This window comes from Chiroxiphia lanceolata, chromosome Z (genome assembly GCF_009829145.1).
Source record: "Chiroxiphia lanceolata isolate bChiLan1 chromosome Z, bChiLan1.pri, whole genome shotgun sequence".
NCBI lineage: Eukaryota > Metazoa > Chordata > Aves > Passeriformes > Pipridae > Chiroxiphia > Chiroxiphia lanceolata.
This window is the reverse complement of record NC_045671.1, coordinates 14,266,457-14,410,635: the sequence shown is the minus strand read 5'-3', so window position 1 is coordinate 14,410,635 and position 144,179 is coordinate 14,266,457. Positions and strand designations below refer to the sequence as shown.

General features: G+C 41.6%; 2 protein-coding genes and 1 long non-coding RNA gene across 9 annotated transcripts; 2 read left to right on the top strand and 1 right to left on the bottom strand.

The window, feature by feature from the left end:
* Nucleotides 1-51,156: 51,156 nt before the first annotated feature.
* On the top strand, nt 51,157-59,460 carry MOCS2 (molybdenum cofactor synthesis 2). Of its 5 annotated transcripts, XM_032674719.1 has the most exons (6): nt 51,593-51,714; nt 54,369-54,472; nt 55,568-55,694; nt 56,599-56,752; nt 58,072-58,195; nt 59,355-59,460. In XM_032674719.1, the coding sequence occupies exons 3-6, from the start codon at nt 55,574-55,576 to the stop codon at nt 59,421-59,423; spliced, it is 468 nt and encodes a 155-aa protein (XP_032530610.1). In that variant the 5' UTR covers nt 51,593-51,714; nt 54,369-54,472; nt 55,568-55,573; the 3' UTR covers nt 59,424-59,460. The 5 variants fall into 5 exon arrangements, with proteins under 5 accessions (XP_032530614.1, XP_032530613.1, XP_032530610.1 ...); XM_032674720.1 differs by lacking the exons at nt 51,593-51,714; nt 54,369-54,472 and adding an exon at nt 54,571-54,735; XM_032674721.1 differs by lacking the exons at nt 51,593-51,714; nt 54,369-54,472 and adding an exon at nt 54,571-54,735 and having other exon boundaries at nt 55,559-55,694.
* Nucleotides 59,461-75,526: 16,066 nt separating this feature from the next.
* ITGA2 (integrin subunit alpha 2) lies at nt 75,527-143,426 on the bottom strand. Of its 3 annotated transcripts, none has more exons than XM_032674717.1 (30): nt 143,284-143,426; nt 125,025-125,148; nt 116,335-116,444; nt 115,295-115,386; nt 111,466-111,580; nt 110,870-110,997; nt 109,635-109,783; nt 108,409-108,559; nt 107,807-107,972; nt 106,802-106,875; nt 105,247-105,385; nt 102,735-102,880; nt 101,910-102,053; nt 99,339-99,542; nt 98,453-98,589; nt 96,897-97,036; nt 95,833-95,984; nt 94,785-94,895; nt 94,123-94,205; nt 93,257-93,395; nt 91,520-91,612; nt 90,405-90,481; nt 90,228-90,311; nt 86,858-86,960; nt 85,951-86,061; nt 85,357-85,461; nt 84,927-85,040; nt 82,722-82,811; nt 79,178-79,294; nt 75,527-78,475 (listed from the first exon to the last, which is right to left on the bottom strand). In XM_032674717.1, exons 1-30 carry the CDS (start codon nt 143,327-143,329, stop codon nt 78,386-78,388), a joined length of 3,534 nt encoding a protein of 1,177 aa, XP_032530608.1. In that variant the 5' UTR covers nt 143,330-143,426; the 3' UTR covers nt 75,527-78,385. The 3 variants fall into 3 exon arrangements, 2 of the variants coding, with proteins under 2 accessions (XP_032530608.1, XP_032530609.1); XR_004354358.1 differs by lacking the exon at nt 75,527-78,475 and adding an exon at nt 83,258-83,349 and having other exon boundaries at nt 79,278-79,294; XM_032674718.1 differs by lacking the exons at nt 111,466-111,580; nt 116,335-116,444; nt 125,025-125,148; nt 143,284-143,426 and having other exon boundaries at nt 115,295-115,388.
* Nucleotides 102,781-111,214, top strand: LOC116780164. The gene is made up of 4 exons (XR_004354360.1): nt 102,781-102,974; nt 108,467-108,542; nt 109,500-109,592; nt 111,087-111,214. It is a non-coding gene; the product is annotated as an uncharacterized LOC116780164 (long non-coding RNA).
* Nucleotides 143,427-144,179: the final 753 nt, after the last annotated feature.

The following is a 144,179-nucleotide window of genomic DNA, read 5'->3' as shown; positions in this document are numbered from 1 at the left end:
GAACATGAAGTTTCTCCATCTCTGAAGTAACTGTAAGTGCTGAGGGCTTTGTCAAGATGATAAAATTAAAAGTGAGAGTTGCTCAGAAAGAGAAAACTGCACATCATCTCAGAAAAGAGCCTTTGGAGACCTGTGGGATCATCTCTCCAAACTAGCAGTGTTACCTGCTTTAGTCAGGAAAGGTAAAACAAGGTCATCCCTCTCTGCTACTCTCGCTTTCCTCTCTTCCCTCCCTTATCCACAAACAGAGGAGCTTTTGCCAGCCTTAAGTTAGTAAAATGGAAATTATGATCTGGAAAGCAGATAATTGAATTTGACCCATTGTTCCCTTAAATGATAAAATCAGACCTTGAGTATTTAGTTTAGTTTTCTAAGCTATGTTTGCTTTATATTGATTTTGCAGTGTGGCTTCAGGGTTCTTTACACATGTACCTGTCATTATTTAGTTGATTGATATGAAAAGAGAGGGAAACATTTTTTTTGTGGTGGCTGTCTGACAGGTGCATACAGGTACAAGCTGCTGTAACCATCAACGAGCACAGCATAAGCAGTCAGATCCTCAGTCTTTGCCTTGTCTGTGTGGGATGTCATTTAATGATTACAGGAGAGGTAGCTTTTAATTATGCTGTCCCTTCTAATTTAATGAAGTACTGGGTATATATTTCAAGGAGGAACTCATGTAACAGGAAATGGAAGGCAGAACTAAGGGTCACCCATCTTCTCTCCCTGCCTTGCATTAGGCAGGAAGTCCATTGGTTCAGTAACCCAAAAGTTGTCAGCAGACTCCTAACAAATGCTGCAATATGGATTTCACTGGATTACCAAGTCAATAGCAAACCACTAATTACCAAGAGTTTGTTTTCATAGACATGAAGCACATGGGTGTCTACTGCCAACACTGCCCTACATCAAAAGCCACAAAGACAAATATTCAATGAATAGGCCAGACAAGAGGTCAGAGAATAGGAGGTTACTGTAAAATTACCTTGAACCACACTGTGATCCAAAGATTATGGCAAATGCATATATTTGTCATGAGTAGAGGTTAAAGACCTGGACAAAGGACCAGATGTGTAAAAGAGGCAAACTTGGATAAAACCAATGGAGTGGGAACTAGTACCAGCTCTGGGTTTGATCTAAGAGCCAATGTTTCTCCTCTCCAGAGCAGTAACTCTGGAGAGAAATGTACAGGCAGCAAGAAGACTTCTGTAGGAAATGTGGGGTCACGGGAGACAAAGGAAGGAGTTTGTCACACCATCCAGATGGAAACACCTGGCTGGAGCCATATATAAGTTGTGATTTACTCAGACACAAGTTATTGGGCTTAAAACAGGGTAACTGAGGGAAAGTTAATGGTCTGTGACATACAGGAGATGAATCTAGATGATCTAATGGTCCCCTGTGGCCCACAAGCACTATGAAAGAAAAAAGCGGAAAATTTTACATTTCTGTATAAACTTTTTATCTGGAAGAATATCAGGGTTTTTTATTAATCATAATAACCATCATATTTAGCACTTATGGTGTTCTGAGTGTTTTTTAAGAAGCTTTAAATGTGAACTCTAAAAAATGTATGTGTGCCTCTGGAAGTACCCAAGTTAGGAATTAACTGAGACATTAAGTTTAATGTCCAACACTTGATTCTCTTGCAAAGGCCTCTTCATGACCTCAAAGTAGATCAGACCTCTGTATTGCATCTTATCCAGATGAGATATGGTGCCTCCAGTATGCAGTTGTAATGAGTGCTGTAAGACATAAGTTGAGCACTGAATCACTGACATAGCTCCTCAAATCAAAGATGAACAGCTCTATATGATACAGACTTCTTGCATTTCATGCAGTTCACATAGGCTGGGGGTGGGAATTATTACCTACACATATTTTTCCGGCCTTCCCCAAGAATGCAAGTTGCACCCTGAGGCGGCAATTAGAGAGATGAACTTGTGTGCAAACCAGAGAATTAGTAAGGACTGAAATGCAAACTTATGGGTTTTTTTATTTGTCTTATAAAGAAGTATAAGCACAAAACTTATCAGAGAAAATTTGAAGATCAAATTATGTTACCTGAGATTTCTCCTTTGTGCCCAGACCACACAAACCTTCAAGTTATACTCAATACTGAATGCTCAGTATTAACAAAACAGGTGTTGAAGAGCATTTGTAATTGGACCAATATATTAGGAACAGTTTCAGTAAAAGAGTGCAAAACAGCTGCCTCTTCCTCATGACATCAACAATACTCTGTGGGCAGTGAGTTGAAACATATATGTCAACCTGTACCTTTGTAGTTGTGACATAAGATACCGGCCACTTGAAATATAAGAAAAATATCTGCATTTCTGAATGTAAAGATTAAAAGGTCTGCATCTAGGAACAAAGTCCTGTGACATTTTGCCTATTATGCAGAAGCATGATGGAAAAAACTTAAAGTTACCACAAGAAATGCTTGCTAAAGAATTATTTGTTAGAAAAAGATCTTACATATCTTCTTTATTGTGCCAAATCTAATACTGCAATTATTGGCTTGCTCTGAGTAGGGTGGGAATTCTGCTACTTTTACCTAGTTGCATATTGTAAAGTATTCCTAAATATAGTTCTTACACAATTATTCAAGTATGAGGAGAAAAGAAACTAATCCAAACAAATACAATCTTGTGCTGCACATCTGTAGAAACCTTATAAAGACACTTGGCCAAAGGACTGAACTATCATGTTAATTGATTGATGTGAAAATGACTATTTTAGCTACATAATCACTTAACAGGTCGTTTTTCTTGAATGCTGTGTGTTGGAAAAGCAAATATGTGTCAGAAAAATGAGTTATATGTCCCTGACAGGCAACAAGCAGAAGTGAATGTTGAATATCTGCTTATTGGATTCTATATTTGCTTGTTCTGTTTTTTATATTGAAGCATATTGAACAGGACTATATTGAGCTTTTCCACTCCTAAGTCACTATTTTAAATAGTTTTGAAGATTCTCTCTCTCCTTTGAATCTGTCTGGCTGAAATTGTTCAGTGGTCCTGTAAGGGTAAAGATGCTAAACTCTGAGTATTCCTTCCAAGGTGATTCCTGATGGGATTTATCATTTAATTCAGAGCATTCACACTGAGATCAGAGGCGATGCATACAACTGACTGGGGACTTCAGAAAGGCTGCAGTGGGGAGCTGCAGGATTTGTGGTAGTGGCAGGAGGTACATGGGATATGAAAAAATTACCAAAACGGACCTTCAGCTGGGACTGCTTCACAGACCTGCAGAGCTCAGGGCAGTCAGTGACTAGCACCAATGAGACACATGCACAAGGAGAACTCCTAGGGCTGGTCCATTTCCAGCTCACTCCTGGCTGCCCAGAAGGGAAGGATGGGTTTTGAGGAGGACAGTTCATTTACGTCAAGGTTTTGCAATGGTTTGAGTGCAAATGATTAGTGATGTTCTCAAGTAAGACTGAAGTAAATTAAAGCAACTAAGTAGAAAAAAAATCATTAAATATCAGACAAGTCTTACTGATCCTGTATTGGTGCATTAAATTGAGCAGAATCCATACTCATTTGGGAAGAGACCTCTTCAAAGGGCAGGCAAGGGCTCAACAAAAATTCAGTTCTGGACCATGAAAGTGCGAAGTCTAGCATTCCCAGACTACCAAGAAGCTACTGCAGCTGTTCAGGACCTTCAGGTTTAAGTCAACTGGGATGCAATCCTGTATCTATACAGGTAACTGGACACAAATTACATAAATAATGAATTAGGCTATTGGAAGGAAAAAGTCATAATATCCCAGCACAACATGAAGAAAAAATTGCCTTACAGTGAAGGAGAAAAATATACAGCATTGTCAAGAACAGAAGTCAACACAGGTACAAAAAATACAATTTAAGTTTTAACTCAAAACAGCAGTAAACTGCTTTGTTGCTTACTAGTAACACAGGAGAGCTGCGAACTAAAGGGAACATTGATGAACAGATTCAAAAAGTCAGAATTTAATTAAAGAAATATATATTAGAACTCTAAGAGATAAAAAACACAATAATGTTAATCATTCTGGGCTTTCTTCTTTTCAGAGTTGACCATATTGAAAGTAAAATTTTCATATAGTTTTCTGGAAGAGACCCCAGTGTTAGCAAATTGTGAGGGTCACTAGTCTTTGCTTAGATAGCAACACAGTGATTTACAGTACTTTAGATAGTATTTTAGAGTCTGATAGAAAAAAGTATGGGTACATTTTACTTTTTCAAATAACCCGATTCTTAGCTTACTTCTAATGAAGATAGTTGGACTAAATTTCAGTATCTGTTTGGTGTGAGTAGTCTCCCACACTGTTTCTTCAGGCCTATTATTTTGCCCAGTGTTTGCACTAATGGCATCTTTCCAATTTGTCTTGGCAAACATTCCTTACATTATTTGTTCCTACAATTAAAAACACGTTTCTTTACTATTCTGTAGGTCAGGTCCTCAGGACTAAATACACCATCAAATTCCGTCTTTACCTCTCTTCTGAAGTGCCTAGTATTGGGTCTCGTCCTGCTCTTCACTGAAATCGTATAATGGTTTCTACAGACTTCAGTAGACTATAAGTCATACCTACAGGATGTAACCAATGATGATTTTTCTTCTACAGCATATAGAAGATTAAAGTAACATTTGCTTTCAACTGGTGTAACAATATTTTCTTAGTATTCTGAGAAAAGATCAAAGCTATCAGATATGGCATGGTGCACAATTTGCAAGTGGTATTTTAGGATTTTTGTCTTCTATAAATATAAGCATAACATCATTATTTTTCTTGTCACTTCATAATTATTATTCACTTGGTTTCATGTCTCTCACATAACTCTAATCAGGAAAACCAGTTCAGTCCTTTCTTTTCTGTTTTGTTTACAAATAGGAGGAATGAGAGGATGTATTATTGGTGAGATGAAAAAAGTGTTGTAATATTCGCATCCAACAAACTGCTTTTAGACGGGAGGTGTTACTGTCTGGATGGTAGTGAGTATTTTTCCTCTGTTGTGGTGTTGTAGCAGAAACTGAGTGGTCCCAGTAAAACTTGGTTCCAAAATGCCATATGAATTTATGAAGGGGATTAGGATTGCCCACATCCTGTCTGTATATAGGGCAAAAGCTGTTGTAGGGCTGCTGTCCTCTATTTGAACAGATACTCCAAAAAATGTTTCATCTGGGCTTCTTCTTCATAACCACTATGGCTTCAGAACTGAAATCCTTCTTTTCTTCCTTTAAAATGCAAGTTGCTGTTGTGAAAAGAACCCCAGAAGTAGTACCCAAAATACACACTGGAGGAAGGAAATAGAAGGGAAAAGCTATTAAATTAATTGCTTTAGCCAAAACCAGATGTGGCATCAAATAATTTTATGTAAACTATGGAAAAAAGTTTTAAAAATTTTGTAATTCTTTGTAATAGTTTCTATGTGCAAGTATGGCACTCTTCTTTAGCCTGGCTTTGAAGTCTGTTCACTCTAACCTAAGATAAATTTTTGCTTGTCTGACCCTAGTAAAAGAGGCTATTTATGGTTACAAAATAACTGTCCAGCATTTGGGGCACATCTTTTACACTGGTGCTTACAGACCAAATTCGATGCTAATGACACCAAGTACAACCTATTTCAAACAGTTATGTCTTCTTGGCTGCAATGAAAGCATTTTAAAAAATATTTGATCTTGCATAGTTTTCATTCCAATCTTGAAATGAAATAACAAAACATTTATTTTCACTCTTCTGGGGACATTAAGAGCGTATAAGTTGCATAAACTTTGTATCATGAATACAGTTGCAGTTCTTACCTCTAAATATGACTAAGATATTAATGAATATAGATTTCTCCAGTAGAATAGTTATGTATGACGGGCTTATTGTTTTACCGTATGCAGATTTTCTCTGGTTTTAAAGGCATTTATATTTTTTTTCTGGTAGCAATATTTTTAAATAATTTTATACCCTTTTTGGAAACAAGTACTGTCATTCACCTTTTTCTTGGTTCAAAATGCTGATAATACAGTAATAGATCTATTGTGAAGTTCTAACATCCTTATTTTGTTTGCTAAGCTGTTATGCCTCAAACCGAAAAATTTCAAAAGAAAAAAAGTCCAGGTAGGGTAACATATAACTTTATTTAAATTATTCAAAATAATTCTTTGGAAAGCTTCACCCCAGACATCCTTCATCTAAACGGAGAACTAGGAAAAAAGAAAAGGGGAAAAAAAAAAAAAAGAGAAGTGCCTATCCAGGGCTCTCCTGTTCTTAATTTTGGTTGAAACCATGCATACCCCTTTGAAGTACTGGCTCTAGTAATACACACCTTATCCCTCTCTGTGCCAGCCATATGAACCTATTTACATTGTAAGATTCAGCCAGAGGCCAGGAAAGAGATATGTACAGTAATTCCAAACACAGTCTTTAAGGAAGTGCCTCAAAGATTTTCATAAAAGTCAGTGACACCTATCAAATGGCATTAGAAACATGTAAGCAGTCATGGCCATGATTACCTCAAACTGACATGATAGTACCTGTCTCAAAGAAATTGCACTTTATTGAATTGTCTTTAAACATTTATATAAAGTAACAAAGTCAGCAAAGTAGTTTAAACTTCCACAAAAACAGATGTCTAAGAGTGACTGTGCTTTGAAATATAAATGAAGTCAAGGGTCTTCTGTTGCTTTTGAGTAAGACAAGCTGACTGAAAAGCAAAACAATTTAAATGAAAAACATTGTTTTTCTGTTGTGGTACTTTTAGCCATAACTATCTATCTGTCTGTCTTTCTGTCTGTCTGCCTATCTAATAAAAGTAATCTGTGCTCTTAAAGGTAAAGAAACAAGACTGAAAATGCACTCCGAAGACAGCTTTTGTACCTTGGAATACCAGGGGTTATTATTTTCCACCTCTGGATCCCTCTTCAGTACGGGGTACCACATACCCTTATAAGGAAACACAAAAATTTCAGCAAAACTTACTGAGTACCATCAACACACATTGTAGGTATGATGCTAAATATTTTGGAGATTACTTCAGCTATCTAATTATGAAAAATAACAGTCTGGTGTATGTCATAAATCTACAGTAAATCATAAATCTGACATAAATTATCATAGTAGAAGGGGAACTGAGATAAAGTCATACACATTCAGCAGTAACAGCTTTGGATCACTGCAGAACATACGCGTCTGCCTGACTTCAAGTACTGAAACCATCTACATTCTTCAAGGGAAATATGCGCTTAAGGGACTTTTGCTTATATCATCAAACCTTTGGAAAAACTGTGTTTTTCAGAATTTTCCAGGACTGAATTTTCTGATAGGGTTTTTTTTGTTTTTTCACATTATACAACATTGTCAGCATTTGTCACTCTGTCACTGTCAACAACTGATTGGGCATAGATCCCCGGATACTCATACTGCAGTGCTTCTCTATCGTGATCTCAGTCTGTGTACAAGCATGTGTTGAACACATTAAAATGAATCATCAAAAGGCACCAGGTGCATGGAGTGAACAGAAACATATAAAAAAGCAAGAAAGTCATAAGTAAGTGCTATCATGCCTTGTTTTCCATGAAACAAACAAGGGAATGCTGCACCATTCCATATTTATTATGGTTAAGGGTTTATTTAGCTCCCACAGTAATCCAGACCATTCCTGGGCCAAAGAGTTCCATGTACTAAGATGAGGGAGATGGTGGAACTAACTTCAAAAGTGCTAAATATTCATCAAATTGTTTTGCTGTGAGCTATGTCCATATGCACTTTGTAACCCTTTCTCAAATGCCAGAATTATTTAATAGTGTTTCTACCTACACTATAACATCTCCAATTAACATGACAGTTTTTGCTCTGAAGCTTGAGCTCTGATGTTAGGTGATATTTGGTTTTCCCCACATTGCGGCCATAACTCAAATTCTAGCACTGCTGAATGTTCACATAGACATACATTTGTCAGACTTCAAATTCCAACCAGAAGCATCTCTTGTTTTAGCTCTGCATACATTGCTGGATATCAGAGAGGTGTACAAGGGTCTTATGTCCTTCTCTGAGTCTCTATCTCTGTTCACCTCTGGATTCAATCAGGGAAGCGGTTATGGTGTGACAGGATGCTCTGTGAATTCTCCCCTGTTCTGGCCAGATTTCTGTCCTTTCATCCTCTGGTAGCTTACCTCCTCTAATGCTGATGTTCCACGTAGAAGCCAATGAAATTCAGCAGCCAAGCTCATAGGGAAAAATCTGTTCCAGGCTCTGTGCTAACCCACCTGACTGGGACGTAAGTTCTAATCTTTATGGTAGAAGCCCTGGAAGTGGTTTTCAAGTGCTTTCTTAACAATTTTTCTGTTTACTACCTCTAGCATTACTAAGATGTCTCAAATGGTTTATCAAAATAAAAATTAGAAGTGCAAGACTAATTACTTTCTGAACCTTTTCTCCAAGTAAATACTAAAGTGTCTGGCAGTGAACAGCAGTTTGACATTTCATTTGCATTACCATCAAAAATGTTCTAGCATTACTGCTGGAAGGTTAGGTCATATCTATTCACTTTGCTAGAGGCATAGTGAAATTTTCCTTATCTGCATACTGAACAGTGGTTCTGAGAATTCAGTTGAAAAAATACTGTTCTTAGTATTATTACCATAAACTCCTGTTACCATTATTACTGTTAATGCAGTATGTTGTCATTGACAGCTGATACCATGAGTGCACCTTCCAAGCTCAGAATATCAATTTCAGGATACAGAAGTGGCCAATACATTTCTGGAAACCCCCTCAAAGTCCCCCCTTTACACACACACACAGAGGAACTGTGTTGGTAGTCTCCAGTCTGAGATCAGCTGGATGATGGGCAACAAATACTAGCTGGACAATCCATATGTCAGCCACTCTTAGCAAGAGCTTTTCTGGAGTCCTGTCTGTATCATTCCTTGCTTCCTTTCCAGCTTTATGCTTCCAGGTCTTGCTGAAATTTTGTCAGTGTTATTCATTTGCTGGGAAATGCTTTAAAAAAGTGAACCAAATTTTGCTCTCACAAATGATACCTGGAATCACAAAAGTTAGAAGTCTTGCCTTTCTGCTGGCAGGCAGCTTCTAAGATCCCAACCCTTGTGCAGGAAGGGCAGTGATCTTTGTCCTACTGCTATGATAGCATGGCCAGCTGCTTGCCAGCCTGACAAACTATGTGTGCCTCATGCAACTGAGGGATTTGGCAGCCCTGCCTTGTCTATCCACACCTCCAGTGCAATGCTCAGAGAGAGTAACCAATAGCCTTAGGAATAAGGCTCTAGCTGAAAATATAAGGTTTCACTTTACCACTACAAAGGGCTGACAATAATCCTATGTGCATCACTAACCATATTTTTGACACTTCAATTTTTTTTATGTCCCTGCTGGCAGACAGCTATTGTTCTGATCCTCCTCCTTTGCCATGAGTTGCACAAGATCATCCCACCCAGTGTGGGGAGCAGGTCCCAAGCGTGACAGATCCAGATCTTGGTTGCATTGCTTCTCAGAAAAAATCAACCAAATTCAGAGCTCTGATTGCTCCATGCACATTAACAGGCAGGGGCTGAACCGAGACATCCAGATACAGATGTGACCATGTCACAAACAGCCCTACAAATTAGCAGTATATTCTGGCTCCAAGACCTGAAAGTGGGAGGACGCCAAGGAAAAAAACCTTCTTCCACTGTCATCTGTAGAGTTGTATTGTATTTTGTGTGGTGCATCTTCGTACCTGGGGCTTGAGGGGACATCATCTGTAATCTGATGAAAGAAGAATAATAATAGACTGCAATTGTAATGGACCACTGTTGCGCAGCAGTCTTTCCCTCAGATCTGAACCATTTTTTTTAAAGCCTAAATGAGTCTGCAATCGTAAAAATTAGCTCATTAAAAAATGGCTTCAAAATCAGACAGGGAACTGCGCAAACCTGTGGCTGCTAGACACCTTCTCTGCATGATCCTATTAGTTGGCAGGCAGGGCTGAAGCAAGCTTGTTACAGCCCAATATTGAACAAACAAAGAGACAGATTCTGGTTGCACTAGGGTGCATTCGGAAAGAGACAATGTGTAAAAGCACTATTCTTTGACAAATTTCATTTAAACAAGTTTCAATGGAAACCTGTGGCACTCATGTAGGTAACAGAAACACAAGTGCTGTATTCAGACATACACCTCTCATTACATTTCTGTTTCTATCACTTCATTGTTTCTCAGACAAAGCATTAGCATTTCTTTCATTTCTGTAATAAGAAAATATGATATTTATTACTAAGAGATAGAGACTAGAGACAGAAGGTGGAGAGCTTTCACCCGGGGACAGGTGAATGTATGTGTGTTACTTAATGCGGAACCATGACTCACACGCAATGTCTTTTTAACAGCTTTCTGTGTTTAATTTCCTTTTCTTTAACCAGTAGCCTAACAGAGCAGCACTCAGACTGTGGTCTATGGACCACCAGTGGTTTGTGGGGCTCTCCCAGGTGGTCTGGGGAGTTAAATATTTTGGGAACTACACAATACCTAACAGATCTCAGGAAAGGGAACTGAGTGCTCCAGAAGTTGATTTCTTTCTTACTGTGTGAATGGTCTCGAGAGCAAAAAAAGCTGGAAGGCCACTGGTTAGGGAGTCCTTTTACTTTAATTTTTGTTGGATTTAGGACACTTTGACAATTCTAATGTCTACAGCAGTCAGAAAGTTTTAGGCCTTTGCAAGGGCAGACAAAACAGCTGCAGATGATGCAGAACATCACGACCAAAGAGCTGCAGAGGGTGCTGGAAGCTAGGCAAATTTTATCCACCTGACATTTTGAGGAGATTTTGGGCAGTTGGATCTCACTACTTAGGCCAGATTTAATCTTGGCTTCATGCCTCCCAGCTCCTGCAAGGTCCAAACATTCTCAAGGGAGAGCTTCCCTGGGTTTCTTCTCACCTGATCCTTATGAGGTTTTTTTGGCAGATTGCAGGTAGCAGGTGATGAAGCAGATGGATCTGGAGATCTCCAAGCCCACATGGTGTATCTCTCACAGAGGGACTGCGTGGTGGCATGTGTCTGTTAAGGACATCCTGTCCGGTGCCTGCATGGGGCTCAGCAGCCGTGAATGCCAGCCCTGTGCAACTGAGAGGACACTTGACACTCTTCTTGTGACCTTCATGGACATGGGGGGCAACTTGAACTTGGGTTGCACATGTAGATCCACCTAGCACCTGGTAGTGGCATTTTGGGGTGAGCTTCAAAGGAAAGGATGCCACCTACTGAAATGCCACCCATGATTCCCACAGCACCCAACCTCTCCTTGGAGATCCTCTCCAGTACTTGTTGACCTAGCCTAACACTGCCATGGCTTATGAGATCCAGTGAGCTCATGGCCTAAAAGGGGGTATGACTACAGGCCAGATAGGAGAAATGTAATACTTAGTGCCTGTGCTTCGGTCTTCAAAAATGCAACAGTTTCCAGAGGGTAGAGAGGATGGGGGAAAACTGGAAGGCTGTTTGCATGTCCAAAATTAGACCTTGCACCAGAAGCAAGAAAGAGGACAATATAACTAGTTTACAGGGAAAGAACACTTCCAGTAAGGGTCATTTAGCCTGTTTCTATCAATGAAGTCTGTCCGGGGAAATTTCCATTGCATTATAATATGAGCTTGATTAGAATTGTTATAATCAAACAAGTGCATTTGGCTGAGCAGTGGGAAAGGAGAAGGCTACCATTTCAAGGTCAGCTGCATTGCCCATGCTTGTCTCATCCTATCAAATGGTACCTGATAGGATGTTGGGCTTTAATTTTCTGCAGGTACAATTCCAGTGTTTTGCCAGGCTCAGAATCAATTTGGGGATGCCCAGTTCTGAGCACGTCGCAAATGATTGCATACACGTGCAAGTACATCTGAGGTATGCAGGTCTTATACAGGCTCATTTGAAAAGAAATATTAAAATACAGAAATATGTTCTGGTTAAATTATGAGGTCATAGAAACCTGTTATGTACAGTCTAAACCCTTTTCCTGTCCCTAAAAGCTAGATTGACTTCCATGGTGTCAGTTTGGTCCCTAATGGCTTCAGTGAGATTAAATTTAAATGTCACATACTAATCTCAGGTCTTGCAGTATTCCTGGGAGCCTTATAACTACACAAAATTGCTAGAATAGAGTCTGGTGTGATCCTCTCTTGCATCCTCGCTCTTGGTTTCTCTCTCACCTCAGAGATGTTTGGGGAATGCAGGAGGCCAGAGGGAAGAAGAAATGGGAGCTGCAGGAGGCTACCATAAAGGGACTTAGTCTTTTTGAGAAGAAATATTCCAACAACTATTACATAACGCTGTTTTGGTCTCTTATGTTATGTGAGATTTGACAAGAAGACTAAGGCTTCTTTCTCCTTTTAGCCAGGTCTTAACTGTGAAATTGTTTTTAGAGCCACAGGTCCTATCTATATTACTGGTATATCTTACCCGGAAAAATTTACAGAAATATCAATTCTAGTTTCACAAAACAGATTTTTTTTAATAACATCTAATAAATTCTTCAGAATTTTTTTCTTCAAAGTGATAAAAAATTGCTCTCTGTGAGAAATGAAAAGACCTCAAGACCAAGAACTAAGAGCCAACATTAGAAAGAAAAAAAATGTATCAAAATAGTCAGCTTTAAAAAGAACCCTCCTCAGAAATGGAATGGTAATTTTGATATTTCTCCTAACTTGACACAGAGAAATTCCAAAACTTGTAATGATTTTAGAGCAAAACTAGGCTAAAAAAAAAAAGACAACCAGGTATGTAATATACCCCAGGGACTAAGAAAGTTCCAGTTTTCTTTCCATACAATATTTACCATACTTGCACTAGTACCAATGCCATGGATGCCTTCAGAATTTCAATTGCTAACAGTAAGCCATTTTAATACAGAGATCACTTTAAAAAAGATATAACATGACATGAAAGCAAGTGTGTGCTGCATTTCAATCAGGAGATTAGAAGATAACTAGCCAAGGAAACCTAGGAATATATCACATTTGACTTCTAGGGTGAGAACTAGTATTTTTTTTTGCCAGATTTCAAACAATTTTATTAGTTACTAAAATTTTATTAATTACTAAAACAATACACCGCTAAGCCACCAAAATGGTATTTTTGGAGTGAAATGAACATGCAGTAAAATTTGATACTTTCAAAGTACTGTTTGTAATCACTTGAGAGAGAATTGTTTTGCCTCTTTAATTTTTTTTTTTAACCTTCTTGTGAAGTGAAAGGAATGTGCAAACCAGTATGGGCTAGTAAAGCGTATGACACAAAGTTTGGCTCTACTGAAGTCATAATTGGATGAGACTATGATCCACCCACAGAAATAACACAAATCCTTTAACAAGAGACTTAAGAACAGTTAGCAAAGCCAACATAGCAACAAACTTCCCCTGAAAACACACCTTATCTCAGGAAGTGAAAACTATTCACTGCCTAAATTTCAATTAACTTTGTCACGCTTTTTGGAACCAGAGCAGTTCAAGCTTGATTCACATTATGATGACAGATAATTGCTTTTACAGGTTTGATTTGGTGGAACTGTGAGAAATGGTTTGCCAGAGTGTATTACATGAGTGAAAAACATTAAATAGACAGCTAACATGTCTCATCTCTTCCTCTACTCTTCTCTCTCTTTTTTTCCTATCTTTTGTAACCTCCCATAGAGGTTTATGTGTGTGTCTTTGTGTCTGTGTCAGTAAAAGCCCAAACATTAGATCACAAGTTCTTGTTTATATAAGCTTCAATTTACCCTTCAGGCAGAAATTTAGAGATTTCCAAACACACAGATGCTTGCCACTATCCAAATTCAATTTGAAATGCTCTGTACAACATCTCCTTTAACTTAGCTAACCTTGTATTGTTCAAATACTTCATAATGTGTTTGGTTGCCAAATATCATTGCTAACTTTGCCATTGTTAACAAAGTTAATTGAAACACAAATAAATGAAATTCCATAAAATGTCAAATAATCTGAAAAAATTTGTATTCATTTTAGAGACACAAATCTGGTTTTACAAATAATTATTATGCACAGTCATTATGGAAAAGCTATCAGAGAAAACAAAAGAAAATTTTGCTACCTGGTATGATCTAGGCCCTGGAAAAGACCCTAGAGGAGTTGTAGGAATGTCAAGAGTCTCGGGAACATAACTCATTCACACAGAGCAAAACCCAAGGAAGGGAACAGAAACTCACAGAAACAAAGCAAGGTTTAATTAGAGAATTGCCAAAGAATGCCTCAAGGGAAGATTTGGAAGTCTCTGGAAGACAGAGGGAGAAGGGCCAAACATAGCATGCTCTGGGGAATGTAAAGTTTTCAGAGCATGACATGCTGCAGTTTCTTTCGATGGGTACACTGTGGAGGCAGCAGTTCTACAATCCAGAAATTAAAATAAGAGATTTGGGAAGAGAGAACCAGGGTTGCTAACCCCCAGAAAAACTCATGCTGGAAATAACACAGAGGAGTCTTCAAGTTGTCACTCTTTAAGAATAAATTGCAAGGGAATACACGAAGTAATACAGAAAGAAAATATAACTTAGTTACAAACATCATTAATCTCCGTTCACACACACCTCCCCCCCCATGTTGCTGGAAAGTAATGCTGCTTTTAACTGTGAGTTGGGTTTGGGTTTGGTTTTGGTTTTTTTTTCAGATACAACATAGGTTAGAAAGTGGATGCATATAACCCTCCTAAAAATCATGAAAATCCAACTCTGTAGCAATGTCATTATCTGACAGATTCTGTGCTGAATCAGGAAGTGGTATTCTGCATGGAGGTTCTTCTGCACGAGGTCCTCCTGCTCCTACTTCTCCCTAGTCCTCCTGTGTCTCCCAGAACAGGAATGTGGTCCCCAGTCTGCAATTTCCACCTTATGGAATGGACATGCGCAAACTCTCTGTAACAATTAGCTGATCCAATTTTACTGTTTATAATTTTTCTCCAATCAATTTGTTGCTGCAGTGTAAATTTGTGGGAAAAGTTACAGCAGTGTGTGATTCTACCGTGTCCTATACCAGAGATTATGTTGTTTACATCTCAATGAGAGACAGACAGGATGCACTGTGTACATGTGCAAGATATAGTAGTTATTAACGTGTGCATGGGATGATATCACAAGCAGCTGAAAAGCAGCAAGTTTACTTCCTAATTTAGCCAATAGCAACTTCCTCATCTACTTATATGCATTTGATATGTATTGAAGATATGCTGTTCATGCCCACAGGATATCTATATATTGTACTTTTCTGGCACGATATAAATCTATTGCAGAAATTGTTGCATTGCTTGAAAAATGTAAGCACAGTGAGTTCTCCAAGATTCATGGCAACATATGTCTATGTATCTTGTTCAGAGTTGTGCCTGAAACAATGTGCATGTACAAGTAACTGCATGTAAAGGAGGTTTTGTTTTAGGCATGTTTTACCCCTGGATTTATATGGGCATGAGGTAACACCTACTTTTTTTTTTCTTCAAAGAGCTAATCCACATGCATAATTGAAACAAGTCCTTATTTTGCTCACTATAAATATGTACCATATGTATCTCTTATAAATGCTACATTTTGTAGCATGGTGGGATTTGCTAGTACCTCTGAGTTATGTCAACCTTCATCCAAAGGGAAACAAAAATTAAGAACATTGCATAGTAGCATATGCTGTGCCCTAGACATAGTCACAGGCAAGTCTATAAGGACAGTAAACAGCCACATTATCACCCTATTGATTTATTTTGTTTAATACGGTGGCTTGATTGCTGTACACAGGAATCATGCCACTAAAACAACAAACAAAATTGATTGTACTGAAGCACACACATTGTAATTTCTACTGGCTTTTAGGCTTGCTTTGGTATACACTCACAGGGGTGAGTCATGGGGTTACGATTAGCTGTTCTTTTTACAGGCGAATAAAGATGTGAAAATGTTATGAATGCACTGTCCATCCTTAAAAATTAACTATTGAGCTGTTCACAGTTTGAAGGCATTTTAAAAGAACTAATCACGTGACAGTGCCTTGTTTTTAGCTAAATAAACACTCTGGAACTTCCTTCAGAACTCTTCTGATACAAGTTAGCCCTTTCAAAAAATACAGGCACACCACAGAAAAAGGTGGTACTACTTTGGGTATTATCTTATGTCTTTGAAAAATGCTCTTACAGGATGTCAGATATTCACCAGGTCCAAGTGACCCAATAAAAAGCCTTTACGCTCATGTTCACCAGCAGAAAATCCTGTATGTAGTCCAAGAGACATAAAACAAACTGGAGAAAAAACAGAACACTGCTTCAAAGCTTTCTGAGATGTTTATCTTCTTATTTGTGCATCTGCTAAAAAGTCTCTGTTTTCACTTAATATATTAAAAAATACAACAAAAAAATAGAAAAGCGACTTGTGAACCAATTACTAACAAGTAAAAGTATAACAGATGCAAAGAAAGAACTGCAGTATTTTTCACCATATGTTTCAAATCAATCTTATTCCTTCATCAGTTGGAAACAAAGCATAATGTGGTTCTAACGGTAACTAACCTTGATCTATCAAACCAAAGAAAAACTAGCAGTACTTTGACAAGCCAATAGTTAATAGGATTAATTAAGATTCACTGTTCATTTAGAATTACATTATCTAATTATTCCCATTTCAGCTCCTTTTCTAATTGCCCTCTGGTGTTCAAATTCCTTTATTGCTCATTTACTAGTTTCTGCTCTATTCAGGTGGCATTATGGTTAACTGCCTCAAATCTGGAATTTCAGGTACAGAGGTGTGGAGTCGAACAGGGTGGTGATGGGGAGAAGGACCTGGGGAAGGGGCTGTGCAGGACTGCAGCTGCTTCCACCTCACACGCTGCAGATGGTGTAGAGCACTGGGGAGTGCCAACGCTGTGGCTACAGTCCCTGATGTCCTCCTGGGAAATCTAGCCACACATAGAGGCACCTGCACAACATGGCATTTTTACTGTCTTTAAAACAAGCCATTCATCTTGAGGTTAGTAGCAAAAAAGCTCCACACACTCCAGTCACAACAAGATTACCCATGAACATGCATTTTAAAACTAGAGGGCCTTTACTGACTTCTTTCCTCCTCTCTCTCTTTAATTTTTTTCATTAGGGCGTTTATTTGACCTTTGTACCATAGATCCCAAAATGTACTCCACATCTCTGAGTCTATCAGCATGCAAGGGGCCTGGTAAGATAGTAAGAGTGAGGCATTGGAAAGAACTCTGTAGTTTCAAACTTCATGTGGGAGGCAAACTGGATGACTGCTAGAGAGGCCTTTCAACTACTTTTCTGTCATTTTCACTTGTCAGTTCCTTGTAAATGCACAGAGACACATTAGTAAGAACTTCAGATGCATTTTTCTCACCTGTCTCCAGTGTGTGCCGCAGTGTCTAATATTGCGCAAAGGTGCTTTCAACATGGATGTTGGGATCTCTTTTGCCACCTGTAAGCAATCAGCCACAGTGCCAGGATATTACATACTTGCTAACAAACATCTTGCCAGCTTATTGAAGTGCAGCTCCCCACGCATGCAGCAGTTTAGGAGTGCTAGCAGGGGGATTTCCAATGTCACAGCATTTTGCAGACACACTGTTACCAGGTTTCTGCTCCCTCCCAGCCTTCTGCTGTGTGCTCTGATCAAGCTGGTGCTTGGGAGGGTAAATATAATCTCTCTTGCTTTGAGGATGTATGAACTACAGAAACTGAGTGGTGTAGGCCTGCAAGATTCACAGCTCTCTGAACCGCCTTAGCTTGTGTTTGCCAGACTTTCACGATCATTGGCTTATATTCATGAACTCCATGAACTTTGCACCCAAAACTAAGGTGAGAAAGCAGTGACTTTTAACGTAAGTGCTGTGTTCAGACTTAAGCATGACTCTGTCCCAGCTTCAAAACAGGACTTAAGCACTTCATTTGGGAGCTAGGAGCTTAAGTACAAAAGATGACACTGAAAATACTTGCCTACCCCTGGAGACACCTGGCGTTAATAGGCAGTTGACTTTTTTTAGCTTAGATTTTCCTCCAAAGTTGCTCAGTTTGTGACTACGTTGACCCATCTTGGCACAGCTAATCAAGTTTAGTTCCCATACGAAATGATTCAGTGTCATACATTCTCCCTTTGAAGGAAGTGTCCTGCCACCAGATGAAACCAATTTGGGCAGATGTACACTCCACCAGTACTCCACTGCACTGACAAGACTTCAAGGTTTATGAGGTCAAACACGATTCAGTAGTTTAAATGAATAAATGGCTTAGCTTGGTAGGAAAAGTTGTGTTTTTTTCTCCCAGGATAGTGTCTGCGTTTTAGATGATACAGTTAAATTACAGGAATGACCATGGAAAAAAGCACCTGAACTATGCCCCTCAGCTGTAAGCTTAACCACTAGCCTGTAGAGTCTGCTCTGCTTCTGTCAGTGAGTTAGTCTACATTTGCAGAGCAGCCACATTTTCCCAAGGGGGTGAGGAGTGTCCTCTTCCACCTCGCACGTCAGCCTATATGGAATAGGCAACCTCCTGGTGATCTCCTTCTTCTGGAAAGTAGGAAAAGAGGGATTAAAATATTTTGAGATGAGGAAAGAATTTAGTCTGTTTCCCATAAGAGCTCTCACTACTTTTGAAGCACACAGCAAAAGTTCTAACTACATTTTAAAAGAAACAAGTGAGCCTTGCCTACCTATTTAGAGACATATACCTTCCAGAGAGAGTCCTGGCTGTACATATCAAGTGTATAAAAGCAATTTTTTTTGCAACTCATAGTAAAGAGTAAGGTCTGAGGCACATGATATCCTTGGTGTTTCTTTTTTGTCTGTCTCCTGATGGCTGTATGCTGACTGATGTATAGTAGCTCCTAGCTTAGCTTGCTCTTAGGTTTTAGATTTATGCATTCTAAGATACCTAAATATGCATGGACAGTTTATAGACAACTAATTTTGGGTTCTGGTTTTCATGCTGGAATATCAAACATCTGAAGGGTTCTGAAAATCCAGGCTGGGTATTTGAAATGGATCAAGTCTACAGGATGGGACTACTAAAATTTCTCTTGTTTTTGAGTCTCTCCCGCCTTTCCTGCCTGTCCTGCCACGTGCCCATAATAGGAGTACATAGGCAAGGCCATGGCTCCAGAATGAGTCCCTTGATCTCTGCCCCATTACTTTTCCCTTCATTTTCTTGTTCGTCTCCTCTGTTCCTCTCAGGTAGGGTAGCTGAGATCATGTCATCAGAGGAAAAACCCCCTTTCTCCTCTCCTTGTTTGTGTTTACCCTTCCCACTACTTAAAACACAATAGTGCCACAATGATGTCACCCAGAGCAGGTCTGTTCCAGCCTCACTGGGTGCTTGCATTGGCTGGTGCAGAGCCAGAGCCTTTGTTATATTTAAGATTCACAGGAAGATGCATTTACTGTGTCTGCCCTTGCACACAGCAGCAGTGCCCATGGCCAGGTTCTCGTGGCCAAAAGTCACCAGAAAAGCCCTTTGCTCCTGACTGGCTGTGTAGTGAAGGTGTAGACAGACAGATGGACTTGGTGTCCTGTATGGAAATGAAACTGTTTGAAACATGCACATGGGGAAATTAGATTACAACCTCCTTTTCTGTTTGCTGTCAAGCCAGTATTAGTCCAGCAAGAGTGCCATAACTATTTAAATACTGATTATAAAATGGGATAATTCAGAGCACTTTCTGACTCTACCCATTGGAATAATACCCAAAGTGAGGCCCAACACACTACTTTACAGAAAACCAAACCAGTAGCAGTAGTGAAGACTATGCCTGGGGTTTTTTTCCCATGTAAACATAAAGGGGGTGGCATTACAATACTCCCACTGGTGACTGGACATTACTGCTTGCTCAGGCTGAAAATGAGGCACAGGATGGTCATTTTCCCTCCTGCAGAGGAGCAGAAGAGAGGCCTTAACCCTATGTTAGCCCTGTTCAGTGATAAGTAAAACACCTCTGTATTATCAATACTGTTTCCAGCACAAATGCAAAACACAGCACCACACCAGTTGTTATGAAGAAAATTAACTCTACCCCAGCTAAGATCAGCACAAACAGCTCATAGGGTAGTGCCTCTATCTTTGGATGTCTGGTCTGCCTTAGTTCTCTCACTGATCATTAATTGCAGACTGTAACACTGCATTTATGAACCACACAGAGAGTTCCATAGTCACAAAAAGGACAGTGTCAGGTCCAAAAGGTTCTCCTTTTTACCACATAAAGTGATCTTATGCACACAGAGGCTGCCCATCCTCACAGCACTTGAGTTTCTCTCTGATTCAATATTCCTACATATAGAACAGGTATGAAAAAGTACATGTGTCCTACGGTGTACTCAGAGGAAAAGCATCCCAGCTAAGTGATCTGCACACTAGACTGACAGTTTCTCACCTCATCCATGACTGGTGAAATCCTGCAGAGGACAAAGCTTAGGGTGGTGGCTGCAGGCAAAGCTTTACACAGATGAAGCAGTCATTTTCAAAAACGGGTTTGGAGTCAAATTATTCTTATTTATTACATTAACATAACAGTAAAAGTCATGCTGTAGCTTTCATGGATGAAAAATAATGCAGAGGTAAGACTATAATTATTTTGTTGATTTTTGAATACAAAGGGCACTGGAGGAACAAAACCATGCAGTGTCCTAGAGTAATGGATTTTGCATTTGGATCTTTTTAAATGCTGTCTAAAACTATAGGCAGACAGGCAATTTCACACTGACTCAGAAGATACCCTTTTGTGTTGTTTGTTCCTTGTAGCCATGTGGGATACACTGTACTCATTAAATATGCTGCTGACACCATACTACCAGGAAGCCGTAGCTGTTGAGTAGGGGTAATGTCCACAAATATGTGATCAGAATATGCCTTCCATGCAGAAACACAGACATGGATGGTTTAAAGCAATATTATGTGGATGGTTTAAAGCAGAAATAGCAGTAATCAATGCATGGTTTCCCTGCTAGGACAGTGGTAGGAATTGATCTTTACAGTGTTGATCCCAAATACTGGTCACAGCCAGCATGGCTTCATGAGGGAGAACCTAATTTCCTTCTATGACAGGGTAACCAACCTAGTTCATCTAGGAAAGCCAGTAGATGTAATTTTTTGGGCCTCAGCGAAGCTTTTGATACTGTTTCTCACAGTATCCTTCTGGACAAAATGTCCAGCACACAGCTGGATAGCCATGTTACATGATGGGTGAGCAACTGACTCACAGGTCAGGCATAAAGACTTATACTGAATGGGGTAACATCAGGCTTGTGCTTAGTCACTAGTGGGGTTTCCCAGGGCTCCATCCTCATCCCAGTTCTCTTCAATGTCTTCACAAACAACTTGGATGCAGGACTCATAGGAATACTAAGTAAATCTGCCGATGACACTAAATTGATAGGAGCTGTCAACTCCCTCAAGGGCAGAGAGGCCCTGCAGAAAGACCCTAACAAATCAGAGGGATGGGCAATCACCAGTCATAAAAAGTTTAACAAGGGCAAGTGCCAGATTCTGGGGCAACCCTGGTCGTGTGTATAGACGGGGAACAAGAGGCTGGAGAGAAGTGCTGTAGAAAGGGACCTGGGGGTCCTGGTCGATGGCAAGTTGAATATGAGTCAGCAGTGCCCTGGCAGCCAGGAGGGCCAACCAGGTCCTGGGGGCACCAGGCAAAGCATCGCCAGCTGGCCAGGGGAGGGGCTTGTCCCGCTCTGCTCTGCACTGGTGCAGCCTCACCTTGAATATTGTGTGCAGTTTTGGGCACCACAATATAAAAAAGACATTATGCTATTGGAGAGTGTCCAAAGGAGGGCAACAAAGATGGTGAAGGGTCTGGAGGGGAAGCCTTATGAGGACCAGCTGAGGTCACTTGACCTGTTCATCCTGGAGAAGAGAAGACTGAGGGGAGACCTCACTGTGGTCTTCAACATCCCCATGAGGGAAGCAGAGGGGCAGGTACTGATCTCTTCACTCTTGTGAACCAGTGACAGGATTCGAAGGAACAGCAGGAAGCTGAGTTAGGGGAGGTTTAGTTTGGGTATTACAAAAAGATTCTTCACCCAGAGGGTGGTCGGGTACTGCAACAAGCTCCCCAGGGAAGTGGTCACAGCACTAAGATGTTCTGAGTTCAAGAAGCGTTTGGAAAACCCTCTCAGGTACACAGTTGGATTATTGGGGCATTCTGTGCAGGATCAGGAGTTGGACTCAATGTCACAAGTATTGAGGCCATGTTGCTGAGAACACAGCTGTGTTGGGCAGGGTATGTCTCAAGGATGAAGGACCACCGCCTCCCTAAGATCTTGCTTTATGGTGAACTTGCCACTGGCTGCCGCAAGAGAGGAGCCCCAAAGAGGAGATACAAGGACTCCCTGAAACAACATCTCAGCCTTGGCCATATTGACCACCATAACTGGTCTACTCTGGCCTCCAACCGGGAGGTCTGGAGACACACCATCTATAACGCTGCTGATGGTTTTGAGAACGCACACAGGATCACCCTTGAGGAGAAAAGACAATTGTGCAGAAGGAATCGTGCCTTGCAGAATATACCATCTAAGGAGTCTTTCTGCTGTGCCTTTTGCAACCAGACATGTCTATCTCGTATCGGTATTTTTAGCCACCAACGCGCTTGCACCAAGCGTGGGTAGAGCCCTTCCCAAATCTTCGTTCGCGAAGCCTGGTCATGATGATGATAAGGAAGAACACAGTACAAGCAATGTGAGCCCAGATGTTTCCACTGCAGGTGAGAAGACATCAATTCCTTTAAAACATAAATGTTTTTTGTTCTCTGGGATTCCTCCAGGATAAAAGTTTGTGGGCTTTGTATCCATTGGCCAAGAATCATGTTACTTAAAGATATTTGTGCCCCAACTCAGCAAATAGTAGATGCATACTGGAATTACTATTCTCATTGACAGGTTCACTAATTTGAAAAATTGGATAGGTTTAGGGTTTAAAAAAACTCCACCCGTAAGTTCATTTACTGGGCTTCCTTATAAGAAAAATCGATTTGCTCTTAACTATTTTGACTACCACAATATAAAAATCTTAGTGAAGACAAGGCAGATTATAGTTTTCACACAATTTTGCAGGACCCTCAGATAGCAAGAAAATATACAACTATGGGTATATTTTCCAATCCGCTTCACACTAGAAGCAGAAGCAGGGCTGTCTTCAGCAGGATTTTATTCTGTATTTACTCTGGTTCTTGGCAGATGAGCAAGTCACTGCAAGCATGGTGTAGGTACAGGGCTGCTTATGTTAACTATCCCGGTGCCTGCTCTTGAGGGAATTAATTCCTTAATGGCAGCAGAAATAAGTTAGTCTGTACTTACTAGAGAATATGGTGTGCAAAGGACAAACACAGAGCAGCCAAGTTAATGCATGGCTCTGTGGTAACAAGTTTATACGACAAGTTGCCTATGTCTGGCGTAGGCAAGCTCAGGGAACTCAGATCCTTCCTAATGAAGACAAAACAACTGTGTAAGGGTGCAACGGGTCTATCCATCTTCCAGGGGGATTTCCATGTCACAAATCACTCCTGCAACTGAAGCACATGCTCATTAAGAAATCAGACACCACCTATTGCAAGCAATAATTTATTATATCAGGGCCTGCTATATTGCTTATCTTCCCCTTAGCTGTTGAAACTTCCTTAGCAAGTGAAATCTTCTTATTTTAGGAGATCCTTTACAGCTGTTGAGGGTGAAGAGAAGGTGGCAGCTCTACCTCTTTTGTTGTTGAGGTCTTCAGTGAAAAGTCCCAAGCCTTATCTGATTTACAGTAACTTGGGTATTCCCAACGGTAGGAATAAGTACTTGCAGATACCACTCAAACATTGAAACTACTGCTAGCTAATAAAGTTAAGTATGTTCAAGCCTCTAGAGAAAATACCAAACAACTTTCAAGGACACCTAGTAATTGTTAGTTCGAATTGGGTTGTTACTCGAAAAAACTATGCTTGAAATTAATATCTAAACTCTAAACTGACTCAGGAGGTGTTCTCAGTGTAATATATATGTACGCAAAAGCAGGAAGGATATTAATGATATATTAATGACTCAGAAACTACTAAAAGTCCCACCTCAAGAATGTTGCTATTTCTACATTTCTGATCACTGTATGGCATTGCAATATTTTAAATGGTTTGGTTCTTTCACTTCCAAACCCCAAAACTCAGGAGTAGTAACACTTGTCTACTGCAGGCAGATGTTGTGAAGTTTTATAAATGTCCTGTACTGAGTAAATGTAAACCTATAACTTGTAGAAAGCCAGACTGTCAAACTAGAGAAGATCAAATTAAACCACCAGTTCTCTATTCAAGCATTTAGCAAAACCAAGAGCTAATACAAACATACTAGTGCACCTGAAGCTCATGTTGAAAAGTGAGGGACTTCTAAAGTTAAGGCTGTTAACTCAGGTGCTCATATATTGAATTACATTTTTGATATTCACAGACTTGAAAATGCAAAGCTTATATTCTCCCTTTTTATATAGATATGCATTACCATGCATAAATACTTAGATACATATGTAATAATTTGTGCATTCTGCTCCTCCATGTCTGTATTTCAGAAATTTTTGTGCTTCCAGGAACGACTTGCAGGTGGCTGCAGCCTGCTTCAGAGCACACAGTAACATTAAAACAACCCGACTACATGTTATTTAGTTTGAAGCTGGACTGTTGTCCAGCACTGAAGCTCAATGTTCTTTTGCCCTTCCATCATGTCACTGCTTTTATAGGTTCCCTCCTCAGTCCCTTTCTAGGATTTTTTCCTGGTTTCAGTTTGGCATCATTATCATCATGGCTGGGCTTCGCAAACGAAGATTTGGGAAAGCTCTATCCACATTTGTTACAGGCACGTTGGTGACTTATGAGGCCAATACGTGACAGACATATCCGATTGCAAAAGGCACAGCAGAAAGACTCCTTAGGTGGTGTATTCTGCAAAACACGGTTCTTTCTGCGTTGCCTTTTCTCCTCAAGAGTGATCCTGCGTGTGTTCTCGAAGGAGACAACTGCGTTATAGATGGTGTGTCTCCAGGCCTCCCGATTTGAGGCCAGAGTAGACCAGTTATGATGATCAGTATGGCCAAGGCTGAGATGTTGTTTCAGGGAATCCTTGTATCTTCTCTTCGGGGCTCCTCTCATGCGGCAGCCAGTGGCAAGTTCACCATAAAGCAAGATCTTAGGAAGGCGGTGGTCCTTCATCCTGGAGACATGCCCTGCCCAACACAGCTGTGTTCTCAGTAACATGGCCTCAATACTTGTGACTACTGCTTGTTCTAGAACAGATGTATAAATTTGGCATAACGAGCTTTTTTTACACAAGTTTACCCTACTGCGGATAGTATTTGTCCACAGCCAGAAACACTTCCCAAGAAACATCGTAGCTCAATAAAAAAGTTCAAAAAACATCTTAGTGAAAACAAACAGTCTAATGAAATCCTGCTTGGATCAAAACAGAGATTAGCAAGTATCAATCACTACAAGCACCATAACTGATCCCTTTTCACCTCCCTCCTCTTAGTTTGAACACTCTGATCTAGTATGCAAGTATTAGAAATAGAAATTTGATTTCATGATGATATACATATGATTTAATAAGTCTTAGTATTTCGATCTGCCAACACCTGTGCTGCATTAAAAACAGGATTTTGTGTGTTTCTCTAAACTACCAGATAGAACTCTTCACCCATGGTGTAGTGTACTTTGAGTTGCAGGCGTGTGGTAACACATGCTTCTTACCAGGGGAAGTCCTGGCAGTGTTTTTTTTCCATGTAGGTGGAATTTCTTTGTGTGCATGCAATTAATATTATTATTTTGTCTTCATCTTAATTTGCATGTAAAGAAGAAAGCAATGCAGGCATACTGTTGATACTTCATTATAAGCATAATTTCTATAAAAATATGTCACACTACTAGAAGAAGCAATGGTGTAGGAAGCAAAATGAACTGCTTTGTCGTAGCTGAAAGGCTTACTATGAAATGTTAATGGACACCATTTTCTTCATGAATGTCCCATATACCTGTTTCTCTTAGTGGCTTTTAAGAACAGGAATTCATCCCTTAGCATTGCAGTATTCATATAAAGATTTCACTCCTGCACTTGACACATTTAAGAGGAACAAAGTTGAGATACAACCATAACGAATAACATATTATCATCCCAAAAGAGAGGCTACCGTGTACTGCCACCAAATGGTCGATTAAATGAAAAGCACCTTTCTCCTATACCCCAGACAAAATGACCGCTATTCCCAGAAATTACTTATATTATCTGTTAGAAAAACCTGCTTTTATTCATAAAATAACAAATTAGATACACCCCTTAGTAATTCATTAATAGAAAACAGAAAATTAGATGTTTCAGATCCAAAGGGGAATTATTATTGTATTAAATAAAAATACTTAAACTTCTGAAACCCCTTTCCTCTTCTTCATTCTTTTAGTTCCAGTCTTTATTCCACTATTTCATCATTGAGATCTGACCGCTCCCTGGGATTTGTCCCTTCATTGCTGCATGAGGGAGCCTTTTTTCCCCTTTTAATACTTTTCTACAGCTTTTGTTCGCCAAGCCTATCCAGCATTACCTTGCTAGGGATTTTCTGTTCCCTCATTAGGGTGATAAAGAAAAAAAAACTAACCAAGCCATATACCTCCCTCTCAGTCTCCATGGCTTTGTCTACTAAATTCATCTTATCAGCTTCAAGTTCTATTTCAGGACTCATTCCGGGTGCGAAGAGATTGACACCAGCTAATGGCTGATGATAGAGCCACAGTGGGCCACTGACCAATGCTCTCCTACATCATAGAAGTCCCAGTGCATGACTTAGCACTGTTCTTTGGTGACCAGTGCCAGCCTACAGCAACTGGTCACCCTGATGCCCATCTCATCTTATTTACAATATTACATTTGCTTCCTAAATTAAATTTGAAGTTCTCCAGAGCAAAGCCTGTTTCTTCTTAAATGTTTCTATCATGTAAAGCACAGTGGGACCCTGTTTTGGACATCTGGGTACTATTACAAAACAAAAAATGAATCATGCCAGTAATAACCAGGACTTGAAAAAAAAGCAGCAAAACTTAGGGTCAGATTTTGGTGTTTGCAGTGTGAGAATGTAAGAAGGGCATCTCCTTTCTCGTAATCTCAGGTACAGACTGTCTTAATATTAGTACTTGGGCTAAAAGAAAAAAAAAAAGAAAAAAAAAAGAAGCCCCAAAGACTGACTTATTTGGGGTGAGGGCTACTCTTGTGCAGTACTTTTGTGCAGTACGTTGTTCATGGGAACTCAGAGGGACTTTAAGGCATTGCTCCAGTATGGAAGTGTTACCCCTGGCTCTGATACCCATGCAATGAGATAGAAAGGTCAAGCCTACCTAAGATGGTCTTCTGCACCAGATGTAGAAGTGGGTGCTGAACTGTGGGGAAGAGCAGCACAGCCTAGCCAGCAAAAAAGTTAAAGCCTTCAGCATGTGCGGTCCTTGGGCAGCACCATGCCTCCCATATGCCTGAGGAATGTTTGTTTGTTTACCATCACTTACAGGTGTTCTAGAGCTAGAGCAGAGGGAGAAAGCTTCCTTTGGCATGAATCTCTTCATCTCTGAGTTTGAAGGGGATGAAGGGGAAAAAAGGGTAAGCAGAAGCTGTAAATTGAGGAAAGATGAAGGACAAGACAAAGTACTGAGACTGCTGGTAGTTAGAGAAGGCATGTGACCAGCTTAGGATAATCTATTTTTTATTACCCAGCACTAATCTTCACAGAAGTAAAGCTGTCACTCTTGTCCATGTTTGTTGGCCTGCGGGACTCAACAGTGAGGGCAGACCAAGGCACAGTGGAGAAAAAGGTGCAGCTGAAATCTGAGGCAAAAAACCTGCATTTTTTGAGATGAATGGGGCATCAAAGCTGTTACTGCAGGAAGGAGAGAGGGAGATAACAATGCCAAAAGAGCAAATTTAGGTGCTCAACCGATGATTGAAATGGCAAGAATAGGATAAGAAAGTATCTATAAATCCCTTTTGTCATTATGCACAGAATAATTTGTAAATACAAAGTTAATTTTTTTATGAAAGGAAATGCTGGAATACAAGTACCTACGGCCAAAAGACAGGTTTCAGTATGCCAAAATCAAGCTCTGGTATGCTCTTCTAGACAGTTCAGTCACAAACTAGACTGGGTTAACACAAATGTTAATAATGCATGTATTTAGGCATCTGATCACACCTTATATTTTCTAGACTTATAAAAGAAAGTTAATTCCATTCAATTAAAGATAGTTATGAAAAAAATATATCCTGGGGGGCAAGCCATAACAAATACTGAGATCTTATCCTATGCTTGTCTGTGGCAGAAGCACAGAGTTAAAAAGGAAACCAAGGGGAGACTTTAAAAAAAAAACACAGAAAAATTAGTCTCAGTTCACATTCTCTGGAAGATGTGTCACTACAAGGGTTCAGGATTAATTAGAGTTCTGACACTGCTTTTAAGATAGAAAGCCAAGTATCAGCAACAATAAAACAATAAGTATTGTATATAATGTGACTACCTCAAATATTCACAACTACTGTAATGTCCTGAGAGGCCTTTTCCAGACTTTTCGTGCCTATTCTACTACACATACAACCCTTCTGCAACTGTAGCTCGTAACAGAGGCTTGAGCACCAGGACCTCCTCCATATTGATTTATGGGCCAAAGAAGCATTGCCTAAAAAGCTCGGGAAATAAAGCCTCCCAGAGAGGACAATAGGTTTTCTTTACAAAACATATGTGCTGAATTTCCATGTTTTTACTCTTCTCTGTGGGTTTCAGTCAAGATGTGTTGCAAGTTAATCACTTTATCATTTTTCACATATGAATATCAAACATCCTGGAAAATAATCTCTTCTAGATCTCATGAAATAACAATGTGCTTTTGCCTTAATTGAAGGGGAAGAGGAAAAAAGAGGAGAATGAAAAAAAGAAGCCTTAGTTGAAAATGAAAGACTTGTGCCAGACATTCTGGATCTGCATTTGCAATACCCTTGCTTCAGGGTATTTGGATGTATCCAGAATTTTGATTCAGACCATTAGAGAGACAGAACCCAACTGTAAAAGTCTGAGATCTGAGCAATGCTTAGAGTGTATTTGGATGTAGAGTTTTGGCTGACCTATTTAAAGGGTGATGTTGTGTAAGCGATTACTCCATAATCTAGGCAAGTGCCAAGACGTATTTAATAGAAAAAAAAGTAGCCAAGACCTAAAAGTTTTCTTTCTTTTTTTTTTAATAAAGACTGAAAAAAGAAAAGAATTATACCACGATGAAGAGTTTTGCAGATAACTTCCCACAGAATAAGTCACCATTTCTCCTAGAAAAAACCCCAGTTTTCAAATTAAAGTCAAGGGGGACAGGGGGACACACACAATTTAGGCTTATTTCTGTAAAATAAGACAGATTTACTAGGGTTATGAAAGAACTGTGATGGTTTCCTTCCCAGTAAGCTGGAAGAGCTTAGTTAGCCACTACCTAGTGATCTGTTTAGGCAGCTTCACCTTACAGAAGTTCAAAACCATGCCTCCCAGTCCCAGAGCTGTGCTTTATTTCAGTTCTTCTCTTGGCCTCTGTACAAAACCCAAGAGGGTTCAGCCGTTATTACTGTAGTCGTTATGTTCCTCTGAAACACTGGACCAAAATGCAAGTGCTCTAAGAAGAACTGTACTGCATTAGTGTGCTGAACAAGAGAGAAAGTTACCAAGGAAAAGGCATCATCTAAATAATGGACAAGGAATCAGGATTTTAATCTGTCTTCTGCTAATGATTTCTTTGTGGCCTGGAGGAATATTGCGTATTCTGTCTGCCTTTGCTTCCACACGCTAGCTGCTCAGCAAGGGGATAATGATCTTAAAGCTTGCTGTAAGAATTAGTTAATGACAATAAGCGTGTTGATAAGGTCAACTAGCAGTTTTGTGTAACAAGAAAGTGATCTTGAGCATGAATGAGTCTTTTCCTGATGAAAAGCTGGTGTAAAGAAAACAGATTTAATCAAGAAAAAAACGCCTTTTGGTCAAACCAGAGTGTTGAAAAGATAGAAGTCTATTACTGAAAAAAGCAGTTCCAGATTAGAAATGCAGACAGAGTATACACTGGTAAAAAGCAAGGCCCTGTTTGTAAATATTTGTAAATAGTTACACCAAGCCCCAAATCTACTCAAATACAGATCCTGTCTAGCCTCAGAAAAAAGGTCACATTTATAAATGTAGTAGTTAACATACGGCTAAGCACTAGCACACACAGATCATCACTGCTAAAATACATTAGGCAGGCTGGCTGGTGCTGAGATGCTTCTCTTTAGGGGATGACATATTCATTAAACTCCATCAATGTTTGCAACAGCTTGATGGTAAGGGGCTCATTTTGGTTTCTCTTCTGAGAAAAACATCCCATCATTCCCATTCAACTCTCTAGTAAGCCGTAGAGCATACCTGGAGACATAACAAAATTTAAAAAAATACCAAAGGGGGAAAATATTCAACCGAATAACACGCACGTGCAAAACCCATTAACGGTGGGTGAGTGTTGCACAGACAGTGGAGAGCTGAGAGGCTGGTGCTGGGAAAGGCTGTAAGTTCTCTCCCTGCTGCAGTGCCACAGTGCCTGACTTCTATTAAATTCTCCTCCTGGTGGAGTGGGAATTCTTGTGTTCCTAAACCACTCATGGACAATTCATAAGTATAATGGAAATTTAATTCACTGAATAAAATATGTGCTGTAAGTTAGGCAATTGTCTCTAGCATGTTCTCTGAAAGCTTTGTGCATTCAATTTCAAATGATTCCAAAGTCCGATACAAGGATATAACTTTTGATTTCCCCTGGCCCTCAGGACTTTAGTGTCTGAGTACTTTACCATCTGTGGCATATTTATTCTCACAAGACCCCTGTAATGTAGAGAGGGACTATTAAATCCATTTTAAGGATGAGGAATGAGAGCCAGAACAATGTTGGGATCAAATACATGATCCAGGCTTCAGTAGGGTATGAATTGAAGCCCTCCTGATCATCAGTTAAAGCCTTAATTACTGCATGCTTCCCCCTCCCAGTATTATCCTTGCTGTGAGGTTTTTCAAGCTGGAGAATTCTGAAGAGTTGGCAAAAATTCTATGAAAAAGATTTATTTTTCTTTTTTATAATCTGTAGGGAATTTTCCTGGAATGGAGGATTGGAATGAGAGTGAAATCTGAGATAAGCGGGATAGGTTTACATCATGACGAAGGTAACTTCTGTGATATCAGTGAGATAGATATTCAAGTGAGGCCTCAAGGAGGGAGACAAAGGGAGAATTTCCTTATAGAAGTGGGAGAAAATATTCACAAGAGTGATGCTTTACACATTTTAGAAGGGTATCAAACTTAAGAGCCCTACATGGCTATTACCCAGCACTGCTGACTCCCCTGTCAGAGATGCAGATAGGTTTAGTTTTTCAACCCGATTTGTAATCCAGCCTCTGCTGCCCCTTACTGCCTTCTATGAGTGTCTAGTCCTGAAACATACTTTTTATTTAGGCACTAGATCATGTTACACATACCTAAACTGCTATCCATTGTCACTAGCTTTCATTTTTGCTCATTTCCATTAGATATATAGATATATAGATTCTCTAGTTATATTAGGCTGCATTTTTTCATAATGAATCAGAGTATAATGCTTCCAACCCATATTCCTTACCTCTTAGTGTGGACTTCATTATTACTTCCGGCCTCCTTCACGTTTACTTCACTTTCCAAGCCTAATTACTGTAGGTTTACTATCCTTTTCCATTGAATCAATATTAACATGCAATGAGACTAATCCCTGTAACACTGTATGGATAATTCATCACCAGCTTAACCTACTATCATAACTGTTATAACTTTCCAGCCAATTTATAATAATTTTCTAAGTTTTCAAGAAGCATCAAACAAATTCTTCTCTCAAATCTATACATCTAGATTTCCTAGATGTATAGTGTCATAAATGTCACTGACGCTGATTTACATGCTACAATAAGTATCAGAAAACAGAGGATGCTATGATCCCTCTATCTCTCCCCAACTGTCTTCATATGATCATTTCCATTTTTCAATAATTCTTTGCAGTAAGAATACATGACCAGGCTGCAGACTGTGCAGCACATCAATTGGTCCCACTGATGGGGAGTACTGTTAGCCCACAACAAATAGACTTAATCTGCAAAGGAAAAAGTTCATTCTTTTCAATGACTTTCCAATTAGTAAAGGCTGCGAAAACCACACAATTACCACGGATTGGATAACTTGTGGCACTTTAATTGCATTTTAAATCAAGAGTGATAAATCTGTACTGTAAATGCTGATAGTTCACAGTTCCACTGGTTCTGATATTCCCAGTATCAGTGTATGCATATTGTATCATGAACCACCGAGAGCAAATATAACATCAGTCTTGCCACTGCCAGTATTGCATTGCACTGAATGACACCTCAACTCAGATTCTGATGGGACAGGATTCTACCTGAACAAAATGCCTTTTTTGTTGAATTACACCAGATGGAAGACTTAGAGCTGTCCTGTATTTTGGGCAATAATGTGAGCATTTTAGAGCCAGCTTTTCATGACTAAATGGCATTTCCGTCTCTGAGTAAATTTTTAAACAATTCTTAAATATATGTTGGTTTTTTCTCTTTTTTTTTCTGCTGCTTAAGGTGCTTTTTCTGAGAAAAGATTAAATAAAGTCACAAGAACTTGCAGAAAATTAAATATTTATGGATAACTGTATTTCTATTACTAATTCACGTATTTACAAGAAATCCTTTAAACACGTTGAGCAAATGCTAATGCTAGTAATTAAATCCAGCATCCCTAAATATTCCCATTATTGTTTCATACGAAGACATTTTTCTTAACTTCCCTTACTCAAAAAGCTGTTATTCCTGGCATGGTATGGTTACCCTATTCTTTTCTAACTTCTCTAACTGCGTTTCAGAATGATTTTTATATGTACAGTGTGTAAAACTCCTTGGGATCTGTCATGATGAAAGGTGCTCTGTGTACAGCACTTATTGTATTTCATCAGGTTATTCTATTTCACATCATGTCACTCTACTGAAAAAGCCTTGCCAAAAATAAAAGCTGTGCAATGTCACCAATTGAGAAAACAGATTTCTTCAAGAGGCAATGCAGCATGCAGATAGCATGTGTCCCCAGGAGCTCAGGCTGCCATTGCTGCAGTGTGTAGGGATGTCTGCAGTTCCACTGTGTCAGGTGTAAGATATGGTGTTTTCTGATTCAAAGTAAGAAGATGATAAGAACAGAATTAGATTTTGAAGAATGCTTAATACATCAACTTTTGAATTAATTCCTCTTCAGAACTATTGGAAATTATCATTTATATTTTATTAGTTTATGCAGTTGGATGTAATTTGGCAAATTATGAAACCATTTGTTAAGTTTTTTTGCAGGCCTAGCAAAAAACATCCGAGTTCTTAAATAGAAAACTTCTATTTAGTTATTCATTCCTTCAAGAGATAAAGTAAAACCATATGATATTTCCATTTATTTTACTGGAAAGTCAGTGCCTATTTCCTTTAATAATCCTTCTTTTTTCCCCCTCTAGCTAGTTCTTTGTAATAATATAAATTGTATCATGTAGTTTCTGTAAAATTTATGGATTACTATTGCAGCTAAAGAACAAATACAGTGAAGATCAAACTTAGGATCTGAAGGTTTTTGATAAGACTTGTGACTGTGACTCCTAAAATCCTAATCACACTTAAGCAACTCATGGCTTTCTAGATGTTTCCTAGAACAGTTAATTTCAAAGAAGAAAACTAGACTCAGAACAATATCTAATGGATTTCTAAGTAAAAAAAAATCACATCAACACTTCATTACTTGTTTTGCAAATCTTTACAAAACCAAACAAGTACTACTGTGATTAATTTATTGTATTCCCAAGGCCTCATAAATCTACAGGCATTCTGTGACAATATAATAACAACTTTTGTTTTGAAGGTTGTAGCTAATACTCTAGTTAACAAACTTTCCTTTCCTTAAGGCTGAACAGCAGATTTGTTCCAAGCCCTGAGCGAAAGGCAGCACAATGCTGCACTGCCACCAGCACAGACAACGGCTGTGCTTGCAATTTCAGGAACCACCTTGTGCTTTGGCCACCTCAATGGGGTGAGGAGACAGCGATTGCACCAGGTCTCTGCCCCTTAAAGGGTGTGTTTCATGGGAGACCAGTCAGCACAGCATGCCGTCCCCTCTTCACTTTGCAGTTCCACACTTCCAAGCTCTCAGATGGCCCTAAATTATTTTAACTGAAAGGAAAATAAAAACTGTCAGAGATGGATCAGATTCTCTGGTAAATCACAGTGTTCTTCACACAGGAGAGGTAAAAACGAACAAAGGTGATTCTTCTCTTCACCTTCCTAATTCTGCTATAAGCCTGAAAGTGGTCTTTCCTTAGTACAAATTAAAACAATCCAAATGTTGCTCAAAATTAGACTAGGTTGAAACAGATTTTCATAGGCTGCTTTCTGGGAATAGAACTAACTAGTAAGTGCACCATGGCCATAATCTCTGTAGCCATGGGCTCACTGGTAGCTCATCACCTGCGTGGGAATATGAGTGGTACCTGGATTGCAATTGTTGATGTTGTTGTGTGCAAAGAAGCAGGCTGCACTTTCTTCATAGTACTTCTTTAAAAGCATGATGATGCAGTGCTAACACGGAAATAAAAACCTAGGTCAAAGTAGATAGTATAAGTTAAAATAAAAACTAAGGTTTCTGATTTCAGAAACAGAGGCAGCTATACCAGAATATTTTACCACAATTTTAGTAAAATCTCACAGGGTATTATTCTCAGCCCCCTGTGGCTGTAAGCACAATGGGCAGACGAGCATTCGCCCTGCATATGCTGCTTGGCTTTAAGTCAGACTTAACAGTATCTCAGTGGCATTTTCCCCAGGCCAATTCCCTTTGTTTTTTTTTTTTCTCCTTTTTTTTTTCTTTTTAACAGGAAAAAATATATGTCACTCAAGAACCACATGAGAAACAGTTTTAAAACCCTGACATATCCTTCATCTCAATGGAAATGCCCCCAGTGTTTCATCTTAATGAAATTATTGTAGGGTTACATAAAAATGTAACTTATAAGTAAATGCAAGCAAAACCAGAAAAAATATACTTGCTACCCTAGAGAGAAGTATATTAAACTCCACTACTTCACTTTTTTAGAGGGAACTGATGAAAGAGAAGAATACCAGCAATGTAAAGCATTAAGGAAGAAGGTGAGGAGATTCCAGCAGAAGGGAGAAGGAAGTGCAGGGCAGAGGATGCTGAGCAGCTGCCTACCCATAGGCCTTGTAAGGAGTGAGCAAAGATGGGTTTCAGGTATCTGTCCATTCAAGACCAGGGAAGGACAAATCATGTGTGACATACTTTCTTTTCCAAAAAGTTGGGTTAAGCTAGCCCACCACAAGCTTTTGCAAATTGCACCAATTAGGATCTTCTTGGTAAAAATTTGGGTTCTACTACTCTACAAAAAAAGGCATAAAAAAATTAACAGATATTCTAACTTTAAATCAAGTGAGTCTGCTAGTAACTAACGCTTACTAAATATAAATGGCTAGTAAACACAGTGCATAATTGCAATAATTAAACAAATAAATTCCATATATTTCATATATATTACATATAGAGATTCTCTTTCAGACCTTGAATGTAGTCTTCTCTTAAGGCTTAATTACCCCACCTACTTCTTACAAAGTTCTGATCTTCCACGAATGGTAAAAGTTTACTTTTTCTTTATGACAACTACATTGCTTTTGTGGGTTAAACATGAGACCTTAGGAAAAATGCTGGGAAAGAAGGAGGGAAAGCCTTTTGAACGTTGATGAAGACTTAATTCAGAACTCAGTTCTTCCAGGCTTTTAATGATGTTTTTGTTCTGGAAAGACATTAGAGTTATTTAATTCATGTGACCTCTATGCCATTTAGTTTTTCTTTACTATGTTTTCTGTTTTATCTTTTTTATCTGTTACATTTAGAGGTCTTTGTTACTTATCAGATGTGATGTTTAAACTCTACTGTAATTACTGGCTTTTCTTCTTTCTCACATTTAGTTTATTAATGTGTTTACTTACATCAGATTGTTTAAATATTTTGAGAACTCTTCAGGGATTGATAAAAGGCAATTAATATCAACTGTTGATACTGTCTTTTCTTTTTCCCGTGCTCCCAAGATTTTATGTTTAATCTAGATTAAAGGGATGAGAGAAGAAAAGGAATTCAAGTCATTTGGACCAGGATTTAGAATCTAAATGTCTTCAAAGTTGTGCTCAGCTGTTTTGATTTAGCCTTCTGCAGTGACAGGGACCATCTGAGGACTTTGGACTTGGATCTAGGTTTGGATTCCTTGGAAATGAGCCTCACACACAGAGGCAAATATAAACACACAGATACACACAAATATTCAGGCTAGGCCCACCTCTAATTGCCCCTAATTAACTGGGCCCACCTCTAGTTGCATATTTATAAAATTAATCTGGTATCATGACAACGTTAATAAGAGAAAACTCATAGACAAACATGGATGGTCAGAGAAAAATTAGAAAGCCTCTAAGATAAAAACTGAAACACTATTGCTAGACCCCATTCTCTCCTCTATTTGCCTATCTTATACATGAAGCCAGAATATTCATTCCTTGCATTTAATGGATGAAGTAAAATGTCTTCCAAAAAACAGTGAAATTTAAAATGCTAAAAGATGCTGTGTGTCTCTAATGAGACAAAATGGCATGAAATGTGGGCTCAGCAGTGAAAAGGAGTAGAGCGAATCCACTGCAGTTATTCACACACACAAGTTTCAATGCTATAGGAGTCTCAAAGCACTGCAGGACATGCTTTGCAGAAGATTGAAGTCTGTTCGTAAAAAAACATGTGGGTAACAACTGATAAAGCTGACAGGAACTAGAGAAAGCTCTCTGACTTCAGAAGTGTGTGAGACTAGCAAGATGCATCTGGTATTGACTAGTAGACAATTACTAAATATTGACAAAATGACAGCTAGATACATGATCTGGAAATACTTAACCAAGAGAGGAAAAAGAAATTCCTACAGAATCCAGTACACTTCAGTCAGCTTTGCATTTCTTCCTTCTTTTAAGCTTCTTCATATTTCACCTTTTCTGTACTTCCAAACTTGTTTGTCACTCCATGTTTAGGGGGCCAATTAAAATCCAAATCAGGATCTGCATCTCATGAATTGTTTTTGAGCTACTGCTGGGCTTCATTCTGTTACAGAGTGGAAGGGCTGAAGTTCAGAGTGATGTGCAGATCACTTATTTGCACCAAGGCAGACCTCATACAGTTCTGGACCCTGCCAGGATTTAGGGGTTCTACATTTCTCCCAAAAGCCCAGATGCATATTCCCATAACTGAAAACTTTCTACCATTCCTTCATCTTCCTCTCTTCTTCTTCCTGTCTTTCACCTCCTCAGCTCAGGACCTCATTTTCTCCCTCCTCTGCCCAATGCTGCTCTGCCTCTGGAAACTATTCCATGCCTCTGTTCATCTATGGTCTGTGGCTCCTGCATGTGTCCTGGTTTGGACCTCCACGCAGGCCAAGTAGCTTGCTATTGTCAACTCCTCTACAAAAGAAAAATTATTGTGAGGTAGGAACCCCTCCACGGCTAATGAGGACAGTGTCATTGACATATGAAAACTGAAGGACAGGAGGACAGAAGAAAGGTTAAAGAGGTATGAGTGGCTCCTAGGAAAATTAAATTGCCTGTTTGGATTAGGGCTGGCCTTCATTTGTATTCTGTTTGGTTCATCTCACCTAACTCCAGATAGTTAGCCAGGTACCTTAGTCAGGGATATATTCATTGTTAGCTCCCTTTTGAAAGGCAAGGGGAGCCCTTTTACTCAGCTTAACCCTAACACTCCCCTGAAAAAGTCTCTTAACAGACTACTAGAATAGCCTAGTGTAAATACAATCCTAATTTCAGTCCCTCAGTTGAACTAGGTGAATCAGATCTTTGCGTTCAGCTTGTGCCCCACAAACTTTGACTCTACATGCACAAAACTGAGGAAGAATGAGAGGGAGAAATGTAGAGGCAAGAAAGCGATGCAGCTGAATCCTGTGTGACACTTATATTCAGGCAGTAGCATGGCCCATGTCACTGCATGAGCTGGTGCCACACGTTTACGTGTTGGGACATATGGTATTTAGAGAAGGCTAAATGAAAAAAAAACGTGCCGGTCTTTGGTTATAACATCCCCAGAGACTCAGCCAAAAAGAAAGAAATGATGAGAGGTCTGAAAGAAAGCCACAAAACTGAGTCAAATAATGGAACCGGGTCTCCTACTATCCAAGGAAGATGCACAGGTAATGACGTTTTCTGCATCTGAGCAGGGTTGAGGAAAAATCTGATCACAAAAAGTCCTGTGGGTTGAGTTAGTTCCACCTATGGATCAGCATTTTGTGGTCCAAACCCAATACCTGACAGAAAGCAAAATCTAGACCATGCCTCAGCTGAAGAAAACATGAACTCAGTGGGGGTTTTTTCCATTTTAGGGCTGGTTGCAAACTTTCAATATGGCTGACTATGTGAAACTGCAGTCAGAACAGCAAGCGCATGAAAGTATGTTGGCATCCAGGCTATTAACAGACAGTGACCTGGTTCTCATTTCAAGAATATATATATCAGAGCTAACCACATTCAAGAAACAGGCGTAAGGCTGCTATAGAGGTAGTTTTTGTGAAATGAAATTCACCTTCTATTATTGATAACCAAGATTATTCAGTTCTTAGCTAAGGTCCTAAGAAAAGTGCCCTATGTTTTAAATACCCACTTAATTTGTAAAAAACCTCACTTTCTCTTCCTCAGTCAGTTATTTTATTTTACTAGTTAGTAAAGGTCCAAGTTCAAGTATGTGGTCCTGAGCACAGGGATCTGTTATCAACTGAGGTGCAAGAGTTGAAGAAATTAGCACTTTCTGTGGAAGTCTTCAAAGATAATAGACTAAGAAAAGAACTGACTCTAGAAGAGAGCAAGGGACATCACCCAGTTCAAGCACCTGCTCAGGGCAAGGCTGCTTGCAATGTCAGGTGAGGCTGCTCGGTGCCTTGCACAGATGAGTTTGAATACAGGCTCCATATCCATTCTGGGCAACCTGTGCTAGTGCCTGCCTAATGCCACTCTGAAAATATTTTCCTTAGCATCCTCAAGGAGTAATTCCCAGAATAACAGCAGGTATCCAATTATCTTGAACTAATTCAGAGGTCCAATGTTTGCTTCATAAGTACAAAAAACCTTTCCTGGAAGAGATAAAAAAGCCAGTATTTCTTTACAGAAACTTAAAAAATGCATGTTGCAGAATTATTCCACTTCATTTTTCCCCTCAAGAAAGTTGCTCTTGGAAGAATGGCCCCTTCAGAAATTGATGTAGCCGGAAACCCTAGAGATGCCAGAGCAAAATGAAAATAAAAGGGTCAGATAATGGAGGTACTAAGATTTTTATTTCCTTTGCAAAAATCTGTCACAGAGTAGCCTATACTTTCGTGTGTTACATTCAGCAGCATTAGGACAACAAACATCAAAAGAGATGTCATTGCCATCTAAAACTACTGGCAGTCCATTCTGTTTCAATGCTGAAAAAGTTTCAGTGTTTCAAAAACAGCAAGGGAAAAAACCGATTATTTTAATGGGCCCTGGCTGCAGAGCCCTGCAATGAGACAACTTCATTGTCAGGGTCAGTTTAAATCAATTCTGCCCTTGATTCCTTTCCCCCGAGACTGTTAACAGCAACTTCTTTTCCCATCACTAAATGTAACACTGATGTAATGGCCAATACTGTTGTTAAATGCCAAAAGCTAAAGGCAAGTGATATGAGAATTACCCAGTTGCAAATTTCACCAAGGAAAGGTACTGAATGTGAAATAATTGCAAAATTTATAATATGTATAATTGCATATTATCAACACCTAACATTTTTCTGTCGTATACTCTGCACATTTGTCTGTCCCACCAGAGAGATTCTAGTTGCCTGGGACGGCTCAGTGAAATAGAGCTGAAGAGCTCCATGGTCATGCGGGGGAGGCTAGTGAATTCCCAGAACATCAGTGACCAAGATGTGCAGCTTCCACCAAAGGAAAAATAGCAACAGAAGCACTAAGGAAAAGAATGATTACCTTGGGGTCACCAGAGGAGGCTGTGCAGCATTTGAGCCCCTATTAGGTTTGTTACAGATCACATTTATTTCCCAGGTCAGAGATCTGAGTACTGAGCCCAAAGGAAATTTCATATCAATTTCGACTTTGGAGAGTTTACTTTTACAGGGAAGCTTTATTCCAGATTAGTTGAGTAATCCACAGGCCCTCACATAAAGTAGGAGGTTATTTGATATTCTAGAGATTTCTCATCATAACTTCAACACCACCTTTTTTAGTTCAACTAACCACTTGTGAGCGTTCAATTTGACAAAACAACCACAGGGTCTAGATTTATTCTCAAACTATAGGCCAATTTTACCTCCCAGGAACCACCCCTAGGTCTGCTCACAATTATGGCCTGTATTTGGAGCTACCAGCACCCTGATTGCAAGGCAGCTGGTGATTTGCATGGACAGCAGATGAAAGGCACTCAACTTCATTAACTTGCACCTTCATTTCTGTGACAGCAGCATGCCTATTTTTAGGCACAAGTTTCTGAACTGTTTCTTCTTTGAATTTAATATTGAGAGAACAATTACATTTGGGTATCAGACACCTAAGGTTCTTCTGAAATCTGGGTTCACTTTTCTGTTCTTAAATTTATGAATGACTAAGAGAAGACTTAATCAGTAGTGAGTTTCTACTTACATATCATTGTTGTATTGGCAGCCCTTAGTTAGTAGACTCATGAGGAGTTTATTTTGGCATATGCTGTTGAAATGATTCCACTTTCCCACTGCAAGTTCCTACCCGTACCTTCTCTCCTGAGCTGGCATCAACTACCGTGCAGCTGCATGGTGAACTGATACACTTTCTCTGGAAAGTTTTTTTTGGCTGAGGCTAGATGGCTTTCAGCAGTTACCACATTTGATGGTGAGGCTGGCTACACCAGCTGAAAGTGCTTATGGAATTAGAAATGCTACATGTGTACCTACTAAAACAAGTGTTTTTGTTGGTCTTTTAATACAAAGCCAGTAATCATTACTATCAGGTTGAGTGAAGGATATCCAGTCATTATCAAAAAAAGGTTAATCACTAGCTGTTCATCTGCAACCCTTTAAAGGTATTATGAATTTTGACAAGACTTTTAAGTGAAAATTCTTCAAAAGAGACCCTAAATGTCCTCACTGAAGAAAGCACATACAGCTGCATGAAACTCAAGCCTGCATATACAATGCTGCACGTATTTAGAAGACAGGGTACGCTTAAAACTTTCAGCTATTTTTACTTCATGCTGTTTAGATGTGTAGGCTTAAGAGCAAATGACAAGACTATTCTTAGGATTAACTGCAAATTCTAGCCAGCCAACAAAAAACGAATTTCAGTAGTAGTTTTACCGCTGCATCTAAAATGGAACAGCAAAGAGACAATCTTTTATTTTAATCAATATTCACTTTCTACCTGTATCACTCCTGCAGAATTTGACTGAGGGGCATTCGCTCTCTATAAAATACAAGGTTTACAGTTCCCAGATCCTATAAAGCTGCTGTACATCAGTAAGCTTCTCTCAAGCTGCTATCGGTAGCACTTTCGACACACTCCTGAAATATTCTGGAGCATATCTAGACTCATTGCAAAGGTGGGAAAAAAAGGGTTGTTGCCATCTCTGCTTCAGAGCGAACACCAGCAAGAAGAAAGCATGTTCAGGTTCTGCTGCTGTCTGGAAAAAGAGGTTGCAAGTACTTGGCTGTCAGTATATATATTCATTAAATGCTACTAAAAATAAAAATTTGAGGAAGTCAGGAGAAGTCCAGACTAAGGAAGGAGAGGCCAGAAAAAAAGTGGGACATTCCCTGAAACAAAACCAAAAAAAACCAGTAGCAGAGCAGCATAATTCTACTTGAATATCATTTATACTAGCAAATGGTTGCTTTAGCTGGCAGTTTGACAAAAATTTGCATAACTGCAGTTTGCTGTAGTATCTTTACCAATCATACTACTACCTGATTTCCATGGTGGAGATATCTGGTAAATCATCTGAGTTAATCCATGGAAAACATGTTAGTGCTTCTGCTCATGGAAGGACTACTCTTTTAGTAAACAGATTGTTGGGTTTGCTTTTTTTCCTGTTAATTGTAATTTTAATTGATATTAAAAATACATCACCAGAAAATCAGGAGCCTTTTAGGAGATTTTAGGCCTTGTATCATGGAACCTTCATGTTGTTAGGACATTTGGATTCAATTTTTCAAATGGTCCATTTGAATCAATTTACTCTTCTTTGTGCATTGAAGTGTGAAGGAAGAGGAACTCTTAATTACACAGAAAGGTCCATGCTCTCACTGAATACTTATTAGCAAGAGAGAGTTGTCAAGCAAAACGTCACACATGATCCCTGTTGTTAGTTCTAAATTTTTTCCAGAATCACCACTTCCCAGTACAAGGACTTCTGTGTATTCAAAGCCTCCACTCTTTGTTCACACATGCATGACCATGCATCTGGATTGCTCATCTATATCACTGCTTTCTCCTATCCCACACTGGTGTCATTATTTGTGTGTCACTTTCAGCACCTGGGTCTCCACATACCAAATATGAGACAGAGCTCAACTATTAAAAGTTTCTTATTTAAAATTATAAGCCATGTAGCAGACAGTCCTGCCTGACTAACCTCTACAGCCTTTCCCTCATCCACAAGCAGGCCACCTTGCAAGAAAAGGAGATAAGGTTAGTCATCTAATGTCTACATGTGGCACTTGGGGACATGGCTTAGTGGTGAAAATGTCACTATTAGGTTAACGGCTGGACTCAATGATTTGAGAAGTCTCTTGCAACCTTAACAATTCTATGATTCCATGCAGAAGAGATCATTACTCAGATACAAGTTGCAAATGCACACCACTTAGAAATTGATGGGACTATTTCACTTTACTTTGGCTGTATTAAAGTTATGTGTCTAATCTAGTCCCAGATGATCCTTCTACAGTCAGTGAAACTGTACAGTTGCCTCTAGACAGCAGAGATCCTAACCAGGCTATCAAAGTTAGATAGTGAACCACTATCTGAAGATGTCTCTACCTCTTCATTAACTATAGGAGGCAGGCAGGCAACAAATTAAGGCTCATTAAATAACCCTTGGACAGCTAAAAGTACATCAAATGACTCCCATCCCTTCTGACAGACCTCAACTCAGAATTTTCCTACAAAAATCACTGCTATTCTAGCTCTGTGCTACAGCTTTAGTTTATAGTATTTTATTTTTCATCCTTATGTTAGTTCTTGCACTTCCTGCAATGACTTTGAAAACTTCTCTGAGTTGTCCATACCACCTAGACTCAAGGGGCTGTGACTGACACACACCAAGAATACAGCAGTGTTATCAGCTCTGCAATTCCCCTCAGGTATGAACACTCTATAGCGTTTAGGAGTAAAAAAAAAAAACCCTCTCAGGGTTTTACTCACCAACAAAGCTACATTTTCTGCATTATTCCTATCGTCTCAGTGTGCATGCTGAAGTCTCAGGTTCTCTATTATGTATGCATCATTAGCTTTGTCATCTTCTCTAAGGACATGGAAATTTTATTTTCAGTAGCTTCACATCTTCTCAATTTTTTAGCATTTGTTCCAGTGCCCAAGTTACTTCTCATGTTACAGAACATGCTTCTGCCTATGTATATGTGTTGCAATAAGGACTGAGAACAGAACTTAATACCTTTTCTGTTTTTAACAACCCTGTGGCTTTCTGCTTAGAGAAGACTTTCTTCGGCTTTCTCCACTCCAGCAGACTACACTCCACCATGAGATATCTAATCTTTAAAAAATGGTATTTTGTTTCTCTGTCAGCAGAGGAGCATATTCTTTAAGACCAAGATTAGCATCAAGAACCCAATTTCTCCAGACCACCCCAAGAGTCAACAGAGAAACAGACTTTGTCCACAGGACAGCAACAGAAGCTAATTTGGTTCCTCTGAATCATTCTTTGGAAAAGCCTATGGGTTTCCACTGTTTGGAGTCTAGGAAGACTAGCCTCACTGGACTAAAATGCTTTTGTCAATATACTCAAGCATTTTGGAAGTTCCTGACAAGTTTTTCTTTCCTTCAAAATGCTATCCAGTTGGTTTCAAAGAAAGATAACCTTTACATCTCCTTAACATTGTGCACAGTCACTTCTGTCAAATAACCCTGCAGTCTGCTCAGGTAACCCTCTGATGTAGATAATGTTGTTACATCCTCCTTACACCATTCAGTCTTCCGGTCCCTGAAGAAAACCTCAGACCTTTGCAGTTTTGATTCCCTGACACTTTAGGAGCTGGGAGAGGAAACGAGGTTGTTCCTGTACTGCATGTTGGTTAATGTTCTTAATGTTCAGCAGGGAAAGGAAGGGGACAATCTTGGTCTGGAATTCTCAGCCTAACCCAGAGTCCAGCATCAATTACTCTTTGCTTTTTTATTTAAAGATAGTTTAACTTTTATTATATATAATAATTAAAAATACTAAAAATAACCTGACTGTACGCTTCTCTACAAATGGAATTGGTGTTGACCGCAAATTTTTGTGGACTTAACAAACATGAGGCTAAAACCTTTGGATTTTTGTCCTCTTTTCAAAGCTAAGAAATAGTAAAGTTCACCAATTTTAATGAATATTCCTTCAGAAGCCATTATATAGTCAGGTTAAAAATAATTTTTATTTATTTCTTTTAAAAACTTAACAGCCCCACATCTCTATGTGATCAAAGTATATTTCAAGATTTCTGTTGCATGTAGAGTTTGGGGACAGTGAAAATACTGCTAACCTAAGCATTGAAAAAAACCCAAAGTTTGAGAATTGTAACATTTAACAGTTCAATCTTTACCTCTGTAAGGATGGAGCGACCATTGATTGACATGTTCATTTCAGAAGCAGATTACACATTGGTCTGAGAATAAGATGTCAGCTGGTGCCCTCATGTGGATTAGTATGCCATTATATATAACAGAAATGAAACTTTTAGTCAAAACAAAGCAAGAGAAACTTTAGCATCTCAGATTTGCACACAGAATTTGGACAGCTTATTTAAGGGTCTTTCCTTATTCACTTGTAGTGTAGGCAATACTATATTACTTAGGTGTAAGCAGAATTTTCTACTTGGATCCAGGTTACAGCATAGTTCTTAATGTAAATTAGAAGTACAAAATTGAATTCATCTGCACAACCACAATCTCTCTACTCCCAAAAAACCCTATGGATTCATATTAAACAGTAAAAGTTATCAAGTGACTTTCATAACTAATCACACAATCTTTTTCCAGGGTTTTGAAAAAATTCAACAGAGAAGAGTTGAATATGCACAGGGCACACAGGCTGCTGCAAACAGTTCATTTTTGATCAGCTGCAGTGGAAAACATCAGTCAAGATCTAGCCACGCTTTTCTGGAAATGTGCAAAACAGGTGAATGAAAAGTCTACAACACTTTCAATAAAAATATTAATTCAGTTTTATATACCAACTGCATGACGATGAACATCTGCAGACTGTCAGCAGGGATCCTACCTAGATGGCACGTAGGCAGATATGAGAACAGAGGACGATGCAAGCTGCAGCCCACCCCCTGCCATGGTCAGTGCAGGTACACTTCTGCTGTCTCTGGCGTCACTGTCCCTTGGGAGTGCTCATACACATGTATGCATTGTTGACTCTATTTCTCAAAAATGTTAAACTCTAACTGTAGAATTAATCAGGTTGCCCAGCACTCTACAGAATCAGCTATGTAATATTTGCATCTTAAGTGTAAGGAGAAGATTGAAGGCAAACCCTCTAGAACACTTTAACAGATATCAAAAGAATAACCATGTCATATAACCAGAATCTAAAAACATAAGATAGACTGCTATTTGCATAATATCCTGTCACAATTGTGCTGTGTGTGCCCCCAGGGGCAGGTAAAGATACTGACCTGAAATAAAGATACTAATATGAAATAGTAGTCTGAAATAAGTAAAAACTTCAGGAAAACTTCCATTTTCAAGCTGTGTAATGCAGCTAAAATGATTACAAAGAACTGCAAGGCAAGGTAGCTGCAATCTCTAATCTGGTATGACAAGTTCTGAACTGGTGGGTAGAGGTTGACTTCATTTTCATCAGCCACCCAGAGATCTGAGCAATTCTTCAGGAATTCCATTGGCTTCAGCAAATCAATATTGTGAAATGCTTCTTACTTTGTGCAGTGTTTATCATATTTACAGAGTATGATAATTAGAGTGCCAACAATTTAATCTGGGAATATAAACTAACACGAGCGTTTCATGTCTCCCTGTTCTAGGTGCCTTACAAAAGAAGACAGAAAAGCATACAAGCCAATTGAAATATTACAGATGAGAGACATTTTATCTTTCTAAACATAATACCAGATACCTGACCTGTAGATTTGATAGCATTCAAAATTCCTTGCCCTTACAATCACTTGGTTACACAAATTCAGGACCTTTGCAGGAAGTAAGGCATTTTAGAAAATACAACCTTTTTTCCATGACAGATAACACATTCGATATTTTAAATATTTAGATAATCCAGATCAAATATTAGCCAGGTAGTTTAGCACAAGGCACTTTCAAATATGAGGTTCTGTGGGTTAAAACTTGCACTTTCCATTGGCATTGAAGTTTGCAGATAGTTTTTACCTTAGCATCAACACTGAATGTCCTAGTGCCCTTTTCCCATCATTCTTCAGAGCATATGTTATAATACTTAATAATCATCCAAAACTCCATCACTAACTTTATTTGAATGATGCTAGTGTGCATGCTAGTTTAATACAACTTTTAGCTATCCTTTTGGGAAAAGGACAGCATGAAAATGAAAGAGGTCATCTCTTTAGGAATACTGTAGTTGCCAACAGAAAAGAAAAATACTTTATAGAAACCCTGAAAATTTATGGATTTTTAAAAATCTCATTTAAGAAGTTACATATTTAACTTACTGCAGTTGCTCAATGAAAATAAAAAGAATTCTTGTAGAAAATGTTTGCCCCAAAATGAGACAGTTGAACAGAAAGAGCTGTGTGTCTATGAATTATAGTTCCGGACTGCTTATACTCTGCCTTAAAGCTGTGTATTCTTTCTCTGTACTTGTGCAATGCAATTATATTAGAAGGCCCTCTTAAAACTTGGTGATCTATTGGTTTAGGGAGCTAAAGATTAATTCCAGATGTAGTCATGCTCTTCTAGCCCTTCAAAAAGTAACTACTGCACCATCTGTTTTATAATAGACAATTTCAAAGAGTGCCAAGGGGAATGTTAAATACATTGGTCAAATGGCCACATATACCTCACACACAGGAATCCTAGAGGTCATAGTGCCTCAGACAGATTCATATTTTCACGTTTTTCTCTCCATTGCTCCACTATGGAAACTCAAGGAACAGCCCTCCTTCCTCCCAAAATAGGAAGGAGATATCTTCCAGATTATTACCAGTGTTGACATGTATGAGGGCAAATTCAGACCTGAATTCAGTGGAATGGCTCGAATTCATATTGACTGAGCTATTTCATATACCTGCCTGAATCTTGGATCCTTGTAGATTATTCCAAACAGTTCTGGGTTTGGGGTTTTTTTTTTTTTTTTTTTTTTTTTTTTTTTTTTTTTTTTTTTTTTTTTTTTTTGTTTTGTTTTGTTTTGTTTTGTTTTGTTTTGTGGTGGTTTTTTTTTTTTTTTCCAAATGAAGTCAGTAGCTGGAGGTTCCTGCTAAACTGATTTCAGACTTGGCTGGTTGCCCAAGACAAATGAAGGGTGCAACAGGTAATGAAGGCTTATTCCACGTCATGAATGATAATTTTTATTTTTCCTGGGTATTTCAGGAAGCTTGAAATTTAGAAATTGTCTCTGCTTTTCTAAATCCAGCATTATGCATCAATATCTACATCTCGTATGTATAACAAGATGCACTCAGGTTAGCATCAACATGACCTAAATTCTTTACATCAGCAAAACTGGAGTAAAACACATTCTCTGAAGGTTTCCCAAGTATAAATCTGAACTTCAGAGCAGTAACTTATGATTTATACCAAACAGTCCTGAGAAAAGGTCTAAAATGAAAACAAAGGGAAACAGAAAATCTGCTAGAAATTAGACAATTACAATCTTGTGCATTCCTGGAGAGACTTTTTCTTTCCTGCGGTGACATTAGGTAAATCATTGGTAAAAAGAATTAAAGATTAACAACATGTCTTCAGTTCATTCCTCTTCGGTTTTTCCAGTGCATCCAGTCATATTTTATACCAATTCTTGTAATAAGTTATTAGAAAAGTAGCTTAGGACTAGCACACTACTGCACCCCCTTCAGTTTTGCTGACTTTGCTGTGGCTCTCTCCATTCAACATCACAGGCAGAATCAGTGCCTTAGATTGTAAGCTTAGTGTCTGGGTATACTCCAACTGCGCTTCAAAGTTCAAAGTCTGCTGCTGGTAAGTAAGAAAGAAATTAATAGGAACCTTTCTTAAGCAACTGCCAGTTTGGGTAGTGTAAGGGAACTCCACACATACAGTAAGATTTGCACTTTTTCAGTATTAAACATTATTATAACAAAGAAAAGTTGGAAAGCAGAATAGGACACTGTTTTGGACAACTTCATCACAGCTTTTGAAATTAAAGACATCTGAAAGGAATACACTCTGAGAGGCTAATAAACATATTGGTGTGGAAGGATACATACACACCTTACAGCTACAGCAAAGGCCCCATTGTTTAGGACAAGATTTAATTCAAAATAATAGACTCAATAATAATAATAAAACTCATTCATGCAAATCAAGAAGTGTAGTTGTCCCACCTCTTACTGAGATGATGCTCCTGGAAGATAAGACCTCCAGAGTAAAAAGGTATTTAGGGAAAACTTTGTTTTAGACATTTTTTACTACACCTCAGCTTAATTCCTGCTTTTGCTTAAGAACTTTTAAATATTTCTTATCTGTTTTAAAACGTAGTTAATAGATCATGAGAGTCACAAACACTACTCTATTCTTGTGCTTTCTAGGCACAAATTCTGCCTTTAACTAAGTCATACAATGCAGGGCTGAAGTCTGATCTATCTTTTGAAAAATACTCAAGAATTGGCTTAGTTGAGACATTTGGTGGAGCTCAAAGAGAGAAAATTCAGAAATTAACTCTTCTCTCCTTATTCCATAGTTGTCCTAACTCTAAACTCAAGCCTAAATGTACAGATAAATACTTCAAAGCTCACTGTTTTCTGGGCTGACAGGCTAATTTTCTGCAGCTGAGCCCAGCATTCCTCCACTTCACTGTAAACACCTGTAGTACATCTTTTCCATGGGAAAAATGTGCCAGCCATTTGCTAGCTACTGGCTGGGTCATACATACCATGTCAAAGTGATCTATTTCATTTAAGATATATAGATCCAAAATTACACAGCCCAGACAAAAAGGAAAGCAATTATTTTATTCACTTGACACATGCTGTCTTCAGGAAAGTTCAATTTGTAACAGTAGTTAATAATTCATAAAAGAATACAGTTTTAAAAAGTAACTTATTTGTTCAGCACAGCAGAAAATTAAGACACAATATATGAACTGGTACAATAATATACATGCTCTGCAGAAACAACTGTATTTCTATCACACATTTTTTGGAAAACATTATCACTTTTACTTTCATTGCGTTTGTACCTCAGAGGTAAGAATTATTACACAGAAAGATCTGTTTCCTTTCTCAGCCATCTTCTGTAGTTATTTGAGTTTTTTTTTTTTTTTTTTTACACTGTGTTGCATCCAGCAAGGACGGACGGTCATGTCCAGAGAAGGACAACGAACCTGGTGAACGGACAGGAGCACAAGTCATATGGGGAGCAGCTGAGGGAGCTAGGGGTATTTAGCCTGGAGAAAAGGAGGCTCAGGGGTGATCTTATTGTTCTCTACAACTACCTGAAAGGAGGTTGTAGCCAGGTGGGGATTAGTCTGTTCTCCCAGCTAACAAGCGATGGCACAAGAGGAAATGGCCCCAAATTGTGCCAGGGGAAAAATTTGTGCCATAAGGAAAAATTTCTTCACTAAAAGAGCAGTCAGGCATTGGAACAGTGAAGTGGTAGAATCATCGTCCCTGCAAGGGTTCAGAAAACGTGTGAATGTGGCACCCAGGGATACGGACCAGTGGTGAACACAGTGGTGATGAGTTAACTGTCGTACTCCATGTAATCTTAGAGGTCTTTTCAAACTTTAACTATTCTGTGATTCCATGACCACCAGCCCAAATAACAATTACCAACCACAAACCCTGTGTCGCTGATAATGACTGCAGAATTCCCCCCCACTGGATGAGCTCCTCCATCATCGTTGTGAGGTTAGAGGTGTCTGTAGACAAACACTAGAGAAACAACTCTGGCCACCTACTGGTGGACCAACTGCTGTGTGTCTCTCGGTAGCATGCCACTGTCCCTTCCTGGTGAGAGCCAACAGTCATCCACCATCTGTCCTTCCACAGAATCACCATCTGTCCTTCCACAGAATCACAGAATATTCGGAGATGAAAAGGACCCACAAGGATCCTCGAGTCCTACTCTTAAGCCAATGGCCCCTACGGGGATCGAACCCGCGACCTTGGGGTTATCAGCACGACGCTGTCTCTGAAGGCAGAGGTGCAGTTGTGCCCCGGGACGCCCAGGGAGTCGCCACGCTGGAATAGGCCCTAACCCTGAAATCCCGTGCCCAGCGCTATGACGGATCCATGGCTTTCACACGCGCTATACACCTGTCATGTGCGTTTAGTGAGTGTTTAACACGTGCAAGGCCGTGGACGCGCAATATTTGCAATTAAATCGGAATCCCGATGCGCGCGGGGGGTCCGAGTCCATCCGAAAATCCGGCTCGTAAAGTGCTGTCTCCAAAATCGCAACCTGAATCTGGGGACAAAGCCGCGACCTCTCACCACCCCCCGTCTTCCATCTCCGCCAGCCTCCCGCGCAGGCCAGGATCCGACCACGAAGCCGGGCCGAGCGCAGCCGAGCCTTGCTGACAGGAGCTGGGCCTTGGCGCTCCCGGACAGGCCGCAGGGGGCGGGTCGGGCCCGGCGCAGGCGCCGCCGAAGGCTCGCGGCGGAGGGCAGCTGGGCCTGGGACGGCGGCTCCATGCGCTGCCAGGTAGGTGCAACCCGCTGGAGCCCCCGGGGAGCGGCGGCCCGGCCGGAGCCGGGAAGAGCGGCGGGGCTCCCGCGGCCCCTCGGCCCGGCGGGCAGCGGCGCCGGACGGGCGAGGCCTGGGCGGGGGAGCGGGGCGCGGGTCCGCGGGCACTCACCGCCCCCCCCGCGTTCCCTTCCCCCCCGCCTGTCCCCGCTCTCCGGACGGCCGGGGCAGGAGCTCGGCACTGAGAAAAGCCTGGGAAAGCTTTTCCCGGCGCTCTGGTTCCGGTCGTGTGTTGGTGGTTTTTTGAGGGGAGGCCCCGCGCTCTGAGCCCTGTCTGTTCCCCGAGCAGGTCTCGGTGCTGTATTTCGCCCGGAGCGCGGAGCTGGCGGGGCTGCGCAGCGAGACCCTCTCGGTGCCACGGCAGATCACCTCTCTGCAGCTCTGGGAGGAGATCGTCAAGGCCCACCCCAGGTACCCAGCAAGTTACCAATGAGGTGCACAAGACCCGTAGTTGGATATCTTTTCTTTTCTTTTTTTTTTGGTAAATACAAATTCGGCGTTTAGAGTCTAGTTGGAATGTGTAGCAGTACTTCGACAGTGATATTACCAGTGATATTACTAGTGATATTACCTTCTTCTGGTAACCTGCACCAAGCTTTTCGTGTTTCACATAGTCGGAAGGGCTGTAGCTTTATGTATACACAAGGAAAGCCCAGGTCCCAAAAGTAGATGTACCCAGAAGTTGAGCCTGAGTGGTACACGGGGCCCATTGTCCAGGAGAGCTGTGGTGCGATAAGCTGAAAGCTGAACTATGTTATTAACCTGTGGAGAAGGTGAGATGTCTCAAGGAGGGATCAAGCACAGCCAGGACAATAAATAAGAAATAAATGGTAGTGTGCAGGTGTTTTCAATCACTTAGGTTGGACATTAGGAAGAAATTATTCACAAAAGGGACGATTAGATATTGGAGTGGGCTGCCATCCCTGGATGTGTTTAAGGAAAGACTGGACATGGCACTCAGTGCCATGGTGTAATTGACATGGTGGTGTTCGGTCACAAGTTGGACTTGATGATCTCAGAGATCTTTTCCAACCTAACTGATTCTGTAATTATCTTTAACTGTACAGTTAGCCATTGGTCTGATGTTATGGCACACTCTGGAAGAAAGATCAGGAAGGGAACTGAAGCCTGCACAGGCTTCTAGCCACTCAACCCTGCCTGACACAGGAAGTAGATTCAGCCACTTTCAACCTTCTCTGTTTTGAAAGATACTGCTGTTGGTTGCATTTCACAGGGAGTCTGGTCCTGAGAGAGCTCTGTGTTTGTGCTGTAAGAGCTTCTGCAGCACTGGTGCTCCTTAGGGGTGTCAGCAGAAAAGTCACCTCATGTTAGGGTTGAGGAAAGGTGTTCAGTTCTGACAAGAATGAGTCTGATGGACAAAGATGCAACACCATTTTGAAAGGGTAGAAGGGGGTAAAAAAAAAAGTAAGGTTTAACAGGTTGAGGTCCTCAGGATTTAGTGCTGAATGCACTGGAATTTCAATAACTCTGGAATTAGATGTCAAGGCACAACTCTTTAGTCAATTACTCTCAAAGGCTATGAAAACAATGAACTATTTAGCAAAGGTATTTGTTTCCAGGTGAGAAGCTCTAACAAAATGCTAGACCAGGGGCCTTTTCCTCACAGAGAACTGGGGTTAAATGTGTTTTGGGGGAGGAGACAGTGCAGGGCATGTGCTTATTTTACTTTGCAGCCTGTTCCTCTGTGTCAGAGGTATCAGCAGCACCGTTGGTTGGTGTTCCATAGTTTGTCAACTTTGTCCTTTTATGAGTGATGACTTGGGGCAGTACATCTTGCATTTGCAGTTACTTCACAGCGGCCTTTTTGAAAAACGCTTCTGTTCCTTGCTTTTATGGAAAAAATATAATTTTAGGGCACTGACCACAGACTTCTATTCACATTGCTAATGGATATTCAAACTGCAGCTTTAGCATACTTGACAGTGCTCCTCTGTTCCACCCATTTTCCCCAATGAATTTGCTTACGAGTGACACTAATTAGAACCCATCCTTCTAATGGGCACTTCAATTTCATGGGTTCTTCAGTGACTTTCATGAAGTCTCTTTTTTCAATTTGCCCTCTGAGTCAGAGCTACTGTATTTTGCTTAGTCTGTGCCTTGCCTACTTTGGTCTGTCTGGCTGGTAGGAAATAAGATGATTTTTACTTGTACTCTTTTGGTGTGTCTACTTGTTTCTATGCAGTACAGCTCTGCTGGCTGTGCCAGATTTTGTAGTCCAAACAATAACAGTTATCATACCTGCACCATATAACGTAAAATGCTGGCCTTCTTTTTCCTGGTGCCTTACTGCCATTGCCCTCATGCTTGCTGTGTAATTGCACTTAGCCATGAAAGTGACTCCTTGTCTCACGATATCCAGAGCTGTGGACTCTCACAGCAACATCTCAAAGATGTGAAATCAAAAAATATTTAGAAGGTCTGCCAGAAGACACATCACATCTGCCCTCTTACTTCTGTGGCCACTCCTTACCAACAGCAGATTTCAGACCTGTAAGTGCAAAAGACCCAAAGCTTCATGAAGTCTGAGCACACACAACAAGAGCATCTCTTTGACCACTGAATCTTCATGAGATCTCATGAGTAGCACCCCAGAATGCTTCTTGGTGTGTAAGAAAATTGCTCCAGTCCTTCGAGACTGTATCAGGGCAATATTTACTTCTAATCCCAAATTGTATGGTTGCTACCTCTTGAGTTACTTCTTTATTATAAGCTGCTGCAGTGGGTCTGATATACATTGGTTCATTCTGATACAGGCCTATGACAAATCGAATTCCTGACTTTTGAAAATTATATTGAGTTCATTTCTCCTTAGCCACTACAAGAAAACCAAAGAATAGGAGATGGGTGCTTGTTGTATTTTTGACAGTGTCTAGGAAGCAAAGTTGTGTAAGTCTCAGTGGTTTTTACCTCAGTTGCCCTAGACTGTGCACCAGTTGGTTGTTTAATGAAATCCATGGTTAAATGTAAACACTCTATTTGTGCTCCTGCCAATCCCCCTCAGGCTTGCTGTCATCCAGGATCAAGTGGTTTTTGCTGTTCGGCAGGAATACGTGCTTCTTGGAGATCAACTCCTGGTCCTTCAGCCTGGAGACGAGGTTGCCATCATCCCACCAATTAGTGGAGGCTGAACCTGCCCAGATTCTGTTGGGTAGGTATCTTGCTTAGTTTCTATGCTATAGAGCATAATTCTGTGCTAATATAATCTGAATTCTGTATGATGTTCCAATAATCCTTTTTTGTTTAGGTCCACAGATGTGATTGCTATTCTCTCCTTCCACCCCAGCACTGTTTTGAGAGAGCCTAATGTGTATTTCCATCTGGAGAGTACAGTTGTGCTGACCAGAAACTACAAGCCAGTGCACAGTAAATGATTAACACTTATTCAGTAAATGGAAGACAATTGCCAGAGAGTTCGGGTACTGTTTTGAATTTGAGTTTTAGGTCTTGTTACTCCTTCCTTGTTGTTTCTGGCTACCAGTAGATACTTTGCTTGCCTAAATAAGATAATAATTAACAACCTTCTGCTGCTTTTTAACAGAAAAGATAATACAGCAAAATAACTGCTGCTTAAAAATTTTGTTTATTTTTTGCTGTTAAAGGAGCAGGTGTGCTTAGAATAGCTTAATTTCTTTGCCTGCTTTCAAGTGCCAGTCCTTGTGTTTACTGCAGCTTGTTCCATTGCTGCTTAAAATACTTCTCATTGTTCTCATTCTTAGGTGATCTGATGACTGGTTTCTACTCAGAAAAGTTAAAAGCGTCTCTGTTGTGACTGAAAAGGATGGATACTGTGAGGTCCTGAATGTCCTGGAGAGCATATTCAACTTTAGGATTAGAAATCTAATCTGTGTTTATCAGAAATCTCTGTTTTTAAACTGTTTGATTTCAGGATAAGAAAAGTAGGAGGGGCTGCAATATCACTAAAGATTTACCAGCACTGCACAGTGGTCCATGCTGGTTGATTGTATTATGAAACCATGGCCTCAGACTAATTACAGTTTTGCCCCATTGTTCCAGACTTTCCTGTCAGAAAGGAATATGTATACATTAAAAACCAGGTCATTGCTCGATATTTGCAGTTAATATTCTCTCTGTGAGACTGATGAGAAGTGGATTTGATGTGTAGACTGGTCTCTCAGGGAAATAGATGGTGCATGTTGTTTGCATAAATTAGATAAAAATCAGTTGGCTGATGCTAGTATCTTCAGAAACAACAACAGAGTCTGTTTGGTTTCAACCTTTTTAGTGAGATATGGATGAAACTGAAGATGTGCCAAAAGATTTTATCAAGCTCAAGTCTGCAAAGCTCTCTGTAGATGAAGTGTCAGAGCTGGTCGTTTCACCATACTGTGGGGCAGTGTCTCTGTTCATTGGTAAGTTTAATATTTATGAGCTGGATTTTTGGGTGTGTTAATGGTCTAATAAGTGGAATGTAGATTGTCCACATCCCAGACTTATGTTTCTCAAATAAATCAATTCCTGGTCTGAACCCAGGATGTTTAGAAAACATGTTCTGAATTATTACAGCAAGACTATGGCAGCAGTTAAACAGTTGCACTGGGATTAAGTGGTGAGAAGCTTTCCTGTTTGTATAGCTATCCTAGGACTGAATGGAGTAACAGCTCTGGAGTATAGAACTGCTTGGGAGGTGTTTTCTCTATCCTCTTGGACACAGCTTGTTCAAGGTGGGAATAGAATTTTGTGGCTATGCAAACACACGCCCACACCTGTATGTGAGGTCTTGCAACTAAGGTCTTAGTTGAAAGTGAAGTACTGTTTTACCCATGAGCTGCTGAAGGTAAGGCTGATACTCTATCCTGTGCTTAATGTGCATGGCACACATCTGAAACGCCTTTGTCCTTAAACTTCAGTGCTACTGGGCTTCTAAATACTGCATTTACAAATTGCATGGGCAAATGCAATAATAATAGCACCTTAGCAGTTACCACAGATGTCCCAGCCTTGAGCATTATGGACTCTGGACTTGTATAATGTGTGAACTAAATTATTCCTTTTATAGTAAAGATTTATCTTGTTCAAATAATCTCTTTATGCAGCCATATTTAGGGGAGATTGTTTATATTTGCACAGTGCTGACCTTGACCATAGCAAGAGATCCTGGGTTTTACTCAGTATTAATACATTATATGTTTTTATGTAATATGTATATAGTATATATTATAAATATACAATATATATTTAGTAAGTGTGCAGAATTTATTCATTTATTTATTATTTAAGTGCACTTTATTTGGTTGATAAATCATTTTTATTTAGGTACTACAAGAAATAATTTTGAAGGGAAAAAAGTGATTCAATTAGAATATGAAGCATATACTTCAATGGCAGAGACTGAAATAAAGAAAATCTGCAGAGATGTAAGACAGAAATGGCCTTCAGTCAAACATATTGCAGTGCACCATAGACTTGGGTATGTATGTCCAGACCACATCCTTCTGTAAGTGGAATATTAATCCTTGTCTGGTGCATGGACCTGCAGGAGTATTTAGAAACTGTAATGCAGTGTGTATTGGTAGTGTTTGCTGGAGTCCCCATTTAGCCTTGCAGGATCCTTGATGCTGGTTTGATGTTTTGAAAGTGGGGAGAAGGAATTGTAGTTTCACTCTGGAGAAGGGGAGGCTGTTGGTTTGTTTTGTCTTTATTTCTAAAAGATATGAAGTTGTCAGCGCTTTCTTTTTATTCTCTCTTCTGTGGAGATGCTGCAGAAGGTCCTTGTCAGATTTAAGTCAATTTATACCATAAAAAAATCTGCAAGCTTGGGCTATGGGGAGTGAAGAGGCACAGTAATTGCCAGACATGCTTGCAGGAGAACCTCCTGTTTTTGAGTCTTGGATAAGCATTTTCCCTTAGGTTCAAACATGGAATGCTAGTATCTGACATTCTCTTGAGCATTCCCTATTTATCAGGTTTCTCACTGAAATTAGTAGGACTTGCAGAGTCTGAAGGAACATCGGAGGTGATTGCAAAGGGTAAGATAGTAGGTCTGAAGGGTAGTTTCCTTAGATTTCCTCTACAGCCAACAGAGAGAGTGGCTCTCTTGAGGGCAGCTCAAAGCATTTAAGCTGAGATTTCTTCTTGTGAACTATTTGCTGGAGGAGTCCTACGATAGAGGGAGAGCTGGGAAGCAGCTTTTGGGAATACTACTATTGTGAGGAGCAAAACAAAACCTTGTGCTTCTTCTGTTAAGTTTGGAAAACAACACATTGAATAGTAAACTTCAGAATTTAAAATCAGAGTTCACCAAAAATTAAGTTTCATTGCAAAATCTGCATAGTATGAGGCACTTAATTTCTTCTTTCACAAATTCTTGTGCAAACTGAGATGATTTCTTAGGTTTCCAGATAAGAACTAACTGTTCTAACTTGTTATTGTTTATTATTTAGCCAGCTTTCAGTGAGTTTCCTATGTATTGTTGCAAATTAACAATTTTCCCTTCTTAACTCCATAGGCTTAATTTAAAAAAAAAAGAAAGAATGGATGAAAAAAAGCCTATGTCTGGTGGATTTATTTATTCTCAAGTGTGGAATTTTAACATCTGGTACTGATTTTGGTTGTGGTTTTCTTTCTTTTAAAAAGTGTATAATCTTTTGGACGTGGTTTGACACTTGCTCAGTATGAATGAGTCAGGAGAGCATGTGGCCAGAACACTGACGTGACATGGCCACAACTTTTGGGTGCTCTTGATGTTAAGTGTTAGCTAAAACTGCTGTTGTTCTCTTCTCTCCCTAGTGTGGTTCCAATAACTGAAGCAAGTGTAATTATTGCAGTCTCCTCTCCACACAGAGCAGAATCCCTTGAAGCTGTAATGTACTGCATCAATACCCTAAAAGCATCCGTACCAATATGGAAAAAGGTATGTTTGGGGTCTTTCCAAGTTTGAGCCCCCCTCCCAGTTTGCTTCAGTGTGAGAGGGTTTTCAGACAAAACAAAAATTGAATTTAGACCTATGCTAGTCTTAGACATCTGGGCTATCTAAGAAATGCTCCAGGGGGCAGTTGCTCCTCATGGCTTGTCAGTGTCTGGCAGCAGTGAGGTTCCTCTAATGCAGCCAAGCCCATATATGGCAAGGAGAACATCTGAAAGGCTGTTCTGTACCTCTACCATCCAGCTCCTTTTCCTTTTGAAGCCAGCCTGGGATCAAAGCAAAAGAGGCCCGAGTTCTCCTCTTTTGAGTTGCAAAACTCAGTTCTTCACAGGCTTGTGGAAGAACTTTGAATCAGCTTTGCAGTTCGCAAGTAAAAGGAGCATTTCTTGTCTCTCTCTTTTCCCCTCATCCCTGTGGCCTTGAGAAAGCACAAAGCATTAAGCAATAGCACACAGTGAAGGGATGAACAGAGGTCCCAGAGTTGGTATGGGCACACAACACTGTGCGGAGAAATTAGCCCAGGTCCAGAAAGAGATTCATTGTGTAGCCACAGTGTTGCATGCAAGTAATGAACATTACCTCTGCCTTCTCTCCCAGGCAGAACTCGCCATGTGGTTAACAGTGATGTTCTCTCGAGTACTCTACTTTTCTGACACCTCTTTCAGGAGACAACTAATCAGGGTGTAATCTCAGAGCCCTGATGAATTTTCTGTATAGGATTGGACTGCTGCTGGGTAGTCCAGTCTGTCCATCAGATCCAATACTACTGTATTTGGTGTATTGATGTAATATATTTTTTTAATATTGACATTCTGTTACACATAAATACTCTTCTTAAAATGATGATACAGTTAGGTACTACATGAGTGCTGTGTAGTCTACAGCTTTTACATCGTATCTTCTAGATTTCTTTGTTGAACTTCAGTATAGATGGGCCCTTTTAAATTTAATGAGTATCAGCCCGAGGTTCAGCTAAGTTAGTATACTCTAAGGGTGCTGCCCTCTTTTCTGCTTGCCAGCCAAGTACTGTGTAGTCCTGTTGGGATCAGTAAATAATAGTGGGATGGCTGTTGAGTTATTTGGCCTGGCTTGTGGCTGTATGTAGCAGAGTCTTACAATATTGCCCATTCTTTGTTTATATTTGCAGGAGATTTATGAGGATGAATATTCTTGGAAAGAAAACAAGGAATGCTTTTGGGCAAATTCAGAAAAATAACTGTACTCTTTTAAAAATAAAGTGTTACTCTTCCAAATGAGCATATTTACCTTTGAATTGTTTTTACAGAGAATCTATGTGTTTCTAAACAGTTATAATAGATGTTTCAGTCTGAATAATTTAATTTGGACTGAGTGATATGAATGAGTATTAATTAGGGTTTTAAAGTGTTCTTGACTATCCTTTGAAAGCACCCTTTTGCGCATTCTAACATGGAGGCAGTTTTTAAAACAATCTTCCCTAAAATTCTTGGTAGCGAGGTATTTAGACTGCTCTGTGATATATAATGCTCTAATGTTTTTACATTGGTAGTCTGTGTTCTCTGCCTGCATGGGAGGTCACCGCAGGACAATTGCATTTTTTTTAATTTTAAAAAAAGTCCAGACAGGTTTAATTTTATGACTGTAGAATCAGTTTGCAAGCTTTATGCTATTCTGACATTCTTGTAACATGAAAGCTACTTGAAGTAGATGAAATATTTTGGTCCAGACGAAGAAAATACAAACTATGCCCTAGAGTTATTAACTTTTTAGTAATGGTTATGTTCCAGTAGCTGTGTCTCACAGAAACATTTTTACTGTGCAGCTGATACTACAAGTCTATTGCATTAAAAAAAAGATGGACAGACTTTTATTCAAAGTTAGATCTAATACTCTACCAGCAACAAACTTGCATTAGCAATAGCATGCCAACCTATAACTAAATGATGTTTAGACATAATTAATTTTGAAGGTGATTCTTGGCTCAATATGACCTGGCACCGTGCACTTGCAGCCTAAAAAGTCAGCTGTGTCCTGGGCTGCATCCAAAGCAGAGTGGTCAGCAGGTCACAGGAGTTATTCTGCCCCTCTGCTCTGCTCTGATGAGATACCAAATGGATTACTGCATGCATCTCTGGAACCCCCAACAAAAGAAGGATGTGGACCTGTTGGAATGCATCCAGAGGAGGGCCACTAAGTTGATCAGAGGATTGGAGCACCTCTCCTACAAAGACTGGCTGAGAACTGGAGTTGTTCAGTTTGGAGAAAGCTCCAGGGAGACTGTAATTACAGCACCTTGCAGTATCAAAAGGGGGCTTAAAAGAAGGTTGGAGTGGGACTTTTCACAAGGGCATGTAGTGATAGCTGAAGTGAGGGTAACTTTAGATTAGATATAAGGAAGAAATTCTTTACTGTGAACCTGGTGAGGCAGAGAAGTTGTGGATACCCCATGGCTGGAAGCGTTCAAAGCCAGGTCAGATGGGGCTCTGAATAACCTGGTCTAGTGGAAGATGTCTCTGCCCATGGCAGGAGGGTTGGAACTAGATGATCTGTAAGGTTCCCTTCCAACCCAAAGCATTCTATGACCATTATATCACAGATTACTGAAGCCTCAGCTCTATAATCCATTTCATTGTGTCTGCAGTAAAAATCTGCAGCAACTGCTAGTTGTACAAAGTAAAATGAGGAAAGCAGGTGATGATCTTTTTTTCCTTGGGGATTTCAATCAGTTTTAATACTTAGTTACTATATCTAAATTTAGTAAACCATAATGAAACATACAGCTTTAGGCAGAAATGTGGTTAAACTGTGCTTTTTAACTTACTGATGCACTTTCCTCAGTGGAAGTGAGTCCATCCTCTGCAGGACAGCAGCTACTCCTTGCATGCTTACATATACACACCCTACAAACCATGTGGGCCCTATAATCTAGGCAGAGCTAAGCAAGTTCGAGTTTTCCTTTGTTCTGGAGGTTGGAGAGAAGCCCTCTGCTGTTTGAATGTCGTTTTTACTGGCAATTGTACTGAATCTTCAACACAGATCACTTCCTCTGTCAAATAATTCTTTTTCTCTTTAGAAGAGAAAGAAATACGTGACCTTTTCCATTTTTGGTGTTCATTTTTCCACGTTCATGTTTGCCATTACCATGCAACTAATTAGTGTACTAATTTCACAAAAATAAATGTTTAGCTTGTCTTTTAGTGGATGGTTTATGAATGAAGTAAAACCTATGTAGTGCTTGCATACTGGCGCTGTGCTCAGATAAAGAGAAATAGTTAAGTTCTACTTAGGACCCCACAATCAGGGGCAATTCTTGTGTTGCCCTAGTGCCTCTCTAGTGCTGCAGTGTCCTGGAAGATTTCTCCAGGGTGACCTTAAGTGCACCTTCCCCCATCAGCAATGCAGCTGTGAAGGAGGGTGCAGAAAAAAAGAGAGAATAATTGTGTACTTCCCCACAGTGACCAGGAACAATGAATGGAAGAGATGTTGTACTGAGTCACAGCTGAGTGTTACAATGTGTGTATGCAGCCTTGGTAGAAACAATGAAATGTCATTTTGTGTCCCTAGCTGTGCATGAGGCAAGTACTGCTTTGTTCTGGAACAATGATGTATCGATCTTGTGTAACTTTGGGTTCTTCAGCTGGCATCTCAAAGCAAAATGGAAATGCCTCTAGGAGGGATGTTGTGCATAATTAGAGGTAAAATGTATCTTGCTGAAATTTAAGTCCATACTCCAAACTCTGTGTTCTGTCTCCCTCTGTAGGGCTACCCTTTCTGCTAGGGCAGATCATTGTGTTCTAAGGTAGCTGCCAAAGGCTATATCTGGAGTGACCCAGAAGTGTTTCCAAATTTCCAGGCCAGGGGATGAATCCCAGCTGTGTCACAGTGTGTGTTAGGGAAAGATGTGGCTCTGCACATGTCCCAGTATCCATACATGCACGACTACACTGCTGGGTGAAGGCTACTTTGTCTTCTGGGGAGGTCCACTGAGTGGGATGATAGGCAGCTGCAGATAAATATACAAGGAAATACACAGCTTTCTGAAACGAGTCCAAGTGTTTCTCTGCCTTGTCTGTAGGGAAGGGTAATCCCACCCCTTTGTGGCTCTACCAGGTATGTCACATTCGTAGCTCTGGTGCAGACAGATGTTCCCAGGAGCAAATGCTGCAGACCAGAGGATCATCATGTGATTCTTGTAGAAATCTGCCAGATGAGGGCTGTCTGTGGAAGGGAAGTTCATGTCTTCAGAGCATGAATTTCTCCTCAGAATATGCCTTAGTCTTGGCTGGCAACATTTGAATATACTGATCCATCCCTTTGTGTGGCCGAACATCCACATACCAGCATTCCTTAATTTCAGGAGTTTCCTTTCCTGATTTTGATCATTCTGCTCTGTTCTCAGGAGAAGCTTGGCCTCATGCATAAGATGAAAACAGTAAGAGATTGATTGCCATGAAATAGCCGGGTGGGGGAAGGGGACTGTGTTATAAGGCGCCTACCCAGGAGATGGCAGCCGAGAGATGGCTGAGTGGGTAGAGCTGGTCCTGGCCTGCACAGGTGCTGGCTGTGCTGGGAAGTACAGGCCCTTGCTTTGGCTGTCATTCATGAAAGTGCCATTGTTGCACTCAGGAATGAAGCCTTTAGATTGTTCAGCTTTAAATTAGATTTTTTTGTCCTTTCAGCTCACATTTCCCACAGCTGTTAAAGTAATTTGTAGCTTCACAGACTAGCACATTCATTTGCTCCTTCAAAAACATTAAAAGAACTGTTAAACCTGATTATTAACAAATTGTCTGTGAAAGCAGACAGTGCTGCCCGTTGCCCCCTAAAATGCTCTGAAAAACTCAGTCTTGAGCCCTTCCATTAAGTGTCCTGTGGAGGTGGTGGAAGAATTCAGAATAGGCTGATGACTATAAATGACCAATTTCTTTGATTACCCTAGGCCTGTTTTCTGAAAAACAAACAAATCATAAAATTGATCTTACCAAGTGTTACAAAAATTAGTATCCTGATGTGTCTTTATAGCAGTTCTCTTTTAAATGTTCCATTTCAACTATTTTAAGTGGCCAATACATTTTAAAAACTGCTAGCATACCAAAGCCTGTGATCACATACAAATAATTCACCATAAATGAGAACAGAAAGGTGACTTAGGAGATAGGACCCAAGTTTTCTGAGGCAATGAAAATGTACACTTAATTACCTTTAAAGGCAATTAAACATTGAGGCAGTTAGCTATATATTTCAAGATGCATTTTCATACCTTCATTTTCTTTAGTCTGTAACTTGCAAGCTTTTGTTGTAACCCAGTTTTGGATGTAAAGTGTAAAATACCCTGTGCTTTACCCTCAGTCAGCAACCCAACCCCATCCAGCCACTCGCTGACTCTGCTCTTCATGGGATGGGGTAGAGAACAGAAAAAGAGAAATCTTGTGGGTTGAGATAAAGACAGTTTAATAGGGAAAATAAAAACCACTCATGCAAGTAAAGCAAAACAAGGAATTGATTCACCACTTCCCATCGGCAGGCAAGTTCAGCCATCCCCATGAAAGCAGAGCTCTATCATGTGTAACCATGGCTTGGGAAGACAAATGCCATCATTCTGAACATCCCCCCCCCCCCTCCTTCTCCTTCCCCCAGCTTTATATGCTGAGCTTGACACCATATGGAATGGGATGGGATATCCCCGTGTCCCTTCTCAACTTCTTGTGCAGCCCCAGCCTCCTTGTGGGTGGGATGAGGAGCAGAATAGGCCTTGGCCCTGTGTCAGCACTGCTCAGTGATAGCTAAAACATCATCATGGCTAGGCTTCGCGAACGAAGATTTGTGAAGGCACTATCCACATTTGCAGCAGGCACGCTGGTGGCTTATGAGGCCAATACGTGATAGACATATCCGATTGCAAAAGGCGCAGCAGAAAGACTCCTTAGATGGTGTATTTTGCAAGACACGGTTCTTTCTGCGTTGCCTTTTTTCCTCGAGAGTGATCCTGCGTGAGTTCTCAAAGGCTTCCGCAGCGTTATAGATGGTGTGTCTCCAGGCCTCCCGATTGGAGGCCAGAGTAGACCAGTTATGGTGATCAATATGGCCAAGGCTGAGATGTTGTTTCAGGGAGTCCTTGAATCTTTTCTTCGGGGCTCCTCTCATGCGGCAGCCAGTGGCAAGTTCACCATAGAGCAGGATCTTAGGGAGGCGGTGGTCCTTCATCCTTGAGACGTGCCCTGCCCATCGCAGCTGCGTTCTCAGTAACATGGCCTCAATACTTGTGACAGCTGCTTGCTCAAGTACAGATGTATTGGTCACAAAATCTGACCAGTGGATGTTAAGGATTGTACGGAGGCAGCGCTGATGGAAGCGTTCTAGGAGACGCAGGTGGTGGCGGTAGATGACCCATGATTCGGAGCCGTATAGGAGAGTAGACAAGACTATGGCTTTGTAAACACTGATCTTGGTGCTTTTCTTTAAGTGTTTATTACGCCATACTCTCTTGTGGAGTTTTCCAAAAGCATTATATGCCTTAGCTAATCTGTTGTCTATCTCTCCGTCGATCTTACCATCTGAGGAGATGAGGCTACCAAGGTAATTAAACTGTTGGACTGATTTGAGCTCTGATTGGCCAATGGTGATGTGGGGATGAAGGAAGACTTCCTGAGGTGCAGGTTGATGGAGGACCTCTGTCTTCTTTAAGCTGACTTCCAGCCCAAAGAGCTCAGCAGCACCTGCAAAGCAGGATGTTAAACGCTGCAGAGCTGCTTCTGTGTGGGCAACAAGGGCAGCATCATCAGCATAAAGCAGCTCCCGGACAAGATGGTTTAAGGTCTTGGTGTGGGCCTTCAGTCGCCTTAGATTGAATAGACTTCCATCAGTACGGTATCGAATGTAGATGCCGTCCTGATCATCGAGGTCTGCTGTGGCCCTTTGGAGCATCATGCTAAAGAAGACGGTGAATAGGGTAGGAGCGAGAACGCAACCTTGTTTCACACCATTCTTAATTAAAAAGGGCTCAGAAAGTGTGTTGCCATATCTGACTTGGCCGTGCTGATCCTCATGGAGTGAGATGATCATTTTAAGGAACTTGGGGGGACAACCTAAACGTTCCAAAATCTGCCACAGACCTTTCCTGCTCACAGTATCAAAAGCCTTGGTGAGGTCGACAAAGGTTACATAGAGACCTTTATTCTGTTCCCTACACTTCTCTTGCAGTTGTCTGAGGACAAATACCATGTCTGTGGTGCTCCTGTTGGTTCTGAAACCACATTGACTTTCAGGTAGAATTCCTTCTGCTATAGTGGGTATTAGTCTGTTCAAGAGTATTCTTGCCAGGATTTTGCCAGCAATGGAGAGCAGAGTAATACCACGATAGTTTGAGCAATCTGATTTAGAACCTTTCTTCTTATACAAAGTGATGATGACAGCATCACGAAGGTCTGATGGTAGTTCACCGAGCTCCCAGCAGCGCACCACAAACTCGTGAAATTTGGTGTGGAGTGCAAGGCCCCCATGTTTCCAGACTTCAGGTGGAATTCCATCAACCCCAGCTGCCTTGCCGATTTTTACCTGCTGTATGGCCTTCAGAGTTTCTTCTAAAGTGGGGGCAGTATCCAATTCATATTTTACTGGTTGTTGTGTGATGGACTGAATTGCTGAATCTTGGACTACACGGCTGGTACTGAAAAGAGTCTGAAAGTGTTCAGACCATCGATTCAGAATGGAGGTTTTATCTGTTAGAAGGGTTTGACCATCAGCACTGAGTAGAGGGCTTTGGACCTGGTATGTAGGTCCGTATGCTGTTTTCAAGGCCTCATAGAAACCTTTGTGATCACCTGTATCTGCGCATAATTGAGTTTTTTCAGCTAGATCGATCCACCACTTGTTCTGGATGTCGCGAAGTTTCTGCTGGAGCTTGCTGCATGCGAGACGAAAGGCTGTTTTTCTTGCGTGACAGGATGGCAGTGCAAGGTGTGCTTGGTGGGCGGTTCTCTTCTTCCTCAACAAGTCTTGGATTTCTTGGTTGTTTTCGTCAAACCAGTCCTTGTTCTTCTTGAGGGAGAACCCTAAGGATTGTTCAGAGGAATGCAGGATGCTGTTTTTAATATGAAGCCAGATTGTTTCAGGAGAGAAATCTGTGGGAATGTTTTCGAGCCTAGTTTGAAGGTTTGCCTGGAAACTGTCTCTTACTGTGGCTGATTGGAGATTGTTAACTTGGAGTCTTCTCCTTGGAATGCTGCCCCTCTTTGGTTTGAATTTGAGCTTAAAATTGAGTTTACAGCGCACAAGCCGATGGTCTGTTTGGCATTCTGCGCTGGGCATCACGCGGGTATGGAGGACATCGCGGGCATCTCTCTGTCGCACTAAGACATAATCAATGAGGTGCCAATGCTTAGAACGGGGGTGCATCCAGGTTGTCTTCAGACTATCTTTCTGCTGAAAGATAGTATTAGTGATGGTGAGTTGTTGCTCTGCACAGAATTCTAGCAGAAGTCGACCATTGTCGTTGCAGTTTCCAACACCATGCTTGCCTAATACTCCTTTCCAGGCTTCAAAATTCTTGCCTACTCTGGCGTTGAAATCACCAAGGATAATGATCTTATCGTCTGCAGGAACCTTTTGAGTAAGGAGGCGCAGGTCAGTGTAAAATTTATCTATTTCAGCAGGGTCAGCTTGGAGAGTTGGGGCATATATACTAAAGATGACAACATATTGCTTGTTGTTTAGCGGAAGGCGTAGGGAGATAATGCGGTCAGAGTGACCTGTCGGCAGATTTTCGAGTTTAGGGACAATGGAGTTTTTGATCATGAAGCCGACTCCTGAGAGGTGTTTTTCGGTTCTGGGCTTGCCTGACCAAAAGAGTGTGTAACCGGCACCATGTTCTCTGAGGCTGCCTTCTTCATGAAGGCGAACTTCGCTGAGAGCGGCGATGTCGATGTTGAGACGAGCCAGCTCATGGGCAATTAGGGCAGACCGACGCTCAGGACGTCCGCTACCCGCATGATCGAGCATGGTTCTGATATTCCAACATGCTAGAGTTAATTTAGGTACACCTTTGGAGGCAGGTGCATGCCTTTGTCTTTTGCTCTTTGTGTGACCGCATTGGGGGAAGATGCCCGTTGGTCTGCGGTTAACCAACCGGGTGAAAGTGGAGATGAGCTTTGTTTAGGCCACCTTTTCTAGGCCCCTCTCCGAGTGGAGCAAGCAGTGCTGTCCTTGAAAAGGCTGCTTGGTCGTTCAGGGTGCTGCCCCAAGAGACTGTCATCTCCGGTTAGTCTCAAATGACCAATATCCTGAACCGCCTGCATGCAGGGTTGGGTCTGCGGCTCCCAGTGCACCTTTCACCTGCCGTTTCGACCCTCGCCCGTCGCTACAGGACTTTTTGCATGTGGGTAAAGCCTTCAAGCCTGCGCAGTGGATTTTTTAGGTGAGACACAGTGTGCGCGGAACTGAACCCACCCTTTAATCCTGAGGTTCATCTGCCAGGGCCGAGCGAGCTTGGACGGTGGCAGTGAGGTCCTCAGGACGTAGGTTTGATTAGAGTGACCTTCTCTTAGATGGACGGCCTTACAGGGCTAAGCGAGCTCCATCTGCCCGGGTTTGGGATTGGAGTTGTCCTTCTCCTAGGATGACTGCCAGGAGGCTAAAGAGCTCATCCTGCCCAAGAATGTATTAAATCTGGTCCTAAGGTTTTGATCTGTCTGGCATGGGCGACCCTACTGGAGGCATGTACCATACAGTTTGCAACCACACAGGGGAACGGAGACTATGTTCCTATCAGAACACCTTGAGCAAGTCTTTCGTTTCCTGCTTTATTATCACCTACCTATAAATGAACTGGAGGAGGTACCCAGGGACAACCCTTTGTCCTGTCCACCATTTCAGGATGTAACAGAGCAAAGCAAGTATATCCAGAACATGCCGAGCCTGGGCAGTAGCCACAGGAGAACCAAAACCAGACAGACAGAACAAACAAAGCAAACATTCTGACCCCAGTACCCATCCAGGCAGGGGTGCCTTTTATTGGCTCCAGCCTGGTGGGGCCCCCCATTATTCTAAAAGAACCAGCTATCCACCCTGACCTTATCCAACCCCCACTGTGTTTCCACATATCTTCAGGCACACTACTCACCTGCGACATAGCATATGGGATTGTGCCACTCTCCCTCCTGCTAGTCGGCGGACCACCATGGCCCGCTTGACACACTACGATAATCCCCCCCCCCAACCCCTCCCTCCCAACCCTGGAACGCCAAACCTCTGTGTGCTCTGCATCTTCCTTCTCCTCTTTCATGGAGGTGTAGTACCTGCCGGCAAGGCTCCCCCTGTTTCTCCTCTCTCATGCAACGGTTGCGGCCAAGGGCTCAACCGCGCGCGCGGAGCGCGCGCGGCGCGGGGACATGCCCAAGCCGCCGCAGGAACGGCCCCCGGCCGCAGAGGGTCCCGGCCAGGAGGTTAGAGGCTCGGGAGCCCTCTCCCAGCAGGGGCTTCCGCTCCGCGCGGCGCGGGGACATGCCCAAGCCGCCGCAGGAACGGCCCCCGGCCGCAGAGGGTCCCGGCCAGGAGGTTAGAGGCTCGGGAGCCCTCTCCCAGCAGGGGCTTCCGCTCCGCGCGGCGCGGGGACATGCCCAAGCCGCCGCAGGAACGGCCCCCGGCCGCAGAGGGTCCCGGCCAGGAGGTTAGAGGCTCGGGAGCCCTCTCCCAGCAGGGGCTTCCGCTCCGCGCGGCGCGGGGACATGCCCAAGCCGCCGCAGGAACGGCCCCCGGCCGCAGAGGGTCCCGGCCAGGAGGTTAGAGGCTCGGGAGCCCTCTCCCAGCAGGGGCTTCCGCTCCGCGCGGCGCGGGGACATGCCCAAGCCGCCGCAGGAACGGCCCCCGGCCGCAGAGGGTCCCGGCCAGGAGGTTAGAGGCTCGGGAGCCCTCTCCCAGCAGGGGCTTCCGCTCCGCGCGGCGCGGGGACATGCCCAAGCCGCCGCAGGAACGGCCCCCGGCCGCAGAGGGTCCCGGCCAGGAGGTTAGAGGCTCGGGAGCCCTCTCCCAGCAGGGGCTTCCGCTCCGCGCGGCGCGGGGACATGCCCAAGCCGCCGCAGGAACGGCCCCCGGCCGCAGAGGGTCCCGGCCAGGAGGTTAGAGGCTCGGGAGCCCTCTCCCAGCAGGGGCTTCCGCTCCGCGCGGCGCGGGGACATGCCCAAGCCGCCGCAGGAACGGCCCCCGGCCGCAGAGGGTCCCGGCCAGGAGGTTAGAGGCTCGGGAGCCCTCTCCCAGCAGGGGCTTCCGCTCCGCGCGGCGCGGGGACATGCCCAAGCCGCCGCAGGAACGGCCCCCGGCCGCAGAGGGTCCCGGCCAGGAGGTTAGAGGCTCGGGAGCCCTCTCCCAGCAGGGGCTTCCGCTCCGCGCGGCGCGGGGACATGCCCAAGCCGCCGCAGGAACGGCCCCCGGCCGCAGAGGGTCCCGGCCAGGAGGTTAGAGGCTCGGGAGCCCTCTCCCAGCAGGGGCTTCCGCTCCGCGCGGCGCGGGGACATGCCCAAGCCGCCGCAGGAACGGCCCCCGGCCGCAGAGGGTCCCGGCCAGGAGGTTAGAGGCTCGGGAGCCCTCTCCCAGCAGGGGCTTCCGCTCCGCGCGGCGCGGGGACATGCCCAAGCCGCCGCAGGAACGGCCCCCGGCCGCAGAGGGTCCCGGCCAGGAGGTTAGAGGCTCGGGAGCCCTCTCCCAGCAGGGGCTTCCGCTCCGCGCGGCGCGGGGACATGCCCAAGCCGCCGCAGGAACGGCCCCCGGCCGCAGAGGGTCCCGGCCAGGAGGTTAGAGGCTCGGGAGCCCTCTCCCAGCAGGGGCTTCCGCTCCGCGCGGCGCGGGGACATGCCCAAGCCGCCGCAGGAACGGCCCCCGGCCGCAGAGGGTCCCGGCCAGGAGGTTAGAGGCTCGGGAGCCCTCTCCCAGCAGGGGCTTCCGCTCCGCGCGGCGCGGGGACATGCCCAAGCCGCCGCAGGAACGGCCCCCGGCCGCAGAGGGTCCCGGCCAGGAGGTTAGAGGCTCGGGAGCCCTCTCCCAGCAGGGGCTTCCGCTCCGCGCGGCGCGGGGACATGCCCAAGCCGCCGCAGGAACGGCCCCCGGCCGCAGAGGGTCCCGGCCAGGAGGTTAGAGGCTCGGGAGCCCTCTCCCAGCAGGGGCTTCCGCTCCGCGCGGCGCGGGGACATGCCCAAGCCGCCGCAGGAACGGCCCCCGGCCGCAGAGGGTCCCGGCCAGGAGGTTAGAGGCTCGGGAGCCCTCTCCCAGCAGGGGCTTCCGCTCCGCGCGGCGCGGGGACATGCCCAAGCCGCCGCAGGAACGGCCCCCGGCCGCAGAGGGTCCCGGCCAGGAGGTTAGAGGCTCGGGAGCCCTCTCCCAGCAGGGGCTTCCGCTCCGCGCGGCGCGGGGACATGCCCAAGCCGCCGCAGGAACGGCCCCCGGCCGCAGAGGGTCCCGGCCAGGAGGTTAGAGGCTCGGGAGCCCTCTCCCAGCAGGGGCTTCCGCTCCGCGCGGCGCGGGGACATGCCCAAGCCGCCGCAGGAACGGCCCCCGGCCGCAGAGGGTCCCGGCCAGGAGGTTAGAGGCTCGGGAGCCCTCTCCCAGCAGGGGCTTCCGCTCCGCGCGGCGCGGGGACATGCCCAAGCCGCCGCAGGAACGGCCCCCGGCCGCAGAGGGTCCCGGCCAGGAGGTTAGAGGCTCGGGAGCCCTCTCCCAGCAGGGGCTTCCGCTCCGCGCGGCGCGGGGACATGCCCAAGCCGCCGCAGGAACGGCCCCCGGCCGCAGAGGGTCCCGGCCAGGAGGTTAGAGGCTCGGGAGCCCTCTCCCAGCAGGGGCTTCCGCTCCGCGCGGCGCGGGGACATGCCCAAGCCGCCGCAGGAACGGCCCCCGGCCGCAGAGGGTCCCGGCCAGGAGGTTAGAGGCTCGGGAGCCCTCTCCCAGCAGGGGCTTCCGCTCCGCGCGGCGCGGGGACATGCCCAAGCCGCCGCAGGAACGGCCCCCGGCCGCAGAGGGTCCCGGCCAGGAGGTTAGAGGCTCGGGAGCCCTCTCCCAGCAGGGGCTTCCGCTCCGCGCGGCGCGGGGACATGCCCAAGCCGCCGCAGGAACGGCCCCCGGCCGCAGAGGGTCCCGGCCAGGAGGTTAGAGGCTCGGGAGCCCTCTCCCAGCAGGGGCTTCCGCTCCGCGCGGCGCGGGGACATGCCCAAGCCGCCGCAGGAACGGCCCCGGCCGCAGAGGGTCCCGGCCAGGAGGTTAGAGGCTCGGGAGCCCTCTCCCAGCAGGGGCTTCCGCTCCGCGCGGCGCGGGGACATGCCCAAGCCGCCGCAGGAACGGCCCCCGGCCGCAGAGGGTCCCGGCCAGGAGGTTAGAGGCTCGGGAGCCCTCTCCCAGCAGGGGCTTCCGCTCCGCGCGGCGCGGGGACATGCCCAAGCCGCCGCAGGAACGGCCCCCGGCCGCAGAGGGTCCCGGCCAGGAGGTTAGAGGCTCGGGAGCCCTCTCCCAGCAGGGGCTTCCGCTCCGCGCGGCGCGGGGACATGCCCAAGCCGCCGCAGGAACGGCCCCCGGCCGCAGAGGGTCCCGGCCAGGAGGTTAGAGGCTCGGGAGCCCTCTCCCAGCAGGGGCTTCCGCTCCGCGCGGCGCGGGGACATGCCCAAGCCGCCGCAGGAACGGCCCCCGGCCGCAGAGGGTCCCGGCCAGGAGGTTAGAGGCTCGGGAGCCCTCTCCCAGCAGGGGCTTCCGCTCCGCGCGGCGCGGGGACATGCCCAAGCCGCCGCAGGAACGGCCCCCGGCCGCAGAGGGTCCCGGCCAGGAGGTTAGAGGCTCGGGAGCCCTCTCCCAGCAGGGGCTTCCGCTCCGCGCGGCGCGGGGACATGCCCAAGCCGCCGCAGGAACGGCCCCCGGCCGCAGAGGGTCCCGGCCAGGAGGTTAGAGGCTCGGGAGCCCTCTCCCAGCAGGGGCTTCCGCTCCGCGCGGCGCGGGGACATGCCCAAGCCGCCGCAGGAACGGCCCCCGGCCGCAGAGGGTCCCGGCCAGGAGGTTAGAGGCTCGGGAGCCCTCTCCCAGCAGGGGCTTCCGCTCCGCGCGGCGCGGGGACATGCCCAAGCCGCCGCAGGAACGGCCCCCGGCCGCAGAGGGTCCCGGCCAGGAGGTTAGAGGCTCGGGAGCCCTCTCCCAGCAGGGGCTTCCGCTCCGCGCGGCGCGGGGACATGCCCAAGCCGCCGCAGGAACGGCCCCCGGCCGCAGAGGGTCCCGGCCAGGAGGTTAGAGGCTCGGGAGCCCTCTCCCAGCAGGGGCTTCCGCTCCGCGCGGCGCGGGGACATGCCCAAGCCGCCGCAGGAACGGCCCCCGGCCGCAGAGGGTCCCGGCCAGGAGGTTAGAGGCTCGGGAGCCCTCTCCCAGCAGGGGCTTCCGCTCCGCGCGGCGCGGGGACATGCCCAAGCCGCCGCAGGAACGGCCCCCGGCCGCAGAGGGTCCCGGCCAGGAGGTTAGAGGCTCGGGAGCCCTCTCCCAGCAGGGGCTTCCGCTCCGCGCGGCGCGGGGACATGCCCAAGCCGCCGCAGGAACGGCCCCCGGCCGCAGAGGGTCCCGGCCAGGAGGTTAGAGGCTCGGGAGCCCTCTCCCAGCAGGGGCTTCCGCTCCGCGCGGCGCGGGGACATGCCCAAGCCGCCGCAGGAACGGCCCCCGGCCGCAGAGGGTCCCGGCCAGGAGGTTAGAGGCTCGGGAGCCCTCTCCCAGCAGGGGCTTCCGCTCCGCGCGGCGCGGGGACATGCCCAAGCCGCCGCAGGAACGGCCCCCGGCCGCAGAGGGTCCCGGCCAGGAGGTTAGAGGCTCGGGAGCCCTCTCCCAGCAGGGGCTTCCGCTCCGCGCGGCGCGGGGACATGCCCAAGCCGCCGCAGGAACGGCCCCCGGCCGCAGAGGGTCCCGGCCAGGAGGTTAGAGGCTCGGGAGCCCTCTCCCAGCAGGGGCTTCCGCTCCGCGCGGCGCGGGGACATGCCCAAGCCGCCGCAGGAACGGCCCCCGGCCGCAGAGGGTCCCGGCCAGGAGGTTAGAGGCTCGGGAGCCCTCTCCCAGCAGGGGCTTCCGCTCCGCGCGGCGCGGGGACATGCCCAAGCCGCCGCAGGAACGGCCCCCGGCCGCAGAGGGTCCCGGCCAGGAGGTTAGAGGCTCGGGAGCCCTCTCCCAGCAGGGGCTTCCGCTCCGCGCGGCGCGGGGACATGCCCAAGCCGCCGCAGGAACGGCCCCGGCCGCAGAGGGTCCCGGCCAGGAGGTTAGAGGCTCGGGAGCCCTCTCCCAGCAGGGGCTTCCGCTCCGCGCGGCGCGGGGACATGCCCAAGCCGCCGCAGGAACGGCCCCCGGCCGCAGAGGGTCCCGGCCAGGAGGTTAGAGGCTCGGGAGCCCTCTCCCAGCAGGGGCTTCCGCTCCGCGCGGCGCGGGGACATGCCCAAGCCGCCGCAGGAACGGCCCCCGGCCGCAGAGGGTCCCGGCCAGGAGGTTAGAGGCTCGGGAGCCCTCTCCCAGCAGGGGCTTCCGCTCCGCGCGGCGCGGGGACATGCCCAAGCCGCCGCAGGAACGGCCCCCGGCCGCAGAGGGTCCCGGCCAGGAGGTTAGAGGCTCGGGAGCCCTCTCCCAGCAGGGGCTTCCGCTCCGCGCGGCGCGGGGACATGCCCAAGCCGCCGCAGGAACGGCCCCCGGCCGCAGAGGGTCCCGGCCAGGAGGTTAGAGGCTCGGGAGCCCTCTCCCAGCAGGGGCTTCCGCTCCGCGCGGCGCGGGGACATGCCCAAGCCGCCGCAGGAACGGCCCCCGGCCGCAGAGGGTCCCGGCCAGGAGGTTAGAGGCTCGGGAGCCCTCTCCCAGCAGGGGCTTCCGCTCCGCGCGGCGCGGGGACATGCCCAAGCCGCCGCAGGAACGGCCCCCGGCCGCAGAGGGTCCCGGCCAGGAGGTTAGAGGCTCGGGAGCCCTCTCCCAGCAGGGGCTTCCGCTCCGCGCGGCGCGGGGACATGCCCAAGCCGCCGCAGGAACGGCCCCCGGCCGCAGAGGGTCCCGGCCAGGAGGTTAGAGGCTCGGGAGCCCTCTCCCAGCAGGGGCTTCCGCTCCGCGCGGCGCGGGGACATGCCCAAGCCGCCGCAGGAACGGCCCCCGGCCGCAGAGGGTCCCGGCCAGGAGGTTAGAGGCTCGGGAGCCCTCTCCCAGCAGGGGCTTCCGCTCCGCGCGGCGCGGGGACATGCCCAAGCCGCCGCAGGAACGGCCCCCGGCCGCAGAGGGTCCCGGCCAGGAGGTTAGAGGCTCGGGAGCCCTCTCCCAGCAGGGGCTTCCGCTCCGCGCGGCGCGGGGACATGCCCAAGCCGCCGCAGGAACGGCCCCCGGCCGCAGAGGGTCCCGGCCAGGAGGTTAGAGGCTCGGGAGCCCTCTCCCAGCAGGGGCTTCCGCTCCGCGCGGCGCGGGGACATGCCCAAGCCGCCGCAGGAACGGCCCCCGGCCGCAGAGGGTCCCGGCCAGGAGGTTAGAGCGTTATCAGTACTGTTTCCAGCACAAATGCAAAACACAGCCTCATACCAGCTACTGCCGAGAAAACTAACTCTACCTCAGTCAAAACCAGGACATACATAAGCCAGTATTTAAGGAATCTGGCTTTTAATTCTGAAAAACACTGAAACTTGGTGAAATAGAGAGTTTTGTGCCTTAAGATCAGGTTTGTCTGGTATTGTATTATGGAAGTGTTAAAGTTGGTAGCCTACCTGAATGTCTATGTGCTGTTGTTAAAAGTACGGAGGAGCTGAAAGTGGAAATAAAAAGCTCTGTGAAAGAGGGTAGTTCTCAGGTGGTACTTACTGACAGTACTATCTTCTTTCTGTTCATAGCCAAGTTCCTCCCTCTCTTCCTTTGCCACATTGTGTCTGCTGAAATGTTGAATTCAGCTCTTCCAATGTATGGTGGGGAGTGGCCAGAGCCAGGCATGACATGCTACTGCTGACCAGTTCTGTAAATAGCAAAAAGTGCAAAGCCTACCAGTATGTGATACAATTTTAGATGCCAGTGATGATAACCTCATGTTTATAGGAGGGCCTGTCTGTGGTAATGTTTTAACACCATCTATTCAACTAGAGCTTTTCAAATATTTTACACTAATTTGAGCTGACTTACACTACAATACAGTTTACTGATAGTGTTATACTCCTGACTGTGATCTACAAGACTTCAAGTGCAGCTTCTCTGTATACCTAGCAGAGTCATCCCCTTTAGGATTCTCACTGTGTGCTACTGGAACAAAGACACACTCCGCTCCATTTTATGCAGTGCTTTTTTGAGTAGCATTGTTTCGCTTTAGGGTGCTATTTAAAAATAAATGAGTCTGTGTTCAGCAGCAGTCTTGGTTTTATTGGAGTAACTTAGGCCCTCAGAGAGGCACCATAGTGATACAGTCCCTGCTCCCATAGAGCTTACATGCTAGCTTTTAGAAGTCAACATTATTATAAACTCTCTTGTATATCTCAGATTTATACATAGGCTCATATGAAACCAACTCTGATTTTGGACTTGATTCTAGTACTTCAAGAAATCAGCAGCTAGATTTCAAGACCAGAATCAGACGTAACTTGAGTTTGCTGACTTTTCTTGTTGCAAGCACATGCTGAAGCTCAAAATTTCAGAATATTTAAAACATGCTGTTTTAAAAAAGTAAACTTAAAAAAAACAACCCCTTGCACACACAATACAAGATATACATAATATTTCCAGTATTATTTGCGGCTGTGCCAACTTAAAAGTGCAATAGACTCACCATTACAAAAACTGAATTAGCCACTGAAGTATTAATTATAAAAAGACAATAAACTAGTAACTTGAAGTGGTTAGGATACAAAAACCTTACCCATTGCTATGCCTCCCCTTTTTTTTTGGAAAAAAACTATTGTGTCCAGGCTGGGGGGAAAATCCTGTTGTCCAGGTCAAAATAAAACCCAGTGAAGACTAGTGAATTGAATCATTGCTAGCCGGTTGATAAACTGTTAAATCCCCAAAGAAGTTGCATGTCAGATATTGACTTGTACCTCCTACCAAAGGCGGAAGAAGGAAATCTGACTGAATGCCTGAATTTCCCTTGCAGGCAGCACCAGAAATGAAACATTCTGCTATCTGGTGCATTGTGAAATTCCCCCTCTGCCCTGAAGTGCCTGACCCTGATTATGTAGGAGCTTCCCACATGTACAGGTGTAGAGTTTGTTTTCTTCTGCACAAGTTTACACAAGAACTGAGGCAGACAAATTTTTTTCTTTACTTTCCGAGCATTTGCCCTCAAGCTTTATAAGTCAGGAGCATATTCTTTAGATTTATGTAATTGCTAATTTTTTTCTCTTTTTTTTACTTTTTAAACAATTGTTTTGGTCACAGACTCAGCTGATGGCAAGAATCTTGTTTGACAATCGAGATCAGAATCTGGATAGTTTTTCAGAATGTTAAAAAAAAAATACCACAAAATGTAACATTTCATAGATACAAAATAAACCCAAAACACATATAAAACTACACTGAGCACAATCCAGCTGTTGCTGCAAATGAAGCATCTCTTTCTTGTTTGCCAACAAGATAGTTGGCTTCTGACTGATTACTGATTAAAAAAGACCGAGTAAAACTTTCAAATGTGCTCAAGCCTAGTCCCTCAGAAAATAACTGAAAGGTGCCTAAGCATAATTACAATTCATCCTTGGGGAAAAGAAAACATGACTTCGGGTCAAATCAGGCACATTTGAATGTTTTATTCTTGTTCAAGTAAATCATCTCGAGTTGGAAACACATCTCACTTGCATGGCAGCATACACAAGGAAAACAAATCTCTCACAAGCAATTAAAAGTGTAACTGCCAGCCATGAGAGAGAAAGACAGTCAAAAGGCCAATTCCTCTGACTGTTTCCAGTCTTACAGCATGGGCCTTTCTAAGACAGACTGAGCTTTCATTATAACCAGGCAGCATAACAGCATGTGATAAACTTTAGGTGTGTAACCAACACAAAGTCACCCAAGTATTGTGCTTAGAGCTCCTACCAGAGCACTACAGTACTTCGCTGTATAAAACATAAGTTAACTTCAGCAAGACATGAACAGGTGGGACCAAATGTGACAGGTAAGGAGGTTGTACTGAACTTTGGTCTCCTGGAGGGCACTGAGATGCTAAAGAAGTTAAGTGCAGTAAACATTTTACAGACCTTAGATCCTCATTATCCCCTTTTGTAACATGCATAATTCCTCAGTCATCTATCCCCTTTAGTTAACTTTTTGCTCTTAGTCTTGCAAAATCTTTCAGTACAGAATTAAAGGCAAGATCTTGACTGTCTTCCTTATTTCTGTCAAAACCCAAACTGGTGTCAGAGGGACTGAGAGTGTAAAGCCCAGCCTAATAGAAGTGGTAGAGCTTCTCAAGATGAAATCTGAAAACCAGTAATAACATTGCAAAGAACATGCTGTAAGTGATTATGAAATTCATATTTTCTTCTCAGAAAGTATGCAGAAGGCAGTTATACATACCATTTGGCAATATTTCCCCAAAACAATATCCTTCAGTAATTTAGTTGTGACCTTAGTGCAAGAAATATGGTGAACTTTTGGAGCACTTTGCCCAACCAGTTGTCCTGTAGCACCCAGACAAACATATTCATACACAGTTCCCAGTTTGTAGATTAGTTAAGACAAAGGTTTGCTGGTGGAAATTATTTTTCTAAAACAATAAGGATGGAGCTAGTCAATGAAAAAATAAGTTTTCTTCTCCCAGTCTGGAAGCAGCATTCACCACACATTCATCATCAACTTAATAAAAAATGTCCTTTACACATATGGTACTTGTCAACTGAATTACGAACTGATGCTGTTCCACAATAATCTGAAATAAATTGTTCTGTTTTACTCTGCAGTGGATCAAGGGAAGGGCTGCTGGCACAGTATGTTACTGTATACTCCGGACCTGCCAGTTCTAAGGGCTGAGTTTGTTTGAAAGGCAAAAATTACTAGAAAAGGCAATATAAATCATTTTTGAAAAAACCAAACTGTCCTGCAGTTACTCTTATAATAGAGTAGAATCTGTAAAATACTTTTGTCTATAAACACACTTTCATTAAAAATGTTTAAATGTTACTAAGCTTTAAGGCACTCCAGCTGAAGAACCGACTGGATCGCAACTACTGTTGGTGGCTCAGATCTCCTCTTTATCCACATAACTCATCTTCTTCAGTCTTTGTCCTTTGTGAGTTCTGCAATTTCATCGACATCTTCTATATCCTGTGTCATTTTCTCATACTGTCTCTTGAAGAAGCCAAGCTGTGAGAAATATTAAAATAACAGCACACTGCAGTCAGTTGTTTATAGTTCATTTCTTAACTAAGCTAAATACTGTGATGGTAGAAGTGCACGTGTGCATGCACAAACTACTGAGTTTGATTTGTAGAAAATTCTTGCCTCTAAAATGAAAGATCTGGGCCCTAAACTCCTGCCTGGTGCAACTAAATACCAGAACAGCAGTGCTGATTAGCCGTTTGTCTCCCTGACTCTCCATGCTGCCTTGGTGTGTCAAGGAGCCCTTCAAACACCAATGCACACAGAACTCCCCTTTATCTAGGTATCCTTTGTAAATGACTTTTTGCATTTGCTTTTTCTCTGTTCTTTTGTCTGTTTAGATACATCCTCTCCCTCCTTGCTTCTAATCCCCAGCCTTGTCCACTGGGAATATCATGGGCATTCAGAGCTCAGCTAGGGTATTATGGAAGGAGGCAGACAGTGTCAAAAGGAAAAAAGTAAATACCACAGCCCTTGTTCTGAAGAATTGGCAAATTCACATTGCCAGTTTTTATAAGAACTCATTTCACAAACCATTCTAAAATACATCAAGGGTGTAATGCCCATGCAGTATTATTCATGCCACCAAACTGCATATGCAGTTTTGTTCCACACCAGAGAAGAGAGATTCCAGAGAAAATAGCCCAATGTATTTATCCCTTTCTGTTTTTAAGAATATAAACTTACTTTCCACAAAATGGCAACCAATACTAACAGCAAGAGGAGTCCCGCCAATATACTGCCAATCACAACACCTACTGGTATCTCAGCTTTCTCATCTGGCTTCATTATTGTAACTGGGATCTGAAAACAGAGAGATTGTGTATTAAGGATTAATGTTAACTGCATATGAAGTAGGATTTGTAAACCAAAGATCAAGAATGGCTGGACTCACACATTCCAGGGTCAATGACTAGAACACATCAAGCAATTACAGCCAGTTCACTAATGTCTGTGGGTGCTTGGTTGCGCCACCATGGCACACAGCAGTGCCAGGTAAGGATTAGGGGCCCCTTGTCATTCCTAGTGATACCTAACAGGCAGAGAACAACCTCCTCCTGCCAGCTTTCTGCCTCTCCATTAACAGGAGGCCTTTCAGAGTTGTCCCCATAGTGCACAGACACACCATCACTGCATAAACCAGACATACCTACATGAAAGTGGAGAACAGCCTGGTGTTCAGCACCATCTGCTCAAAACCAGACCTCTGTTGTGTCAGCTGGAGAAGAACTACTTTTCGCCAAGCATTGTCAGAGCCCATTATCTGTGGTGGGCACCTGTAGGAGGCAATACTAATCACTGAGGCCGGACACCATCATGCACTCGCTGCATCTGCTGAAACTTCAACCCTCTTGCTGGGCAGGTACCTCCTTTCCCTGTTCTTCCCACCTCCTGTGAAACCGCTAACAACTTGGTAGATCTCATGTTAATCTGTGTTCTTCTGAGTCAACTGAATGAATCTACTGTAAGATGTATGAGTTGAACAGGAGCACTTGTAGCACACCTACACTGGGCTACCACAAAGCAATACCAGAGAGGTCCCAGAAGAGCATGCGGTGTCTGGAAGTTAGTTTTGAGGTGATACCCTATCTAGCTGGATTAGGTATAACCAACTATATAATTACATATAACATAGCTGCTCAGGGAGACATTGCTGTAATATTTATGAACTGCCAAATCTTTGGATTTAATCTTGGAATGACATGCATTTAGCTGAAGGTTTTTTTCCTTCCTGAAACATGATAAAATAAGTCACACTGGTTTACTTTCCCTGGGTTGCTTGTCCAGTGCATTTGTCTGGTGTAATTTAATCTTAAGCTTTCTGGGAAACTTGCACTGGAATGACATCTCAGTGATTTAAGCAATTTCTGCTAGAAGGCTCCAGTGTTGTGCTAGGTGTGGCTATGTGTATTCATTTCACTGAGGCTGGCTTTGTGTATTTGCTAACCAAATGTCCGTAATGATGATTCTAGCAGGTTCATGTCCTGTCCTCCAGCTGGCAGTTCTTTCCAACTTGGAAAAAATCTGAAAGCTTTTATGCAAAAATACCTAAGCAGCTTCCCCATATAGCATCACAAGGCAGCATTCATTTGGCTAAACAACCACCCAGCTCATCCAATCTAAAAAGCCAGTTTCATACGTATGTGCAGTTTGCCTAGTAATGCCTTCTCCAGTAGATTAACAGTGAAGTGGCACTGTTGGAAAGGAAAATTGATGCCTAAAAAAAAATTACCTTGCCTGAAATTAAACTGTGGTCAATAAGACACCATGACTGGGATCTACCTCATCTACTGTTATGCCTACAGTATGGTTACTTGACTTCTAAAGGAGGATAGGCTCTCTTAGGGCCTAATTCACTCTAGTTATTTTCAGGACCATCTATAAGATAAGATGGATTTCATTTCAGAAATACTTAGTTTTTCTATGGATTAGGGTTTATAGAATGGCTAACTCTAATGTGGATGACTAATGTAGATATTAAGTTAGATGAATTCTAGCATGCCCATCTAAATTTACAAGGTCAGTAGGGAAATAAGATTCCTTCTGCACTGTGTTGTTCCCAAGGCAGTGGGAAGGGCAGACTGGGTACCTCTGTTGGGCTGATGAGAAGTATATACAGTGCTGGGTAGTGACTCCATGATTGAAGTGTCAAACTGTGTGTCCTAGAGAGAACGTACCTCCACAATCTTGGCACGTTTATCAAGACTTCTCACAGAGCAAGAGGCTTTTGAGTAAGGATCAGGCTGTAAGCCTTGCCAAAAGCCATGGTGTTTCTTAGGAACCTGTGGATAACTTTCAGGGCCTGTTCAGCCACTGTCTAAAAGTTGTAAAAGTCCCAGCTGCATATGTATCAATGGCTGGCTGATGAATTAACTTTTATTTGTCAACTGTCATTCAAATAATTAAATTCTAGTTCTCCTGAAATGGCCAACAGAACTGCTGGTAACGTAAATTTGGTAGTATCATGCTCCAGGTGTGGAAAAATAATTAGTAATACATGGTTTATGAGGTACCTAAAAAGCCTGTGCAATTACCTGGAATATTTGCATTATGTATGAATGAGTTTCATCTCCTAAAAGAAATAACACCATGCCACAAAGCCGAAGCACTCAGAACACTTAAAATACTGGTATGCAATTTTTCTGCAAAAACAGGGCATTATTTACAGAACATATTTCCATACATATTTCCTTTGCTCTTCAGGCACTGGAGATTTTCCTGATTACAGGTCTGTTTAGAGGTTCTTCGCAAGATATGGTGTGTTCTATGAGAAACCAATGACTAGAAATGGTAGTGGATTATGGTTTTATCACCACAGTGAGACAGATCAATCACTAATTGCCTTTGTACATATTTAACTGAATCCTCCCTTGTCTTTGAATGGTCTATGCTACACATTCTCACAGATAGTTGACTCATTTACTAATTTGTACTTTGGTCTTCGATGGCCTTGATTATTTTTATGGATAAAACAGGCTACTAAATCCTGTAAAAAGAAATCTTAACATAGTACTGCAAATGGAAAGGTGTTCCTCTCAAGACAGACCAAGAGAATAAGGTATCCTTTTTTATTACAACAGTACCACAGTGCTACTGTATTCTTTAAGTGTTTTCTATGTTTGTATATAGCAGATGGAAAACCTGAGAGAAGAATTCTGTACTAATAAAGCAGTGGCTTGGAGACTTCTCTTGAGATTAGCTGTGTCCACACTGTCCATATGACAGCCATTCCAAATGCTAAAAATATTCTACACTCTTTTACAAATGAAATTACGTATATTTTCTGGAGACCTGTGCCAAACATTTGTCTAGAAACATCAAACCATATATGCTTACAGAAGTAAGCAACACTATAAATCACATTTGCAAACACGTTTTCCAGAGCTTATTTATCTACAACAATTAAGTCCATTGCAGAAAGAAGTCCAAATTTTGATCCTTTCATAAACAGGAAGGTATATGGATTTCTGAAGTTTCTAACTGACTTTTTCTGATAGCTCTGCAATCTATTTGAGACCTGCAGGTTTTAACTGGGTCTGGTTTATATAGCAATTGGCTGAAATGAAAACATTTTAGTAACTTAAGGGAGGTTTTATATAGTCAGAAATATACATTAGTTCTACACAATCAAATTGCTGTGTACTCCTAAAAGATACCAAAAATTAAAATTATCACTTTAATACAGTAAAAGATAGAGAAGTTGAAAAAAATATACTTATCTGTCACTTACAGTTAGGGTATTCTCTCCAATTATAAATAACTCAGGGTTATGTGTATCAATTTTTGCTTCTACAGAGAGTTGTAAAGTTTTGAAAGTTAACTGAAAGAAAAGATTAAAACAACTGTAAAGCTCTGTTATAAGGCAAATCATTTAGAACGTAGACATCCTAAGATGATTCTCTTGTTTTGAAATGAAGACTTCAGAACCAGAAAAAAACCATAGTAATAAGAATATTACAATGCTCTTTTTATTTGTCCCTAGCTAACACATATATCAAAGTAATAATATATCAGTAATCCACACTTAGCAATGACACCGGGGAACTGTTTTTTTTTCTTTCTTTAACATACAGTTCAAGAAAAACAGAAGGAATTGTTTATATAACCCTTTTTATAGTTATTTCAAAGCTGTCACTGCTGCTAGCAGGGAAGAGATGAGGAAAAATAACAGTGAGAAAGGGAGACAGCAACAAAAGACAGATGGAAATAAATCTCTGGCCTTTGAAAGAAATGGAAACTGGATGTTCTTTTACTTCCCCCCCTCACCTCTATCCAATGCTTCTGTTTTTCTCCATTTATTTTTTTCCTATCACTGTGTGTTTCTCTTCACTTCTCAAATCCTGACATGGCTCTCTCAGCTTAAACACAGAAGACGACAAAAAGCTTTAAGCCAGTTCCCATATGAAAAGGGACCTTGTGCCAGACCCCACTTCCCTCTGGGGATGTACTGGGAGGAAAGGAGACACTGACAGCTCACTGCTGCTCTTCTCCTGTAGCACCAGGAATGGCCTCAGGTTTGTGGGAGCACAGGAGCACTTGCCTCCTCAGCCATTCCTCTGGTACCACGCGCTTGACACAGGAAACACGGGCAATCGTGGGTCTGCAGCAGCTCACACACACCGAATTGACCGTCCCTGCCCCATAAGTTATTGCACCTCTGCACTGTGGCCATCTGCCCAAGTGGTCTGTTCTGCACACCTAAAAGTTTAGAAACCCACCTTAGTGCTACTCAAGGAACCTCAATTCCTAAACACATCTTTTCTTTGCTTAGCAGGTACTGGCAAGCTCACTATGCCCTTCTTGGACAATGGCTCATTGCCACTAAATAAAAAGGCTGATGATGTGCATTATTGAGTGAGTGCTTTCAAGAGTATTTGAAGTGAACTTTGACTATTAAAAAAAAATTACAAAATGGGAAATGCAAGGAAAACTGTGGCATAAGATTTTTCCTTCCCATCAGCCAGTAGTAAACAAATTATTTCCACTCACTTTCTTGTGAGGGTACAACCTTTTGTTCAGGTCTCCCCCCTCTCTGTACCTGACAGCACTAACAAATAGTCTTGACCCAGATGATTTAAAAAATACAAACTTTAAAGACAGACTCTTTTTGTTGCACACTTGCATAATGCACTTTACAATATCAACCTGACCTTTTCCTTTCAAGAGTTGAATGCTGACAAGAGCCCTGCTGTTAAATATCAATACCTGCCACAGGACTTGCCAGACAAACTAAGAGGACTTCGTCATGTTCCTGATGCTTTACGCAAACCCAGGACTCCAAGACTGTTTGGTTGGTTGCCTAGCTAAGAAACAAACATGGTATAACTTCAAAAGTCTGTTAACTCAGAATGAGTTATATCCTAGAGGACACATGGTGATTTAAAATGGGAAAGCCAAGATATTATTGATAGATATTTTTAAGCATCCTGTAGGTCTCTTGGACTGTTTCTTTGTCATCAATTAAAAAGTTTTCCACAATTTCTATAACAAATAAAACTGGCAGCACTAACAATGAATTCTGATGTGACCTAAAATGATCACTATGTAGGCTGTGATGTTCAATAGCTCAAAGCACCATTATTTGACAGGCTATGATGATATTGTACTCTTCTCTCCTAGGATGAGTTTTGTGGAAACTGCAGTTATCCCGAATGAATTTAACAGATGTAGGAAATGTTTTTTTCAGCTATTAAGGTTGCATTATCATAGCACTTTCTTAGATTGTGTGCTGGACTGAAGTTTTACCAGCTCCATTATGCAGCCTCACTACTTTACTTTTAGGTTCAAGTTTTCAATCTGGAAAAACACCCAGAGCAATGGAAAGTAAAGGAAGGTCATTCTAGATTGTAGGGTCTCTTTACTGAACTTTGAATATTGTTAGGAGTTCAGAAATACTTTGAAACACATCCCTCATAAAGATGCAGCTGATACTCACAGCAGCAAAGGTTCCATTCCAGATTTGGGTGGACACGTTCACAAAGTACTCTCCCTTCAGCATGATGTCTTCCAGTTTGCATGTGATGGCACTGCACTTCACATTCTTACAGTTCTTCCAGGGGAAAAAGCAAGATGCAAGAACATGCATTAAAAACACATTTTAAAAAATATTCTTTTAATATCCAGACTTTTTTTCCCTTTGCCATTCTGTGCCTACAAATTAAGTGCTTGCAGGCTGTGAAGAACGTGCACTTTTTCTTCTATCTAAAGCAGATGTAGTATGTGTGAAAACATCCATAGGCTGAACTCCTGCACTATAAATGTGGAATGCCACCCCATCACAGCTTTCTTTACAAGTACAGCAATGGGCTCATGAGGATCAGCTCTGCGTCCCTGTCCTGCTTACGGCAGGCCAGAGTCTTACTCACCAGTTCTTTGGAAGTTCTGAAGTTCTCTTTTGTGAAAGACGGAGAATAAGGTCTTTTCCCTATTTGCAGTGGATTTATCTGAGCTTCACAAGTAACACCTCTGGCCTAGGAAAGACGGCAGGAATGAGACTGGATAACATCATACTCAGAACTTTATAGTAATCTTAACAATATACACTTCTGGGATGAGATGGCAGCTGTGAAAGGTTTGAACTGAATTACGCAACACTGAATTCTTTAGGAAACTTAAGAGAGACTGTATGTAGTTCTGGTCAGAATTAAATGGCTTTTAAGGTGATTTTCTTTTTTTTTTCCTTTAGATGGACCTGAAGGGTTCATCCTGATCTAAAAATTCCATTTTTAGGATAACTTTTTCAGGAACTTGGAGAAAGACCAAAGTGAAAAGATCCAGAATCACTCAAAAACTCAGCTGGGGATGTAACCACCTCTGCCAAGTAACAGGCTAGTATACTGATCACATCGTAGTCCTCCTCTATGAGGAAGGGACAAGGAGAAAGGGCATGGATTCTGTGAAGGGAGATAAATTATGTTTATAGTACTGGTTAGCCCCCAAAACACAGCTTGGTTCTACACCTGATCTGTGGTGACCGTAGTTAGGTACATCAGTGGGTTGTCTTTACTGGTCAGTTCTGGAAGATAGATTTTTACAGATGCCATCTTTACTGGAATACTTCCTGTTGTTACCTGCAAAGCAAATAACTCAGAGTTAATTCAGGTAGCTATGATTACATATGCATAAATTATTTCATATAGCAAGAAAATCAGAATTCTGTCATGGATGAGTATGGAAGAACTGGACTCCTTTTGCATCAATATTTTTTGTACTAAGACACTACAATAGTAGTTAAATTATGTGAATAGTAAAGCAGAAAGTGTACAGTATAGCTTCAGGTTCCTGTTTCCTTAGCAAAGCTCATATTAACTGCATGGAATATGTTTTGAAAGCAAATATTCTACCACAGCCAATAGGCCTATTTACTCCTTTGGAGCAGCAGTTACAGGAATGTAAATGGAACATAATTTAAGTTTCTTCCACGTTGCATACTTGGATCTAAGTTTCTTCTGAGTTATGTAATAAGTGCTGTGATTTGGTTAGTTCTTGCAACTGGTTTGAGTACTTAACCCTTGCCAAACTTCAAGTTTCAAAGTTCCAGCCTGCAAAGACTTGTTTTCCTATATCAAATTGGCAGAAGACTATGAAAAAACAGTCTAAGTTGGCCTAAAGTTAAGCATTAACCATCTTCTAAGTATGTAAACTTAGACCAACCCCTCCCCCATTCTACTTGTGCAGTAGTTGCAAATGTCATCCTTAACCTTATGAAGACTCCAAGCTTTTATTCCCCATCTGTTTACAATCTTTTTTCTTATCTGATCTATTCAAAAGCCTCAAAATCAGGAGTGTTGTTCAACTAGGTTTTGGGAGCAGGCTACAGAGGGAGCTAAGGCAACTTCTCGAACCAGAACAAATACATTTACTAACCTTAACTGAGAAGTTGAATGTGGGGCCAATATCTTCAAAATTATTCACAGTGGAAGGAATGTTATGACCAGAGTATACTTCATAAAAGTTGATGTTGGCAAGCCTAGTTAACAACCAAAAAACAATACATTTCAATTTGGCAGCTGCTTTGAAAACATATGTTACTGGATATGCCTTTGTGAAACAGGTCAGAAGTACAGTCAGAGGAAAAATCAGTCACTTGTACTGCTGTTTGAATTTTACAAAGTTGGTTAAGAAAATACACAGTGCACTGAAGCCCAGAGCTGGAGCAAGCATGTAAAGGTAAGACAGGAGAGCTGCAGGGGGCGCAGGCTCTGCTCAGGCTTCTGGACCCTGCAGTGTTTCAGTGCAATACCGCAGAGCTCCTTTCCTGGACACCAACTGCAACTTTCAGCCTTGCAGTTGCCTCCTTCCTCAGAAAGAGCCCCCTTAATGGTCCCTGGATACACTTATAATGGCGAATACTAACAGACTCTGAGGGAGATCCTGGGCCTTAATGTCACAGACCACAGGAAGGCTTGTTTTCATACTGCCTATGTGTGTAAACACCTATCACCTTGCCTGTGTACATGATACATATCGCACAGCCCTCAGTCCTCTCCGGGTCACTTTCTTTAGTAATTACGAGGTTTAAAATCCAAAATTTCTGAAGTAACATGAAGGTGGTTTCAGCCCACCAAAGTATGGAATTACATGTGTGTGACAGAAGGACATGGTGCGAGGGCCTGTGGGTGCTCAGGGAGCTCAGCCAGTTGGAACCATGCTCAAAGACAATTAAAGCATCCCTGTGCAGTGCATTACATCCACATGACTGCTACCTGTGAGCAGCTCCTCTGCTGAATCATCCCAGAATTGCATCTGCTCTTCATTATTAGCTTTTCTTAGGAGGCAGTCAAATTTGAGCGGTTGAAAAGCAAGCTGGCAGGTGAGTTAACATGAATTAGGGGCTAATACAACTCTTACATCAACTCTTCCTGTAACACAAGCTGCGAATCCCTCCTCTTTATCAGTGCTGCTCTTCATGTTTAATCTGGGTAACATCTACACCTACAGTACCAAATTAACATGTATGCAGTCTCAATGAGGTGCTTCCTGATCAGCTATGGTCCTCCATGTGACACTGTGGATCCTTTTTGATTCTCCACACTTCCTCCCATGGCCCTTAACTTGAAGGACCTCCTCACAGGGACTCCAAGGAAAATCCACACGACACATTTTCTGCTTCCTTTTTACTAAAGACTCCATCCAGTCTTTCTAAGATGTACAGTGTTAACGTCTTTGTCCTTGCAGGAGTCAATGATAAGACTTATTCCTACATCTTCTCCTAGAAACTCTGGAGATTATCCCTAAAAAGGCTTCACTTCAGCAAAACAACAATTTTTTCTCAACCTTTGTATTTTAAGGTATTGCTCCTCAGCTATAATATCTGCCTTTAATTAGTTTCAGGTAAATACTTCCTAAGCCAAAGAGTGTAAATTATACTAGGGCTTAATATGTATTTCATTTAGTTCTTTTAGACTGATTATCTCCAAAATAACTAATCCTTTTGTGGCAGTAGGGATTCCTTCATGCCTTTACTTGCACATGAAATTGCATTTTCTCATACTCAGGAGATGCACCTGAATTCAACCCCCTGTTTTTTCCTTTTATAGACTCCATTCCTTCCCTCTTCTGAAGCACTGCATTTTAGTTCATATTTCTCAGCTAATTAAACTTGCTTATTCAAGTTTACATCATCTGAATTTCCTAAGAAGCTGCCTAAGTTGCTATGCTAGTCCCTATACAGATGATCCTGCTGTCTCTGTGCCTCTGCTACCTTTATTAACAAACATTCTGCTTCTGATATGGTCTCATGCACCTTTCTCAGGGAGCTGAAATAACTTGCACTGCTGACTCAAATGCTTTTCTGCAACTGAAATAATCTCCAGAATTCTGCATGACTCTAGAACTGGTGCACCAAGTCAGCTAGCCTCCAATATTCTAAAACTGCTTCTGCAAACCAAGTTATAACACTTATCTTCTATGCTGTAGTTCCTATTCCAGCTCAGGTCATCCTACACAGCAGCCAACAGTTCTCATAGCTATCATGATCTTTGAATATTAGTTTCCTGAATCCACTGTTGCTGTGCATTTTTAAGCAGCTTTCTCTTTGTCAAATTTCTGTCATTCTTTGAATAAATACTCTTTATTTTCTATCAGTTTGTATTTACTAGTTTTGGAATCCTTTGGGATGCAAAAGCATTTTTTCCACCAAAAATTGGTGACCAAGTGCATCAAATGTAACTGCATGTAGTTTATCCTAGAAATTCAGTACTTGGGAAAGATAAATAAATATTTTCTTTGATGAAAAGTAAATATCCTACTTTGATACGATACAAAATACAGTGTATTTTTGTTTCAGTTCTAACGTAAGTTAGACTGTAACTGAAATGACTCTTTTTTGGAACAGACTAATTATTGCTTGAGTGCACCTCCAATCACGAGGGCTTTCCAAGGCCCAAGATAAGAGGTTTCAAGGGCACAATATAAAGATCAGTCTTAAAGGGATTTTTGTTGGTCTCTCTCCCCCTGCCCATTCAGCTGCCTCTCCTTAAACATCATCCTTCCCAGGGTGAATGATCCCTCTTGCAACAGCCCCAACTTGCCTTCTGCAGGGAGGGGAAAGGGCTGGCACCAGGCACCAGGAAAGGGCTGGCACCAGGCTGACACCAGGCAGAGCCAGAGTCTGGTAGGGTGCATGGGAAAACAAGGTGTACGGCTCCTGATGCCAGTGCAGCTGTAGCAAGGGAGAACTGCCATATACACTTCAGATTTTAGTTCAAATCGTTATCTCAAACTGCTAAAAAGTTTGTATTTTTGGCCTTGGTTCAGCAGAGTTGTCCATAGTTTTTTTCTTTTTTTCTTCCTCTCCTTTGCTGAGAGTTTGGGTTGGAGCACATTTTTCCTTTTGCTGTTGTTCTTCTGTTTAGTTATGATCACTTTAACTCCTGGTTTGATCCAATGTCATTAGATTTGAGCCCAGAGGCCCAATCTTATTATACAGTAAATACTATTTATATTATTTATATTATCAAAACCAGAAGCACTGTTTGGCTTTTATACCAATTCCATTCATGTGAGCATCTGTAACAATTATCCAGAGGTAAACATGGATCCAGAACTTCCATAATTTTTTACATGTTGTTGGAAGGACATACAAATCTGCTACTACTGATGAAGTCAGAATTTCTTATGACTTCCAAAACAAAACCCCAAAATTTTCAGTATATTTTCACTGGCTTTGCAAGACTGTTACTGTATTCAAGTACTTTGACAAAATGACAGTTACTCTTTACGTTATTCAGCATACCTTGTGAAGTGAATTTCTGCATCATATCGCAAAGAAATTGATAAGATGACCTGGTTGTCCAGTTCTTGCTCTTCCTTACTTTCACTGTTCATCAAAAGACATTTAAGTGTTATAATACTGTGTTATACAAATAAATTATTAATACCTAACTTGCTTTCATATGATTATATACTTTACCTCAATGCACGAAAGCTTATGTCTGCCACATTCTGAAGATTTTTAAGGTTAAAATCAAAGCTAATATCAAAGGATACCTATGGAAAAGACAAGGAACACATACTGAGTTGATGGTGCAACATCCAAAGGCGTTCCCAATAGCGCCATAATTATTGATATGCGCAACAATCTAGAACTCCCTCTGTATCTGAATTCTCTGTAATATTTCAGTAATTTCTTACTACTCCAGAGTTGATTTGTTCTTGCGTTCCCCTACAAGTTGGCATCTTACATAAACATGAACTATTTGCATTTTAAAATTGTGTACAACTCGCTACAATCTGCAACAAAAAGTGTTCAGGATTCCTTCAATTAAATGCTTTTAAACTCTAGCACTGACACAAGCTCGTATTCACTCTTTTCTTCCATTTGTTCCAGCAGGTCCACTTTGACCAATTCCATTAAAAATTCAGAACAAACTTAACTTTTTATATGCAAATTTTTTTATGTAATTCTGCGTTCCCCACCACAGAATATCATGTTTCTATTCTTCCTAGCAAGTTTCTTGTTGCTCCAGTTTATTGTGTTAGAGGCTAGAACCCTGTTTCTGTTCTGCCCTTGAGTAATAAGAGATTCCATAAAACCACGAGTTTCATAAAACCATAGAGGTTTATGGTATATATGAAAAAAAATGATATACGATCTATCCTAGGGCTGTGTGGGCCACACATCTCTCAGAGCAATACTGCTTTCTTGGAGAGATGAGATTCACAGAGCAGGTGAGGGAGTTACCCCAGGTTCACGCTGTAGGAGGGATTTGATAGGAACTGCACTTAGTTCTCAGGAGCCTGCACATGATGCTCCATGCTTCGCTGCTTCCAGCCTTTACCCTCCAAAAGTTACCTTGCTGCAGCAGCATTTGAAAGCTGTGGGTTGTAACAAATGTGCTTTGAGAGCCTTTTTCTCCTTTAATCTGACACGGAGTCACAAAAGTTTAACCCTTAGTTTGCTTCTTTTAATGCCCCTGTTGTCAAATCTAAGAAATCTTCATCAGCAGTAAATGCAGATTTAGGGAAAAACACCAATAAAAAAGGTTTTGGATATCATTCAAGGTTATGTAAACATGCTACCTATACCTGTTGTCCTGTTCTGAACACAGGATAGCTTGTTTGGCAAACGACTGTACTTTGTGCTGTTCCTGTTTGACATGAGACTTCAGTCCCGTCACTCTGCAGAGAAAACAGGCACAAACATCATCTTAATATCAGGTTTGGATAAAGCAGAGAGGCAGTTCATAGTCTGTATCTTCAACAGCACAGCTATTATACTAAAGAGTAATGAAAATAGGTGTTATGGCAGTAATTCCTCGAGATGCAGCAAATGGGTGGGGCATAGGCAGAGCCAAGAAAAAGGCAGGAGAAAGGTGGGACAAGGACCAGTCCCATGCAATTCCTTGTGAGCTGTAATGATCTTGTTAGAAGTTTGCACTGGGCTTGGAAGAAGGAATACAGGCTAGAGTGTACAGGTCACCTCCAGCATTAAACTCTACAGCACTTTTTTGCAGAATTTTTACAGAAGTTTTGCGGACATATTTACACAACCCTAGAGCTAGTTAAGTACCTTCAGTGTAGAAGTTAGTGTGCAAAGGGCAATTCTATCATACTTGCTGTAGGAAAATCTAGAATAAATGTTTGTTTACTACTTTGCAGAATATCTGGCATGTCATCATTCTTATATAAAACTCATAGACCATAGCCAGTTATCAATCCTTTAAAAAGAATTCATTAAAATGTCCAGTCTTCTGTAAAAAAGCATTTCTAGCAGACATTTACCGTTCATGAATTGTGCTACAAAAAAACCCCTCAAAACAAAACCCAAAACAAGACCCACACATACTCAGCTTATGCTTTTCTTCCTGCTTTAAAGCAGACACATTTTTGGTCAAAGCTTCACTTGCAGGCTGAAGTACTTCTAAGCAAATGGGCTTTTAAAGCAAAAGAAAATCCTAGCTCCAGTGTGGTCTTCTGGCAGACGTGGCATGAGCAATTTTGCTGCACAACAGGATGGGAAGGTAGAGGAGCACCCTCAGCGCTGTGTGTAGTACTTCTGCCCGTTCATTGGTCAGAATAATGCTGCTCTTGGGCAGTGATGAATGCTATCCCTCCTTTCCATCAGTATAGGGACTGCTCTGGATTTCACCCCCAGGATTATCATGCACTCTCCAGTAGCAGCCTGACCACATAAGCCAAGCACTGAAGTCTGCGTTTCATCCTTCACAAATTGTTTGGGAGCAAAAATTGTGATTATAGATATACTGCATTCCCAAAAATAGTATGTATAATTCCTCTCTTTCCCCTTTTCTAAGGTAAAATTGTTAGAAAAAGACCTTCTGGTTTAGCAATCATATCAGTCTGATTAACTGTCTAGCTGGAACACACGGCCTTGGCAGTAACACTATTACTAAATCCAAAGTCTGTACTTTTAAGGAAGCATCATAAGGATGCTGCATGACTGATTTATCAAATACAAATTCCCAGTGGCACAGCAACTGCATCAGGCATGTTGCTGAGAGTTACGCAGAAGATGTGGGTGCCAAGGCCTAAAGTGAGGAAAAGATGACTGAAATATTGAGGTGAGGTCAAACTCAACAAATTGCCAACTTTTATCCTGAGTTGGCAGTATTTCTCCTTGACCTACAGAAACTGATATGCTGAGGGAATAATTTTGGTATCCAAGAAAATAAATTTGGGAGAGAGGTTTGCACATATGTTCTTTCCTGGCATAGGCACTACTAGAAAGAAAATAAAAAATTTCTCTGAGAAGCTCAAAAATCAGGGGCAATAAGGGAAACAGTGAGGTTGGGTATCACGCACCGGTAAAGACGACGAAGCAAAAAACAAGTTGTCTGAAAATGTAGCCTGGATTCTGGTGTTATATGCATTTTCCTTTTTATTTCTCAATTTCACGTTGAACGTTAGTCTTCTGTTTTTGCTGCTAACAACAAACTGTTTGCTGTTGGAAAATAAAGTCCACTGTTGTAAACAGAGATACTAGAACAGCTGTGGATGAGAAAAATGTGTTGCCTATAGCCAACAACAAATAACAAGCACAGCAAGACATTTCCTACATGCTATGCAGTTAAATGCTCTCCTTTCTAAACCCACTGGCATAAGAAACTCTGTGATGCTGTTCCCTATAACCAAATGAAGTTAGTGTCTTCTCAAAGTGCAAGACCTTGACTTTGTACGGTCAAAGTCACTTTGCTGAATTTTCAAGGGCTCTACCCTGGTGGGAAGGTGGGCAAAGTAGGCAGCAGACATGGAAAGCAGCTCCAGGAAGAGGTAACCCTGTCTCTGTGTACTGTACATGGACTTGGAATATAGGCTGTCCTGCATAGCCCACTGCAGGATCCTCGCTGCTCTCCCATTGTGCTCCCTTTCCCAAAAGCAGCCAGTCAGATGCGATTCTTCTGAACACTCACTGCATCCTCATCTCTAAGGTACCAATACTTGGGCTGGTCTAAGCTGACAAGAGTCTTAGTTCTATATTTGTGTTCCTATCTTACTTCTTTTTCCTTGTTTAGATTTAGATACAAATGCCATTTTTATCCCTGCTATTTCTAAGTAGATGTTGAACTAGAAAGGCACTTTCATCTAGAAATTGATCCAAAGCCTACAGACAAACTGATTAGTGAAAACCTAATACTGGACCCTAACAATTCCACTGATTCAGCTCTTACCCATCCTCTGCCTTCCGCTGAACATTCAGATCAAGATCACAGATACAAAGTTCATCTTCACCACAGTCTTTAACAAAAGGAATCTAGGAAAAACAAAAGCATTTCCTTAATGACAGGGCTCAACTTTTAACATTACCTGCAGACACTAGAGGGCAAACACCTTTGAAGTAAAGCACATTCTTGGTGTGCAAATAAGAAAACAGCTCTGAACAACATTAAAAATTCTTGACACATGAACAAGTTAACACTGAGTAACGTCACGCTACATGTCAACTGATCCAGAAGAATGGTACAGACAGGTTATTGTTAACCCACAATGAAAGTGATGTAGTCAAATTAGTCCCAACTCTCTGTTTTGTACTCTTTTATTGTAGGATAAACTGGCTTAAAAGAATTAATCTTTGCCATCAACTAAAAGTTTACATCAACACTGACACAGCTGAACCAACATGCATGTTATGCAAAGGTGGCTGATGTCTGTGTGTGTGATCAAGCTCACGTAATGCAGGCAAAGGTATAAAAGGAATCAGGGGACACCTCCAAATGTGACTTAACTAGAATAAAAGTTTTCACTTGCATGTACCTCTTTGGTGTTCCTGTGGGGCCGCACGTTATGGATATATATAGTCATGCATTTCTCAACAGTACGTCTGCATACTTACACTATAGGCCACAGATGCAGGAGAAGATATATCAAGGACAGGGCTGGAGGCAGGATTTGCAACGCCAATGTCAATGCGCAAACTAAGTGAATTCACTGCATCCGAAGGTTCCTGTAAAACACATGGTTCAGATGATAGCTGTCAGCACAGAAAACAGGGTAAAACTGGCAATTCTATTTTAAATTGAGAATGTGTAGTAAAATCATACTTCCTCTAAAGAAGAAGAAAGAACAGTTTAAAGCTTTATTTCTCGATGAAAATAATTTTGTGAAATTGCCCAGTGTGGGCTCCTCTATTCCAACAGTTTTCAGTGCCATTTCCATGACTCTATACATCACAGTCACTTCTGGGGCTAAAGAACATGTATATTATCTGCGGCTGTAGGAGCTGGTCCTCAAAAGCCATCATTCATTCTCATCTGGCTGCAGAAGTCAAATTCCTATTCCACTCTGCCTTACCATCACAGAGAGCAGCTGGGCCTAAGTGACACTAAAACACCATATACTGCACGTTTCCTCTTTTTCTTACTACTGGACGAATAATCTTCTAGCCCTGTGGCTCATGGCTTCACAGGGCACTAAATGTGATCAACGACTCAACTTGTATTGCAAAGCAAAGCAGGAATTGAAGTCCCCTACCTGACCTAGCATCATGCAGAGAGGCTTAAGCAACTCTCAGGACTGTGTTTGATCTTTGGTTCTAGAAAAAGATGCAGACCTGCTTATTTTTGTTTTATTCCTTGTGTATACCTTGGGCTAAAATGCACTAGAAGTCTTCCTGAAATATTGTTGAAATTATGGACTATGGGCTGTGTGTTACGCCAGAGGTGAATAAGAGTTCTTAATCTATCCTAAAAATCTGTACTGAATTTGAAAGTTATTAGTTTTTACAAAATCATAATCTTACTAAGTATTTTTCAGTTGGGGCAATTTGGGAAACATAAATAACTGTGTACACTATGCATGAAATTCACCTTGCAGACAAAAAATTAATCAATGTCTTCCTCTGATCACTTTTATTATGCAAGACTGCTTGCAATAGCACTTACCTGTACATTGAAGACTTCATGAACGCAATTCTCTTCATGACGTACCACAAGATCCCTCTGCATAGACCTTTCATTATTTTCTTTGAAAAACCCTCTAGAAGTCACTCTGGAGGACTGGAGATCTGCATCCAATGTTGCATTGTACTTTATAGCTACAAGAAGAATAACAGTACATTTTTTGCTGAGTACAACTGCCTGTGATCTCATTACTATGCTCAATATTATAGTGACCAGGCTTTTTAAACCACTCTAAATATTTCACTTTTTTCATAGCTTGCTAAACGCAGTCAATCAGGTTTAGATCCTGATATAAGTTCTGATCCACAGAGAGCACATTAAATGGCAATCAATCCAGTCTCCACTACAGATGTCTGAGCCTACAGCTCAGGCAACAAGCCAGTCAGCAGGGCCAGGATTACTCTAGATAAAGGGGCCTTGCAATAATATCACCGAACTTTGAGAAGACTATAAAGAATCTGCCTTTTCTCCTCAATCACATAATAATTTCTGCCATCTTCTCTTTATGTTATGACTAATATGCTGTTTGAAGTTCATTGTTATTTTATAGTTTGCAATCCTGAGTTCCTAAAGGCACTATACATAGCACTGAAGCAGTCCAACTGGTGTTATTCGTGAGGTTCAATTTAATAGCTTCATGAGAGGCCACTGTTGGTCTCAGAAATATTCCCTGTCCTCTGAAAACAAGAGCTTCCCTGCACTGACAACTGCACTGAGTTACGGAAAATATTTTTTTTCTGAAGACTGTAGACAAGTCTGCAGTTTGCTGTTGAAACCAGCAGATTGAAAAAACCCTGCTTCTCACTAATAACATTTTCTGGAGATTGTTGAACAGCAAGGATTTTTATTGTTAATTCCCCACTCCTGAAAGATTATGGAGCCAGTGATGAAAGTAGGTCTTCACAACACTTGCTCAGGCACTTAAGTTTTATACTGATTTTGCCATTCTTGACATTCAATCTAATATATCTTTAGACTTTCCACTACTCATTTGAATAATGGACTTCTGAGGAAATTAATATAAGACAAGTCTGAAATACTCTTACCCACTTGATTATTTCTCTTAGCAGGTCTAAATGTAGCCTGAAAACATATTTTGACAGTTACTTCTGTATTCTTGTTCAGCAGACTGATTTTCTCAGGTTTAAATGAGGCAATTATGGACACATTTGCAATGCTTCTTGACCTGAAAAACATTTTAAAGGGTTACATGGGGTTTTCAAGAGTACTGTCTATTACTATCTGTAAATGCTAGCATTGATTTTTTTGTTCCCAATGTAAACTTCTTTTAATAGCACTGGTAAAATTATTTTTCTTTGCATATACTTGAATTTTTTTATAGAGTAGCTTTCAGTAATGATAATAAATAATTTACCATGTCAAATTAAGGGATAATCAATGTCTTTATCTTAATGCTCTATTTAATCCCTTATGGTATCAGAGAATGAAGCCCTTGTCCTGTTCCTTTAGGGAAGTTACTGAGCTCCTCTGGGGAAGTGAGAAAGGATAATTCTTCAATTTATTTAATAATCTTAGTTTTCAAAAAAACAACTCTTATTTAATTAATCAAGATTTTGAAGAACAGTTTCAAAGGAACCCTACATGTAAAAATAAATACTTTAATCAAAAGTGAAACTCATTAATCAGCCCAAATGCCAGAGTGAAAGAAGAATGAGCATCTTCATTAATCAAATCTAAATAAATGCTGGTACTCCAAGGACCATAACTTTCTTCAATGAAATTCCCAGCAGCAGCAGCAGTGGTCAAAGGTCTAAACTGACCATTCATTTTTCATTATCTTATTTCATTATGAAAGAAGTAGCAATTCAGTGACGGCTTTCTTACAATGGGGAGCATCAGGTGAGAAGACAGGCAGCAGACAGGAACAGAAACTCCATTTGAATTTAGCTTCTCAGTACTTAGGGAGGCAGACGATTTGGGTTTTGTGAAACCTTTCTATTTTATTTTGTGAAAGTACTCAGACTGCTGTGGCAAAGGCCATGTGCCATAAAAATGGGTTCTCACAGAAATAAGGGTCAACTCTCTATTACTGCTCTCTGTCCTTACCCTGAAAGACAACACTTTTCCTCATATCAGCCTACCAGTCAGTAAAGGTCATGCAGGTTGTGTGGGAGGTGGTTTTACCTGTCTCAGGCTCAGCTATCAAAATTATACTGTGGCTGCTGAAGTACGCAACCTGCTGTTACCATTACTCGCAAGCAAGCCCTATTCCCTGTGGCTGCCCCTTCCCTCTGGACCAGGTCTGCACAAGAGCAGTGGGAAGGGATGTGTCCTGGCTCTCCCATTCCTGGTCAGGTCCCCACAGCAGGCTCTACCACCTGGCTTCCTCCCATATGCCCTGAGTCTGCCCCCTGTGCTGCCTTTGCTTTTGATGCTTTGATGATAAATGCTTAAAAGAGATTTAGTCTAATATTCTTTTTTGAGCTAGGTAAGATAGCAGGGATGAGGCAGTAAGTGTGTTAGTTCTGCAGACATAGGACAAAAGAGCTTTTTCATTTGCTTATTTTCCTGTTTAATTAACTAATTGTTCAGCTTGTATCTGAATAATTAATCATTTCCTTTCTAAAAAGAGTTTACCAACCATAGCAGAACCACATTTCCATCAGCACCAACTGATACATCACTTATGTCATCGTCATCTAAGTCTCTATGGCCATCTACTGATCTTCCAAAGAATTGGAGCTGTTGTCCAAAAGCAGAATCCGATCCTAAAATTTTCTAGGAAAGAGAGTTTGGTTACTGAGTTTGCCAAAGCATGCTTAAGTCAGCAGATAGCAGCCTAAGCAATAGATTTGCACTGATACTCCCTGTATATACAATGTATTGTTTAAACAAAATGCATTGTGGATGTTTCCTCAGATGCTTTTTAGCACTTCTTCCTCCTCTGTTGGAGCAGACAATGGACGAGATTTTTCTGTCTTGGGAGTAGTATACTGACTGCTGTATGCCAGACAGTACTTACTGGAAAATTCTTCCATCTACACTGAGCAACTCTAAGAATGTGAAGCTTAAGAGGACTTCTAAAAAATACTTTCTGCAACCAGAAAGTCTGCATGGAAAGTGATGGTACTATTACCATTACAGCAGACACACAGATCATTGAAAGACTTTCCCTGGGAGCTGGGATCTATCTAATCTTCATTGCTGTACATCAACCCTAAAAATGTGAATAATGGGTATCAAAAACAAATAGGAAATCAGCTGACTTCAGACTCAGATATCAAAAATTACCAAAAATGGTAAATCTTGCAAATGCTTTTCCTCTATATGGTTCAGTTATAAGCACGACAACATCAACCTGGGCATGCTGACAGCTGAAGGAAGGAGAAGCACAAAACTTGAAATAAGCCATGAGAATAACAGTACTCCTTTAAGAGGATGAAACACTACCCAATTAAACCATAGAAAAATCTTCCTTTTTCCTCTAGCAGATCTAAAGGCACTGATTATTATGCAAAATTATTTACCTGAGAATACTTGGTACGTATAGTCTTTTGAAATCCATTGTAAATATAAATTGCTCCAGAGTTTTGGTTTTCCAGTGGAGCACCTATTACAACATCATTAAAGCCATCCAAATCAATGTCTGCAAGCACTGCAATCGCTGATCCAAAGCGTGCATTTTCTGACCCCTGTGGACCTTCCAAGAGTTCTTGTTGATCCAAAATTCTCTTTAAAAATTGAAAAAGAAGAAAAAGGAAAAACACAGCTATCATTGCACCAGATTAGACATCGGAGCAGTATCTATGTGCATTGTTTTTTTATTTCTGTTTTCCAGTACATTTCCCTTGGACAGCTCAACACTGAATTCCTTCCCCATTGTATTGCCCATTCAGTTTGCATTATGTCTCAAAGTCCTGGCAAGAATTACACAGCAAAATCAAAGCATCCTATGCAAAGTACTAGCAGCAAGTATAACCATATGTATGAAGCTTAAATGCTCTCACTGTCCTCATCTGACTGTTCTGAAAGTTTCACAATACATTGAAAAATACAGTTTCCAGTTTTGGATTACCAGTTTTTATGCAGAGGGAATGGAAATTATGTAACTGGACATAATTCTTTGAAACAGAAATGGAATTTCCTTACTGAACTAATGCAAAAAACATGTGTCCAAATGATATAAACTCCTGACCTCTCCAATGCCAATGAAGAAAGAAAGATTGGAGATCTTTGTAGTTAAATAATCCCATTTACACTAGATTAAATGCAACTCTGGCAACAGTGTTTTCACCTTTAACATCAGTTATTTCACTGTGCTTAAAATTTTAGAAATATCAGCCAAGTTATTTATTAAACATGACTAGAAAAGTATTACTCGTACAACATGGACAACTTGCAAAAACCACATTCTTCAAAAAAAAATTTAAAAAATCCTTCATTATTCTTAACTTCCAAATAATTTTAAACTGAACAATTGACAACAACTAAAAGTTGTAAGATAGTCTTACAATTTATTTGGCTTTCAAAAGACAAGGAAAAAAACCCTTTCATTTTTCTTTTCTTCCATATTTCATGTCTGATACCACAGTCACAAAGACCAATGTCAGCTACCAGCAGTACCACCTTCAGCTCCTGCATCTACCTTGAAATTGCCCTAGTGTAGTTTCCTGTTGCTTCATGATGGTCTGACTGTGAGATGCTGCTGAAGAGGATGGTCCTTCCTCTCTATTTGATTGAAATCTACCTAGTAAAGAGGCCATGGTCTGTTTTCTCTGATGGATGGCAGATATTAATTTACTTTGCATATCTAGATTTCCAGTGATTGAAAGACTGTTCAAAAGTGGCAGAGGGCTCAGGATGTTTAATATAGATATTCTGAAAACACCTACTACGGGTCTGAATAAAAAGCACCGTCAGTCAGGCATGAGACAAATAACACAGCTTCACTGAACAGAGGAGACAACAAGAGTAATAATAACCATCCAACGTCAGAGTCTACAAAACAATGCAGAAAACTGGTAGAAGAGCATTTCTTAGAACTGCTTTGGGACTACTGTCAGGTGTTGAACACATTTACCAAAATCAAATGGCAAATTAATTAGCAAAAGCCTTGAGATGGGTTTTTTTGAGATATGGCCAACTCCATGCTATATTAGTGTAAAGCTCCTATCACAATGCCTGACACCAGGACCAGGGAGACACTGAGAGCAGGCCCCTGACCACTAACAGTGCCTAGCTACTGCCTTGCTTATTGCCTCCACTTTGGTCTGTTCCATCAGGCTCATCATGGCTAGACTTCGGGAACGAAGATTTGGGAGGGGCTCTACCCACGTTTGTTACAAGCACACTGGCAGCTAAAAAGGCCAGTGTGAGACAGGCATGTCCAGTTGCAAAAGGCACAGCAGAAAGACTCCTTAGGTGGTATATTCTGCAGGGCACGATTCTTTCTGCGTTGTCTTTTCTCCTCGAGAGTGATCCTGTGTGCGTTCTCAAAGGAAACAGCAGTGTTATAGATGGTGTGTCTCCAGACCTCCTGATTGGAGGGCAGAGTAGACCAGTTATGATGATCAATATGGCCAAGGCTGAGATGTTGTTTCAGGGAGTCCTTGTATCTTCTCTTTGGGGCTCCTCTCTTGCAGCAGCTGGTGGCAAGTTCACCATAAAGCAGGATCTTAGGGAGGCGGTGGTCCTTCATCCTGGAGATGTGTCCTGCCCAGCGCAGCTGTGTTCTCAGCAACATGGCCTATTCCATCAGGCTAATTCCCAGATTACATGCACAAGCAGTTCTGGGGAAAGCCTGCAGCTGCTACTGAAAAGCACAACAGGTGAGGTGGCACTGGGAAGGCCTCCACCCATGGTCTTCTAAAGAGTTAGGCTTTGAACCATTCGCCCCTGCCCTTATGCCACATCCCAGGAAAAGCACATGCTCTGTGTCTTATTAGAAAAAATATCACTCGAAATATTTCTAACACTTTGAAAAGATTCACTGAAAGTGACTTAGAGATACTGAAGAGGCCAATGGCCTCTAGCATGCATATGGCAGTCTGCTTTGAAAGAAGTTAGCCCTAGGCAATGCCAGCATGAGCCACTGTTACCTTTGTGACAGAGAACATGTAAACTCTTCCTTCTTCTTTCTTCAGGTCATTCATAAACATTGGTGCACCCACAAGCAGCACATCTGTCACAGAATCCCTGTTGACGTCCACTGAACACACCACGCTGCCAAAGTAGGAGCCAATCTGAAATCAGTAATAAATGGGTCAGGATTGTATGTGGACTTTGTAAAACGTGTTTTAGCATCTGACTCAGAAAATTTACATCCAGTAATATTCCAATATGACTTAATGAAACTGCCTGTTGATGAATGAAATTACTATATAACATAGTCCAGTGTTTGAAGAATCTTATCTTTACCATGTGTCCACTGTTTCTATCCAGTAGCTGCTGCTATGGCTTTACCACTAAGCAATACAAATGCCAACAGAGAGTAAGCTATGGGAGGTATATTTTTTATATCTGTGCACATGAACCTACCCAAGCTTTGATCTACTCTCACACTTGTCTTACAGATGAAACCAAACTCACTGCTCTTCTCCAAATAGACAAAAAGAGATCTGAGTTTTCAGATCTCTCTTTTGATGTTGTCTACTTCACAGCTTCTCAGGCAGAGTGGAGTTCACTGAGTATCTATATCCCAATTAGAACTGTTGATAGAATGATACATTATTTAGCTTTGTACATTATCTTTTACCACTCTTTAAGAGTTACAGTTGACTTTGTTGAAATAGTCTAGGGGCAGAGAAAAACGGATTCTAAATGCTTTGCAAGAAAGTGGAATTTTCAAAACAAATTACAATTTACTGCTGGGTCAATGAAAAGAGATGCCTAAAAGTCTGCATTCATGACCAAAATATACTTGCCTGCTCGCCTCTCTGTGACTGTACAATTGCAATGTTACCATCACTGTCAACATCATAAACCACCACTCTGCCAGTGTAGTTGGATCTTGGTGCACCAGCAACAAAATAGATGGAGCTCATAGTTGAGAGAACAGCAACAGAATAACCTGGGGTAGAAGCCAACATTTAACATGTGTGAGAGACCATTAATTACAATTCATCAGTTGGTTATCCATAAAGGGCAGAAGATGAGTCAGTCTGGTATATTAATCACAGAGAATGATGCTTTCAAGATGGGAAGTTACACAGTCACATATGCATAAAATTTGCAATATACTTTGGACAGAACAATGACATACAGATCAAGTTGAAACAGGTTTGCAGAATAGAGTGTTTTAGCCTATTCAGTAAAAAACACAGACCACAGAAATGTCATGCTTGTGAAGGAGATAGGAAAAAAAGCACAAAGAGTATCTTTGGAAAAAAAGAAGTAAAGAGAAACATGAGATGAACATTTGGGCCAGCCTTCAAACTAGGGAGGAACACCTAGCTTCTGCAAAGCTTGCAATGCATTTTCCCACAGCTTACCAAACCACAGCCCAGTGCTTTAGCTGAATAGAACAGGCTATATCAATAGCTTGTCAGCTGAAGGGTTGATTGAACTTCTTTTAACATTTTAATCCTCATTACCATTATTCTAACATTATTTGCTTTGAGGAAACATAATACTGAAAATATTTTAAACATGTATTAGCACTATAAATCTAGCATTAGTACATACCTCACTTTTCTGTGGTTTAATTAAAGCAAATTTATTTTTAACAGTAGAAAACAAAATTGTTCTGTATAATTCCACAGTCAAACTGAATAACAAAATGCCAGTGATTGTACAGAAAATGCAGATCTCTAGTAAGCTGCAGGACAATATGAGGAACAAAAATCTAAAAGGATTATGCCTTGATCTTTACATATACCAGTCTACTTCATATTTTTGTTCAGACACTGTTTTTCTAGGGTGAGAACATCCTTTGTGACTAGAAGTTCAATGAGCAACAATGAAACATGATTTTATTCTGCAATTTAAGGACACACATTCCCGACTAATATAGTAGGCAACCATTTGAAGTGAGAGAGTGCAGTGCAGAACAGGGATCAATCTAGCAAGCTGTCATGTGGTAGCACCTCTTAAACTTGTGCTCCCACAAGCTGGTGAGAGAGAGCTGGTATGGAGAGCTACTAGTGGGGGACAGAAGGTGGAAGGGAAATGAAAAGACAGAAAAGGCAACAACATTGTTTTCTCCAAAAAAGATTGAAGTAAATACTCTAAAACTGCCATGTAGAGAAAGGAAGTGACCTGACCTTTTAAAAACTATTATAAAAAGGAAGTAAGAGAAAGTCTGAAGAGGTCACACATGAAAAAAAGCTACTCCTCATTAGGCTGGGTTTAGATTATTTGTTGTTTTGGATTCAAGTAATGCTGAGTCATAGGGGAAAAAAGAGTACGTTAGTTGCAAAAATAGCATCTTATTTATAACTTTAAGGAAGTCACAGGTGTTTAATGTAGTAGCATATTCAGGGATAAATCATCAGAGCAGGCATGTTGAAGGCTTGCAGAAAACATTTCAGTGAACTGAGAATACAAACTGACTGGCTTTATTGGGTCACAAAAATGTGTCAAAGAATACACATGGGAATTAAAAATAAAACCTCTATTAAATGGTAGCAATATTTCTAAAATTATAAACTGAACTGGAAAAGGCCAAGAAAATAGCAAGCACATATGAAACAACAGCAAGTCAATCAGCTTCTCATCCACATGGAACTGGGGAAGAACATACAAATATAACAGAAAGGACCCATAATGATTCACTAGGCAGTTTTTTCAAATCCCATGATTTATTATGCCTCTGTGACTGTGGTGGTTTTGGCTGGGATATAGTTAATTTTTTTCACAGCAGCTGGTATGGGGCTGTGTTTTGGATATATGCTGGAAATAATGTTGAAAACAGAGAGATGTTTTAGCTGAGAGGGCACACTGCCAGGACAGCTGACCCCAGCTCACCCAAGGGATATCCTATCCCATAGAGCATCAAGCTCAGCATACAAAGCTGGGGGAAGGAGGAGGAAGGGGGTACGTTCAGAGTGTTGGTGTTTGTCTTCCCAAGTCACTGTTACGTCTCTCTCTCAACTCACAAATTCACTCACTTTTACTGTTCTGACTCTATCCCCCATTCCACCAGGGGGAGTGAGTGGCTGTGTGGTGCTTAGCTGTTGACTGGGGTTAAACCACACCAGTGACACAGTCTGATTTTTTTTCAGTTTACCACATTGATATGAGTAGAATTTAATAACACAATAAAGACCTCATTCAATGAACTGTTGTCCAGTAAATTAAATATTTTCCAACTGAAAATTCTTTTCATATTCTCAAATCAGTTTGCAACAGGGATATGGCTAGAGGAGAATTTTCCAAGTACTTTTCTATTTTAATTAAGCTTCGATAAATTTCCAAATTTGTATTTCAGCCCCTTACCTAGATATGAGCTATGATTTCTGTCCTGTAGAATCTTCTCAAACACATGGCTTGGAAAGGTGGTGACTCTGTCTGAAGATTCCTGTACTACTGTTCCACTCCAGTCATAGGCCCCAACAGCACCCAGCAGCAGAACATCCTTCAAAAAAAAAAAGTCAACATTTTAGAACTACCTGATTTAGAAAGAGTGTGAGCAAAGCTTAAGTTATCATAGATAATTTTCTATATCACTGTGTTTAAAACAGTGATGTACAATCCAAAGACTGCAGGCAGTTGACTGGAGCTGCTTATAGTTACCACTTCCATGCAGGACTTCACCGCCCTATTAAGAGGGATTATCACCCCTCTCCTGCAAGAGGATAAGTGACCACTTTAGTTCCCACAGCACTGCAACTCAAGATAAAATGGGTTTATTAAAACACAATTTCCTAAGTCTGTCCACCCTGGGGTTGGGCTTGCTAGGGCAATGCTTTTATGCACTCATGATCCTCAGAAGGTTGAGGATCATGCAAACAAATCTGTGAGAAAAAGCTAAAGCCCCCTTTTTGACAACAAAAGTGCCAATGACAGCACACAAAAGCTGATAGATACAGAATAGCTGATACAGGACATATACAAGAAATAGATACAGAATTTCATTCTTTATATGAGGAGATGTTCTTGAGAGAACAGTTAAACCTAAACTCCAAATTAACATGGCTTATTATACAGAACAATTCATACAGAAATACTTAGTCTTAGACTTGTACATAGAAAACAAACACAGTTTAGTTTATTCAAATTATTAAAATTCTTCACTGAACTGAAGAATTTCTATAACTCTACTGTTATAGAAAACTACAATAAAACTGGATGTGTAATTTTCTTGAAGGAATGTCCAAATGTTTCTTATTTCCTAGCATCAAGTGCTTCATAATTTAAAACTTTAATTTGTGCAAATACTTGTAAAAATTATTTCATTCATCTTTAAGGGCCATAAAAAAGAAACAACTTTCTTGTATTTTCACTTGAAAGTTTATTGAACCACACTTGAGTTTTACAAAGAGGACCTATTTGGTCAAGATAATCTTAAAATTTATTAGCATTAAATATATCCGATTTATGTTCTTTCTAATTTCTAAATGAAATATTATTAATTTTATAATTAGTAAATTATTTTCCGACTTGATTTATTTATATTTTGGTGACTTCCGAGAAATATACCAGACTCACAATGTAGTTTCAATTCGTCTGAGTTACTCAAGTCCAAGATACAAACATGGAACAACTGATTTTTCCCTGCTACATGAACTCAGAAATCATGGAAATCATTGTACTAACACATCTCAAAATCATTAAATGAAAGAAACTGTTATTCAGGGTCGCATATTAATATATATTTTTTCATCTATTAGTGGCATTCAAGTACAGGAAAAATTAAAAGAATAATTTGACATTCACCTGCTTGTAAAAAAGATCTTAAAATTGGACAATGTGCTTTATTACTCTTATTTTGTTGCACTCATGTCTACATAATTACATCTACTTGTATCATTAAATAATTATATTCACATACCTTTTTTTGTGAGTAATATGCACTGAAGCCCACCTGTGACATTTCCATTTGGAAAGTATCACCTTGATCAGTACCTGGTAAAACAGATATCCACATGTGGTTAGCCCTTTAGAGCCACAAAATACCCAATCTTACTGCCTGTGAGTTTAGCTATATAGGGACTGTACATATCCACCAATTCTGCTAAAGCATTTACAAACAATGGAAATCAGAGCTGATAAACTATAGAAAATTTGGAGGCTTTAACGGGAAATTGATAAAATGGATAAAATTGATTCAATTCAGGTACTCAGGAAAAAGCAAGATAAGGAGCTCAACCTATCCTCTTACTTTGACTAGCAGCATGGGACCAGTAAAGAATAGATGGGGTGACAGAGAAAGGAAGTTCCATCCTGAGTACAGGAAGGCTGCAGCTCATTAAGGAGCAAGGTCTGAATATAAATTAAAATTTAAAAGCTGGCTTTGGGGGTGACAAAGTGTCTTCAAGTCACCTCTGCAACACCTTCCTCCAAACAGTACACAAAAGCACGGGTGATGTTAGGGATTGAGCCTGGTAGGCATCACACAGATTGTACTACTGTAGCTTTTCAGTTCCTAAATCAGTAAGCAAGTCTTCTAATTTGCTTTTTAAATTTACAGTTGCTTAGCATTCACAGAGGTGCAGCTGACAAGCATAAAGATGATGGTAACAGTTCCAAATACATTTGGACACATATAGACAAACCCCCATGCCTGAAGCCTATGATGAACTGATAGAAATTTTCATCAACTGGGAAATGTTTTCCGCAAACTGCAAAAACTAACTTGAAGCTTGTGCTTATTAGGGGTGACGTAGCTGGGAGAACACCTGTGCAAACCAGAGCCTTCCTGGTGAGCAGGGAGTAGCCTGCAGCTCTAGCTGCCTCTCAATTTCACAATCCTACTCTAAGCTGAAGTTAAATAAAATTCTCAGCTTGTCAGCTGGGAGAATCTGATCTAATTTTTCAGAGACACTGAGTATTTTACCTTCTATACTAAAAATGCGCTCTCCAAGTGTTCCTGCTTCTTCCAGCAGTGCAGCCTCAGATGACACATTGAAGAAATACTTGTCTGTTGGATGACTAGCAATTCCCTTGATTTCTTTAATTAAGTTTTTAGTATCAAGTTCATGCCTGATTAAGTATCCCAAAACCTTGGGTAAAAAAACAAACAAACAAACAGCAAAATGAGAAGAGTGAAAAAAATCATAGTGTTACCCCATTTCCTTCTGTATTATTTGAGCAAATATTCTACATATTAAAAAAAAGAACCATCTTCATTCATATTACTAAATTGCTTATCAGACTGTATTCCTATGCAAGGGAGCATTCAGATAGGAATAATACATAAAACGTGGTAAAAGAAAAAATTATTTAAGTTGCTCAGGAAACACTAGTCTTGCTCTTTCAGCCAGTAAAGAAGACTAGTATTTCACTAGTTTATAAGGATTAATCTGATTGCATTTCAGTCTCACCAGTGCAACAATGCATGCATTATATAGTGCTTATGTATAGAACATGCCCTTTCATACATGCACAACAAAACAATCTTTAAAAATTGCAATATTATTTAATTTTAGTATTACTTACAGCAATGCCAAATCTGGTTATATTGTCTTCATTGCATTTACCTATCACTGTTTTCAAGTTGGAGCCATCATGTGATTCACCGTCTGTCACAACAACCATTACTTTTGTGGCTGCTGGACGTCCTCCCGCTTCAGGTGAGAAGGCATATTGTCTGTTATAAAACATACATGTCAGTCTATAATGGATGGAATTCAGTAAATATACTGTAATGAATATGTCCATCACTGGTTTAGAACAAGGTGCTTCTGTAGTGGATTTTTCTTTGTGAATTAACAATCTGCAATAAGAATTTTCAGTTATGCTCCTGATAACTTCTTCACGAACCACTGCTCAAAGAGCCTTAAGAAATGTACAAAGGATTAGAAGATAAAAATAGTAGGACTGGAAGAACTGGATAGTAATTCTGATAGAAATGTAAATTCCCTGAAAACCAAATTTTTTTTTGTACAAATATTTCTAAATGAAAAGTGGGTTTTGTTAGAACTACTTAAGTTTTATGACACCAGAAACTGGCATCACCACGTTCAGAAAAAAGTGGAGGAGAATTAATTATAGGCTTGTCAACACTACTGCAAATATTTACTCCATTGATGGCTGAGTCTGCTCTTAAAAAAAATTTTCAAGGCCATTTGATTCAGCATGCATTTTGGTCTAGAGTTCTGTCCTTGATTCATCTTAAAAACAGCATCTTCCTGTTGAGAAACAGACCTGGTTTGTATACGTATTCAGAGTCATAGAATATTGTTTTAAGCTTCTCCTACTTTTCATGCTGCTGGTGCTGCTCTGACAAACTGACAACAGAGAAGAGGTTTTGTTTTCTCTGCAATCAACCAAAGCCTGACCTACAAACACCAATCTCACAGGCCCAACTGAAACCCTGGATAAACTTTTACTTCTTTCAGTGGTTTTGTATCTTTCCTAAAACCTTGTCCACTGTGTTTGATGCACTGTCATGTTTAAACATGTGTGACAGAAAAAGCAACTCTGTTGGGTGCCAGAATTACGTTAGTGTAACGTTTAACCCAATGTTTAACAACCTGCTTTTCAGCAAGTCTAGTTTACATATTCCTGTATCATTCTGCAATGACCAGGATTCTGCCTGCCACTGGGAACCTACTCAGAGGCCCTGAGCAAATTGTCTCCTGGTGGGAATGAAATTCAGGATGTTCTCCTTGCTGTTTAAGGTAAGTTACAATAGTTGCACAGTAATCATCAATGTGTCCCACCTTGCATTGTCAATGGCTTTGAAAGTATTAGTGAGATCTCCTCCCTTCTGAGATGTTCTCTCCATTGCTTTAACAACCTCATCCTTTGTTTGATACGTATTCAAGTTGAAGACTACACGGGGATCATTAGCATACTGAATTAAACCCACCTATGCAATAAAAAAATTATGTCAGATTATCATGAATTACAATTAGTTACATAGAACCATGATGCTTACTTATATCAAGTTGGAATTAAAGCCCTGCAGATGCACATGAGGTTATCGTTTTCTTTCAACATCAATTAATATTAACACGTGGAAAACAAAGAAAACTAAAATGCTCTTGCACCTTATATCATTTATTATGGACTACAATATCCTAATGCAAAAATATGAAACAGCAGACATTAAATGTTTGCTTGGTTACTTCTGAAAGAGTTTATGGATAGTAACAATATGAGGAGCTCTGGGAAAAATAAGAAAATAGCAAAAATTCTACAAGCTGACAGCACCTCACTCTGATCTCTTCTAAGGAAGTCCTAAAGATTGGTTACTTTGCAGCATTGCAAACCCTATTTATTTTTAATATAGGGTTTAAAAAAAAAGAGAAGGTGCTAAAGGTGAGATTCATAAAGAAGGAAGCCTAGCTTTTAAGCACCTCATTTCCAAAGCACCCAAGGAAGAAGGCAGCCTTTGGGAGAGAGGTTTCCAGTGCCCTGGTCTTTATTCCCAGAGCTGTTTATGGAAAATGGACAACTGTAAAGACAGAAGGCAATAAAATTTTCCTTACCATCACCAAATTAAAAGGAAAACAGAACTCGAAAATCAGTTAGTAACCCAGAAGGAAAAACTCCTTTTTTAAAGATGCAGCAGTTGGAAAGTAAGAGCTGTATGAAAGCCCATTAAAAACCTGTTTTACTTTAATCACATCCCAACAGACTACATTTTAACTACTTTTACACCAAATGAATGAAAGAGATCTGATTCACATACGTATAACCTAGATTTCTATTTCAGTTGGTTTATATTTCGAATTAAATTACTAATCCCTTTTGAAATAGGCTAGCTGTGATATAAAATCCTCAACACTGAATAGGATAACTGCATAATCTGCAGCTTTGGGGGAGGTACTGTAGTTACACTAAATCACATTTGGTTACTTTTAAAATTCGTTGGTTTTGTTTTGTTTTGGGTTTTTTGGTGTTTTGCTTTTTTTTTTTTTTTTGGTCTTTCTCAAGTATGTCTTTGACTTACCTGGGTCTTGTTAAGGCCTATGTCTAAGCCTTGTACAAATTTTTTCAAAAATGCCCTCACTGCATCCCAGGGATAAATGCTGTTTGACTCATCACAAACCACGACCACATCTATAACAGAGGAACACCCTAAAACAAAAACAAAAAGTGGACATTAAATGCACTTGCAGTCTCAATATACCCTTCAGCTAAATCCAAAGGTTTATTTCTTTATTTAGGTCTCACACAGGCAACACTTCAGATCAGAAGGCTTTGCCAGAATGAGGACTCAGAAGAAGTGTATGCAGGTTTGCAGCCTGGACTGGTGCAATGCCTCTGAATACAGAGGAGCAAGACCATATTCATATCCGCATTGGGTCATGATTTTTCAGTCCTTATGTATCTATCACAGGACTTTGCTTTTGGCACATACATTTTTTAAGAAATCAAAATCAACCGTCCCCAACACAATGTAGCTTAACTCAATCTGATATTGGTTTTTGGTTGGTTTTTTTTTTTTTTTTTTGGTTTTTTGTTTGTTTGTTTGTTTGTTTGTTTTAGTTTTATTTTTTTGTTTGTTTTGTTTTAATTGATTCCGTTTTGCACACGTTGCCTTACTTTGAACAGCAGGAGAAAAGCTTCTTAGGATCTGGAAACTTGGACTGATTTCAGAACAAACTCCTGTTGCATAGTATTGTCTTCCACACTGCTGTGCCCACAAGGGACCACAAGTCTTAAAAATAACAACAACAACAAAAAAAAGAAACTATAAAAATAACAAAGTATTTGTCTCACCGTATCTACAATACAAACTCACAACAAGCAGGACTACAGGCATATAGGTACAAACCCACAACAAGGAGGACGAGAAGCATATAGGATTAGGGGAGCCCTCTTGGGTTACCAGGCCAAATCCCTTCGGTCAGTGTAGCCGCCATCACAGGCTTTCTCACGGGGAGGTTTTCCCACCCGGGATGACCCCAGTCCCGCAGCATGGGCGCAGTTTTCCTGCTCCCTCGCTGCCGGCCCGGGCCCTCCTGCCGAGCAGGCCGCGCTGCAGCGCCGCCCGTGGCCGCCAGGTGGCGGCAGCGCCCCGGGCACGGGGCTGGTGGTGACACGGACAGCGCGGCCGAGAGCTCGGCCCTCACGGCTGAGCCTTAGGGGAGCCGCGTTCCTGAGGGAAACTCGCTTTGCCAAAATATTTACCAGTTAAACTACATCATCTCCAGTGGGACTGCAGCCTCACAGTGAGCACTGCCCCCTCTTCTGCCGCACTAAAAGAAATAGGTTGACCCCGGCCTCTCACGCCCCTTGGCTACATGTTTCATTGCCTTTCGTGGAAAATAATCCCGCTTTCCTGATGAAAACCATCTCTGTAACAAGAACTGAGCTGGCCGCATGAAAACCACAGCTCTGATATCAGAAGAGTAGGTATGAAAGCACCTGGACAAAAAAAATATTAAGACAGTATTTTGTCATGAGGATGGGGAGGCAGCTGGATATGGGTATGGGGGGGGGAGTATATTTCCTTCTAAAAGAAAATAATATTAGGAACCCAGGAAAAAAAAACAACACACAAAACCAAACACCTCTACATAACCTCTGTCCAACAGTTCTGTAAGAAATGATAGCTTCTTTACATATTCTCTGGTTGCCCTAGTCAGGAGAGTCTGGTAAACAGAGGATGTACCACCTCTATTTAGGAAGAGAAGGATAACAGCAGTATCACCCTTTTCTCGAGAATATTGTGGGGGAGGGGGAGTGGAAGGTAATTAAGGTCAAAAGTAAATGAAAAATATAGTCAGACTACACTATCTTATGTATGACTAACCTGTCACACATCCCACTGTCCTAAGATATTTGACCAGACAGCAGATTTTGTAGATGAGAGAAAGGAAGTGTATCTACATTATCAGATCTTGAGTTAAGTGCTCTTTTTAGCTGCCACATGAGGCATGATTAGTTTTTACTGGGAAAGACAGATTTTTGAGAGGTAAAAGGTACAAAATAAATCATCTGTATTGGTAACTACAAAGCTGGAGGAGAGCTACTGGCCCTTAAATTTCTTTTGAGATCAATCTCATTTGCCCATTTTCTAATTTTCTTCTGTATTGGTGGTAAGTCAGAACTGTGATGTCACTATTGGAAGAAAAAGCAAAAAAATGTTCTAATAATCTTTGCTGATCTTCACTTAAAATGGGAAAAACTCTAATGTTCTAGCATTACAATCAGAAATTTAAGATGTATCATTAACGCAGGGGAAAACTGGGAGACTGCATATCAAGGACTGATGAACTTGAAAGGTGGAATGTTAGAAAGGGGCATAGACTTGACCTTCAGGACTTACGTTAAGAAATATGGACATAAACTGGAAGGTCACTGAATGGAAGAGAGAGAAGCAGACAGTGGCTGATTTGCAGGGTGACCATATGCACAGAGCCAGCATGCAAAGCAAATATGCCTTAATGATGTGTGACAAGAAGCGCTTGCTGTTGAGCTGGGGAAATACCGAATACACTGTATAATGCCCTGGAAAGACTCATGTGGAATACAGATTAGATCTGGCCACTCCTGTTTGAGAGAAGTTTATTTTAAAAAGCACATTTCAGCCAAAAAACTCTATGTTTGTTTAACAAAGCAAAGGACAAAGGAGAGCGATTGTGAGGTGTCAAATATAGAAGGGAGATTTTACATGCAAGTAGATTGGAGCTGTTTCTTTCAACTAAGGTGCAGCACTACCCCAAAACCAAACTGATAGACACTTAAATGAGAACTTCAAAAAAACGTTGTTAACCGTCAGTGAAATTCTTAAGCATGTCTCCAACAGGACCAAGCATGCCTCAGAAAAATGTAATGAGCGTGTGGGAAATGACTGCCCTGTACTTAGGATACCTGTGGGAAGCATTCACATGGCATCAAACAGATGAACCAGCTACGGCACAGACTCTACAGGCTGCGTCATGCCCCAGGCAAGCAGCCCAGGGCCTGGGCAAGGAGCAAGTGGATGGAGGCTGAGAGGGGAGCAGCCACAGGAGGAAGGAGAACAGTGAGCTGGGAGGAGGAAGCCCTAAGCACAGCCCAAAGAGCCCATCACAAAGGCCAGCTGCCACAGAGTCCCAGAGCAAAGTCCTGGCTGGCAGCAGTGTGCAAGTATGAGCAGGCATTCTACCCATGTAGCCCAATACTTGCCACAATTGTGGGCTTCTGATACATGTTGAGGCTGAGTCACAGATAAGCACCTGTCCCCAGTATCCCATTCTCCATATGTCAAAAAGAACTCCTGTTGCCAAAGACACGGCTGTTCACGTCTTACCAGTCAATCTTTTTTTTCATTTTTCCTTCATGCAATTTAAGGACGGTCCATCAGTAACACATAGATCAGGAAATTCTTTTTGACTGAGAGAATTTCAAATATTATTAGAAAATAGAACCTTTCCTACATGAAACATTTTAAAACACTGCAGTTACTGATACTGATTAAAAGTGGGTATTCATGGGACATCATTAATGGTAATTAAAAGTATTATTCAAGACAATAAGATTTTTTTAAATCAGTACCTTCTCAAACCAAGAATCAAGAAAAGCACTCTTGCTGTATTTTGAAGTTATGAATAACTTTACTAACTGCAAGGGCATTGGAATTAGGCCTACTTTTAAGTACTTCAGTGAACTGGACTATGTGTTAATGAATATAATAAATATTTGGATACTTTTGTGATTACTAGGAAGATACAACTGAAAAATGCAAAGCTTAAAGAGAGCCTCAAAGCTCTTTTACTTGTAATTTATTGTTCCAGTTATTTACTGCACATGGCTACAATGTACACATCAAACTGAAATAAACCTATACAGCAACAGTTTTCATGCTTATGATTAAGATTATAAAAAAAGCATATTAAACAGGCATTCACTTCCTTTCAATTAAGAAATCTGTTTCACAGGCTCCAAGGACAGTTGTTTGCAGCATATACACACAGAAAATGCATCCTCCTCCAGCTCACTAACCAAATGAAACACTTATTAAATCCAAGGGACTAGAAATCCTAACACCTCAGCAGGATAGTCCCTGTGCAAGTGCATATGGTGGAGGAGAGATCACGTACAGTCTTTTGAAACACAATCAGAACTATAAAAGATTCCCCCAAAGAATATAATGATGGAAATATTCCTGCCTATATCGTCCAATTTAAATTACTGAGTCTTTAATTATAAGCCCTTCCACAGGATGTTCAGATAAATGACACAGGAGAGATTTCAAAATTTTCCTGATTTTGGACCCTAGGTAATGACAGCAGTATGGAATATTTTAAAATATGCAAAAGATGTACTAATCTATGGTACATAATAAAATATATTTAGCTTGGTCTTATAAAAAACGTAGAGAACTCTGGTTTCTTCATTCACCTCAGGCATTTCTGTGTATACTGAATACAATCTTGATACATACCAAAAATCCTCCCGTTTTTGAGTTCTGTATCAGAGTCAAGCCCAGGTTCATGTCTTCCTTTATTTCAGTCACATTTGGAATATTTATTAAAGCTGAAATAAAATGAGATTACGTAATGACAGAATAATAAATAAGATGTAGAAGCAATTTAGTAAGTTAGAATTCCTTTACAAAAACTTGATTTCTCAGAATCAAAGATGCCTTTTCCAAGTGGCTGCATACAATTCTGAGACAAAAGAAACAAAACCCAATCTTTGCAAAAAAAATTGCTATCCATTAACTATAGAGATGAATCAAGTATGGCCATTTAAGAGTATCTGCCCTCATGGAAGCTGAAGGCAAAAGAGAGAAAGAAACGCACTATCTATTGCCTATTTTTGGCTGGCTGAGTAGCTGCAGCTGAGCAGCTACTGTTACATTCCTCAGGACATTCTGATCCAGTTATCAGGCTTTAGACAAAAACTTGGAAGGGGGGTGGAGGGCAGAAATACTGTGCATCACAAAGAAACATAAAGTAGGCATCTCAGCCTGCTCTGCTGTCCCGTATTTTCACTGTATCCAAACGTGAACGCCATTTTATACTTAGTTTGCAGACACACATCCCCATACCTGGCCTGGGGAAGATAGAGACACTCATCGTCCCATCAGCCCACACCAGGATGCCAGCAAGGAGCCCTTCAATGACACAGAGCCCTGGTTCAGCTGGCTTAGGGACCTACAGCATTCCTGCTGTAGGGTCTGCTGTAGGGTCTGGAGGTTCAAGACCCCAGTGAGTGACACTTAGACCCCAGTGCCTCCAGCAGCTGGCACCACAGGCCAGATGCCCACACCCTGCCCTGACTCAAGTTGCAGGCACCAGTTTTTCCTCAGACAGACACTGGTCTTATCAGCAGCTGGCACTGTGTGCTTGCAGCACACCCCACAGAGATTGAGATTATGCAGAGAGCTAGTTAAGAAACGTTTTAATAAGTAGAGTGTCATCGTACAAAAATAAGTGAAAACTGAAAAATTGCAGGAAGACATTCCTGGTTACAACTTACCTTGTAAATTCAATTTTTTACATGTGGTTTTGGACGTATCAACAGGACATGCATAAATATCTCCAGTTCTGTTAGCAGGATAGCCACTCCAGGGTGAACCAACCAACAACCTGAAGTAACAGAAACATAGAATCAGCTGGGCTGGAAAGGACCTCCGAGATCATAAAGTCTAACCCTTGATCCAACACCACCGTGGTTACTAGACCATGGCACTAAGTGCCACATCCAGTCTCATCTTAAAAACCTCCAAGGACGGAGAATCCACCACTTCCCTGGGAAACCCATTCCAATGCCTGAATACCCTTTCTGTAAAGAATTTCTTCCTAATATCCAACCTAAACCTCCCCTGGCACAGCTTAAGATCGTGTCCTCTTGTCTTACTTCTGGTTGCCTGGGAGAAGAGACCAACCCCCCCCGGTTACAACCTCCTTTCAGGTCCTTGTAGAGAGTGATGAGGTCTCCCCTGAGCCTCCTCTTCTCCAGGCTGAACAACCCCAGCTCCCTCAGCCTCTCCTCACAGGACTTGTGTTCCAGTCCCTTCACCAGCCTTGTTGCTCTTCTCTGGACCTGCTCCAGCACCTCAATATCCTTCCTGAACTGAGAGGCCCAGAACTGGACACAGTACTCCAGGTGTGGCCTCACCAGTGCTGAGTACAGGGCAAGAATCACTTCCCTGCTCCTGCTGGCCACACTGTTCCTGATCCAGGCCAGGATGCCATTGGCCTTCTTGGCCATCTGGGCACACTGCTGGCTCATGTTCAGCTTCCTGTCAATCCAAACTCCCAGCTCCCTCCAGCCACTCTGTGCCCAGCCTGTAGCTCTGCATGGGGTTGTGGCCAAAGTGCAGGACCTGGCACTTGGCCTTGTTGAAGCTCATTCTGCTGGAATCAGCTCAACACTCCAGTCTGTCCAGGTCCCTCTGCAGAGTCCTCCTGCCTTCCAGCTGATCAACACTCCCCCTCAACTTAGTGTCATCTGCAAATTTGCTGATGTTGGACTCAATCCCCTCATCCAGATCATCAATAAAGATATTAAACAGAACTGGGCCCAACACTGATCCCTGGGGGACACCACTAGTGACCAGCTGCCAACTGGATGCAGCCCTGTTCACCACCACTCTCTGGGCCCGGCCCTCCAGCCAGTTCCTAACCCAGCACAGAGTGCCCCTGTCCAAGCCATGGGCTGCCAGCTTTTCCAGGAGAATGCTATGGGAGACAGTGTCAAAGGCTTTGTTGAAGTCCAGACAGACCACATCCACAGCCTTCCCCCCCCCATCCACCAGGGTCACCTGATCATAAAAGGAGATCAGGTTGGTCAGACAGGACCTGTCCTTCCTAAACCCGTGCTGGCTGGGTCTGATCCCTTGTCCTCCTGTAGGTGCTGTGTAATTGCACTGAGGATGATCTGCTCCATAACCTTGCCAGGCAATGAGGTCAACTTCATTAGGTCCTTAATGATACTGGAAAATTCAGCAGCATCACTGCACAGCACACCACAGATAAGAATAAAGATGCTTTCACAAGACACAGCACCTAGGGCATTCAGGAGTAGGAGTCTTCTCCAGAACTGTGCAAAAGCTTTACTTGCATGTCAATACACTGGATTCACCAAGGGCAGCTTCGGTGGAGAAGAAGGGGAGAGAGCTCAAACGTGTACTGTTTTTTTAATGTGTCAATATGTCATAGGTCAGAAGAAATACAGCAAAGATACTGAGATGCATAAAAATTTTAAAATATATATGTTGGGGATTGAGAGACAAATTACTTATTGTTCTATCAGTTAATCATTAACTGATTCCTTTTAAGTTATTCTTTTAACTGATAAGAAACATTTTCTACAGGATCTGCTTGGCAACAGTCAAACACTTTTGTCTGAACTTGAACACTACCACACCTTGATAACACTGAATCATAAAGAAAATACTGCAGGTAGTAACCATCTGCTGCATGAAGTCTGTAATCCTGAACAGGAACTTTAAGACTTCTGATAATTTGTGCCTGCAACACAAAGTGATTCTTGTTCTCTGACTCATTTCTTCATCTGCCATAATGTTTCCCCTCCAATATCTGCTCCTTGGACTCCTCTATTTATAAGTGAAAGCCTTCACAAAACTGTTATTTCACCTCCTGGCAATACTGCTTAAGAACACCTATTTTGCAACAAAACTCGCTGAAAGACTGAAGATGATCTCAAGGGATATAAAAAAATGAAACAGATGACTGAAAAGCAGGGACTGGTTATTTGCTCCAGCAACAATATGATTTTGCTTTTCAAACAGAACAATCCATGGTAGTAATTAATCCATTTTGGGAACAGCAAAAGGACAAGCAATGTCCTCGCAGAATATGGATTTCATTAGAATATGGAGTTTCATTAGAAATCATCTTTTTCAGTTGATCAATATGTTGCTTAAAGCAAAATTGTTGTAGTCTAAAATTTTATAGGTAGTTAATTCAAATATACCTTGCACTATAAAAAACCTCCAAATTTTCTGAAACTATTATATTTCGAAGCTATTGCTATATATCATATTACCTATCCAGAGATCATCTGATTTTACTGTTGCAATTTTATAGCTAGTTTGAATACAATGGCTATGACAAAAAAACCATCATTTTAGATGCACAAGAAAGAGTTTGAGACATTTTCAGCTTTCTCAAAGAAAATACTGCTAGCTGCATTTCCTTTTTTTTTTTTTTTTACTTTATTTCACCTCAATTAAACACAAACTTCAGAGCACACATAACATTATTCTGTTTACCAGTGGGGGTTCAATTTCAGATTCTATGTCTTGTGTGTCTGAATATTTTAAAAATGCATAACTCCTCAATTACCTTGTTCAAAAATGGTGATTTATGCAGGCTGCAGGAACAAGATTTTGTGTACTTTTAGCATCTCTAAACATGCAACTCAGGTTCATATAAATACCCTTCTATATAAAAACAAGCTACGTTACATTAGCTGCAAGAAGCCTCTGATCTTCTTGTTATTTTCTGAGTCTGTTTGAGCATTTCTGCACAGTGGAAACCAGAAGCATCACAGCTCTGGACCAAATAACCAAAGTTCATGAGAAACTACTCCACTGGTCATGTGCCAACCAAAAATATATCCTGAAAACACCTGCAGTGACACAGAGGGTTGGAGATGTCCATAGTGATTGACAGGTGTTGTGCTCTCCTGCCTTGTTAGGTACTACAGAGTTAGATATCGTTATAGAATTGGAAAAAGGGAGGGCTAGGAGTTTTCATGGAAACAGGAAACAGTTTTAAATGGACAGCAATGCTGCATGTGCAATATCTGAAACTAGATGAGCTTTTCAGCATCAACTGTCCAGCTGGACATTGCACTGTGTACATTTATAAATACTTGCATGTTTTTCCTAAGTTTCCCAGAAGGCAAACATATTTCAGAGTCCTTGCAGGATGACAGCTACTGTTCAAAGAATGACTTTATGTCTTTGAAATAGCCCCTGCAACCACCACATCTGGTCATGAAACTCACTGTAAATCTCTGCACTGCGCTGGCATTGCTCTGCAGCCACAGGTTATCCTGAGAGCCCAAAGCATGTAGTTTCACTCATAAACAGAGAGAGTACAAGAGGAGAAGAGGAAGAGAAGCATGCTAGACCACTGTTTGTCCCAAATCCAAGCTTAACTCCAGGTCTAACTCCAAGCCCTACTCCAACCCTCACCCTTGCTATTGGCATAAACTAGAGACAATCATCATCCACAGTTTGCTAAAAGCAGTTCTCTCCCTTTCAGCATGCACACTTGTGCTCATCCCATGAGCTTTATTTGGTTCCCATTTTCCCAAACCTCAACATTAACTTCAACTCAGACTTCTGTTTACACCAAGGAACCACCCTCTTTATACCCAATCCCCTTCTAGAACTTAATATTCATATGAGAATTTTACTTTTACTAGCCCTGAAACTAACCTTGTAGTTGTTCCATGATGCAAAGAGGAAAATATAAGACAAACAAGATGAACTTTTCTAATTTTAACCCCAAATTTAAGTCTATGCCAACTGTGCCCAAAGCAGACCTAATTTTGTCTTTAATTTAACTTGTACTCCTCATAGTTCATTGGAAGTTATTTTATTAACTTATTTTGCTGTATTTCTTATAGATTTGCAGGGTCTATGAATCTCAATGTCCACCTATGTTGTAAGCCAAAAAATGCCACTCCATACACAGAATGCAACACTTAGAACTGACTATTACTAGTTTCAGAAACAAACACAGCTATTAAACCCCTTCCGCTATTTGACTTAACTAGACTAACCTGTCACCAATACACACCTTAATCTACATTAGTAATCAGGAAGTCCCACTTGCCTTTGATAATGAACATAAATCATTACAGCAGAGAATTATGCAATACTGCTCTGGGAAAATGCATGTGTATCTTTCTGAAACATTAGAAGTGAAGACAGTATGTGGCTAGCATCCTGCTAACTACAAAAATATTTTTTACTGTGATAAAACAGGATGCACATAAGACAAAGTGAAACAGAATGTATTAGGAAAGAATGCAAGAAATGAGTACTAAAAAACTTAAAAATGCTTGTTTCCAAATAAACTGTGTCATGTGTATGTATTAATTAAGGGTCTTTTTTATGAGTTAAATATTTATTTTTACAAAACTTCCTTATGTGCCCTTGCAGACTGTCTTTACACAATACTATAGTGAATATAATGTAATATTGCCATTGATTTTACTACTCATCTCCTTAATCAGTCTCCAACACTGTATACAAAACAATGGAACTACATGAAGTCAAATAAAGTTCAGCAGCTATGCCCTACCACACAAGCTGCAAGAGTGGCAGATCAAAGTGCAACAGGAATTATTTCTGGGAAATTACACCATGACAAAGCTAGTAATCAGCAACGTGTGATGTAGCAGAAAGCAAAATCAGAATTCATAGTGAAGGGCTGAATTCTCAGCTGTTGTCAGAGCATGTTTTATATTTTCCTTTTTTTTTTTTTTTTACTTTTCATGCATTTGCTCTTCATTGCGGTTTTTTTTCCCCCCTGAACACAGAGATGGCCAATAGGAAAAAAAAGGTAGAAAGGATCTCTTAGACCATCTTCCCCTTTTTTTCTACAATTACAGGAAGCAATGAGTAGATATGAAGAACAAAAAATGCTTCTCTCCCTAAAACACTTCTCGTCGTCTAAAACTTTCGATCCTTTGAACAAGACTCAAAACTTCAAAATCTACAGCGAGCTGTGACAAGAAAGTCTGACTAATAAACTTGAAAGTCTAGAAAACAGCAGCCAGAGCTTCTCCAAGCAGGAAAAGGGCAAACTGCAGTGCATGCAGCTGGGGAAAGCAGAAGAGAGGTAAAGAACTCAGCATTAGAAGTGGTGCTGGCACAGATAAATTGGAGCTGTAACAATGGCAGCTTTCTGTTAAAAAAACTACCCTCCTCAAAAGAAATGGCCCTCCTTATTAAAATCAGAAAGCTTTGAAAATGTCTGAAGACACATATGGCTAGGAAAAAGCATTTTAACAGCTATATACAGCTATTCAGTCTTCCTCACCTGAGACAGACATAAATCCAACTCTCAGCGTGGAGTAAGTACTGTTAAGAATGTACTGTCAGCTTCTGCTCAGGGCATGCACATTCAAGAGGAACTGACAGGGTACAGTCTGGCTTTCTAAAAAAATTATGTTTCAAAAGAACAGAGATTTTGGTCTCAATTTAAGATTCAAATACAGATGACCTCACAACAGGGAGAACCAGAGCGTAAACTGAATGATATTTCTGCGATGGCTAATTACTTGTGTGGTGGACTGCTTCAACTTTTCTAATTGATGAGTTTCTTTGGTACTCACAATTTTCCCTCAGTTCATTATAGAGCTCCTCTTTTGAAATTCCCACCAGACACTGTGAAAAGCTTGAGCTGTGCTTGACTTGCAAGTCTGTCCTTATTTTATGAGCGTCACATGCCATCAATGCCCATCAGTGCACAGCAGATTGGTGCCCAATCATCCTGGATCATGTGACTCCACAAAAAAAGGCTGCCTTGTTGGTTTGTGTCACAGCGTCCCAACATGTACCAGCCCCTTCAATTGTCCTGTGCTTCTGTTTGGACTGTCTGCCGCCTTCTCTCTGAAGTCATCTCCAAGTAAAAGTGAAAACATACTGCTACATGCAGTTCTGCAAAAATTCTTCTCTTTTTCATTTTCTATAGCTTTTACTGCCTCAGGAGATATAACTCCCAAAAATACAGCTGAATAATATAACTAGCATCTGCTGTATATCTTTATCTCTCTTTTCTACACTTTGAGAGAGTACAGGAGGATTTTTAAAGCTGTATTTTTACACAGCACCTTGTGCAGAGATGGTACCCCAGCAGCATTTGACATGATGAGCAGCCCTACTTACTGTGCCTGGACAGAGTTTTCAAGTACTTCACATTCTTGCTGCACAATGATGATCTCTTCAGAAAAAGTATATGATGATAAATGCTCCCCTCTGACAGAGAGCATCACCAGGATCTTATGCAAGCTTAGAGTGTTTATCTTGCTCCCAGTTCAGCTATGTCAACAAGCACTCTGTGCGTGGACTGCAGCCTCTGCATTGCTTATAGGAGAAAACAAACAGTTTTCTGTTTGGTTTGGGGTTTTTTTGGTTAGTTGGTGGTGTTCTTTGTGTTGTGGGTTTTTTTAAACAATGCACACAGGAAAGAAAATGTAGTGTCACAAGCAAAAGAAAATAGCCTAGAAATTAAGAGAACAAGAGAGTAAAATATGACTCACTTTTTTTTTAAGCTTGTCTAGTGACTGAGAGAGAGAGAGACTGAAAAGAGCTTTTCTTCACTGAAGAGTCTCTAACAAGTCCTAGTTACTTCACCATGAGCTGATAAAATCTCCCTGACTTTTGAAGCTGGGTCAGACATCATGCAGTAAAATAACTAATGATGATGTGCCTATATACACAAAAGTTTACCAGATTCAAAATATTCATATACTTAGGAGAAGACTGGTTGAACTCAATGATCGTAAAGGTCTTTTCCAACCTAAATGATTCTATGATTCTGTAAGATAGGAAAAGTTAAACTGAAGTTACTTTATTTCCCCAAACTTCAGCACACATTATCCAAGAAAGTGGTAGTGCAGTAGGTTTTATATCTGAAGTAAAAATAAAAGAGGGAAATCTAAAACATAAATAGCTTAGGTGAGTCAGGCACTTATTACTTCTGCCACAAGCTTGTAGAAAAACTCACAAGAAGTATAAAACACAAGACAATTGCTCCATGTATGAGGCAAAAGCATTCAATTCACTTTAGGCAGGCATTTTTGTTCTCCTCCAATGCCTTTATACAGAAGTTGTTTGGTTTTTTTTCAAAAAAAGAGATCTCTGATCTATGGGTGACTAAACATAATTAAAGCAGGCAGAAACACAGTGAGAAGCCACCACAGCATCAGATGGGGGGTGGGGACAGGCTGGAAGGCTACTCAACAGAGAGAGAGGAAAAGCCAAATTTTTAATTCAGAGGATACAGCTCTGCTCTCCTCTTACTTTGTCTCCTGGTCAGTGGCAATAAACACAGCAACACCAGTGAGATGTAGGTTGTCAGACACATTTGCATGTGCAGCCAATCGAACTGCACAGTGCCCCTGAGCAGTGCTATGCACAAATGTCTCAGATGGCTCATTATGGGCTTTTCCAAACTTCAACTGTAAAATACATTTTCATGTGCATTGCCATGGATTTCAGATTTTGACATCTTAATTTCTTTTTACTGAATAAAGTTCAGTTACTGGGTATCCATCTATTGTCACTTAAGCAAAGGTGCCAGTTTGTGGCTATTTGGGTCCTGACACCAGTTTCAGTCTATGAAGGATGACATGTTTAAAGTGTCTCAGCTTATGACAATATACATTATCTTGTGTGGCTTTCTACTGTAGACTTAAAACCACGTATGCACAACTAACCATAAGCTTTGCCGCTGCTGAGACTGCAGAAGAGGAAACAATGTGTCTTCCACTAAATATGCTTACTCCGTGTTAATATGTTGAAGTTCTTTTTGAAACCAACATTGCTAACAAAATATTTTACTAATTGCTCATTAAGCCCAATGTTGTGGCAAAAGTGGATTTCAGGTCAAATTTTATGGCTGAAGAGATGTAGCAGACACAAGGCCTTTGCTAGGATTGTGTGACATACGTCCAAATATACCATCCCTTGACAAGCAAACAGTTAATACTGTATCAGACACAAAATTATATAGATTTAACTTAATTTAGTTTTAATATTAATAATTACAACTCCCCACCCCTAATAATTTGTTTTAACCTCAACAATATTAAAGTGGAAAAATATCTCACGTATATGTAAAATGTAATAAAGATGCTACTGGTACAGGAAAGAATGAAATGAGAGTTAAAATTCTACAGAAATTGTAAGCCTGAGAAAACCGGTGTATTGGAGATCAAAGCAAAAGATTAACAGAAAGAAAACCTCAGATTGCACAGTGTTGAGGAAAAAAACCTGAATCATCACACACACGTCTCTAGAATATCTCAACTTTTGTTTTAATAACATTAAGTATTTTTTTGTAAAAAGATTAATATAAAAAGGAATTAGCTGGAGTTGTAGAAGAAACGTTAAGAGTTGCAGTGTTTTTTCCTTAACCTTTCAGCTGGACGTAAAACAAGCTGTTCAAACTGCTTACCATTTGCCTTGCTCATTTATAAACTGTTGAACTGTGTATCCAAACTGCTCTCTTGGTGGACCAGAAAATATTTTTGCTTCCAGGAGCCCAACATTGTAGGCTTCACAGCAGTTATGAAGAATGCCTGTTAATAGAAAGATTAAGATTATTACAAAAGCAATTAAAGAAGAATTTTGATCCCAGTGAAAAAGGCTCTTCATCTGTGCCAGCTCCCCCAACAGAAGAAAATAAATATAGCCTTTGACACATGCTTGAAAAAAATTGCCTTTTCATTACAGTACCCTGCCCATGCATTATGCCTGTCTAGCACTCTTTACATGTGTTAGAATACCCTGGGCAAGGAATGACTCATTCCCTGTTTGCCTTAACAAAAGTCGAAGCATTACTAATGGGAATGTTTTAGCTGAGGGGGCCAAGATGTATGATTCAGAGGTCTGTTATCCTCGTTTCCCTTAAGGCATAAGTTAAGCTTGTGGCACAGCAAACACATCAACTGCCTGCTGAGGTACATTAGAATCATAAAGTCTCATAGTTTGGACAAACCCTTAAGATCATCAAGTCCAACCCTTAACCTAGAAGTGCAAAGTCCACCACTAACCCATGCCCCCAAGTGCCAAATCTACACATCTTTTAAATACCTCCAGGGATCTTGATTCCACCACTTCCCTGGGTAGCATATTCCAATGCTTGACAACCTTTTTCAGGAAGGAATTTTCCTAATATCCACCTAAACCTTCCCTTGCACAATTTGAAGCCATTTCCTCTTATCCTATTACCTGTTACTTGGGAGAAGAGACCGACCCCCTAGGGGCTACACCCTCCTTTCAGGTAGTTGTAGAGAGTGATAAGGCCAACCCTGAGACTCCTCCAGGCTAAACACCCCAGCTCCCTCAGCTGCTCCTCATCAGACTTATGCTCCAGAACCCTCACCAGCTTTACTGCCCTTCCATGGACTCAGTCAAGAACCTCAATGTCCTCTTCATAGTGAGGGGCCCAAAACTGAACAAAGGATTTGAGGTGTGGCCTCACCAGTGCCCAGTACGGGGGGACACATTATTGCTGATGCCACTGGCCTTCCTGGCCATCAGGGCACATGCCAGCTCATGTTCAGCCGATGTTGACCAGCACCCCCAAGTCCTTTTCCACTGGGCGGCTTTCCAGCTTCTCTTCCCCAGCCTGTAGCGCTGCCTGGGGTTGTTATAACCCAGGTGCAGGACCCAGCACTTGGCCTTGTTGAATGTCATACCCATGGCACCACTCCATTGATTCAGCCTGTCCAGATCCCTCTGCAGAGGCTTCCTGCCCTCCAGCAGATCAACACTCCTGCCCAAACTGGCGTCATTTGCAAACTGACTGTGGGTGCACTTGATTCCCTTGTCCAGACTGCTGATGGAGATATTAAGCAGAACTGGTCCCCAGACTGTTCTGAGCCCTGGGGAACACAACCTGTGACTTCCGCCAGCTGGATGTAACTCCATTCACCTCAGTTCTCCAGGCTCAGAAAAAATGCCCTAACTGTAACAGCTAATACTATTTGTATTCTAGTTTGTAGCACTGGAACAAAAATGAGATTATCTGCTGCATCAGAAAACTTACATTTTTGAGTCATTTCATTATCACACCAGAAGCCTTTGTTTTCAGTCCAAACAGTCTGAACAGTTGTCCAAACAAGAAAACTTAGAAATACAAACATACAACGTAGAACAGCATTAATTAATCATGACACAATGCTGCAACTCTACTTTACTGTGGTCATTATATTTATTGCTTTTCCTTGGGCACCTGTGCACCTAGGAATCAGGGTATGGTATTCCACGCCGTTTTGGAGGGAACCAGCAATGTGGGCTGAAGACTAAGTCCTAAGTATCACAATTTTGTAGGACATGGGGGCCCACTCCTCATTCATAAAGGACTTGATTTCTTTCTGATAAAGAACTGTAGATTGATATCTAGGGGAATGTCCACTTCAGAAGCTGCAGGACAAAGGTCAGAGTCCCCTGAGAGATGCTGCTGTGAGTAGATAACTCCTTCCCCAGCTTGGAGGTAGAAGGACTGAGACAACAGTGGGATCTCAGGTACAAGCTACAGCCCAGCCAAGGAACACCTTCGGGCTCCTGACAACCCTCCAAACATGGCAATGATGGAAGAAATAATGACCTGTGGTTGCACTGTGCAGTTACTCTCCAAAGTTCCCACGTAAGGCAGGTTCACAGAGTTGCTCACAGGTTAAACAACATCCTCATTTTTCAACTCCCTTCCTGTGTGCCCAAGCAGAATGAGTTTTATCTGCTCTGCACCATTGTGTAGTAAAGTGGTAGCCTTTTTGATAATCCCTTATAACAGGGACGCTTTAGGGAGAAATGGCATCTTAAAAATATAAGATCAAATTCTAACTGTTTTTCTAGTTTTGATGGGCATAGAGCTCACTGTTGGTATCACTCTCTTCCAGGTCCAAGAAGCAGCTTTGGAAGAGAGGTTAACAGGGATTATATCAGCATAAAACAGCTCACCACAGTAGCTTAGCTGTGACAGTAATAATGATAATAACATCATAGTGAAAACACTAAAATCACAACCACAGGTTTGCAAGCAAAGTTCATGACCTGTAAAAAATGTCAATGTATTTTGTACCGTTGCCCATAGAATAGAAAACACAAATGTCACTAGCAGAAGACTAAATACAACTCACATTGTTACTACTTTTTTACCACAAACTCAAAACAGGAAATCATATATTAGTTATCTGAAACAACCATATCTGCAGCCAGCCTCTGGAAACCAAGAAATCACCCTTTGCTAAAAGTATAGTTCCTTGAGAAGCATCCTTAGAGATAAATATATTTCCTGAGTCATGCCATTTAAGACCGCGGAAGAGAATGTGTACAGACTTATCACTCTGCATTTTGCAAGCCTCTTGACGCTAAACACAACCTCACATAATCGTAACTTATTTCTGGGTTTCAGGGAGAGGGAAAGGATGAGTTGAGATAGAAACTGGCTACTGACAGTTATTCTTTTTTGATCTAATAATATACTATTATCAAAATATTTTTCTCATTTTATAAACTAGGTTTATTTTTTTGTCTGTTGTTAAATTATATTATCCTCAGTCAGAAATCAAGCACAATTTAGCAGTACTTAATTCTCAAGAGGCCACAGGAGACTATACTGCACTGCCATCCTGCCATATAAGTACAGAAGAAGAACTCTCCACATGGTCCATATGGTGGACATTGAAATAAACTCAGGCTTTTGAATGAGCCAGAAGTATCCTAGAATGAGAAACAGTTCCAGTTTGACCCGAAATCCAATGACATCTAGAGAAAAACTCTCACTTGTCTAGACTCTGTTACACAGTTATTAGCAAATGACACTGGTAGCCAAATGGTAACACTGCTGAATGTCTGCTGTCCGAGCGCATTGCCCAATTTCGGTGCAAATACATGGAAAACGTTTCTGATTATGTCAAGGTGAGAGTTTGTTAAATGCTACAGCCAGGGCAAAAGTCTCCTCCAGAACTGGATAAAATTACAGGGACCAACTGTCACAGCCAATAGCCTGAAGGAAAGTCCCATGCTAGTTCGAATTCCCCTAGGGTGCTGTGGCAAGTCAGATGCTGTCAGCACGATGTGCTGAGTTATGTGTTGCCTGCTTGTCTCCCACCCTGTACTTGCACAGGTGCTGCAGCATCCATCCCTGGGCCACTCTGGTGGTCCTGCTTTCTCCAGGATTGGGGCTGATTCCAAGAAGCAAGGACATCACCTGTCCCAAGCTCTTTGTGGTTCCTCTGGGCTTCATCACAGCTCACAGAAGCAATGTTCTTTTTCTCTTCCCATCCTCCCATTCCTACTACTTACTGAGCCATTCTACCCATCCTTCCTATTTACTACTGGGGCTTGATTTTATTCTTTTTAATCATTTGTACTACTGCAGTATCAGAACACTTTGAGAGCAAGAATGTCCACCAGGAATAATGGACAAGTGTCTGCCAGATCACAGGTCTCTTCAGAACTGCCTCTATCATGTTCACTTTCTGGACAGGCAACCAGTCAAGAGCAGTGAAAACAAAAGAGAAAAAAAGAAACCAGAAAACCTAGCCTCTGAAGACACACTGTTGTCTGTGATATTCTTATGGATCAGCTTCGCCTCTCATTCATGACTTCTTTGCAAAAATCATAGTAGAAATGCTGGCAAATACACTCTGACTCAGTGTGAACATTTATCGAGTGAGCCATAGTTTCAGCATATTTCAATCACGTTGTAAATTCCACATTTTTATAATCATCAGCAGTTTTTATAGATCTACTCCACACAAACCTTACTTGGTTTGGGCCTAGCAAGTATAGAGTGGCACTAATATACTAGGCATTTTCCTGCCATTTTCCTCTGTCTGATATAGTGCTTGCACTGTAAGAACATCTTTTATCCATTTTGTACAAGTATCTAAATACAGTATCCAGAAAAAGAAATTCAAGCATTTGCAGGGAAAAAAAAAGAAAAAGCTGTTTCCTTTAATTCTATTTTAAGCCTGTGCAAAATAAAGAGGGTCTCTTATGCAATAAAAGGGTGCCAATCATTGAAGCATCTAGGTTCTAAGTACTGTATATTCTAGGCTGGAATGATTCCATATCTGTTGCTGCCTTCAGGCAATGACTTTTGATAATTTAAGAATCTTGAAATAAAGAAAACTAATTCACTATCTGGATTTTAATTGCTTTTGGTGACAGACTACTACTTCGTGACCTAGTGATGATGATGAGAGATTAGCTGGGCAAGTAAAAATTCACTTCCTAACTTCTGTCTGTAAATGGCACTTTATTTACAGTCAAGTAAACAGACTGTGTGGAACAAAGGAAGCCAGATATAAGCCTAAAGCTTATGAAAGCCCCCCTGAAGACTTCAAAAGCAGCAGTTCCTCTCCAATGACTGGGAAGGGGGCTTGGGCCCCCTTGGGCCCCCCAACATCAAGCTTCAGATAGGAAAGGTAAGAAAAAAATCCTAATGGGCTAAAAGAAACTGTAAGCTTTCTAATAAACTCCAGTATCTCTTGGCATAGCATTTTTTCCCTGGGAGTTCCCATATTCAGCAAATGCATTATTGCAGTGTAAGCCATAGCAGCTGCAGTGTAGGAGTATTGCTGGTTTTATACTTCTGCACCAGGATGTTCTTGCTCCTAGCAGGATGAAAAGTAATACATGTTATGACTGGGCATCTTTAAACCTTGGCATGTGGGAATTCTTCTGTAACTATACATGACAAGTCTAATGATAACTCTAATGCCTTCTGTTTGCTTTATTCTGTTTGTAGTACAAGCTGAAGCAAGTTTTATTGAAGTAAAAGCTCATATTAGGTACACCCAGTTCATAATTGTTTTGATTTTGTAAGCAAAGGTCACGGCTTAAAGTGGCCAAGCAGAAAACGTATGTCTGGTAACCAGTTGCTTAATGTCATCATTATAATACCTCTAGGATTGAAATCCCTTATTCAGATTAACCAGTATATTAAAAAAAAAAGATTTTCAGCTGGGTGAGAAAATATGAAATCAGATTTTTAGGTGTTTGATTATTTGGTTAGTGAAATAAGTTTATAAAATTCTAGTAAAATATACTGAACATATTATTAGCCTGTATTTTGTATCATAAGTGTCATAATAAATGTGCCATTTTGTTTTTAGCCTAAATCACTTTTTACTACCTTGCAAAGGTAGTTTGCAATTCCAGTTTAAGATGGCAATACATCACAGAACACCATAATCATACAGACTCAGTTACTCAGTTATGCCAAGTCTCACCTCTCATTAAAACATCCAGTCAAACAGAGGCTTTCACTGCTGTTATTTACAGCTTGCATCAAACAGGTCTAGCAATCACAGTATCAAGAAAAAAGAACAGACAATGGACTTTGACTGCTGAGTCTATAAGGATCCACCACACACTAAGTATTAGTTATAAATTTATCTAGTATTAACCTTGTCAGTTGGAAACTTCATCACCTTTTTTTCGTTAAACAGTATGGTATTCACTTCTTTAAACAACTATTAGCTATAACACAGAAAAAAGTTTGTTATATAACCCAGCAAAGTGATAATTTGTCTTTTTGCATGACCATTCATGCCAGTAATGATGCCATGACAACATTGCTGGCAGCTCCCTCTGCTCCGTAGCACAGCCACAGCTACAACCACCGACCCTTGTGCCACCTCCAACAGGACAGCAGACCCTGAGAAACCCAAACTCAAAGTCATAGGCATGCTGAAGGATTTAGGGGTGGAAGGGGATAAGCACGTAGTCAATAAAGAAAAGCAAGGACGTGACCCAGCATTATGCTGAAACCATGACAATAGTACATGCATTTTTGCATGGGTTTTTTAATCCATGAAAAATAAAAAGTCAAGGAACCTGAAGTAGCTTCTTAGACTGGCAACCAGTAAGATGTGTACAGACAACATTGACTTAATTGCTCAGTCTAGCATTTTTTAAAGTATCTATTCATTCCAGAAGATGGCTTTACTTTGCCCCTTATGTTATACTGCTCTAAGAGAGCCACTACAAATTCCACTAAGAAAATTTTCCCCTTAGTCTCAAAGATTTCTACCTCCAAAGAACACACATCATCAGGGCCCTGAAGCCTGTCAGACCCTGCTGAGGGCAGAGAAAAGAAAGGGCTGGGAGGGATGAGAGAACTCGTAGCTCTTGTTTTCCACTGACTTCATCTCACAATGGATGGACACTCTAGTTCAAGATTTTTCCATGACTGAAATATTTCTAAGGGGTCTCTTTGGGGTAGATTTTCTGGTATTTTCTATTGTGCAAGGTCACACTGGATCTCCTTAGTTGTCAGGGAACTTTTAAAAGCACTTTTGTCTCACTCTGATGCCCAGATGGTTAATTTTTTCATCCCTTTGCAAAAGTTTGCTGAAATTGGCTCGCAGGTTCCAAAGTTAGTAAGGCAGTACAGGCACCTACAGATACAGATACACAGGTAAGGACATCAAGTTCTCATGTAAAACAAGCAATTCTATATTGGTTGCATTTTTTGGGACTTTTCTGCAAATGAACATAAACATAAAACATCTTTTTCATCTATGTTTAGTATACTCAGTCATGGCTAGGTGGAATCCAACCCAACAGGAAAAATAAAAGACTACTTATAATTCAATCTGGAAAGGTGTATTAACCTTTACCCAGTACAGACAATGTAACAAAATATTTTCTCATTAGTTTTCTCCTTTATATTTACTTCTCTATTTTTTGTAATAATTTTTTTCTTTGGTATGCACAACCATATCAGCAGATACTCACAATGGCATCTAGATACCTTCAGCTGGTGTATTAAAACAGCAGTTTTATAATCACAGTTAATCTGTTTTTATTTAAAACTGAACAGATTTCTTATCGAGAACAACCTTCTAAATACAGACAATGTGAACCTCTGACAGGAATCAAAAGGAGCAAAGAATATGACTGGCAAGACACTGTACTTTTTGTACTGAATGTCCAAGTACTTTATAATCCTCACTTCAATTTCATTGTTGTTATTTCATTATTATGAACTATTACAGAAGCCTGAAAAAACCAAGTCTTCATTTTACTACTTCATCTATCTGCTTTATTTGCTTTTATCTTGAGACCAACTTTTTCTTCACAACAGCTTCAATATCTCAAATTACTTAATAATTAACAGAAATTATAGCATTTAGAGTAGAAATAAATTATAGACCAAAAAAACCCCAAAACCCACAAACAAAAAACAAAACACAGTACCGAGAAGACAGGAAAAACAATGCCTCATTTAGGAACAAATCCTCCCTCCTATTCCTCTTCCTCCCCTCCTTTCCAACAAGCGTTCTTGGCTTAGTTGGCTGACTGCTTCTTCCTGGAAACAGGTCAGCTTCCAGTCTGAAAGCTCTGAGTGTGTAAAAGCCTGAGTCACTGCCTTTCAATTACAACAGTTCATAATGCAAGAAGCTGCACTGAGGAGTTATCAATAACCTGCTATAAAAGCAACACAAACACGATACAACACACAAATTGTGACTGAAAAGTTGGAAAGACTGGGATAACACAACTAGATGCTGTCCATTTTATTCTTCTGATACTGCTGCAGAGTAAGATATCTAATTAAATTTACCTATAATTTCGTTACTTACTCTGCAAGACATGTCTTTCTCCTGATAGCTCTCTATTTGTGGCCCAGATATTGCCCTTCTTGCCTTTGTAAGGAGAGATATAAACTCCTCTTAGCCTAGAGTTAAGAAATCTAGGCAACCTACTACACAAGGACTGATTCTAAGTAAAAGCTTAGGAGCAGTTCCTGCAGGACTGACAATTTCCTATGAGTTTTTAATAAAGCCAGCAAGTATTCAAACCTACTCAAATTTATTATCCTGGCATGTTTCTGCTCATGTTATCAATGGGAAAAACTTTATTTCACAGAAAATTCACCTGCACCTTTTAAACAGGACATGCAATTTTCCTTTTATCATGATATAAACAGGATTGGTCAGCTCTGTCCTTAAGAGTACCACAATTTGTTCTCAACAATACCACAAAGAGATTAAAAGTATGTGAGGCTAGCAAGCTGTCCACACATGCATATTATATATGCAGTTAAGTCCATGGCTTCACATGTAATGATGATAAACACAAAAAACTTTGCATGCTTCCCTATGATAAAAAAATTACTTATCAAGTGGCATTTCATTCCAGAAAATTCTCTTCCCTCATATTTACATTAACAGTGGTTGTGCTGTCTCTTTTTTAAACCAGGAATATTTCCAAATATAGTCAGAGAAGAATGAGCAACATTACAACTGTAAGAGAGGAAATGCATGTCATCACAGAGAAAACAATGTGTCTGCTATCTGTATACCCTATTTGCCACATTTGCTATGAAAACATGTTTGCATACAGATAAAAAGGCATGTTTTTGCACAAGTATCAAGAAGATGGGAGAGCAACCACAGGTGTCATGTCCTTCCCTCCCCGTATCACGCTCTAGGATGTATGAAAATTTCAGCGTATTGTAATATATTATATTGTGTATTATTTCATGTTATATCACTGTTAAACACGATCTGAAAGGCTAAATTAGAAAAAAGCTGAGAGACTCATCATCACCATTGATCCCTCTGTCACTCCAGTGTGGCAGCCTACAGCATGAGGACTGCAGCAGTTCCAGAGTGACCCTTGACCCTGCCATTACGCCACTTTCAGGACACCACATTTAAGACTCCATTTCTCCCTCACAGCTTCTGAAAATAGTTGAGAGCTCAGTTTTCTGCACTGTACACAGAGAGCTGCAGAAATAAGAACAGCCTCAGCTGTAAAATGTTTGCCACATCAGCTTCCTGCAACAAAAAAACCTCCAAAGCACCACAGGATATATAACACAATACTTGGAAGAGCTATAATTATCAGAACATTTGTTCTCCTGTATCAGAATTAATGACAGCTTCTCTCCTCTGATTATAATGGGGGCTCATGGCTGGGCATCCTGAATGCTAGGCAGGTGGTGCCAATTGCTCACCTGAAATTCTACCTTAATGCACACTGAAATGATCAGTTGTAGCACCATATGTCTAGACAGAATTTGGGTTCATTGAAGTTGGGAAAACAATCCAGGAAGCCCATACTTCAGGAGCTGCCTAGGCCAGAATGAACTTAAAATTACCTGTCACGTAGGTTTCATAGCACAAAGTTGCACAAAGGTTTAGAATATGAATCAGATATAGAAGCAGCCCTCTCCAAGAGCAAGATATCCTACCCTACTGTTAACCCATTCTGATATAATGGCAAAAGGCAATGAATGCTTCTCAATTATTTCTACTTGAAACAACTAAATTATTTAACTAAATAGCTAAGTAATTTCTTTTTATGCACTACCAATTTACCAAATGTGAATTAAATGGGCAGTCAGTCCAAAAGAGCCAACTCAGTACTCCTCTACTCCCAGATAAGTGCCTGAGACATTAGGCCACAGGCAAGATGTCTTTGCCTGTCTGCCTGAAAACATGGATATGCTTCCCGGGATGAGCTGAGACCTAGTTTCAATATCAAAAGGATCCTTGTCAGACTGCTTTATTGCCTGGTAGCAAAGACACTTCTGGAAAACTTTGAGAGGTGAATCTACATCACCATGATGTGAATAACAGAGATGCCTCATGACATAACTAAGCCCACACTTCCCAGGTGACTATTACCATTACTTCTCAAGCAGCTACTTCTTGGAAAAAAAGCTAAACTGGACATCTCTCTCCCAAAATTCTTCCCCATCCCTGACCTCAGGGAAAGGAAGCACCTCACGCAGGTCCTTGACAAGAATGGAGTTCAAACACCCTTGATTTGCTGCTTAACTGCAGGAGCCTTCCTGATTTGCAAGCAAACACTTTTTGTGCACTTTACAGGCATCTAAATGTCCCTGCCGAGCCCAAGGTGTCTAACTCTGCACTCTGGGACCATGTTTCAGGTGAAGTGGGGTTGCAGCATCCAATTCCCTGCCCTTGGCCTGCACACCACACTCTGGCCTATCTAGATGCCAGTGGTCAGGTTGGTAACAGGCTACCTCTAGCCAGAGTAACTTCAGACAGAAGCTATCTTCTTTTTTTTAATAAAATGTAGCCATTGTACATTTTGGGGCCAGAGAGAAGGACCCACGAACATTCAAGAAGACTTTTCTGGAGATAATACTTTCTTCCACAAAAGCAGAACAGTTGCTTTTTGTCTTCACAGAACCAAAGTCTATTGTAGCTGTCAGTTTCTCAGAAAGACAACTCCAGAGACTCAAGTACTTTTTAACTGTTTAATATGATGAACTCGCTTTGGGCAGTTTGGACAAGAAAACAAAAACAAAACAAACAAAAAAAAGAGACAGCGAAACAAAAGGATATTTGGCTAGAGTTAAATGGATAACTATTATTAGCAGAGCTACTGAAGGAGTTCTACCCTCCTAAGCGAGTAGGGTTGCTGGATTTTTTCTCTGTTTATTGTTTTGCCAATCTTAATAAAAGAGTTCATTCTCAGTCATTTCTGCTCTTCTGTATTTGGCCTATATGTATTCCAGGCATGTTTAAACAGAACTCTATCTGGTCAGCATAGTTAGATGAAGTGTCAGATCACTTATATTTTTTCCACTTTGGAAAGGTTAGCTAAATTCTCATTTAAGGAATTTCAGCTAAATCTGAGTTAATATCTATAAACCCATTCGGTTCTATGTGCATCTAAAGTACTGCATATAAAGACAACTGAATTTTATACTACACAGTAGCAATACCAGATTAAATTGTTCTCACGTTCATTATTAGAGCACTGCTCTCATCGTCTTATTAGAATTTACAGTTAGGAAAGTAGAATTACTGAAAAGCTATTTAATAAAATATTGTGTAATTTTTTCAGTTAGCAATTAACACTCGCTTCAAACAGAAAATTCAAATAAGGATACAGGTACAGGGACATTTGAGTCACACACCCTCCTCTGCAGTGATATTTGGTGACTATCTAGGACGCACTCGTTGCCCCAGCACAAAATGCTGCACTTGCTTCTGCTTTGGACAGGTGCCTCAAGGAGATTCTTCCATGTTTTACTCTCCTTATTGTAATGTTGCTGTTAAGAAACCAGGACACAAACTCTTGACACAGGTTCCCCTGACTTCAACACCTATGTAGACATTTACCTAACTAAGAGAACAGGACCAGCCAAGAATAAATTTAGGCCTGAAATTAAGTAATTTACTGTTTTGTTCTTTTAGCAAATTCATAATGAAGTAGAATTTCTTATCTAGTGTGCTTTCACAGCTGAAGGGAAACTCAAAAGCAACAGTCAAAAGAAACTGAGAAGTTATGAGAAGTGATTTCTGTGCACTTGGAAAAGTTAGACACACTGACAGCTAATCCAGCCAGTTTATCTGTGGGTAGCATAGAGTACAATACAGGCATATCCCCAAAAGGGCTGGGTTGATAACTTCTCATAATCCATAGTTGCACTAAACTCGTGAGCCTAGCACAGGTCAGTTATCCCTCAATCAGGTAAAAAGACTGATCTGGCAGTCAGCTGAGGTCATTATTTATTGGGTAATCCAGTGGGTCAAGCAGCCTGGTCATCCACAGTCTTATCATTACACACAGCTTTGTGCTGCAGTCTTAACACAGCATCAACCACAGCCAGCTCTCTGGCTTAAGGGTCACTTATGTTTGAGACAGATAGCCAGCCAGGCAGATAGATTAACTCTCAGGCAAAAACCTAATTCAGTCTTTCACCACCCCCCCACCCTCAAACTCCATTATTTCCTTAGATATTTCTACTTCAGATACACTCCATCTCAGAAGTGTGCTGTTCACAGTAATTTTCCTCAAGATTTATTTACTGTCTGTTCTTTATTAATAACCAACCATATTATCCAAGGAGATTCATGCGACCAAAAAAAAAAAGGAAAAAGGTAAACAACTGTATGAAACAAGGGAAGAATGATAAACTTGGAAGCAGGTTGCAAAGGGCAAAATAAATCAGGAATAAGCCAAGAGTTCCATTAGGGCTGTGCATAACTTCCAAGCCCTTCACCCTGTCTAACAGCAATTTGAAAGGGACAAAAGAATCCATGACATTCATCATGTGTGACATTCAAGCATGCAGATGCCATTCAGCTGCACACAAAATGTCTTTGCTTATCCTGCATTCAAAGAGTCTGTGTTATGTTACTTCTTTGCCTGTATAATTCCTCTTTTAAGTCCTGAATAATATGGAAGTCTTATTATATTTTTAGAGCATACACATCTCCAGAAGAAAATAAAATTTAGTGCTTTGAAACTCCTGAAATGCTAATAAGGGACTAATCCAAAGTTCAGATTGTTCAAATAACAATCACTAGCACTCAGAATACTGAGTTTATTTTGTAATTCAGAAATTACAGCCTGATTTGGAAGTGATGTAAATGCTTATGCTGATTCCACTATGTGCCTTCAGTGTTCTCCACCTCCAGAAAATGAGTGCAGCATGAGCAGGAAGAACATTATTGCATATTGCTTCACAAGGATACATAGTCACACTCAGCTAATACAGATAGAAGGTCTCATTTATCCTGTGTAATTCACATTCACTTACTTTTATTATCCTTTTATCAGTGCCTTGACAAGAGGTATGTTTCTATGGCTATTTGGAACAGATATGTGTCAGTCTTTCACATAAAGGTTTGTAATAGAAATGAAAACTAAGGCTCAGACAGTTCTCTGATATGCTTGACTAATTTCAATTGGAACAGTACAGCCAAATTATTTACACAAAAATTAAGCTTATCAACTCTCTCACTGCACAGGGTCTGAAATCCTAACACTGTGTAGTAATCAGAGTGTAGGGCCAATGATCACTACGGGAAAAAGAAGCCCTAAACATTAAAACTGCTAATGGAAATGTTCTAAGCCAAGCAGATAACGTGTTGGTATGCAAGTGCATGGCTACGCCTATGAGAATCCAGCCTGTGTCCCGTCTGCATTTCAGTGTGGTCACCATGGAAATGGGAACTGGCCTGCACAGAGCCTAACAAAGGAAACCTTTAAATGAAAATAACAACACTCGATACAGACTGCCCAAGATTTCTGCTGGGGAAAATGACTTGCTTTACTTGTCAGAAGATATAGAAACTCCCCTTTTACCTGCATTAATACTAAAGGAAAGTACTTTTTTCACCCTAAGCGTTTAGACATTAAGTCATTACACTATCAGTTCCAGTTATTATCCCTCATGAAAATACACTGCATGAAGTACACGCAAAACCCACTTTCATTCATTCAAAATTAACAATAGTGAAGAAAGACCACAACGAATAATATTTATATAGTGGCTAGGAAGCACAAAAAAAACAAAGAGTAGCAGTACTTTTACTTCTTTAACTTCTTAAATGGAAGTTTCGTGTCACTGAATCAAAAAAGCAAAGAACAATTCATAAATTGTTCCAGAGTGAGGCAGCACACAGTTAAACTTGTTGGTAGGGCCTGGTGTTGACTTTGCCCAAATTATGCACAAATAAATATTAACTGTTAATGTGTTTAGGTGTGTGATGGTAATACCCTGTATGCTTTCTAAAATAAACATAGTTCTTACAAAATACAAGTCCTGTAATGCAGTATAAATTAAGCCTTGCTCCAGTGTGCAATGCTGTGAAAGGCAAAACTCCAAAAATAATACGTAGTAATGCTCCTACTACCTGCTACCTACTACCTCCCAAAGAAAGACAAACTACAGGTAGTTTTATTTTAAGAAGAGTTCACATTTGGGTACTGCTTTCAAACCATCTCCAGATTATAGAATGATTTTTAACATTAACATTATTCAAAAATTTGATAATAAAACAGCAAGGTATCAAAAGATGATCACAAAGAGGGAAAAAGGCAGAAATCAAGATAGGTTGTAAAGCTTTAAGTTGGTGTGCGTGCATTTTCACCCCAAATTCTAGCTTCATTTATTGCACCAAATGTGCAATTTTTGTTTGCTATTCAGTTATCAGTTTGGTCCGTGCTGCTCTGTACATTGCCATGGACTTTTTATATATACAATTTAACCTGCTGAATTTGCAGCTTCCTTATGGATTATCTCTACATATCTTGACTATAAGCATTGAAATATTTGCAGGTGACAGAAAATTTATATTTCAACACTCAAGTGAAATGAGAGATCATCTTTAGCCCCATTTGAAAAAAAAGAAAAGTACTAAGCACTTTTGGATATCTAGTGATACAGCTAAAACCTAATTTTTTTCAGAATACTTAGCACATTCAAAATACAATTTCTATTTACTTCAGTCACAGCTGTGAATACACATCAGTTTTGCACATCAAGATGCACTTCCACAACCAGCTCAAGCCAGTGGATGTGACAGCTATCAGTGAAAGGGACTTTTCCAGCTTTCCTCCCTCCTCTGGCCAGGAGTTCTGACTGTCCCCTATGCCAGCACTAACAAACAAATTGTTCAAGGGAGCAGGATCAGTTTAGCTCATCTCCAAAACTGACCTGGCTCAAAGAGGGGAAAAAAATTATTCAGGCAAATGGGTGCCTGACCTCTTCCCCAGACCAAGCCACAGTGATAGCACAGAGAAACTGGTGGGAACATGCAATCAGGAGTGGATGAAATGACCTTGCAGCGTCAGCTCCACATTCAGGTCAGCTTAACCAGATCGTGAAAACGCAGCTTCAGTTTTGAGAACCCCTGGCTGAGCAAAGAGAAAGAAGAGAGGAACACAAAAGCTCCAACCACATGTCAAAGATTTGATTTAAATGACTCGTCTGAAACTGTATTCAGCTTTTCTGGAAAAAAAAAAAAAAAGAAGAGAAAGAATCCATTTTTGCAAGAAAAAAAATAATACTTATTTCTCTTCATCCTACCTTTCATTCTCATTCATTAGACAACTGTTTAATTTCAAAACTAAGCAAGGCTGGAGTTCCAGCTCCTTCTCTGCTCATACTATCTTTCTCTGTCCATAGGCAGTGACAGCATGATGCATAGATATGTGGGAGACAAATACAGGTGGCTAACTTACTTCGGGCACTTCCTAACTTTTGCATATTAAATATCATTATCACAACTTTCATCCCAGAACTGAAGAAAAAGAGTTTGCTAGTAGGGTTTTCTATCCCTCTACACAGCTTTACAGCCCATTGCTAAAAAGGTCTGTTTTGTCCTTCAGGCTGCCTGTGTCCTACAGAGGGAACTCACAGCCCTCAAGTGGTACACCTGTGGCCCAAAAGGCATAACCCTTATTCAGCTGCAATTTTTCACTTCAGAATTAGAGTTCAAGGGATGTGTACTTCACAGTGTGGAGATGTTAAGAATGTGTTACAGTTGTATCATTGATGTCGTGGGTTGCTGGAGAAAGGTCCATGATAGGCTTCAATGTGAAGGCCTGCTGAGATAGTACAGGTGAGGCCACCCTAAATTTTACTTCCTCCACTAGGTATGGTCCTCCAACACTATCACTTAATAATTGACACTGAAGTGCATTATTTTCTTAAAAAGGAAAGCAAGCTGTTTCATCCAAAGCCCAGGAAACAGTTAAGATCATACAGTACAGACAGTCAGCGGATCCATAAGCAAACTGGAAAGCAGAGTGACTCAAACAACAATGGAGATTGCTGTAAAAATAACAAATACCATGAAAAGACAAGAGAGAAAATTATTGTGTTTGCAGGTGTATACTTAAGATCTCACCCAGAAACATCTGACCAAGGTGCATAACAAGCATTCTAACACAATTTTTGTTAGAATCAAGTTGATAAATATACATTTCTTTTGAGAAAAATACAGTTTTCCAAAGACTTGTTGGTTGGCCAGATTTAGGTAGACAATGCAAATACCACCTTCCTGCCAAATTTCAAATATCTCCTCTGAAGCATGAGGGCACTAGAGCTTTCCAAAGAAAATGTTACCAGAATTGAGCCCAAGAAAGCTACTGTATTTTCCACTGGCTTCACTCTTGGAGACAGCTGGGCTGTTTTGGCTCTGACTTTCAAGAGCAGGGTAAGGAAAAAAGCTGGATGCTTAAAATGTAAATTTAAAGAACTAGACCTGGCAAACCTACAAGCAGTGTGTAACAACAGAAAGCTTCAGGCTTTGTTGCATAGGTCATCCTACTAAATATTTCACTTATTCTTCTCAACATAATCTACTTCTGTATGGTATACACCTTCTGGTCAACAATTAATATGGTTAGTAGCAAAGTCATATCATCAAAACAGTGGTTCTATTGCATATCTCTTCTTCTTCTAGCATCTAAAAAGTCTTAATGACTTTACAGACACAAAAGTACACATCAACAAAGAGTAACCCACTACTTTACTAACCGTCACCTTAATTTTACTTGAATTTGGAGACACAACAAAGCACCTCGTGATCCAATTAATATAACTGATTCAATCAATTTGAAAATTATTATGGGGTATCTGCAACAGTACCACTTTAAGTAGGACTCCAAAAACACCCTGGGAAAATGCTCCCATCCTGAAACTTTCTTTTCCTTACTACTTCTACAAGATCAAAAAGGGCCGAGTAAGTTTTAACTCGGTAATTGTATTCACTAACATCAAACGTCATGACACACCTGAAATCAAAACTATGACAGCTTTCAGATGTATAAATTAAGATAAATCATGGATAGGGTCTGAACAAAATAGACATCTCTCCCCTCTGTCAGTCTCAATGCTAGGAGAATCCTCCTCTTACAATTAGTCCTTACCTTCTGCTTTCAGCACCACTCTACAAACCTTTGCAAGTCCTACGACCCCATTTTTACATTACAGGGAATGTTAATGGTCCTGGTGTGCAGTGGCCATAATCAGGAGAATAAAGAATAGATGAGGTAAAAGTGCAGAGTGAATTTTGCCAATTGGTACTTTTCAGAATTTTTCTTTTTTTAAAAAAATACCACATTGTTTGTGCACTGTATATCTCATCACAGGTTAATATTTTTGTTTTTTTTTTTATTTCACACCCTGCAGCCCCACATTCCACTGCAGAGGTTGCTATAGTTACTGAAAGAACAAGTCTGAACACTTCATCAGTGAAAACTCATTTTCATGCTGCCTCTTCGGTGACTTGCTAATTAAGGGTTTGTGAGAGTATATAGCAATATTAAAACTCTGAAAGTGCCTGGGAATTTGCTAATGGCAAGTGATTATGATGACTTATAGTTCCCAAGAAAATATATGTAATGATAATTAAGTCAAGAGCAGGAGGAGATGGTTCAAGTTTCCCTGCCCTTTTCCAAGGAGCGACATCTACCCGACAGGGGTGGTAACAGACCTAGAGGACTCTTGTGAATTAGGAATAGCATTCACAACGAGATCATCATCTTCGCGTTTAAAAAGGTATAATCACCATATACCGTAAATTCACAAATCGGACTGTTCCCGTTCCCTCCATCACACACACACTCCAGCACACACACACTCCATTTACGGGAAGGTGAACTCCATGCCACTCCGGGGGTTTAACCTGCTTTAAAAACGCCGCCAGTGCATCGCACTCACGCACAGCCACAACCACACGCGGCCTTCGCCCAGGAACCGCAGGGGCGCTCGCAGCCAGGCGCCCCCAGCCCGTCCCTCCCCGGTCCCGCCAAAGTCTGAGGGGCGGCGGCCGCAGCCGGAGGCCGCCCCCCGCTCCGTGCCGGGCGCGGCTGGCGCCTCTCGCCCGCGGAGAGACTTTCCCTCCTGCCTGCCTGCCTGCCTTCCTTCCGTCCTTCCTTCCCAGAGCGGGGAGACACACACACAGACCTACCCAGCGCGAGAAGCAGCAGCGGCAGCGCCGCCCTCGCAGAGCCCATGTCGCGGTGCGGTGCGAGGTCGGGCCAGTGCCACTCCCGGAGCGGCCCCTTCCCAGCACGACACTGAGCACCACCTGCTCCGAGCCGCCCCGAAATACTCCTCCTTCTCCTCCTGCTTTTGCTCCTCCTCCTCCTCCTCCTCCACGCGCCCTGCACTTCGCAGGCGAGGAGGGGCCGGAGGCTGCTCTCCCCGTCCGCTGCTCACTCGCCCCGCACCCGCTGCGCTGGCCGGAGGTCCCTTGCGGGTTGTGCAGACGAGTTGCTTCCCTCGGTACTCCCTAGAAGAGACTCCCGCGGTCGCCCCGCCTGGCGGTGCCCGAGGCTGCCTGCTCTGGGCTCCGGGGCCGGGACACCCCGCACCCCGACCCTGGGTACCCTGAGACAACAGCGCTTTGGAGCGGTGGGGATCCCTGTTTTGAGTTTTGGAGTCAGACACGTGTAGAATAGTCGTAAAACTTGTATTTATTTAACAGCGTAGAGTGACTGTCTTCCTCAAGTATTACATTCCACATTTAATGACACTGAGTCTGTATCTTTTCCTTCAAATGAAATTCCTGCAGTATATTTCCCCAGGAGTGCAACAGGATCCAGGAGCCTTGCCACACAACTCATCTGAAGTTAGCAGTGATGGTGATGATGCAAAATAGCTGCCTGCGTTGGCTTAGGTACCAGGCCAATATCCAGGGAGACAACGTGAATCAAAGCCAGTAAAAATAGGGAGGTGAGGATTTTGACTTGCTAAGAATCAGACAGAAATGCAAAATGCTGTGCAGCTCTCAGCCTACTTAACCTTATCATCACTGTTTGAATACTGTATATTCAGAGTATTTCAGAAACATTCATTTTGTCC

Excerpts from the sequence above, each read along its gene's own strand:
- MOCS2 (XM_032674719.1), top strand. The coding sequence starts at position 55,574 with ATGGATGAAACTGAAGATGTGCCAAAAGATTTTATCAAGCTCAAGTCT. Across the intron at positions 56,753-58,071 it reads GCAGTGCACCATAGACTTGG|TGTGGTTCCAATAACTGAAG; the intron begins GTATGTATGTCC and ends TTCTCTCCCTAG. Across the intron at positions 58,196-59,354 it reads CCGTACCAATATGGAAAAAG|GAGATTTATGAGGATGAATA; the intron begins GTATGTTTGGGG and ends TTATATTTGCAG.
- ITGA2 (XM_032674717.1), bottom strand. The coding sequence starts at position 143,329 with ATGGGCTCTGCGAGGGCGGCGCTGCCGCTGCTGCTTCTCGCGCTGG. Across the intron at positions 111,581-115,294 it reads CAAAAACGGGAGGATTTTTG|ACTTGTGGTCCCTTGTGGGC; the intron begins GTATGTATCAAG and ends GTTATTTTTAAG. Across the intron at positions 85,041-85,356 it reads TCAGAACTTCCAAAGAACTG|AACTGTAAGAATGTGAAGTG; the intron begins GTGAGTAAGACT and ends TTCCCCTGGAAG.